The following is a 110,780-nucleotide window of genomic DNA, read 5'->3' on the forward strand; positions in this document are numbered from 1 at the left end:
AACTTGCTAGATATCGTCTATTAAAAGAGTGCCCTTCAGATTAATTTCACTCCCTGAAGAGGCGGGAGGAAAATTACCATAATAACCTAATATTGACTGGAAAGCGCAACATCTCCGCTTTCAGAAACCGTTGGAATTTCTAAGATAGCGCAAAGTGTGTCATAATTATGGTACTGCAAATGTGTCTGCTCATGTGAGTTCTCATAAAACTCATGTGAGTTCTCATAAAAAGCTGAGCTAATACCTCTTTTTTGTACTTTATTAACTCTGCTCAACCACTGACAGAGTAGCTATTTTGGGGGGGGGAAACTGACACTCAGATTTAACTATTAACCTTAACATGTAAACACATTATTAACAGCAGCTCAGAACATAATGACCTATTCTATCATCTTTAAGCAGCAAACGCTACAGTCATTTATTAGCGGCCGTTCGCTCACGGCATCGGCAGTGAAAGGAACAATCAGAAAGGTTCAGTTTCCACATTAATATATTAAAATGTCAACGTTATATGTTAAAATGTCAACCCTATTAATGGCGTTGCCAGTCCGCACAGGTAAAATGTCAGGACGGAAACAAAAGCAAGACACAATGAATGAAATATGGAGTAAAGGGCTGTAAATGCTGAGTACAAATGACAATATTATCAGAATAACTCAGATGCAAATCAATTTTCTAAAGTAGGTAGATAAAATAAAGACATGCTTATAATATTTTAACCTGCATTGATACTAAAATCACTCGTTTTAGAAGCTGGACAATACCTTCTGTAATATTCAGGACTGCATACCAATCATAACTTAATTTTGATTTTTTTTTTTTTTTTTTTTTTGCCAAAAACACTAAAGGATTTTCAGAAACAAATAATTACCAACTGTTTTTCTTGTCTCCTGCTGGCTCCCCGCTGAGAAACCTCTATCACACCACAGGAGTCCCAGACACAACAACTCCTCTCTGCTTCCACCAAAGTCACCTTTCCCTGATTGGTTTGTAGGACAAGAAGAGAAGTAAAGAGAAAAATAAACAGAAGAGCGGTCCTAAATGTGGCAAAAAAAATGTTTTAAGCTGTTATTCTGTGCATGTGCAGATGTGGATTAACGCTGATGATTTACAGAAAATTGAACAATTGGTTTGAATAGAATGCTTTTGTTAGACCATTTAAAGTATCATATTTTAGTTATTTTAAAAAATCTAATTCAGCTCTTTAATTTGAAAATGTTTCTTGTCTTGCAACATTTATAGAGAAATACGAAGTGATCTAAATGCTTAAGCTCTGCAAAATATTTCTGCATTTATAGCTATAGTTGTGGTCAGAGGTTAATCTAGTTTCATGAATGTCACATTAAATTTGGGTTTTAAATTGCTTACTCCAGTCAGTCTTTTTTGAGGGTGAAAAAAATGCAACACACAATTCTAGGAATAAGACTCACAAGTGTGTATTTATTGTGGATTTTCCATAATTATATACTGTATAAAATTATGCATGGTCTTTAGTGTACACATGTATTTTATAGGGGTGCAACGATTGCAGTTTTCTGGCCGATCTTTTAAAAAGCCTAACCTGCCATTTCTGATTTTGTCTGAAATGTTGCTCAATATAACAAGAAAGTTGCTGAATTGGTAACACGTGGGGTGACTGTTGTTAACTGTAAATGTTCAGACATGACCTGATGGGCCGGTCAGTCAGTTAACCGCTCTCACTGCAGAGCATAAGTGGTTGATTTTTATATCTTCATCAAGTTAGTTAAGATTGGTGATAAGATTGATTGGTGGATAAGATCGGCTTCACATGTAAAAATCGACTGATCTCCCAAAATTAAGGAAACTGGCTGGCCGATAAATTGGTGCACCCCTAGTATTTTTGACTAAAAGTTCAATAGAGAAAGTACATTCATTGTGAATGAAAGGTATGTTTTGGGGAGTCAAAAATGAACAGAAATGCTAAAGCGCTAAGCTAAATATTAGCAGAAGTGTACCCACCTACTTCAGTTTCAGTTTATTTTCCTAATATCCATAAAATGTCGTAACTTACTGAAAATGTCAAAATGCATATTTTTTTCTCAAAACAAAATACAGTTTTGAAAAGTCTCAAGTTTTTTTTTGCCTCAGGGACAAAATCAAGACAGATGAGGTCTTACACAGTAGGAGCGAAAGATGAATGCATCTTGTTCTTCATGTTGGTTTGAAATGTGGTTCTTGTTAAAGCTAAACAAACAAAAGAAGCAAGAGAGATAGAAATAAAGAAAGGCAGGAGAATGAAAGTGTGTCTGCTGCTCCTCCTGATGGACCCAGCCAAGCCATTCATTACTCCCTGAACGCCAGCCGGTGTCAGTTATATTACCGCAAAGCCGTCCCTGACTGACGGCCATGAGTGGGGGGAGAAAAATGGCAGCAAAATACTGCTGGATGCCCTGCGAGAAAACAAGAGAGGGGCTGTTGATGGATGGGTGTGTTTGACCCAGGCGGGTTTCTTCCAGATGAGACAGGGAGTCAGCTGAGCCTTTGGCCCTCTGCTCACAGCATGCCAGCCTTGTCAGCATAAGAGGCATCAAGCTAAGTTGCCCCCGTTGGCGCCTCCGTCACTTGTGTCAAAACAGACGCTCTCCATATTCAACAGATGAAACTCGATGGGATGAGAATACAGAAGCTTCACTGGGTTTATGACGGCCCTGATATCAGGGTGAGGGCAAATATCCTCACCTCTCTAAAACATCCCAAAAACAATGGCTGCAGGACACAGACCTGGGCACATTTTCTTAAATATGATCTCAGGTTGGCTAAAATACAATCAAGAAAAGTATTTTGGGCTTTCATATTTCACCTCCTTTTTCCTCCTGTTTTATTCTATGTCTGTGACTGTGACAACTAATTGGATTTCCCCTGCTGCTCAGACTAACAAGAGCAAAATGTTCAATTTAATGGCACAAATGAAATAACTTACAGTTTTAACTTACACAAAATCCCTCATACTTTCATTTTTTTCACATTGCAACCCCTAATTTTCATACAGAAACATTAAAAGAATGATTGTAGATTTGAATAGATTTAACATATTTTGGAGCAGAAAATTAAAATGTATTTATTAAAAGCAAGGAAGCTTTCCAAAAGAGTTTGGCCTTATGTAAAAAAGTGATTGATCCTAAATCCACACCACTGGTTGTGCCACCCTTTGCAACAAAATTGTTGTCAAAGTTAGCTATTAATTATAATTCCTGCTTTTCTTTGCTTTATGTAGAGGATTTTTGGTCCACTCTTTTTTGCAGAATTGTTTTAATTCAGTCATATCGGAGGTCTTATGAACATAAGTGGCACGTTTAAGGTCATTCTAAAGCATTCTAACTGGATTTATTTTGTTGCAGCTTTGTTACAGCTATAAAATGAATGTAAATACAATATATCCATCTGTACAACCATTGTCTTTACGCACTTATCCTTGGAAAATCTTGAAGGGCTGGTGGAGTAATTGGGCCAGTCCATTGACAGAAATATATACTATGCAGTGGGTTAAATAACTATTAGATACACATTAATTTAAAAAAAAAATTTCACTTACAAAAACAGGAGGTGGTCATTGTCGGTACACCTCAACTGTGTGAGATAAAATATTTACCTATATTTATTGTACCAAAGGTTCATATTCTAAAATATTCTTATGTATCAAATACTTATAAATTATTTTAAAATCTTACGGCGAGATTTTCCATATATTTAAACTTTTTGTTGACCGACTCCGTTTGAACACGTGACGTAAATTATTCCGACGTCAGCCGGTTGACGATTGCGGAAGCGGGTCTTAGCTTTAGCCTGCTTCCCTGGAACCAAAACAGATCAAATGTTTCCTTGCTAACTCGCTTTGTAGTCGATCGTCGTCTTAGATATTGATTGAAGTTCTCCCTGTCAGATACCTGCTATCTGCCTTTGTGACACAGGAGAGAGGAGAAGCTAAAGAGCCGCCAGAAATGGAGGTAAATATTCAGTATCGAGCAGTTAGCTTTAGCTAACCTGACAAGTTGGTGTGGAGCATCTTGAAGTTACAGATACCCGAACTCAGAACCATTTCGTTAATACAGTTATCTGAAATAAAAAGCTAACTTGGAAGAAAAATATTTACAAGTTTTGTGCAAAAAGTAAACATTATTGTCAGTGTTTGGTTGACATAAACGTTTTCTTTTCTCCTGATGAACCCAACGTTTTTTTTTAATCTAATAGGGTTAATTATTTTACTTTTCTCTGAAAAGGATCCCGGTGGTTCTGCAGCTGAGGCTGGGACTCCATCCCAAGCCGGCACTCCCAAGTCAAAGGTACCTCACAACTTTCTATATTTGTGTCTTTAATTAATCTGGACCTTTCTTTCTGATACATACAGTATGTTCGTGTGAAAATCATTGGTCATGTCTAAATATATGATTGTTTATAAACCCTTTAGAGGAAATGAGATGAGAGAATTTTATTTTTGGCTTTATTTTTGTTTACAATTTAGCTGTTGGGAAATATTCCAGATTCCTGCCATCAGTGCATTTGTGTTGAACATTAATAGTCTGAGCAATAAGGACTTACAAACTGCAAAATGTAGGTTTTTAATCATTTCTTTTTTAAAAATAAAAATAACAAATGCATGTCATGAGCTTTATTATTAGTACTGCAGTAATGTATCTGAAATTATTGATATGACAATAATATCATGTCATACATTTTTGTTTACATGTTTAGAGAATGCCATGAAAATCTTGAATAAAAATGTGAAAATCTTACTGTTAGGCTAAATGAGCTACTTAGAGTTTGTGCTTTTTCTGATTTCAAGTGTAACCCTAAAAAGAGTTTTTGCTAAAATTAACGAGAATCAGAAGCTAAATTTCACATTTCTTTAAAAATGCAAATTGATTTTCGGGTGATGATATGCAGCGTCAGTGTTGGAAGGCATTCTTAGAAGCTTACATGTGGAAAGGTGATGTTAAAACAGCCCTAAAGTTTGTTCTTTGGCTTTAATCCGTTGTGCAAAGACTAACCAGCATACCCCGGTTGAGAATCATTGTTTCATAAGATTAGCTTTCTTCTTTCTTTTCTTCCCGCCGTCTGTACAGCTGGATACGCTGTCCAAAGATGACCTCATCAAATATGCCAAAAAACAGATCGCCGCCATGCAAAAGATGAAGACCAAATGCGCAGGTACATAGTAAAGTCACGACTGGTGATTCTTCTCTGGCTGTGAATTTGTGACATTACTTTATTTGTTTTCCCAGATTTGGAAAAAGAAGTTGAATCCCTTAAACAACAATCCAAAAGTACTGACAAAAGTCCAGAGGATGCCTTGTTGATACAGGTTTGTGTGTCTCCAGAGCTGTTGTAAAAGTGAATATGCTAACATTTTATAATTCTATTCTGTTTGCTGTTTTAGGAGCTGACTGAAAGGATGGATGTTCTGCTACTGGAGAAAGCTGAAACTCAGCAAAGTCTTGCACTCTCACGTAAAGAGCTAGAGAGAACCAAACAGCAAGCCAAGGTAAAATACCACAAACATAACAATTTTCTGCAATGTTATGTCTGTAAAGAAGCCAGATTGTTATTTTTTAAAATTATTTTCAGGAGGATCTAGCACTGCTGCAAAGTGAACATGAGCGAGTTATTGAAGACCACCAAAGGAAGATTGAAACCCTGGAGTTCAGCATTGAGGAATCCAGAAACAAACACCTGGAAAAAGTGACTCATTTCCAGAAATTACTCCAGGAACAAGAGGAACGAGACAGAGAAAGAGAGAAGGAGCGCAGAGAAGAACACACCAGTGCTCAAGAGAGCATAGAAGAAGTCAGGCGCTCCTTGGAAGCTCAACTGGAAACCCTTCGAGCTGAAATGAAGGTAATCCAAGACAGAAGTTCGGAGGAGGCAGCTCAGCTGGAGGAGAAGTACCAAAAGGAGCTGACGAAGGCCCAGCAGGAGGTGGAGAACCTGAAGGAGGAGCTGGTTCAGAAAACCGTCCAGCATGAGGAGGAAATGAAAGCTCTGGAGGAAGACTGGGAGATGGAGAGGAATCGCCTCATGTTGCTCACCGAGGAGCTGACTGAGCAGCTGGCTTCAAAAGGTACAACAGAAGGAAGGAAGTTACTGTTTTCTGGGTTTGGTTTGATTTATCTGAGGAGAAATGTGCATAAAAAAGCCTTGAAAATTGAATTTACATTTCAATTAAGCAATTAATTAAATATTATTTTACAATACAGTTAAATATTTCAATGTATTTTGTGTGGATTTCATCACTACAAAAACATTTTTACCAAATATTTTTGGTCCAGTTTCTAGGGCAAATATTTGAGTACACTTGAAATAAGACAAAACTCACTTACAAGTAACTTTCCAGGTCAATATAGAAGCTTGTTTTAGGTAAATAATTCCTTAATATCGATTTTAAAAGTGCTAGTAACAAGTAAAATAATCTTCCAGTGGAACAAGACATTTTAACTTAAAATATTGTAAAATGTCTTGTTCTACTGTCAGATTATTTCACGTAGAACTAGCGCTTTTAAAATCAATATTAAGGAACTATTTACCTAAAACAAGCTTCTATATTGACCTGGAAAGTTACTTGTAAGTCAGTTTTGTCTTATTTCAAATGTACTCAAATATTTGCCCTAGAAACTGGACCAAAAATATTTGGTAAAATTTTTTTTGTAGTGATGAAATCCACACAAAATACATTGAAATCTTTAACTGTATTGTAAAATAATATTTAATTCATTGATTAATTGAAATGTCCAGTTTGGAGTGTTTTGTATAAAATTAGAGTTTATTCACCCATAAGAGGACAGATTTGCATTATGATGCAATTATCATAATGTTAGGTGAAAATGGTGTCAAAATAACCATAACATAATTTCTGCGACGATTTATCATCCACCAAACTCTGTTATTATGACAGGTCTGGGTACGATTCACTGTATTATAGTGACTTATTTCTAACTTTAGCAGCATGTTGAGGCAACGTTGTTCTGTTTTTTGCAGACAGCTTCCTGCAGGATGTTCAAGAGGAAGACGAGGACCCCAGCCGTGGCACCGGGATCGGCAAAATGCTGGAGCTGTCCGGGTGCAAACAAGCCGAACCTCAGAGCGGCGGCGAGCAGGGCGAGCTCGGCAGACTGAGGACGGCCCTGGACGACGTTCAGTCCCAGAACACCATGCTGCAGGATGAGCTCACGCTGCTCAGCAACGTGAAGGTGGAGCTTGAAGCAGAGCTGGAGAGGGTCAAAGAGGATTTCCAGGTGGAAAAAGAAGAGCTCGAGTTCAAAATCAACGAGCTGCAGATGAATAAAGACAGTCCGACCACTGAACCCGAGCTGAAGCTTCAATCTGAGCAACAAAAAGTTAAAACTCCCATTGAGATGTCAAGCAGTGACCTGAATCTGAATGAGGAGCTGACAGCTCGATGTGAGGCCTTAACCAGAGAACGCAATGACGCCATGGCCGAGTGCCAGCAGATGAGAGACATACTTCAAAGTGTGGAGACAGAGCTGGGGGAGAAGACCAAAGATTTTGTCCAGCAGTACAACGCCATGAAGGAAAAGGGTGCAGAAACAGTGCGAGACCTTCAGGAAAAGATTGAGCAGCTCGCCCAACAGAGGGACGAGCTGCGGGTGAGGATGACTGAAATCACAGAGGAGAAAAACTCTCTGATGAAGAATATCCAAGACCTTCAGCAAAATTATTCATCTGAAAGCCAGAAACCTTACACTTCTGCAGAAGAAGAAGAAACCTCTTTAAAACAGGCTGTGAAGGAGCTGACTACGCAGAACGAGGAGATCTTCTCACAGCTGAAGATGAAGGAGAACACAATTCAAGATCTGAAAGAAATTGCTGCCATTTTGACTGAAGAGCGGGACAAAGCGCAACACCTGCTGAAGCTCAAAGAAGACGAAGTGCAAAGTTTGAATGACTCCAAAACGAAAGAAATTGAGTCGTTGCTGCAAGAGAAAGAAAGGGAAACACTTCTACTCCGAGATGACAACAACAAGCAGGTGGAAAGCTTGAGGAAACAAACAGACGACGAGGTGAAGCATCTGAAGGAGGAAAAGGAAAAGACGGAAGAAAATCTGAAGGAGAAGACGCTGATTTATGAGGAGACGGTTTCCGGTTTGGAGCTGAGAATCAAAGAGCTTTCCACGGAGAGGGATGATCTCCATCAGAAACAGGAGCAGGCTTTGTTGGAGCTGTCCAAGCTTCAGGAAGACGGGAAGCTAATGGCATCCAAGATGGCTGACCTGGAGGCTCACATGGCGCAGAGGGAATCTGAAAAGCAAAAACTAGAGGAAAAGGTGAAGTCGCTAACAGAGGAAGCGGAGAAATCTGGTGCTTCCATGAGGCTGCTGGAAGAAAATCAATCTGAAGTCCTCAGAAAGTCAACGGAGGAGCTGGAAGATCTCCAGACGCGAGTCGAAGAGCTCGAAAATGAGAAAAACCTCTTAAAGAGAAGTCTTGAAGGGATGGAGGCAGAGAAAAGACAGGAAGAGATCCAGACAGACTTCCAGGCTCGCATCACAGACCTGGAAAAGGAGCGAAACATGTTGACATCAAACCTCAACGACGTAGTGAAGGATGTAGAGGGGCTGCAGAGCGATCTCCAAGACATTAAGTCGGTTAATGAGAAGATTAGCGACGAGAACCAGAAACTCCTGGCCCAAGCTTCCCTGGCTCAAGAAGAGAGGGAGGAGTGGGAAACAAAGCTTGGAGAGAAGGACGCTCTGGTTTCACAGCTGAGGAACGAAATAACAGCTCTGCAGGTGGGTCAAACATCTGATCACATCACGTTTTAGGGCTGTTTCTCAAAATGAGGGGCGCGGCCCTCTAGGGAACCAACAAAGGATGCTTAAAGTTGGAGGAAAAACAAACAAAACTAGAAAACATTCAATCTAATATTTTTTTTAAATCAAACATAACCTGTTTTTCAATCATTATTATAAAATATAAGTTAAAATAACTTCTTTATCTTTGTCCTTTTATTTAACCTGGATGAAACTCACTATAGTGTTTTGACAACAACACATTTAAACAATTATTTACAACGAAAACCCAGTACAATATCCAAAAGATTAAGTAAAAAACACTCTCCTAAAATCAGTACAAGTTGTGACATATAGACTTTGTTTCTGCTAAATCATTTATAAATACCTTGAAGGAATAAAGTGAGACCAGTTGAAATGTTATTTCTTATGCTCATCTTTCTAATTGGCTTCTAGTCAAATTTATAAAACTGCTTTACTCCTCAAGCTAGAGAAACGAGCACAAAATCAAAACAATTCTGTCCAGAAAAAGGCAGAAGGAAACGTCCAGCCACCCTGCTGTGGAAGAAATTCGGCATAAAAAAACACAAGAACTGTGAAGATGAAGTAAAATATTACTTGTAATCAAAAGAATTGTGTCAGGTAATATGTTATTACTTTAGTAATCTGATGTTCGTGTCATAATATATTACCTAATAATTACATTTTCCACCGCAGAACTCACAACCAACTAAAATCCAAATATATGAGGCAGCATTTATGTTAAAAATTAATGTAATAATTGTTATAGTGAGTAAAAATGAGGAAAAACCATCTAAAAGTTACACATTTTGTAGCATTTCTATGCTGTTTGTGAGACCATGGCATCAAAAAGTTTCTAAACTCCTGGTTTAGGATCCCCCACCTGAAAAAAGATAAAGTTGTGCTTAAAGGAAATACATTTTATTGGTGCTATTTTTACCCTTTAATATTTTTATCTTTTTTTTTTTTGTTCACAGGAATCTAATGTCCAATCTGCTTCCTCTGAGGAAAGTGAAGCCAATGAGATAACCAAGAAATTAGGTGTGCTCATGGATCTCATCAATTTTATTTCACTGAATAAGCAGTCTTCAAACAAATAAGTAAAACATTTTCTTCTTCTTCTTCCCTCAGCTCTCCTAGAGGATAAAATCAAAGAAAAAGACGAGAAGATGAACAAAATCAAGGCAGTAGCAGTGAAAGCCAAGAAGGAACTGGACAACAGCAAGAAGGAGGTAGTCAGAATACTTTCATCACATCTGTGAGTCTAAGGGCTCCAAAATAATTGTAATGTAACGCTCTGATTGGGTCTCTGTCTCTTTAAGAAGTTCATGCTCTTTCTGATACTCCGCTTTCATGTTTTTGGCATTAAAAAAAAAATTGGGATTGTTTCTTTGTTAATTTTTCAAACAGGGTGCTTTAATTTTAATAAGGCAAACAAGCAAAAAGTTTTGGATGTACAATAATTGACACTCTTTTTCAGTAATAAAAAATAATGTGACTACCCTATTTGTTTAATTATTATTAAAATATTATGTCTTGATTATTGCTGAGTTAGTAGAAATTTTTTTTTTGTTGAATATTTAATTTTGGTCCCCAATTGAAATTGTTACTGTTAATTAAAGTTTTATGAGCAAATGGAATTTGTGAGTGTTGGGCACCAAACTGTCTGAAGCCCAGGGCCCAGCTCCTCCTACATGTGGCTCTGAATGAAAAACAGAACCCTATAAACTGTAGATGAATTAAATCATTCTGACATTTTCTGTAGTTGTTATATAAATAATTGTTCATTGCTAAAAGTATAATTTATTGGACTTCTTTTCAGGTTGTAACTCTGAAGGAGGAAGTTGCGTCACTAAAAGCAGAGCGGGAAAAGATCAACACTTCAATGAAAGATATCATTCATGGAGCTGAAGGATACAAGGTAGAATGCACTAAGTATTATTATAATCATAGTTTACAAGGATTTTGATAAATTAGTATAATAATGAAATTTAAATGAATGTATCAGTAGTGCTGTTAAAAGTCTGTAATAATTCAAGGAAGGGAAACTGTTCGATAATCCCTCTACCTCTTTAGTAAATAGTGTTTTACTTGATAATGTAATGAACCAAAGAAAAGTTTCCAAAGTTATTCATAACCTTTGAAGGTTTTCACATCTTGTCATGTTACAACCACAAACACCAGCGGTTTTTGGGATTCTGCCTTTGCATCTTTTTGTAAAGTTAAGTGTGTTCTTTCAGCAAATGGCCTTTTTTTGGTCTGTATACTCTAGTTAACAATTAGTCCTTTATTAAATTAGTTGGTGAGTATTTCAATAATCGATGGATAATTAATCCATTGTTTCACCCCTAATCTGTGACAAGATATGAAAATTATTGTATGCTCATTACACTCCAACCCGTCTCACTGAGCTTGAGGTGTTTAGTAAAAAATAATGGATTAAATTTTAAATCTTTGGAAAAATACGTAATTTCAGTGAAAGGACATTTTGTTTTGCAAACTCACGCCACACTTTACAAACCTTCTTCCATTTGATCACAATGCTTAAAATAAAACTTGCAAATTAGATTAATCATCTACTTTTTTTCCTAACACAGTTTTTAGCTAATTGGCGTAGCGTAATATCGCTCCCAGTGGTTTCCATAAACGCCCTGCAGCTGTGTCTCTATTACAGAGGGAAGCACTCTGCTGTGTCTAATGAGAGTTTTGTCCCATAGCCAAATGTAAATGCAGCTGATATGTGTGTTTTCCTTCACTGAGTTGTTCAACCGACCTCCAGTAATGAATATTGAGGATGTGTGTTTGTGTGTGTGTGTGTTTGTTTAGAATCTGCAGATAGATTACGACAGGCAAACAGAGCAACTGGATAAGGAGAGGGAGAAGGTGGAGGCGGCTGAGAGACAGATTGCTGAGCTGACCAAGCGACTCAGCAGTACTGTCACACAGGTAACTGGGATACACACTCAATCACACACACACAACAAACAAAATGCTCTCAGCCTCCTGTAAATCTTAGCTGTGAGACTTTGTCCAGCGAGCATAACTCCACATGATTTACAGAGTCATTTTAGCCAGCCACACGTCTCCCAGATACATCCCACAAATAGACCATCAGATGTGTCTGGCTGTGCAAGGGAGAAATTGTTTTTTGTATATATAACTCCTTTCCTTCCCCCTCTAAGCTCATAACTGTCTGGCAGGTAAATGGAGCGAGGTATAGCCTCCATCTGCTGCGTTTTCTGAGACTCGGTTTAGTCTCAGATGAGCTGGAGGTTCTCAGTGGGATCGCGCACGCCGAAGCTAGTTAGGGATCCCTGCGTTGTTCCCGATGTCTGAGTTTACCCATCATCGGTTCAGTGTTTGGCTGACAGCTGCCTGGAGACGGCTGCAGCCGCCGCTTGTTGAGCGTTGAGTCTGGAGGAAACCCCACAGAGCCGCTCATGTCAGATTCGCCCGGGTGGTTCTTCAGAAACGCCACGTGTGTTTGAGCAGGGTTGGTTCTTTTGACTACAAGCACATCTCAACAGTGAATGAAGTTCAGCTCCTCTTTTTAGTCTGTTTGTGTTTCTGTTTTAAGAGAAAGTTTATTCTGGTCGCTCAAAAAAACAAAACTAAACTAAATTATCTTGGATATTGCTCAAGAAAACGAAAATCAAAACTATCAGGTTTCTTGTTTTTCTGTTCTTATCCAGATCTGGAAAATGTCACATTTAAGACTTTATTGTATTTCCAGCCTGTCCAATCAGGAATGTGTTCATGATTTAAATCTAAATTTGTCAAATAAAATGACTTCCACTTATGGTGGTTTTATGTAAATAAAACAAAAAAAGTATAAAAAGATGGAAATCCATATCGTCATAATCTACATGCATCTATCCAGGCATCCATCTATCCATCCTTTTATCCATCTATCCATCACCTCTTTCATCCATCTGTCTGTCCATCCTTTCATCCCTCCATCCGACATCTCTTCCGTCCATCCATCTCTCCATCTGTCCGTTTATCCATCCATCTATTCTTCCATCCATCCATCCTTTCATCCACCCGTCCATTCTTTCATTCATCCGTCCATCTGACAACTCTTCCATCCATTCATCTTTTCATCCATCCATCCACCCATCCTTCTATCCATCTGTTCGTCACCTCTTCCATCCATCTGCCCATCTTTCTTTTATCCATCTGTCCTCCGTCTATCCACCCCATTAAGGTTCTGTTTCTTCCAGGATCTGTATTTAATAAATCAATAAAATAAGTAAATCAAACACATTAGTATATTTATTATGTAAAAACAAAAAAACAAAACTGAAAAAGCTGTAAATGTTGTCACGATAAAACATTGTTTACCAACTCTGATGGCAGACTATTGAACGTATTTCAGTAAAGAGTGTGGCCCTTTGTGCAGAAGGAGACGCTGAGCAGTGAGAAGGAGGATCTGCAGGCCGGTTTGGAGACCATGAGGAGCGCGGTGAAGCAGCTAGAGGCCAGAAACCAGGAGCTGCAGAAACAGTTGGCCAGCCTGGACAGAGACCTGCTGGCCGAGAGAGCCATGAAGGACCAGAAGCTTAAGGTGGACATAAACACACATAGAAGTCTAAAGGGGCAGTGTTATGAATCATCCATTCAGATAGTGTCATTTTACAGTGCAATCAAGTCACTATGTTGTTTTAAGTGATATATGTCAAATGTGACTTAAAATAAATTTGACTTCATAATGTAAATTGGGCCTCTGTCTCTTTAAAAGCTCCTGCTTTTTCTGAAACGCTGCCTTCAGGAAGTCAACACGACATCTCTCCTCTATTAACCCTTTAGTAGCGTTTTACCTGCGCAGCACTGAGAAGTAGGTCGTTTAATGAGCTCAGCAGCTCCACCAGGTGTTTGCTAATTACTGCTGGCTAGTCTGAAGAAGCTGAGTAGTGGCGTCGTAGGGAAGCGCTGCTCTGTGTGGCGGAAGCTTGGAAATTGCAGCTCTTAGGAGGAATTGCGCCTTGAAGGCGGAGCTAGTTTCCTCCAAGCGTTTTGCACAGCTGAATTGTTGCCATGGAGATTAAAGGATTTGTCAAACATGCATGAAAGAATCAAAGTAACACTCTAAGTTTATTTTTGAGGAGGAAATAACATTATAACATGATGTAAAGCTCAAAAAGTTGATTTTACATAATACTGCGCCTTTAATTTAACCAGAAAATCTTTCTTGGAAGTATTTGAATGTCTGCAAAGTAATCTTGTAAATCAATTACATAATGTCATTAAATCTGATAGAGCAGTGTTATAGTTTGCCGACAGCCTCAAAGTGTTTGCTCTCCCCTCCAGGACCTGTCATCCGCCACGAAGGAGGTGGAGGAGCTGACAGCACAGCTCCACAGGCAGCAGCAGCAGTCCCAGCAGACCGCCCAGGAGCTGGAGCTGCTACGCAAGGTACCCAAACACACCAGCGTTTCTCAGACCCAGTGTGTCTCTTCGGGTCGACTCGAGCCGGTGATGGCCGGCCTGAAGCCACAGCGTCGCGTCACAGAGAAACGGAGCAGCTTTAGCCCACAGCAGAACGAGCTGCTGTTACTTTTCCATTAGTGGAGGCCTACATAGTACACTTGAGAGCTGCCTGGAGATCTGACTTTGTGTTTTGTCCACTTTGTTAATTCAGTCAAAGAAACTGGATTTCTAATGGTGATACAGATTTGTTTTAAAGGGAGAGGGATGTTGTGTTCTAAAGAGTAGACACATTTATTTTGAATAGTCCATATAATATCAAAATGTCTGGAATTATTTTATTTGTTTGTTCAAAAAGTGAATGCATGTTAGTCTAGTTGCTGAACGTTACACTTGTTGAAGATATAAAATAATCATTTTATTGATGTGCCAATTTTTCCTTGACTGGGGATTTTTTTTTCCAATTAATCAATATCAGAAAACTTCCTCTCTTTTTGGTCTGTAAACACATCAGAAAAGATATTTTTGTAAAAATCTGTTAATGTTCATAGACTAGGCTTCAGTCGGAATAAGATTCTTACTGTCTGATTATAGAGTAGAACAGTATTTACCCAAAAATGTTAAGTATAAAATTATCTAAAAGCTTTTTTCAAGACAGATAAACCAACTGTTATCCATACTTTCTTGATAAAAACATAATATGTTAATTATCACAGTAATCCTAATGTCATCTGTAACAGTTATTTCCTATTTGGAAACATAAACTTGAAGGGGACATATTATCCAACATTTACATTTTATATTTCCATTTGGGTCCCAGAAAAGCATTTAAAAATGACACCCAGATGTGTTTTAGCTATAAGTTAATGTTTTTTTGTGTCTGGAAAAGGAACCAATTCAAAAACCTCCCAAATATGATGGCCACTGCAGAGTTACCTAGCAACACCAGCCAAGCCCAGCCTATCACCTAGCAACCCAAACAAAATTCAATCATGTTTGGTTTTACCACTGTATGCGATGTACAATGGCTGGTGGAAAAGACTAGTGTCTTGTTGGTTGTGCAGGAGGCTCCACTTCTGCTTTTCTAAGATGTATTGTCGTATAATTGGGCATTTGATTGCAGCCATTTTCAAGTGTGAGGGCAAACGTTGAGTTGGGGGGCATGGCCACCAAATTATTTGGATATAAAGTGACAAGAGGCTCTAGAATGGCTCGCTCTAATAGGAGCTCAAAATAAGCAGAGCTGACCAAACTAAAATCTCATTATCTAAAGATGGTTTTGTGCAAAAAAATCTAACAAACATCTTTTGTATACCCCATAAGCCTCAAGATAAATATTGGTCAAGAAACCCTCATTTTTAGCCACATAATTTTTCCAGACAAGTGTTGACTCTCTTCACAGTCGTGATGTAGTGTGTTTACTCTACCACTAGGAGGCACAACAGAGCTCCCTGATGGACATGGAGATGGCCGACTACGAACGTCTGGTGAAAGAACTCAATGGGAAACTAACAGAGAAAGATGAGTGTGTGGAGGAGTTGAAATCCCAGATTAACACACTAAACCAGACGCAGGAGACCCACAAGCAGAAAATCGGTATGATTCACATGCTTATTTGGAATTAAGTTATTCATGTATTTTGTGTTTTATTTTTTTGTTCCTAAAGGGTTAAGGTTGTGGCTACTACACATATATTTTTATTATAATAGCTTTGTGCATTACTCAGACTTTTTTTTTATTTCAGACGTTTTCATTAGCTGTAAGCAGGGCCGCATTTAAAAGGATGTGGGACCCTGGGCTGGAGTTAGTTTAGGTGCCCTATCCACTAAAGGAAAATTATTTTACTAATGCAAATTATGGTATATTAGTAGGTAATCCTATACATCAGTGGCTATGAACTGATGCATAGTAATTTTAATACATCCCCTTGCCAGTAATTCCATGTTTTCCCCCAAAGAATTTCCTACAATGTCTTCATTTTAAGTATTTTTTTATATTCGTATAAATCCAAAAATATGCACACAACTCCCCTGATATGGGTTTGTTAGCTGTATAGAAATTACACTCTTTACAAAACAGGCATTTGTTAAAAAAATGAAAAGAACACATGTAGTGCCCACATAAAATCAGCGGCCAGGACTTCTGACCCTAAAGTAAACACCTAAAATAAATTATTATTTGCATAATGAATCTATTGGAGTTTCAATTTTTGAATTAGATTTCTGAAGTAAATAAACTTTTTGATGCTAATCTAATTGTCTTTATAAATAGTAAACATACTCAGTAGTAATATTCAGCTTACATGCAACTGTAGTGTGTTTAGATATGACATATTTTTTCTTTTATATTTTAGCACGTTTTCTGTTTTGACTTGCTGTTAATGTCTGCTCTCTTCTGATGTTTCCACGTGTCTCCAGAGGCTTTGAAGTCTCAGCTGGACCAGGAGGAGGAGAAAACCATGAAGATGAAACAGCTGCTGGTGAAAACCAAGAAAGATTTGGCAGATGCTATGAAACAGGTCTGTGTGTGTTTCTTTTGGCAAATCCCCAAAGATTTCCTGTTACTGTGCAACACGGATGTCTGATGAATGTAAATAGAGCGATGCGGCCATGTGTAAGCATGACTGGAGAAGGCCTTGGAAGACGTTAGGAAGAGTTACTAATGTGTCATCTGCGTGTGTTCATGCATGCAGGAAAGCTCCCTCATGATGCAGCAGGCGTCTCTGAAAGGAGAGCTGGAAGCTAACCAGCAGCAGCTAGAAAGCTCCAAGGTAACACAAAAAAACCCTTTCTGGTAGGGCTGGACAATAAATCAATAACAACATGTATTGAGATAAACACGTGATCAATATCAGTGGATAACATGTCTGATAGAATATTCAATGTAAAGAATATTCACTGAACTCTGATTCAGAACTGCACAGCATTCTGGGGGATGTAGGCAAAGGAAAGGCTCTGACCACTCAACATCTCACATTTACACTGCAAAAAACAAAATCTTACCAAGTATTTTAGTCTAGTTTTTAGTGCACTTGAAATAAGACAAAGTAGCACAAAGTAGATTTTGTTCAAGCACTTGTACTCTAAAACGTGTGTGTGTTGTTGACTTCAGATTGAGATGTGTGAGCTGACAGCCGAGCGGCACCGCCTGCAGGAGCAGCTGAAGTCCGCTTTGGAGCAGCAGCAGAGGACCAGCAGCTCCCTGCAGCAGCGCATCCACAGCCTGCAGCAGGACAGAGACACAGCAAAGGTTCACATCCTTCAATTATTTCATTTTTAGCTCTGTTCTCAGAAAAAGAAGGTGAGAAGTAATGCTTTTTTCAGCAAGAGTATAACAGTTTTAACAAATGAACTGAGCTCCTGCTCACGAGAAACGATTGATAAATGAGGCTAAAAGTAATGACTCTTTTCATAATTTATCTCTCAATTATTTTTAATTACCTCTATCTACAATGTCAACCGTGTTTCAGTCAGACATCCATCATGTTTAAATGCTCAGCTGATAGCAGCCTGTTTGTAAGACCCGCAATTAGCAATGGAAATAATTTGAAAACTCCTGGAAGTTTTTACGTGAAGTTCCCGATGAATAAATCCATAATTTTCCAGATGGCAATCAATTCCAGTTGGTGGCAGCATATTTTACTTTATTGATCCCCAAAGGTTGGAGTGGAATATTTTGTTCCAGCATTGCATATAACAAAAATTAAAAAATAAGTAATAATAATAAAACATACACACACATATCGCTTGGTATATTCTTAAATATATATTCAGCATTTAAAATGCACAGCTCTAGCTTCATCTTTTAACAAATTAAATTGGGTAACTATCATCCTTTTTTTAAAAATAAAACGCTTTAGCTTTTTTTGTGCATATCTCCAATGAACCTGTTTGTTGATTTCAGGCTGAGCTTATGGCAACAACAAGCGAGTTTGAGAGCTACAAGGTTCGAGTTCACAACGTGCTCAAACAGCAGAAGAGTAAAACCAGCGCCCAGCCTGACGGAGACTCTGGGAAACTAGAGAGGTGAGAGCAAAATGAGGGAAGATGCCGACAGGATGCAATCAGAAAACTGCTTCCCGTTAAATGTCCGTAACATATTGTAAAAGGTTAAGTAGGATAAACTTCACCTCAATGGTTTTAAAATGAAACCGCAGGCACTTAAGCCTGTTCTAATGTGACAGATCAATTAAAATGATCAGTTATTTTATTTTACTCTTTACTGGTATATGTTTGAGTAAAATGAACATTGTTATTTTATTCTATGAACTACTGACAACATGTCTCTGAAATTCCAAGCATAAGTTTAGTATTTAGAATAGAATAGAATAGAATTCAATTTTATTGTCATTGCACTGTCACAAGTACAAGCAACGAGATGTAGTTTGCATCTATCCAGAAGTGCTCTACGATATATAAATATTTATTTACAGATGTACAAGGCTATGTATGTATGGACTATAAGGGGTTATAGCAAAGAGATATAGATATTGTGTATAAATATAAATATGGGAGCTTTATGCACAGATTATACAGTGAGAAATGAGAAATGGTCAAAATAACCTAAAAGATGCACTGCTTTCAGACCTCAAATGATGCAAAGAAAACAAGTTCATATTCATTTAGAAACAACAATACTAATGTTTTAACTCAGGAAGAGTTCAAGATCAATATTTGGTGGAATAACCGGGAGATTTTCAATGGGGTTCATTGCAGTGGTCTCTTTATTTTTTCCAGAGCTGTATTTAAACACAGACCTCCTACTGTGAATGTTATCTTGAAATTTATTTTAGATGGATGTGTCTTCTTCTGCCTAAATTTACTATTTTGTAGCAATTTATGTGTAATATTTTTTTCAGAATATCAGAATTTGCACATCTGGACATTTTTGAATGCAGCATAAAATCATTTATTATGATCAGAACTCAAGTAGCCTTATAAAATACTTTTTTTTACTCTTAGACTGCTACTTTTTACTTTTACTTGAGTAAAAATATGTTAAAAGTATTGCTTCTCTCACTTGAGCACAATTTTTCAATTTTTGGTTACTCTGCTCTGCGAGTATGCGTGAAATAGAAGAAATGCATTTTAAGTAAAACGAGTGTATGTCGTCATCTGCAGGGAGCAGTTGTCCTCTCAGGTTGAACAGCTGCGGAGCCGACTGTCTGAGAGCCAACAGAACCTCCAGAGCTGCGTCGCCGAGCTGCAGCAGCTCCAGGCTGAGCACGACACTCTGCTGGAGAGGCACAACAAAATCCTGCAGGAAAACATCACCAAAGAGGCTGAGCTGCGAGAGAGGTGAAACGTTTTTGTTTTTCATTCTACATCTACTGAGGTTTGTGCCCTCATACGGTAAAATCCTATTTATAGTTTTCCAGACAATACTGGAACACACAAAAACACTCACAAATTATTAAAGGTTTTTTTGTTCTGTTGTAACCATTAAACAATCTTCCCTTCTTTTAAGTGGAGCTGCATGGTTGATGTTACCATTATAAAATAACTTGCGATTAAGTTTTGGCAAAGATCAATGTAATTTTCACAGGTGGCGGAGTGTTGCTGAAAGTAACTAAAAAAGTTACTTTTAATGTAACTTAGTTACTTTTTAAATCAAGTAATCAGTAATCTAACTAAGTTACTTTTTTAAGGAGTAGTCAGTAATCTGATTAATGTTACTTTTTCAAAGTAACTATGTCATCACTGTCTGTCACATAGAATCCCAATAAAATCCATTCAATGCTTGGAAAGGCAAACTACAAACTTTCCAAATTCCTAACTTCCTGTTTCTCTCTGACCCATCCTCCAGGGTTTTGACGTTGCAGACAGAGAACGTGTTGTTAAGGTCAGAGGTGACCCAGGCTCAGGCTGACCTGTCGTCCCAGGTGGAGGCCCAACGGCAGACCTACAGGGAGCAGCTGAGGAAGCTGCAGGACGACCACCGGGCCACCGTAGAGACGCTGCAGGGACAGCTGAGCCGCGTCGAGGAGCAGCTCTTCAACCTGCAGAGCCAGAACAGTAAGCTCCGCTAGAAGCACTTTAAACAGGCGAAATGTAACAAGTGAGCATCTTACACATGAAATCAGATATTTACATACACTATAAAGCTAAAAAATAAAATAAAATCAGGGTTCATACAGGTGCTTGACATTCTTGAAAATGCTTGAATTTGAATTGTGTTTTCAAGGTTTGGAAGATGCTTGACATTAAAACTGAATAGTTTGGTTACAAAGTTCAATCTGTTTGATTAAAAGTTGAAATTTAGAAAACGTCATTTACAGTTGAAACCAGATATTTACATAAACCTAAAAGTCTGAACTGAAATCAGATTAAACTTCTCTTGTTTTAGTTGGTGAGAATTACTAAAATTGAACTTCTAGAACATTTTTTTAGAGATTTCTTGTTTTACTTTCTTTGTATTCTTTGCCTTTAATTTGAGCAGGAAGATAATTTATCTTCACACAATTTGTTTGGATTGTTTCAGTGTAAGGAATACTTATCATTCCTAATGGCCTACTGACTTATTGATCATCTTATATTTTATACGTTAAATGTTATTGAAATTCAGGGATTTTTTTGTTAAATTAGTTTTTACCTCTCGAACCAGTCAAGTGAGTGAGACATTTCAAAACATTTGTTATATTTTAGCTTTACTCACAAGACATTATTAATAAGTCATACATAATATCATATAATAGTTAATTAAAACTGTTTTTTTTTTTTTCTTTATCTCCAAAGTGTGGTGCTTGAAAACTTTGAAAATGTCTGAATTTTTTTAAATTTTACTGAAGGAAGACCCTACAAACCCTGTTTTGTCTTTAACTGGCTGACGTTAAATCAGACAAAACATTTGCTGCTTTAGGATTGCCTAAAGAGATCCTTTGAAGCATCAAGTGGTTTATAGAGTAGAAGTTTTCTGTCTTGTTTCCTCCTCCGCTTCATGAGACGAGTGATGGGACACAGAGAGAGCTCACAAGGGTGAAGATATCGGTGTGTTTATCAGCAGAGCTCATTCATCACCTCCCACACAGCTGCCCTCTGCAGTGAAACACCAAATACACACAGCAAAGACTTGGAAAGGCGAGCGTATGGATGCGTGCTGCTTCTCTGTCACGTCAGCTTGGCCAGGTGTTGGCGAGGCGCCGCGGCTCTGTTCCCGCCTCGCAGTGTGGCAAACAGGCCCCTTTGGCATCTGGAGAGACTCCTCATTAGTGTCTCACACATAAAAGACCCCCGTTTTTTAGGGCGTGTTTGGCTTATCTCACCACGTATTTCTGAATTTAATTGCATGGATTGAGTTTGCTTGTGCTTGTTTTACTGGTATAATCCAGCAGTTTGATTATTTAGTGTAATCAAACTGTAAATCGCATGTGCCACATATTAAAATCTATCGATATCTTTCCATCACAATTTTTTTTATTCTCTCTATGAACCAGGTGAAGGCTGCTGATTGGATAATATTTTGCTTCAAACTTGAGTTCTTGTGACCTCATAAATATATATAAATAAATAGTGTTTATTCTTTGTTAAAAGGGATTTATTATGCAAAATTCACCTTTTGCACATTTTTATTCTTCCAGTTGTATCTTAACTGCTTCCAAAAACACTCCAAGCACTTAAAAAAACTGTCTTTTTTTGCCAGTGAATTAATGTTTTTTGGTGTCTGAAAAATGAGCCAATTCAGCGGCCACTGCGCCGTTACCTAGCAACCCCAGCCAAGCCCAGCCTGTTACCTAGCAACCAAAAGGAATTCCATCATGTTTTTTAGCTGGTTTTACCGCCTTATACTGGGGAAAGACAAGCATTTCAGTTGGTTGTGCAAGAAGCTCCAATTCTGCTTTTCAAAGATTTACGGTTGCGTAATTACGCATCTGTTTGCAGCCATTTTAAACGCTGAGTTGGGGGGGCGTGGCCAGCAGCAGCCTATTGATTTAAATGTTCAGAGACCCTAAAACTGCTCTTTATAAAAGCCAGCTCAAAATCTCAGACTAAAATCTCATTATGCAAGAATGATTCTCTGTAAAAATAAAATTTAATGAACATCTTTTGTAAAGCACATAAACCCATTTTAACCTGTTAAAGGAAGCATGGTATGTCACCTTTGAGGGTGTTTAAGTTTAATTCATCTGTTTGTTTGGTCTGCCAGAATGAAATAGATTTTCAGGAGCAGAATACATTAGAATATATATATTTTTTTCTTCTTTTAAATGTTTTCATATGATCCTGGTTAAATGAGTGCCAGTTTCAGTGTCTCAACGAGGCCCTCTAGTGGTCAGCAGCCACTTCACTACAGTATTCCTATTAACCTGCTGTGGGGGGAAAAGTGAGAAAGACGGTTTAGTTCCAGCTTCATGAATCATATTTATCATCCCACTTTCTCAAGGCACTGTGCCTCTTTCTCATCATTTTCCTGTGTGATGCTTCAACTGTTTGGCACAGTGATCTGCAGCTTTTACAATCCAAAAACCCATTTTTGCCCTGAGTCCAGCTAAATAAAATATTTACAAATATTACCACAAATATTACCTAACCTTTTGAAAAAATAGCAACGTTTTTGAGAAATATTTACCATAGGAAATCTGTAGAGCACCAACTGACTCCTATTTTTTGGTTTTAATAAAAAAGAAAAACATAAAATGTTTTCAAAAAGATGATGGCTACATTTTCTTATATTGGATGTTGATATTTGCACATAGTTTTCAACCTAATTATAGCAAAACAATAAATCTCAATAAAAATTATAGTAATTTTAAATGTTCCATGAAAAAAAACACCAAAAAATGCTAAAAGCTGTATTTGTCGCTATATCTTTTTTTCCAGTTTATCATTTTTAGTCAGTTTTTAAGAGCCAATGTGGAAGGTCCAGAAATCCACACGGGGCTCCGGAGCCACAGGGTCACAGCTAAAAGTGTTCTGGAAAGCCAAATAAAAAATATCCCAACTTGTTAGGATCTATTCTACAATCAATTGCACTTTGTAGCTGAACTATTGTGTCATTTTTCTTCTATAAGCCTCTCTTATCTTCTAACCTCAGGTGCAGTGTCGGCCCAGTCCAGCCGTAAGCCTCTGGCATCAGAACTTCAGCGGAGAAGCGCCGACCAGAACCAAGCAGGGTTGGGATCGATGGGTTTGAACGACCTGCAGTCGATGGCTCGGGAGGAGGGGGAAGGCATGGAAACTATGGACACCGAGAGATCGTCGCCAAAATCCGCAGCCCCGCCGTCCCTGGAGCAGCTGCTCACATCCCCAGACCCCAAACAGGGTGTGTTACAAAGATACACGTTTATAGATTTAATTCGGTAACAAAGGAGCTATTGACAGAGCAATTATTCTCCTCTAACTTTCATGAGACTTCATGTAGTATAACCCATTTTTGTTAAGTGGAAGGAAAAAGTTCATGCAAATAAAATACATTTATTTATTTGCATAAAAATAAAATGCATAAAATTATTTTATTTAATAATAAATAAAATCAATAAAATAATATTTAGAAAAATAAATAATATTTAATAAATAAAATTATAAATAATTTTATTTTTATTAAAATAAAATTCTTTATTTACTAATAAATAATATATTATTTCATGCACTTATTTTTGCATGAAATAATTCATGCGAAAATATTTTCAGGAGTTATTTATTTATTTGCATAATTTTTTAGAATCGTGCAAATAAAAATTATTTGCACTATTAAAGTATACCAACAAGACAAACTACTAGAGTAACAAAGCTGTCCGCTTCAAAGCATCACATGTATTTTTCTTTTTTATTGTTATACCACCTAGCTAGCTCGTAGTACGAAATGTGGATTCAGGTCAGATCAAGAAATCCACCACACAGAAAAATAAATAAATAAACAATAAAGTAATTAATATGATTTAATCTTCATATTTGACTGCTGTTTATTTATACAAAGCCTGTTTAATTTGCTTGTTGCATCTCCAGAGCCGTTTGTTTGGACGGTGGAGCCGAGCAAATCGGAGCTGACTGAGAAGCTGAGCACGGCCACGCGCAGCATGGAGCACATGAACGGCCTGCTGCACGAAACCGAGGCCACCAACGCTGTCCTCATGGAGCAGATCACTGTACGTATGAACATCTTATTTAACCTTGACTTTATTTGTACAGCACATTTCAGCAACAAGGCAGATCAAAGTGCTTCCCATAAAATCATAATACAGTAACCAATCATGAAACAAGCAATAAACATTACATTTAGTCAAACGCAATCTTAAAAGTCAAGCAAATGTGCATAAAATATGTTGATCAATGTTTCACTTCTAATCAAAGACATTTCTCAACAGGTGCATTTTAGCTTTCATTTAAAGGAACAGTGTTGCAGCATCTTTGCAGTTTTCTTTAAGGTTGCTAAAACATACCAGCAGTGTCTAAATTTCATGTTGGGTCATATCAAGATCATGAATGTTTTCAAGGCCAGTTTGTGCCAGAATTTATTAATAAAACCCATTAACAAACTGTTAAATTATGAATAAATTCCTTTCTGCATTCAATAAGTACTAAAAATTATAGAACATCTTTTCACATTCATCAGTCCCTCCAGGATTCAAAATCATATATTTTGTGGTACTACTTTAAAGGTATTTGCAATATTTCCACTTATTTATGACATCAAATGTGACATTTTTATTACTTGACATAAAGTAAGGCTGAGTCAGCATTGTCATAAAAGTAAGAAATACTGCCACCTGCAGGTAGGAGTTATGTTACTTATAGCCAATGTTTATCACCATTTTTGCTGTAAATTAGCAATAAACTCACAGTTATACATTAGCGCTTAGAAAAGCAAAGATCTGTTGATTTTGCATGCATTTCTGGAATTGTGAGACTCTGTCCAGAGGGCCATATAGAAAAACATTGGCGGACCGTATTTGGCCCCCTGGCCTTGAGTTTGACACATATGGAAACATGTAGGAGGATTTTGAATGTTTTAATACAAATTGAATCTTTATGAGCTGACATTTTATTTCAAATATTTTATTTAACAGTAAATAATCCACATCATGTCGTATTAAAATGGTCTATATGCACCAACGGTGACGTCAAACAGCCTGGCGTTGTTTATGGTCCCATTTTTGTCCAGCAGAAAGTAGAGCCGGTGGCCCTTGATTCTGAGCGGGATGAACGACGGGGACTCCTGTCTATGAGAGTGGCAGGCCACCTGATTTAGTGGCACATTAATGGTCCTGCCTCTGTCTGGTCCCAGAGGAGACTGTGTCCGTACCGTCACCATCCTCCCACCCTTATGTAGAACCACCTTACTGACCGACCTCCGGCAGAACAGAGCCCCGAGCCCGATTATCCCCGCTCCTATGGTCAGGCAACCCAGGGTAAAGCCGTACCTCCAGGCGTTTGAACCCAGGTTCATCTCGAAACTCCACATCCCGGCCAGTCCGGTGGTGGTGGACGCCTTAGCTCGGCCTTTTCCGCCGGTGTCTCTGAGCCCGGTGAAGGCGAACTGAGCCAGGTACGTCCAGAAGACGAACTGGCCGCCGCAGAAGACCGTCAGCACCCGGAAGAAGCGGGTTCTGTCGTGCTCGAACAGGGTGACATCTTTGGCAGGCTGGGTGGAGCTGCAGTAGCCTCGACGGGCTGCTACCTGGCGGGCTGTGGGAGCAAGAATCTCCCCGTTCTGTCCGAACCAGGTAAATAATCGCGTGGATTCCCCGCTCGACTGGGTCGCATTTTGAAAGACTCGAGCTTTCTGCTGAAAATTGCCGAGTCGAAACAGCCTGGAGTACCGCTCCAGAGCTCCGCAAAGTAGGCGCTCATATCCCATTTCTCACCGTAGCTTCGTTTATAAGGTTATATGACTCTAAACAACACAGTCCGAAGCAATAGCTGCTGTTTTAAATCCACTTTTATTTCACTCCATGCTTCTCTGTCCGTGAGGGCGCCGCCATACTTGTTATGTATTCTCTTTCTGAACTCTCGCGAGAATAGTGACGTGTCACTCGCTATCGAGTCAACTCTGTGCAAATCAGTAGAACCGTTTCTTGTCCCTCAAATGCTTAATTTTAGCTAAGGAGGAACTGCACAAAATTATTCGTTCCGCTTGATCCTACATTATGTAACGTCACTTCCAAAAATGTCAGTGTACTTTATATGAATTTTAACTGATGGACCAACAGAATGGATCATTTTTAAATTAAAGGATGCATCACAGAAGTACAACTTAAAATGCTTCTAAAACTGGCTCATTTTTGTATTTCTTAAAAAAAAAATTTAAAAAAAACAGCCTGGGATAACAGGATATGTCAGGAAATTAATCATTGGAAGAATGCAAATTATTTGTTGGCCCACTCTTGAATGAGATATTTTTTCTGAAAAATAATACTTTGCTTTACTTATTTTTATCATCAGAAAAGTACATCCAGTTGCTATTTTGTCTCTGAGGTTCTAAGTAAATCAGCCATTTATAATAAAAGTCTAGCAAGAAAAAGTCCATATTTTACAGAGGAGAGCATCCTGAGACTTTCACTTGCACTTGGAAATATTATCATAGTTAGCAGTTCAAAACAAAAGTCTTAAATCAGTTGATTTCACATTAATTCAATTCATAATTACTTTTATGCTCTTAAGAATGTGTTGTTTCATGCAACTTTTATTGTCCTTCAGCTGTTAAAGAGCGAAGTTAGGCGACTCGAGCGAAACCAGGAGAGAGAGAAGAGCGTGGCCAACCTGGAGTATCTGAAGAACGTCCTGCTGCAGTTCATCTTCCTGCGTTCTGGCAGCGAGAGGCAGGCGCTCCTGCCCGTCATTCACACCATGCTGCAGCTCAGTCCAGAGGAGAAGAGCAAACTGGCTGCAATTGCACAAGGTACAAGTCTGAATAATTTATCCTGAAGTTAAAAAAAGCCTCATCTTTCCACTGTTGGTAATCATATTTTGTTTTATCTGTAATTTAAATAATTTCTTTAGGTAAACTGTTGATGATCAAACGTGTGAAAGCTTTTAATAATCCCTAGATATTTGGTGTTTACGCTGGTGCTTTTCCATTCAGGTGAGGAAGAGGGAAGCGGCTCTCGCGGCTCAGGGTGGACCTCCTACCTCCACAGCTGGTCTGGGATCAGATAGACTAAAAACACGGGGAGCACCTTGCAGTGACATCACTGAGCCCGTCTCTGTGAGATTCTGTAACAATGATGCTAATTAAAATGGTTTTAACTGGGGCATTAACGCGTTATTGGGACAAAACAGGCAGGACCAGAGAATGTATGTAAAATAGTATTTTCTAGATAGAGATAATGGAAACAAGAATCTTTATTTACTTTTGCAGAGCATTAGGTACAAACACTGCTTCTCTGAGATGGACACAGGCTTGTTAAACTGCCAGGTTTTTGTGATGTAAGCAAAATAAGACTCATAAATAATTCAAATCTTTTCCAAATATTATCTAACATTTATGTTAGAACAGTACTTTATTGAAACACCACAGTTTTCTTTAGTAGAAATATCTGGTATTACTTACCCACTTTACCCTGCAAAATTTCTCTAAATCTACCAGATCGTGACTCTGTTTCCAGTCCATAGCCCTGTTTAGGTGAGCTCATAGATTATCTTTTGAAATTAGGATTAAATCTGGAGTCTGGCTAATTTAAATGCCCCTCTTTCGAAGCCTTTTGTTTGGTGGTTTGTATTCATGGCTGGACTCACTGTGACCTAAATTCTTAATCTTTAGCTTTACAGCCTTACAGTTTTTGGAACTGTACGTATTTCAATTAATTTAATTAAAACTCCATTCCATTTGAGAAGTAACCCCAGATCATGATGCTGCCACCACCATGTTTCACTGTGGGCATGGTCTCCTTACTTTTGATATTAGAGTCAGAGTTATCTTCCCGAATAATAGCTTTTTGTTTTTTTCAGATTGTAAATATTATTCCATAAATGTTAGGAAAACTTTTTGTTTGTTTTTGAAGGATGCAAACATCTGGGAGATACAAGTTCAGCTAAATGGTATAAGATAATCACTACAAATGATAATGATATGCTCTATAAATTATGTTAGGTGTGTACAAGAAGAAAACTAAAAGCTAAAATTGAATCAAATTGTGTTTCAACCAAATATTTAAGGTTATTTTCGGTCACGCAGCAAGGTTATTCTACCCGTTTTATTTTTCCCTATCATAAATTTGTTTGCTTTTCAGTTGAATTTTACAGGATAAATGTGGCAAAAGGAGTACATAAATTATGATGTTGTTTACATAACAAAATCTTGGCATTTTACCAGAGTTTGTGTCCAAATTCGGGAACCAAGGTTAGTCTCACACCAAATGACCCATCATAAATTTCTTTTAGTCGTATTGATTTGTGTTAAAATTAAATCTGTTGGGCATTTTTCTACAGGCATAAGTCACATCACATGCGTCTATTTCAAAATATTTTCTTATTTCTGGATGTAAAAAAAAAAATCCTGTTGCAAACAAATTGTAGATTAAGGATTATTTAAGAAGGTAAATGTAGCCTGGCATAATGTGACTTAAATGTCAGATGTTTAAATCCTTGGTTAAAAAAGATTTGACTCCTCTGCTTATGTACATCGTACTTTACTCACTATTAACGGACAAGTTTTCACAAATCACATTTTTATTTTCAGTTTCTTTCAATGACTGTCATCATGTATGTTGGCTGTTGAATGTCTTTCTGTATGTTATAGTTTATCACTTTATCATCTAGAAACATGTAAACAAAAAGGTGTTAATCTTCACCCATTTTTAATCTGGTTGCTTATCATATTAAAAAGCCTTAATCCATACATTGTGGTAAGAAAAAAATCAACATTGCGGTTCTTTAGGTGTTTGGTTTTTTTTCTCCGGGTACTCCGGCTTCCTCCCATAGTCCAAAAACATGACTGTCAGGTCAATTGGTTTCTCTAAATTCTCCCTAGGTGTGAGTGTGTGTGTGCATGGTTGTTTGTCCTGTATGTCTCTGTGTTGCCCTGCGACAGACTGGCGACCTGTCCAGGGTGTACCCCGCCTCTCGCCCGGAACGTAGCTGGAGATGGGCACCAGCAACCCTCCCGACCCCATTAGGGACAAGGGTGAACAGAAAATGGATAGATGGATGGATAGTCAGTGGGCAAAAATGTAGATTAAATTGTTAGTGTAGCTCAGTTAAATCATCATAAAATAGAAATCTGTGTTTATAATTATAACTGGTACTTCCTAAACTCAGGTGCAGGTATTTGTGTTTTTCTACTGTAGCATTTGTAACTGCTGTTTTCATTTTATTTGTTTAATGAATATACGGCTCTGCTGTGGGATTGAAGTTGAATTTTCCATCACGCACACTCAGATTTGCTTCTGCAGCATTAATGCATATTTTTTTCTCCTTGTTAATGCTGTAGAAAGTTGCTTGTTTGTCTTTTTTTCCACTCCAGTGGCAGCTCTTTTGGGATCAGTCTACCACAACTTGAATGTACTTTTACCTTTTATATTTTGTGAAGGTTACTGTTATCAGAAGCTATGAAAGATTATCAGAAAATCTTTTAGATTTTGTCTAGATATAAAATAAAATGTGATTGTAAATGGATTAAAACCAACCAGGATGGGAGTGATCACAGAGATGAATTGTTTATTGATAATCTTAACACATTTTCATCTGCAGGTGATACATGTGGAACTTTTTAACATTTTGTCACTTACAACCTCCAACCTTAATTTTATTTTACTTAGATTTTAGAATCAACACAAAAGCATGCAGTGTACATAACATTTTATGTTTACATTCTGAGAAGTGTTGTAGATCAACTTTTCACTGAAATTAAATTTGCAGGATTTGTGCACATCTAGAAATCTTAAAATTTGCTCTGTTTACATCAATTTTTAAGTCCTGCCACTGATTTTGTATTGGATGTGGGTCTGGACTGACTTGGCCATTTAGTTTAAGAATACCTCTGTCTTGTTTGCAGTTTTCTTTAGATATGTTGTGACAAACACTAGCAGAACAGGTCAGCGTCGGACCGGGGGCGGGGCTAATGACCGGGCCCTTTATACCCAAATAATAAAGCTCATGATCATTTAACTTTACAACATAGACATGCCCGCAACAGCGGCGCTTACAAGTTTCACCACTTGTGACAAAATGACATAGAGAGCAACTATGTCATTTTGAAATCCATCTGACATGAAGTACAACAAACCAAGAAAAAAAACAGAAACATCAGGCTACTGGTCACTAATGATGAAACAACACAAATTCAAAGTAGTTCAGAACCGTGGAAAGCGATCGGATCATTTTGACACTTTATCAATTTCAACTCAGAGCCGGGAACAAGTTGCAACAACTGAGTCAGGGGTCTCAAACTCCAGTCCTCGAGGGCCGCAGTCCTGCAGTTTTTGGATGTGCCACAGGTACAAAACACTGGAATGAAATGACTTAATGACCTCCTCCTTGTGTAGGTCAGTTCTCCAGAGCCTTAATGACCTAATTATTCTGTTCAGGTGGTGCAGCAGAGGCACATCTAAAAGTTGCAGGACTGCGGCCCTCGAGGACTGGAGTTTGAGACCCCTGAACTGAGTGAAGCTGACACCCCACCCACGTCGAACTTAACTCGGCACGGACCACGCGCACCGCCGTTCACACAAACTGGACGTTTGTGTAAACGGCGGTTACTGCTGTTTTCAAAGCCCCCCAGGTCCCGCTTTCTCCAGCTCTCATCAGAAGCGATAAAGGGTTGGATCCCTGATTTCTGCCTCCCGCCGACCCCCCTTGACGCTCCGCCCCTGGTGACAAACAGGACTCCTTACGACTTTTTTTAACGATGGTTTTAATCTGGCTCCATAGAGTGCTTGCCACACTCAGATTATATTTACTAAAACTGGTGAAAACCATTTGTTTTTTTTCCACTTTACTAATATGTACTATTTTATACTTGCCTGTTCCATAAAATCGAAATAAAACACATTTAAGTATGTGGTTAAATGTGGAAACATTTTAGGGGGTGTTAATACTTTTATAAAGCCCTGCTGTGTGTGCATGGAAAATAAATTTATGCTTCATGTTATGAAGTCATCTTCCAGGGGAAATTTTATATGGGCCTGCCTTTTAAGGAAATAAATGTGGTTCTGGAATTATGACGTAGTCGGGGGAGGAAATGACAAATAATCGCCCGTGAATACCGCTGGACGTGAAACTCAACACTACGTTTTTGTCTCTAGAGAGCTGCTGTAGCATCTTTATCGTCAACGTTTTATATCCTTACATTTTAAGACATGCATGAAGTTTTTCTTTACATACACATGTGTTTAGAAATAAATGGAAAGGATCCATGAGATGTTTCTGCAAGCCGCACACCCGCCATATTGAAATTCTGCACGGATTTCCAACGCTCAAGAAAAAGGAATAAAGTCAGATTTTTCGTTTTCTTGCAAAGCAGGAGTGTAAAAACAGAGGAAGTAAAGCAGTGGACAACAACAACATGTCAGCGGAACTGCCGATATGTTCACACACACACACAAGCACATCTTGTAATTACTTTTGGCAGGTGGGAATTATAGTTTCCTGCCAGTAAATATCTCAAAAGTAAGTCAGTCGAAAAGCTCTGAGTGAATTTTTAAAGCTCCTCCAGATGTGCAGAAAAAAATGAAATCAACTTCCTCTGGTTTTCAAAATAAAATGAAAGCCTAGATGGTACGAGGGAGAAAGTCAATCCAATCCATTCAGGATTTTTTAAATATTTTGTAAGATGCTACACTTTAATTTTAAGCAGTAACATTTCTGAGCTAAATCTTAAAATTTCAGGGGGGTTTTCTAGCAAATGTTCTTATTAAACTCAGAATTTTCCACGTTTTTTCTGGAATCTAAAAATCTACAAATTTCAGAGTTTTTTGGCAGGAATTTACTTTTTTTTTATTATCTACAATTGCCCTAATGCGGCGCTATATTAAAATCCAATAGTTTTTGTAGTAAAACTTATGTGAGGATTCATTTGGATTATTGAACAGCATGGTCTCACAGTTTCATGGTTCACTTATTGTCCCACATAGAGCAATAACCATTATTTGAAAACAGGATTATTGTTTACATGTTAAATGTATGTATTTGATCAAATGTATTAACTATTTAAACACTGCCTTAATATCTGTAATATCTAAAAGTAAATAAATCAAATAAATAAACTATGTCGCTTGTTGATTCATATGGACATTTTGTTTATCATATGCTCAATTTGACTTAGTCCTTGCCTCAAATTGACCTTTTCAGTGAAGGAACCAAAGCTGCATATTTATGCTTTTATTTTGAAGGTCATCCAAACGGAAGTACGGTCCGCCGTGTTTTGATGTTGGTGGAGATAGGCGGGGCCCGTCCTAATTATACGCCATTCTGTGCCTAAGAGAAAAAGCAGCTCTAACTGTACAGTAAATACAAGAGAGGAGCACATCTGGACGTCTGCCGCTGAGGCCGAAATACACACATCTGGTCCGAGAGAGCGAGGAGGAGCGATGCTCGGACTCACGGAGATGACTAACGGGTAAGTTAGCTGCTTAGCTTTTTTTTATCTTCACAATTATTTTTGCTCCGAAAAAGTTAGGAAGTTAAAAAGAATTTACGCTGGAGGGAAAGAAATTGACTTCCAATACTTGTTTGTTTATCACAAACCAGCAATGGATATGTGTCCATGCTAAAAATAAACGTAGGTGTAGAGTAGAAAAATGTTTAATCACAGAGTTTTAGCTTAGCTCTCATTAATTTATCTCCAATCTGAACTTGACCCTGGCGCCCCCCAGCGTTACAATGAGGGAACAGCGGCTTTATGCGGGTTAAAAAGCGATACATATTAAAAACCTATTGATCGAGAACTAATGAAATTAAAACTACAACGTTGCAAATAATAGCAATTAAATATTATTATGTGAAAAAACCTAAAATAAACATTTAAATCAGGATAATCACGATCTAGATTGACAAAAATAAGAGACTTTTAACATGAACATGCAAGCATATTAAATAAATTTTAGTCTATGCTAATTAAATCTGAAAACGTCATATTTGTATGGAGTGCAGCTAAAATTAAATGTGATGCTCTGAATAGTGATTGAAATAGAATTGTACATTTTTATAAATGTTTTTTTTAGTATTATTTGAATGAATAATCAAAAAGTAATTCCCTTACAGAACTTATACAATTTTAGTTATTTCTGTATGTACCTGAAGACATAAACACTTAATAGTTTGCTTAAAAAATCCAGAGGAAGATAAATCTCTGTTTATGTCATAAATTGCAACACAAATTATCAAGCATATCAAGCATGATGCTTTTTTTCCCCTCTTTTAATTGTGACACTGTTTGGTGTTGTGATGCACATCTGGAGGTCTGGTGACGTGATGGAAATATCAAGGATATAGTCTCTGACCCTGTAACTTGCAGTATTCTACATAATTTTTATGGAAAAGTGTAATTTCTTTGTGTCAAGCTGCACTCCCAGATTAAAACAAAGGAGTGAATCTGTTGGTTTTCTTTTAAAAACCATCAGATCCTTCTCCTCCCTGCTTAGGAATGTCCTCTAAAAAGCAACTGGACAGTAGTCCGTGTTTTCCAAACCACTTCCTGACAGTCCGGTCTCCCGGGACGGCCACTCAAAACAGCCTTTTTCCTTCTTTCACCATTGTGAATTTCTCTCTGTCAGAATTAGCTGGAGCTCTCACTGAAAGCAAGTCTGTATAAGCCTAGAGATTGCTGCATTAATCTGATCCAGCGCTGTGTTGATACAACCCCAGCTTAAGCTGATGTCTGGGCCTCCAGCACAGACTTGTCCTTGTTTGGAAGTTCGGAGATGGGGGATTTGAGCGTGAGCGCCAACACCATAACACAGACATCGAGTGAATGGTTGCCTTTATCATCTGGAAGAAAAATTAATGTGCTGATTAAGCTTTTACTGTAAAACTCTGGTCACTACTTTTTATAGATTTAGTCAGCATGTCTGCTTTTATGTTACTTTACTGTCATAATTATAAAGAAAACATGTTTTAAGACTGTAAACAATCTTCAGAAACCACAAAAATAATAATCACAGTGTCAGTTTGCATCAGAAACATTAATGTCTTAAAGAAATGTATCTGTTAGAAATAAAATGGATCCATAAATACTAGAACAATCTACTTTTTCAGCAGGAGATTGTCCTAATAGCAAAAACACCTTAGTATTTTCACCTGCAGATTAAACATTTTGATATTATTCCAGAAAATAAATAACATGAAATAACCTAGAGATGTTGAAATTGAGTTTAGTGTTCTTGAAAAACCAAATAGATGCTTAATCATTCACAACTTCATCAGCTAAAAGTAAAACATCAACATCAATTTATTATTTATTTTTATTTAATTTCCCCTTGGGATTAATAAAGTATTTTAAAATTTGAATTTGAATCAAGTCTATGTAAATATTAACTGTGCTTACACCGCACCACCCACAGGGGGCGCCCGTTCTCATTGAATGGACATGCAGACGAGACACAGAAAACATAGAAAACAAATTAATCTGGAGTCACTCTGTGGGATTATCAAATATTGATGGCAAAATCTTTAATTTTGAGAGAAAAATAGGTCAAAAGGAACTTAAATAATTTTTCTGTAGTCATTCAGTGTGACAAACATTGACTGTTTCAAAACTCCCACAAACAAAGTTTTCTTCCTCCTCCTCTCCCTCTTTTCATCATCCGACCTTAATAATTATTGTCTACAACTACAATCAAGCAGTCTAGCATCTTTTATCATGTATCATAGGGCTGAAATAATGACTGATTAAATCTGATTATTGAAATAATCATAAACTAATTTAGTAATCAATCATTTACTGGAGTCAGAAAAGCCAATTTTGCTGAAAGAACAACACAATCAGAGCAGAAATTTACCCAAAACTGTCCAAAAATATTTTTAAAATCTTTGTAAATATGTTGTACCCAGAAATCCACAAGTGGCAAAGTTTTAGCTTCACTTAGTTCAAATAATAAAATAAAATAAAAACAAATTTCCTATTTGGAACCTTTTGCTGTCTAATTGTAAATTCATTCATTCATAAAATAATCAACAGATTAGCCCTATTCTGGATTAATGCTAAGCAAAAAGAGACAAGCTTTTCATATGTTAAAAGTGTTTTTTTCTATAATAAAGAAATTCTATGTTGTTGCATTTTAGACAATAAATGTTCATTTCCTTATTTGAAAAAGGAAAGTAATTATTTTTTAAGGAATTTTTCATATTGTATAAAATAAGTTTTGAGGTCAAATGAAAAGTTTACGGATAATAAAATGTGGCATTTTATTATCCGATTAATCGTCAGAAAAATACATTTTTAGTTGCAAAATAGTATAACAGGAGTTACTGCCTGAGTCTGACATGTTCAAGTCCTGTCGGATTTTAGAAATGCGTGTGTGTTTAGCTTTGATCACATGTGTCAAACTCAAGGCCCAGGGGCCAAATCTGGCCCACTGTTCCTTTTTTTGTGGCCCTCTTGACTCCAAATTACATCAGTAAGTCCCTCCAATTTTTCACAAATCCGCAAAATTCACACAAAATCAGCAAATCCCCCAATTTTTTCTGATCCTATTGCAAATGTTTCTCAAAGTTGGTCAAAAAACGTTGGGTTTAAGTGACTGCTGCCTCCGCAAGTTATAGTCCGTGACCAGTATGTCGAGTAATATAAAGTCACGGTTTACATTATACATTAGCGCAAATATCATAAAAATTCCTTACAAATATTTGTATAAATCAACATGAACATCTTCTGTACATCCTGCAACATAATAATAAATAATTGCTTCCCCTGTTTTTCTAAGAGGAAGAGTTTGGTCAGACATTCAAGACACACCCATGACGACAGATTTAATCATTATCCCTTCAAATGAATGTTTCCAGCTGACGCGACTTTCCAGAGAATAACTTGTTTGTTTAGTCATTGGATTATTTTCTTTTCCTCCTCGTTTTCAGCTCCATTTAACTCTTTAAAACTCACCGGAAAAACAACAAATGGACTGAAACAAAACCACACACAACATCCTTGAAAAGGCTTGAATTTCAATAAGATGTTTTCAATCTAACATTTGAGTAAAAGGCTAAATTTGGAAAACATTGAAAACGGATTTATAAAGATAATTTTTTAAAAATCCTCACTGTCTGAAGTTAAATCGGACAAAATTTCTCTTGATTTAGGTCAGTTAGAAATACAAAAATTATTTATTTTTGCTGAATAGCAGAAAACGTATTTTTATTTGTTATTTTTTGTAACTTTCTCAGACCAGTCAGGTGTAAGGTGAGACATTTCAAAACATAAAATTTTGTTATGTTTTACTTTGGCTTTTTACAGGATTAAGTTATATAAAATAGTGTTCATAGTGGTGCTGGAAAAGTTTGAAAACTTACCTTGAAAATGCTTGAATTTCAATAAGATGCTTTCAATCTAACATTTGAATAAAAGGCTATATTTGGAAAACGTTATTTACTGTTGATGACAGATATTTAAAGATTCTTTTTTTTAAAATATCCTCACTCTCTGAAGTTAAATCAGACCAAATTTCACTTGTTTTAGCTCAGTTAGAATAACCAAAATTATTTATTTTCACTAAATGCCAGAAAACTTGGTGAGAATATATTTTATTGTTATTCTTTGGTAACTTTATCGGGCCAGGTGTAGGGTTAGACATTTCAAAACATAAAATTTTGTCATATTTCCCTGCTGTACAATGTAGAATACAGGAAAAAGTTGTATCATAAAATAGTCTTATTTTATTCATTGTGGTCCTGGAAAAGTTTGATAACATACCTTGAAAATGCTTGAAAAATTGTACTGTGGAAAAAGTTTACAAACCCTGAATATGAGACATTTTGTCTGGATTCTTTGCCAAGATATCTTACTCAGACTAACAGAACTGTTGGGTCAAATATTACACACACGCACACACACACACACGCACACACACACCCCCACACACACCCCACTGCAAACAGGAAGTGATGTGGCCATGCCAGATAAATGCAGTGGGAGTGTTAGTGGTGACAGCAAACAGGACTGTAGAAGCATCTGAAACATCTTTCTGAAATTCTGACAGATTACAGGTAAGAAGTGAAATTCACCGTTTTCTCTTTCTTTAAAGCAACATTAAATCTCTTTCACACACACAGATCACGCTTATTGAACTGTTTGAACGTCACTTTTAAAACTTTTTATGCTTTCGCACTCTTGTGTGTACTTTCTCTTAGTGCAACAGCATGGTTTGCTTTACGCCTGCAGAGTGATGATTGCAAATGGCTGCAGCAGAAGATCAGTAATCCAATTTCAGGTTATAAGAGAATAAAATCTAACTCAATTTGCACAGAAAGTTTGCAAAACAGATACATCTGTGGTTCTAGATTAAGTAAATACAGAAATGTCTCAGTTTATGTAATATCTTACTATCTTTTTAAGTGCACAATGACCATAGTTAAATTTTTTTGGGATGTTTTAAGACACAAAATATTGAATTGGATGCAGTGGCTGTAATACCAGTGATGACCACATAGGGGCAGTAAGCTAAAGGAAATAGGGTTGTTTTTGATGTCTGGTTATTGATAAATGAGATTTATCACAGATTTAAAATTTTAAAACAAAATGCAGCATCTTTGTTTTCGCCTTGTAATTCTCTGCAGAGTACATAAAACGTTCTAATTTTAACATCTCATTTGATACAATATTTACAGATGATAAATTAATTAATTAATTGCCAGTTTTCTTGCATATTGGAACATGTGATTTGCTCCAGGATGTTAATCTAGCGTTAAAGTTGAACTTTCTCGCTGCGTGTCAGCGACATGTGGAATCCTGAGCAGGTCAAGGCAAGCAGGTGAACGGCAATGTGTTTATTGGCTACATACCTGTCTGCGCATACCAAGGTGATGCATAGTGAAACTCTGACAGCAGCAATTTAACAAGTCTGCCCACCTGAAATTATAGGTTCACTTTAAATCTGCACCGTCAGCAGAGATGAACTGCAGGAAAGTAATCGCAGGGATCATGAGGTGATTTCCGTCTTCAGGACGAAAAAGTTTGGTATTAAGATTTTAAAAATGTTCATACACACAACAATCAGTTTGAATAAAGTAAATAAAATAAACCGCTGCTCTTCTGTTGATGAGATGTTCTCTGTCGCAATTAATCACATGATAAAATTAGAATGAGCTTAAGTGGTTAAATGAAAAGTGCGCAGAACGTGCCTTTATTTTTTTAGCCAACTATTTGATTAATCATCAGAATAATCAATTACTAACATAATAGTTGCAACCCTGGTTCTCATATAAATGAACATTCAGCTGTCTAGTCTTTAGAAAAGTGAAAGTATTGTGTTGCATGTGAGTGAAAGAGGAGCAGTTGTTCTCAAAACGTTGCGATGAATTATTCATCAGTTGACATTTTGTATTTCAGTCTTTTATTGTTTCTGCTGAGACGTTTTCTCAGTTCACAAGAGGAGCAGATGGCAAGTTTTTAACACTTGGTTAATTTATCTGCTGCTTCTAAATGTTTTTAAACAACATCACCATGGTTACGCAGAACGCCTGAAGAAATATGAGGAAAATAATGCAAAGATATGTCTGATGGCCTATGAGGGCCAATGTAGATAAGAATAAAAGAGAAATAAATTTCTGCTAAAAAAATCAAAAATGTTTAGATTAATCTCAGAAATCTCCAAAAACAAGGGGATTTCTGAATTTGAAAAGTCAAAAATTTGCTAGCAAAAACTCAGAAATGTTGAGATTAATCTCAGAAGATTTTTAGAAAAACGAGGAAATGTTTGCGCTCCAAAAGTCAAAAATGCATTAGAAAAAATTCTGAAATTTTGAGATCAATCTGAGATATTTTCTAGAAAAATACATCGACATTTCTGTTTCAAAAGTCAAAAATTTCAGAAGTTGTTTGAGTTTGAAATGTTGAAAATTTTTGACTTTTGAAACTCATTAATTTTCATGTTTTTCTGGAGAATTTCTGAGATTTACCTCAGAAATTCAAAGTTTCTGAAGTTTTGAGATGAATGAGAGTACATCAATTCATCAAATCTCAAAATTTCTCAGGTTGAGAAATTTCCAGATGAATTTGTTAGAAACTCAAATTGAGTTTCCAGCAAATTTTAGATTTTTTTTTTAAACAATGACATTCTCTCATTTCTTGAGAATAATCTCAACATTTCCCAGTTTTTGCTAGCAGTGTTTTGACGTTTCGGACTCAGAAATCCTCTTGTTTTCCTCCCCTTGAGATTAATCTAAAAATTTCAGATTTTTTATTTTCTATAAATTCTTTGACTTTTCAAACTCAGATATTTCCTTATTTTTTCTATAAATTTTCTGAGCTTAATCTCAACATTTCTTGAGTTTTTGCTTGCAGATTTCTGACATTTCGAACTCAGAAATTCCCTTATTTTTCTACAAAACCTCTGAGATAATCTAAAAATTTCAGGGTTTTTTTCTAGCATTTTTTTACTTTTGGATCTCAAAAGTTTCAGTTTTTTTTTTTTGGCAGAAATCTACTCCTATTTGTATGATTCAACCAACTTCTTGACAGTTTTGGAAACTGTCCACTCTGCATTTTCTCTGCCTTGTTTTTGTTTTTGAGAGAGCATCATAGCAGAGAAAGAAGTAGGCGGTGAACCCACACAGCTGAGGCAACAATCCCTTTCTCTGTCTCCTTTTCTGCGACTCCTTCCCCCTCTACCTGCTCCAGGTGGGTGGGAGGAGGAGCCAGAAGTAGCTGATAGGTGTTCGCGGTGCGAGCCCTGGGGTGTGTTTGAGGGAGAGCCAGAGAGCAGCAGCACAAGACCTTGCTTTATCATTTGGATCCAACATTTACGTTGGTAGTGTTGTTGTTAGAGCGGACAGGGGGTTTCAGTTGAGGAAGGAAGGGAGGGAGAGGCAGAGCGGCGACGGAGAGATGAAGTCTCTGAGGCTGAAGGAGTTGTCCAACTCAGATTTGTACAGGCGAAGGCAGGAGAGGCCAGACAGCTATGGAGGGCTGGCCAGAGACAGCCTCGGGTGAGTGGAGGCCTTTAAGAAACTTCATTTTCTGCCAACAAGAGGATGAGATCCAGTTAGAAATGCTGCTACGACCCGTCAGTAATGATTATTTTCTTTGCATCTGTTTAGAAATAAATGTGGAGAAAATGAAGCTCTCCCAGTGTGTACCAACATGCAGTAAGGCAATTAATCGAACTCATCGTGATTAATCGAGTTTTGAAATAATTGTCAACTAATTTAGTAACTGATTAATCGCTAACTGTATTGTACAGACTCTAATATTCAGTTTATTTAATAGGAACAGACCAGAGGTGGGGACTCGAGTCACATGACTTGGACTCGAGTCAGACTCGAGTCGTTAAAATCACGACTTGAGACTTGACTTGAAAAAATGCTCAAAGACTCGGACTTGACTTTGACTTTCATGCCATTGACTTGGGACTTGACTCGACTTGAAGCTGTTTACTTGAAAAGACTTGATATTTTTTACTCAAAGTCTTAAAATTTAAAACACATTATTTATAAAGTGGCGTCATTAATTAATGTCACTCATTCCGTATCAATATGCGCAGACCGTCACTATGGTTTTCCTCTCTCCTTATGTATGTATGTGTACGTAGCTGCAGCACAACCAATCAAATTAACAGGATCTGGACGTTTAAAAAAACGCAGCAAAGCTACAGAGCTCAGGGAACGAAATACGAAATAACCGCTCGAATATGCTTCCGCGAGTAATTTCTTTTGGCTACGTAGGTTATGAACTTTCGACTAAAAAACGAACTGCAACTTGTAAAACATGCAAGAAGAGAATATCGGATGGAGATGCCACGACGTCCAACTTTGTCCGGCATTTGAAGCTTCACAAAGATCGGTAGGTGGCGCTTTTCTTTTGCTGTAAGATAGCTGACTTTAGCTAACTTCGTGTTAGCATGTGTACTCTGGGTTAAATTGGTGATAATTTACCATAAATCCGGTCCGTCAAATGCCTCCACAAATAATGTGCACCGTGTTAGCTCAGGAAGCCGGTGGATAGTGAGCGGGGCTCCGGAACAGAAAGCAGATTCTGGACCTGAACACAGGGAACAGAGTCTCTCTGTCCCATCATGATGATGAGCCGGGTCTAGTATCATCTAAGGATGGTTGGTGTATTTGAAGACATCTACGTTGGGAAATTATATTGACAATATATTGTTTTGACAGGTCAGAGAAAAGAGGAAAAAACTGCTGTTATGGTTCTTTGTATTGTGTTGTGGAAATGTCAGCATTTTCCTCTTTTTTTTTATTGAATATCAAGTTTAACAGAACTGGGCAATAAAGTGGTCCAATTTAAAAATGTTTTTATACTTTGTGTTCAGCTACACATGTTCTATCATTTGAGATAAATACATATTTTAAAATGAACAAATAGTCTATTATTTGAATTTTTTGTATAATTGCAAATTATAAAAATAAAATAAAATAAAAACGACTCGAAATGACTTGAAATTAAAGGTTCCTGACTTGAGACTTGACTCGACTTTTGCCTGTCTTTACTTGAGACTTGACTCGGACTTGAGGACAAAGACTTGAGACTTACTTGAGACTTGCAACACAGTGACTTGGTCACACCTCTGGAACAGACACATGTTAACATAGACAAACTGAATAAAACAGTTTGTATCATGGTTTTTATAGCGTAATCTAATTTGCAGCACTTGTCCCTAAACAATATATCTAAAAATTAATAAGAAGTTACATTTTTAGTAGTAATTTAAAATGATAAAACATATTGACAACATGTATGTTTTTCAGTAAATATGTGATTTGCTGAAAAAAACCCACTTTTAAAGCAGTAATTAACCGAAAGCTGAACAAAAAAATATAAACATTTAGCATTTTAGATGAAAAACTTTCCCTATGTTCTGCCCATAACTTCTCAAACGTCATAGTTTTAGCTCCACCTGGTTCAAATTCTGTTAAATTCTCCTATTAAGCACCTTTTGTTGGTAAGTTGCTTATTGGTTAATTGGAAAAATAATTAACAAATTAGCCCTACACTTTAATGATGTTAAATGAAGCAAATATGGTTTATTTAAATAGTTATTTAGCTGCAGAGTCCAAATTAAAAGATGCTGCAAAACATGTAAGATGGTAACTCTGAACTATGGAAACCAAAGGAGTAAATTGGTGAAAAAAATCCAGATTTTACAGAAATTAAATCCTCTAAAACAGAAATTTTAATTATTACATAACATTGATTTATTGCCTCATTTTACTTGAAACCTTCACCTGTTTCTAAAGTCAACTGAGTTGTTTAATCATCTCTCAACATTATCTTATTGTTTCAAATACAATTATCATATTTTTATTTTAAGAAATTCACTTAATGTGTCGGATGAATCCGTCCAGCGTTTTGAACCGTAGCGGTCACTGGCCGTCAGTTTTGCTTTTATTAGGTTGAGCTGATTGAACAATTGAGTTGTTTTTATAAATCATTGAAACATCCTTGAAGATAAGTCCTTACCTGTCTGCTGCGTATTGACCAGAACTGATAAGTTGCTACCTGAGTGGAGGGTTTGATCAGTGAACACCGCAGCTGATGGTTGAACTCTCCTGAATGGAGTTCAGTAGTGTCAGAAGACTTTTGCAATATTTGTTTGCACAATATGATACCGTCAGCCTCTCTCTGATGTTCTGTTCGTTGTGAAACCCCCTCTCTTTCGCCACACCTTTCCACCCCTGTGTGTGTCAGAGACGGATCCTGAAGAGGCCTGAGGAATGTTGTAATTTCAGGAATGTGGACATAAAGATGGAGCTCTGCTCCAGGGTGTCCCCGGTTAACCCGCTAATGGTGCATACGCAGTGATGAGGAAGTTTTATTTTTGTTTGTTTGTTGTATATTTAACAAGTAAGTTTAACATGGTGTGCAAAAAGTATTTCAATACTTTCAATACGTTAGTCAGTTGAGATAATGTATCTTTACACGAGCACGTTATAAAGTAACTAAATTATTGAGATCTAGCCTAAGTAAGACAGGGTTGATGGGAACTACTTTTTCTTCCGCCTGGTAAGTGTGTAATGTGTAAGGACGAGCTGCTGATACTCAGAAATGAACACATTGGCAGATCATAAAAGAAGTGACATGGAGCTATTTCAGCTTTCATTTTATAGTAGTTCTTAATAATAAAACAATAATTTATTTAGTTGGGTTATGTCTTTACTAATTGTCTTTTTTTTTTTTACTTGTAACACCATTTTCACATATTTTGTATGATTTTTCTACTGAATTAAAATAGTTTAGCAATAGCAAACGAGATTGCTGTCTCAATGTCCTTCTGGGGTTAAAATGAATACATTAGAGTACATTGTGTTCTTTTTATAAAGCCAAAATATGGACTACAACATTTTTATTTTAGATCTAACAAACAAATTAAGTGTCTTTGCACATAGTATGGCATCGGTATTGCCGACACCAGCTTAAATTTTACTTGATATTGGATCGAAAAAGAAAATCTGTTGTATCGAACGTCACTACTACTACAAAAATTTAAATATTAACCATGCGATTGAGTTAATCAATGTAGCTGATTCTAATCTCATTGTGTGAGATATCAGCCATTTCAAGTCACACTTTAATAGAAATGTCATGTCAGGTCCCACAGCTTGCCTCTTTTGATTTAGCCATGTGACCATGGAAGATCAAATTAAGGAAATGTTTTCATCCATAGCAGAGGAAAACATGCCAAGAATTATCTGGATACACAAACTAGTATTGTCTCTGCAATTATTACAAGTGCTACATGTCAACTGTTTAAATATTAAATTATTATTTCCAGTACACTCTGCCAACTGTACAAGTATATAAGTTCATGTTTTTTATTCTTTCATTGACAATAATCCATTTGGACATAGTCTGTTTTAATTATGTGAAGAGATTTTGTTAAGCAAGTGATTTCTTTTTTGTGCTTGAAATAAGAAAATATTACTTAGACAAAATAAGTTTGCTTTGTAAATATTTATATTACAGTTTCTAGTATATATTTGCTCATAATAAGTAATATTTTCTTAGTATCAAACTTTTATATCTTACTGAGATAACTAAGAACAAAAACACTTAAAATAAGAAAAATATTCTAACAAAAAAACCTCTTGGTGAGAAAAATTGTCTTGTCAGAAAAAAACGAGCATAAATCTTAATTTAAGATATTTAATCTTACTAAGATTTCACTTTTTGCAGTGCATAATGTATTGATAAAACTAATTAAACTGTTAAAATATCAATAAATAGCTCTTTGTTTCAGCATTCAATAAGTGATTCTTTAAATTAAATAATATTAATCATCTTTTCACACTGATCCATCAAGGACTTTGATTATTTTTGTGGTTTTTTTGTAATCAAAATCACAGATTTTGTGGTGCTAATTTAGAAGTATTTGTAAGGAATTTGTACAATATTTGCCTTAATGTATGCTGTTAAATGTGACTTATTATTAATCGCCGTATCGGTCACGGACTATAACTTGAGATCAAGTAAGGCTGAGGCACCTGTCACTTGGATCCAATTTGGAGTCTAGAGGGCCACTTAAAAAGCTATGGCGGGCCAGATTTGGCCCCCGGGCCTTCAGTTTGACACATGTGGTCTATGGGTTTAGCTGGACGGCGATGTTTTGGCAAACTCCTTCTATTTTCAAATGTTATTGTTTTCTAGTCAAACTTTGCTCTTCTCTGACTTGCCTGCTGTCCTCCTTGGTTTTCAAGATACTGTTTGTTCAATAATGTTCTCCTTTACAGTTACGCAATACTTTGTTTTTGTCCACCACATACGATACTGATAAGGTTGCCTGTAAAATATTAAAAAAACAAAAAACTCATCAGCGTTAGGAATGTTTTTCCAAAGCACTGTATGTCCAAGATTTGCTATTGGGAAAATAAATTCAGGCAGTTTAAGCTTTTTTTGATTTTAGTTTAATCTGTAACAGAAACTAAAGGTTAAAAAGTCCGTAAACTATTAAAGATAAAATAAATCTAACATGATGTTGTTATCCTCTGATGCACATGATTTCCTCCCCTGGAAATGAAATAGAAGTGGACCGCTGATGGTGCGGGTCAAAAGGTCCCTTGAGACCGATGTGCAGAACAATAGAAACATTAGTCATGTGTTGTGTTTGCCCAGTCACTGGTTCAGTATGTGGCTCAGTTTTTTACAATCGTGTAGCTGTCCATGCTCGTGTTAGCGCAAACGTACTTGATGCTCTGCCAAGGGTAGGAAAGTTTTGCCCCTGCAGTTCTCGTGTCTGTGTTGCCATGGCTGCTGTTGACTCTGGGAGAACAGGTGTGTGTGACCTGGGTGTGTTTGATTTGTGAGCCTTCAGCAGAGAAAAACCGACCCGTGACTTGAGTCTGCACATTTCAATACGCTGTATGCATGATCAAATCCATTAGGCCATGAGATAAGCTTCGATGAGAGCTGCTTTATGACGCATTTCAACTGGTTTGTTTTCTATTCTCTCCTTGCATTTTGACAGGAAATTATTTTTTAAATTTTTTTTTAAAGATTGTTTGAAATTACAGCAGTATATGTGAAGGTTTCATACCAAATAGCTTTTCTAAAGAGCTTCAAAATGCATAAAACCATGATTATATTGATTTTTATGTTGCTTTTGTTTATTTTAGGTTGCACACTTGATTTCACTAATCCTTAAAATACGGCTGGAGTTTATATACTGTGTTTATTTGAAAAGGCTCAGGAACCTGATCAATTGCTATTCTTAAAGATTAATGTAAAATGTCTTCCATCTCCACTGATAAAAGTTTATTAGGATTAAGATTTATTAATCTTTGAGAATGTGTTCTTGCATTATTATGCCATTAACATTATATTATTTGAAAATAATCTCAAAACATCAGTAGTATCATTTATCACAATCACTTCTGGGGCAATTTATCGTCAAGCAAAATTTGTTATCGTGACAGGTTTACCAATAACAATTAAAAATAACTTAAATTTCATGTTTTAAAGGGTGTAATGCTCCTGTTATTACACTAAGTTTCAATACATTTGGTTGTATCCACTCCCTGCTTCACAATCAATCATTGAAACTGTCGTGATCCCTGCGGTCCGGCACATTGTGCAGCTTTAGTTTAGCTTTTTTTATTGACTGGATGTCTAAGAAAATTATTGCAAAAAATATGTCTCCTAAATCAGAAATGTCTGAAGAAGAAATGGCAGCGTTCTGAAGTAGTAAAAGTTTATTGCACCAACATTTTTTAGTAAAGTGTTGCAGGCCTGAACTTCAGAAACAAAGTTAACAAGACAAAACATGAAATATCTTCAGCTCACACTTGCTTCAGTAAAGTGAAAAACTGTTTTTCTATGACATTATTATCTGTCTATCGCTGCTTGTTAGTAATAAAGACAATCCTGGTTGATGGTATTCCCTGTCATTCCCAAAATGTGACATGGATGACCTGACCTTTGACCTGCATTGACTTGGAGAGAAGCCTATCTTGCAGAGGGAACTCCCCAGAGATGTTTTTGACCGTTGCTGGAGCTTTTTTAAGCCAAAGTTGACAAACATATTAACACATTTTCTCCATGTGTCTTCGTCTCAGCAGCAATAATAATCACATTGCTTCCCCTAACCATTTGGATTCTAAGTCTTTGTTTACAATTCTTCAAGTTCTTGCTAAGAAATGTCTTTTGGTATGATGGACTTCACCATATGTTCCTACAGTGAATATGTGGATTAATGGAAATACCGTGATTGCAAAATTGTGATTTTTCAATATTGGCAGAATATCGAAAAAGTTAATTTCTTACGGAAACACGTCTAGTTTTGGTAAAACCATCTCATCCTAGCACAAAAACGTTTTTTTATCAAAAATCATAAACCCTTTTCGAAATTGCTGTGTTTCCATTAAACAAATTTATTTTCATTATTCCAATTTGCGCAACTTTATGGTGAATGGAAACACAGTTACTCACTCCAAGAGAAACAAAATGAGCTTTGAGAAACCCCATGCAGGATGTCACAACAACATGTAATCTGTTTTGCGGTTTGCGTGTTTCAAAGGACCCGGACTTAAAGACTAATATGAATATCTTTGGTTTGTTTCCACTTTCGGCAGAGCGTGCAGCGTTCAGAGGAAGGATGGAAGCACATCAAATGTTAATAATAGCTGCATTTTCTGTGTGGTCTCATCCCTCTCATTTTGCTAAACAGTCATTTAAGTAATAACAAAGTCTGCATGGGGAGTCTGGTTTAGGCGAATGCTCAGTCTGCTTTTCAAAATAGTCCTATTTAAAGTAATTTTTCGCCCAGTCGTAAACAGGCCTTGCACCGATGTGAGAAAATCCACTTGAACAATACGGCAGGGTGGACACCCGATAACTGCCTGCTGGACTTTAGGGTGGAGTACTGAGCAGAAATCAAGCTTCCTGTTAAGTACCCACCCTCTGCCCATTATACCCCAGTCAGTCATCACTGGTTCCCAGTAGGAAACCATTTAATGTTTAGTCCAGTGTGGGTCAGAATGGCCACATTTAAATGTGTTAGAAACTGATGTTATCTCAATTTTCATAAGAAAAGGAGAATTATTTACATTTACATACACTTTACTTCAGGTTTATTGAGCGCAAGTGTTATTGTGCTACTGTTTTATTTTCAGTAACCACAATGGCTGTAGGAAACATTAAAAAAGGGTAATACATAAAATTATTGATAGATAATCCAATAAATTACTTGCATAATATTTATAGATGAAACAATTAATCAGATTAATAGAAATAATGAACTAAGTTAGTAATCGATTAATCATTAATTGGAGTATACAGATTCTAAAATATGCAATTTGCTGAAAAATAACACACTCAAAGCAGTAATTAACCCAAAACTGTACAAAAAAATATATACATTTTGCATTTTAGATTAAAAAAAAGATCCTTCTTTGTTTGTAAATCTGCTCAACCAAAAGCTCCTCCAGTGTGATAGTTTTAGGTTTACCTGGATCAAATTCTGTAAAATTCTCCTAATAAGCAAATTTTTCTATCCAGTTATTAATTGATCAATTGAAAATAAATAGTCAGCAGATTAGCCCTACACTGTATTCATGTTAAATTAAACTGAAAATGGCTTAATTAAGTATTTATTAGCTGCAGATGTGTCCTTTGCTATGTTATATTAAGTTAATAAGATGCTTACTGTCTTATTTTTTTTTAAAGTTATTGAATTATTTGTTTATTTTTTAAGTGGTTACATAAAAAATCTGCAGAATGTTATTTTCTATCCAATTACTTGATTAATCACTAGAAAAAAACGATAGAATGATTGATTACTAAAGTAATCAACTGCAGCCCTAATACTATTTATTACTAAATCAGTGTCAAACTATTTTAAGTGATATTAAATCAAATCAATATTGAATCAAACTGTAACCAAAAGGAACTTTTTAATAAAGCAGCCAATTTTTTTTTAATACAACACAAAATTTTGGTGTTTTGAAATAAACTAAACAAACAAGTGTTGAATATATGATGAGTATATGTAAGTTGTTTTTTTAATAAATTTTCTCTGAATAAAGACAAATATCAGAGGTGCAAGAATGTGTTCTGCCACCTTGTGCTGCTGTGGCAGCATCAACAACAATGACTTAAAAGGATAAATAATGTGATAAAGAGGAACCTCTGGATATTATTGAAACATTACAGATAATCTGAGCATCCTCTTCATCAAACTGCTAGACATCAGCAGTCTTCAGTCAGAGGTTTCTTCAGATTTGCTGTAATGCATACAGCGATAGGAGCTACAACTCTTTAAAGAAAATATGAGTAAAACATTAAATTTTCTTCTGGGATTAAAGTATTACTGACATAAATGAGAGGAAATTGTCTGAAATTGTAAATATTTAATAATTCAGCATTTTAGCTGAAAAAATAGTTTGTTGACCCCTTTCGATAGAGACGGGTCAACAAATCTGTGTATACAATCTGACATATATACACAAAACAGCAGCTGCCATCACCTAGTTTGGAGTTGAGGCTCCAATGAACATCTATTTGTAGAATGGAGTCATAAAGATACGCAGAGATACGTCTCAGCTGGACACACACTCACATTCTGGGTTTGGACATTATGATGTAAACACCAGCTTTCGTTAATAAATCCTTCGTTCTGCTGTAAAATCTTGTTGGCTGTTTCTTCTCCATTTGAGCGTCGAGCTTGTTTGTCTCGCTGGAGAGTATTTCCGGATCTGGCCTGGAGTTGTTTTCATGTTTTGCAAAGTGGTCGTTAATTAGTGGAGAAAGTTGAGCACAACCGCATAAAGAGCTGTCTATCTACCCAGATTTTAGGGTTTACAGGAATGCCGATGCTTAGAGCTTTGTGGGATTTTGAAGGATTAGAATATTTTATAATTGATCCAAATAGTTTCCCTGTTGGGGTTTAGACTTGTATTCAAGCTGAACCGGCGCTGACTCTGGAAATAAACAGCTCATAACTAAGCACATTAAGCATGAGGTTAAGTTGCTATTAGAAAGGTGAACATGAAGTTGAAGTTTACAATTAAAACTGATCTAAATAGGTGCTACTCAGTGAGAGCATTGCAGCCAAACAGGTCACATGTTGAACTGTTTTGAATATCCTGGTGCTTGTGCAACAGCAATTTGTCTGAATAATGACAAAACAAAAATATAAGGTTCGGCTAAACTTGTGTAATAAATACAATTTACACTAAAGCTGCCTCTTTTATATTATTAGAAAGAGATATTGTATGGGGGAATTTTTTCTGTCATAATCCAAGAGCACACATTTTCAGTCTGAAAACAGGATTTCATCACTTTTGTTCACAAAATTTTTAATACTTTTGCTCACATTTTCAGTTTAAAGCAGGGCTTCGTGTCTTTCTTCTCAAAACGTGTAATTCTTGTACTCAAAACTTCTGCTCTCTTTCAAATATTCACTGTGGTTTCTCAAACCTTCGATAGGAGCCACACAGGCACACCCAGTAGAAGGAAACAAACACGCCCCGTACAATGCTTTAATTCTATTGGCTGAATGGTTGCCAGGCAACAGTGCTCTATTATTCCAAGTGAGCAGAAAATGATTCTCAAGCAAGCAGAGAGGTTTGTAAGCTTGGATTTGAGCCAAGCAGAGACAAGGTTTGAGTGTGAGGAGAACTAGAAAATACACTAACCTTTTTAGGAACTTCTTACACCCTGCTGTGAATCTTATGACTTTACTGTAGCAAGCTTTGAGTCTTCTTCATTCAACACCGACTTCCACACTGAAGAGTGCTCTTGCCACAAAGATTTTTCTCTTAGATATGGTGCATTTAAACTGGATTTAGGATCAATGTCGACTGGTCTCTTGTCAAAATGAAAAATCTACTATTTTATCACTATTTATTTTAAAAGTAACGGTAACACTTTATTTGCTGGCTCTTTCACAAACATGGAAGAGTCTTTATGAATATTGTCATCATGAAGTGTCATTCGATAAATAATTACAGTTGAAGGTAATTTTATTTATATACCACATTTTCAGCAACAAGGCAATTCAAAGTGCTTTACATGAATTAGAAGGTAATACAAACAAAACAACAAAACCCAAAGAAAGACAAGAAGGTAAAGGGACATATTGGTTCTCTATGTTTAATAAGAATAAAAATAAGTAATCCATAATTTATAAACTAGTAAGGGTTTCTCTGGATTCTTGTTCTGATAAAACTAAATATTGGTTCTAGATGTGTATGATATAAAGCTAAATGTTGGTTCTCTATGTTTGATTCTTGTTCTGAGTCGTTAAGTAGACGTTACTTTCTAAGTTTGTTCTAGATTTGTAAACTAACAGGAGTTTCTCTATGTCTAGTTCCAATATTAAAAGTATAAATCTAAATGTTGGTCTAAAGTAATAAGTACTCCACAGTTTATAAGCTAAATGTTGACTCTTTTAATCAACTTTTATACATTTATGCATAGAAAATGTCATTATTTACCGAAAGACACTTCATGACAACAGCCGTAAACATTCATAAGAACTCATTAATATTCATGACAGGTGTTATGTTATGTTTATGCCAGTTTCATGTCAGTCCTTCATAAGTGTTACCAAAGTTATTTAAAGTTTTCCATCTAAATCAGAATGGTGAGCTTGATTGACGTTATCCGGCTCGCAGCCCGAAACACTTTCTGCAGTTTTGTTTTGCTCTGTGATGTCAACCAGATAATGAAACAGTCGTAGTGATTAGTTTGGCCTGTTGCTCTTGCGTTAGTGTCTCACTTGTTTACCCCAAGCTCCAGCTGCTAAACACCAAAACTTGAATCAGTTGAGGAAACGGTTGAAAAATGAAACGAGGACACGTGTTTGTGTGCATCATTGTGACACAGTGACCTCTGTCAGCACAAGCGTCAGTCAGGGTGGGCTCTTTATTTCAGTATCCTGCCCAAGAATAGCCACCGAGTGACAGGAGGGGAGGCTGATAGTGTGGGTGTGTGAATAAGAGAGCAACAGGGGGAATGAGAGAACGAGGGAGTGTTGAGTCCATCAGTGACGGAGTCAGTGTGTTTGAGACAAGTAGAGAGAGAGGGGGAGAGATTTCCCAGCACAGTTTGATCGGCACCTCGGTTCTCCCTCCCGCTGCGTGAGTTACGGCTCCAACACTTCCAACAATCACAGAGGATTTTACCCTGAGCACAAGGCTCAATCTGCCAGAGATGAGCGTGGAAATGAACGGGCGCGCCGTGCCACCTTCCATACCTGAGGATGGCGAAGCCCCGGACCACATCCGCCACGGAGAGATGAACGGCTATCACCAGAGGCTTCAGGCTGGGGATGAGGGCGAGGCTGAGCTCCCGGTGTCCAAGACTCAGAGGCGGAAGAGTGATGTCAAAGTCTATAGAGAGTTCTGTGACTTTTATGCTCGCTTGTAAGTACTGGTTGAAAATTGGCACAGAAATGCAACAAATCTGGTGGTGAAAGTTGTATTTTAAACTGCTAATGTGGATTAATATGAGAAGTAGTAACTCTTTCTTATTGCTGATGAAAAACCTCAATTGGTATTACATTAAATCCAACATTTTAATATATTTAGAAGGTAAAGAATGTTGAGGTCATATTTGCCGTCACGTTATTAGCTTAAGTGTGATCTGACTGCAGTGTTACAGAATGTGAGGAATTCCTCCGTGGAGCTGAAGCGGACAGTCTGATTAGCTCAAGCTGCTGTTTGTGCAGAGATGCCTGTGAATGCTACAGGAGAGAACGCACAGGGAGGACTATTTTCGTGCCAAGCAGGTGGGGAGTTGTTATACAAAATGGCATATGCCAGTTGGCATTCAAAATATGTGTGCTTGAGAGACAGCAGAGCTAAATATACATACTGTATTTCTAAGCTGTCTGAGTTTATCACCTGATGTAGGAAAGCATGGGCATTAGGTCACCTGCAGGATTTGGATCAAAGCTTTTTGAGGAGATAATTTTCAAAAATGAGTGAGGTAACTACCAAGAGGCACTTAATTAGTATTATTAGTTAGAAAATTGGTAATATTACTAATTTTACTAGTAGTACAAATAATAAATTTTTACCTGGCTGCAGTAAAAAAAAAAAAATAAAAAAAACTACCATTACAACGATGACTTAACTTAAAAATGAGTTAAGTTATAAAAATAAATTTTTTTATTGTAAGTCAACTTGATGTAGTGTAAAAACTTTTGTAAAATTCCTCTTTACTAGTTTAATATAATTTCTAAAGACAATTAAAGGAATAGCTTTTATTAAGTGTTTTGAACTTGACAATTAAAGTTACTACAACTTAACTGAGTCAAAGCAACAAGACAACTAGCATATTTTTACAGCGTGCCATTTTCTGTTATGATACTTATTTATAAAGTAGTCCAAGTCAGTTGCCCATATTATTACATCACGTTAGAAACCATAAGTACAGTTATTCAAGTTAATGCTATGTATATTGTTGACACCTCAGTTGCAATAAGGAAGTTTGCTGTGCTTAAAATGATTGTTTTCCTGCCTCAATATTCTCATAAAATGTTCTTTTCTCACTATGCCATCTGCTTTTTAGAGTGCACCGCTCCATCCTACAGCAAAACATAATATTCCCCTACTGATACTTAGAGTCTGTGACGCAATAAATCCAAGACCTCATTAGAAAAACGAACTACTGTGCTTTTAACAATATATATTTCTCACAAACTACTACAAAATGCATGGCATTGTAAAACTGGGTCATTTGTGATGTAATGAGGGTAGCTCAAAATATAAACAACCAATTATCTGCAGTTTTGGAGGAAGAAGTTACATCGAGTGATCAAGTGATTATATACAGTAATTGTGGGCAGTTGTAGATTTTTTTAAGAGCAGTATTTATACTATTTTGGGTTATGTTTGTTCTGACATCCTGAACAATTATAGTTATCTAAACAGATGGAAAAGAAATTACTTTTTGCACTTTTAGCAACATCACAACAGTACCTGAAATAAAAATGTATAATTTGCTGAGGTAGGCACGCTAACTAAAGGTTAGTTGCGCTAACCCTAAAGCACTAATCATAAACTGTAATGGCACTAACGCTAAAGAACTACAGCCACATTTAGTGGGAGCTAATGCTAAAGCACTAACTTCAGTTCAAATTATATCTGCCTGTTTAATGTTTGTTTAAAACATTAAACAAATGTTTTAAACAAAAAACATTTGTTTAAATGTTTTAATTAAAACAAACTAAAACATTTAATTTGTTTTAATAAACAAATTAAATGTAATGTTTATTAAACATTAAATGTAATGTTTAATAAATTAAACATTACATTTAATTTTTAATTTATATATTATACTCTATTGTATTTATGTTTATATTTTGTTTTATTGTGTTGTGTATGTTTCGTCATTGAAATAGTGTAAAAAAAAGAAAGAATAGTGAGGAAACAGAACTGCTCCACGTACTTCAAAATAAGAGCATGAATATCAACATCTAACTACCAGAATAATTTTTACAGTCAATAATCAAAAACACAGATTTTGACCTTTATTAAATTAAAAATTTACAAAACAGCAAAGGAAATCAGAGATTTAGAATTTATCTGGAAAAATTAATTTAGGCGAAGCTAAGTGCGCTAACAGTTAGCGCTGTTATTAGCCCACTGCTGATGATTTCTAACTGCTGAAGGTATTTGGTTTATACATTTTTTTTGGACCCCTGGAAATGCGTTTCAGCTGACATGTGAATCTGGAGGAGCAAATGTTCACACACACTGTCTTCACAAAGCAGAAAAGCAGCAATTACAATTGGACAATATGCTGACTTTACTGCAAATCAAAAGTTCAAAGCGTAAAGAATGACATACTGATGCCATATGGGAATTCAGGCTGAACAAGTTTGTGCTTCAAGAAGATGCTTCTCTCATACTTTTTCTTGCTGGCTTCATCTATTTTTTGTTCCTCCTGTTGATACAGCACATTATTTATACAAATACATGAACCAAAAAAGAAAACACATGGATACGTTACAAAGCAAAGCTCTAAGCAGGCTTTTTACTTCCTGTTACCTTGTAAACTCTTTCCAGGTGCCAGTCTTTAGAGTTGTGAGCACATAACTCTTTGCTTTCTTTCTCTACCTCATGTGTGAATTTAATTTAGACTCATGAAAGCAGCTTTTGAGCAGATCCCAACAAAAACAAAGCCAAGAGATATGGAAAATTGGATTAAATTTACTTAGAAAAGGCCTTTCTTTCCCAAGCTATATAAATGTGTTCAGTTTGGCTATGGGTGCTGTTAAAGGCAGATATGAGGGTGGAAATGCCTGAGGGATGTATCACTTCCTCACACAAATCCTTCGGACAGGGCAGGGCTGTCAGTGTGTTTGATATCAGTCCAAACGGGCCAGAAGAAAAATGTGTATGTGATAATCCCGCTGCAGACTGGACACATCTTGCCTCAATGTGGTATTTTTACAGAGCATGCCAGCTAAACACCATATTAATACAAAGTGTATGATATAAATGCTTCATAAAGCTGCCGTTGTTTACATGTTGATGTTTAGAGCATAACCCAGAAATGAGAACAAATGAATTGTGCTGTTGGACTTCTTTGAGATAAAGTCAGCATAACTAAGTAAACATTACCAGATGGTTTCACGTTGTGATGATCCTCCGTGGTCTTGTGTGTTTATGTGTGTTGCCTCCACACACTGTGCTATTTTGACCTTTTAGAAAGCAGGAAAGCCAGGATTGTTCCTCCAATTCCCCTTTCTCTGTGTTTTTCATATCAACATCTCTCCCTGCTTCATATTTCTACCTACATCCAGTTTATCGGGTATTAAACTGCAGAGCAGGGACATCTATCTGGATTTTTTATTCTTCTTACAAGCGTTCAAGTATTTAGATTTAATGTCACCATTATCAAAGGTCATCTCTTGTTTTTTAATGGAAGTACTTATAAGAAATGAGGTTTTACAGCCCTTTGTGCTCATGATTGACATTGCAATTGCAAAATTTCCTAATATTACGCAGCTGTAATCAAAACAACTACTTGGGCAACCATATTAGCATTAAAGAGCTGTGAGAAAGCACAAAGGCAGTGCAATAAGTGATATTGCACAATATCTGTTGTTGATGTGAAGATAATTAGTAACTGTTATGATGTTATTATCAGATGTTTTTAAAAACCGTTTTTATTGCCTGATGGACTCCAGTCAAAAACTCCAATAGTTTTGATTTTACATCAGTGGTAAGGTGGCGATAGGTTTGTCATTAAATGCGATAAAATTCAAAAGAAGAAGATGAGCATGGCTAAAGCACTGCTAGGCTAAAGTTTTTCCAAAACAGTTGCAGCTTCAGTTTTCTTTTACATTCTATACAATTTTTTCTCAGTCTTTAACTCAGCACACATTTTCACATTTTAAAGTAAATGGAGTCAAAACTAATGGAGACAAATGCAAAACAAATAAAAGAACCACTCCTGTGCTTTGGAAACCTTGTTTTCTTTCATGAGATAAAATACAAATTTTCGTCTAGATGGGAGACACAAACTCAGAAAAAAATCCCTCCTATCTGGGTTAGCATTTACATCTCAAAGATTTCTCAGAACGATGAACCATATTGTTAACATTTTGCTTTTGTATTGGGACAATCACAAACCTCCCCAACACTGAGAAAATCCAAGGCCTGCTTTCTTTTTTACAGTAATAAAATCAAAGTTTTTTTTATTTGCTTCATCAAGATCATCATTGATTCATGTTATTGTTTTATCTATGTTTGATCTGTTGATCTTTCTGCTTTCTGTTTTGGCATTTAAAATTTTTTTAAATATAATTTTACCACCTCTTTACCTCCTTAGAACATTCAGCGTTGTTACACAACTAGTGTCATGAATTATATTACAGGCATAGAGTCTGAGTCCATGTTAGCTAAAAAACATTAGCTTAATGAAATTAAGCTAATGTTTTGTGTAGAGTTCTTGTGTAGATTACTATTGTAATCTACAATATGTGTATAATTTACTATTGTGATAGTAAATTCAAAGCCATGTAAACAAAAATCTTAAACGAACAACGGTCATCCAGAGTTGTTTTTATATTTCTATTTTTAATTATTTATTTCAAACAGGTTTTTAAAAAAACAAAAGAACAAGCAACCAGTATGTCAGAGAAAAACCTGTTCATACATACGCAAAAACAAAATGCATATACCAGGACTTCGATCTGGAATCCTTACTTATTTTATTCTAGTTTAACATTCTACTTCATCCACTCTGTTTTATTACAGACTGAAAAGAGTCATAACTTCCAATCATAAGAGTTCATACTTGTTGGGCTTGTTTCTTGAGTGTCAGATTTTTAGATTTTTATTTCTAAATGTTAGAAAATATTACACCCATCCCTGTTGATATATTACCGAACATATTTTACTGTGATAAAAATATTTTATCTGATCAACGTTAATCCTACACATGTTGTTTCTTCCCTGTCATGTAATCTTAAATCCAATTTAAAAGCCAATGTTTGTCCTCATACCTCAGATTTGATTAGCAGCAGCTTCTTGCTGTGCCAGAAGGACAACATGCAGGTTTTACTCCTCGCTGAGCCTCCCACCCTGATGAACCAGAACCAAAATAAACCTGGAAACTCTTACATCACATGTTCCCTCTCTCCTGTCTCTCTCAGTTTAATCTTCCAGCTGTTATCGTGCTGTGGGAAATGTGGCAACAACTTTTTAAACAATGTTTTATGTGTTCTGGCGTGACCCAAGTTATTGTCCTATCCAAACTTTTATGCCTGGGTTAAATCAACTTACACCGAAACTATAAACCGATATAAATACTTCATTTTTATTTAAAATTATGCCCTTTTTGCATGATTTCAGTGCATTTTGCCCTGATTTTCTTTTTTTCATGTTTGTCTTCAGCAACATGGCCAATGCCCTGGCCAACGCCATGTGTGAACGATGCAAGAGCCGCTTTGCGCCAGCGGAAAAGATAGTGAACAGCAACGGGGAGCTTTACCATGAGCAGTGCTTCGTCTGTGCGCAGTGTTTCCAGCAGTTCCCAGAGGGACTCTTCTATGAGGTAACTTTATATGCCCTGATAAATTAATAAAGACATGCATGAGGCAATAACTCTTAGATGTAAGCTCTCCCTGAGGCTAAATCAGCAGATGCTGTGTAGCACACTTCCTATCTGCGCTGCATGAGTGTTTTTATAGAGCTGTAAAATTAAATGGATTTATGTTTTTGCTTTTTTTGTCACACTTAAATGTTTCAGATCATCTAACAAATTGTAATATCAGATAAAAGTAAATACAAAAAGCAGTTTTTAAATAATTTCATTTAAAAGTGACCTATTATTCATCCTTGAATATGTTACAATAGGTCTATGGGGTAAACAAAACATGTTGTTACATTTTACACTCGTTTAGACAAGGTTTACATTCTCATTTGAAAATGTCTGTAACAGATGTGCAATTATACAACTGTACATATTTGAAAAGCAGAAGTGGGGCCTCCTGGACAACCAAGAAAAATGTAGCAAGTGGTTTCTGGATGGTAAAATCAACAATCAAACACTTTGCCTTTTCCAGCAGCTGTTGTAGAGCAAAATCAGCCAGCCAAATGGTTTTGGGTTGCTAGGTAACAGGCTGGGCTTTGCTCGGGTTGCTAGGTAACTGGCAGTGCCTGCTGATTTATGATGATGCATTCTAAAGGTTTTTGAAACGGCTCATTTTCCAGACACAAAAAAAAACATTAACTTATTGCCAATTAATGACTGTGTGTTTTTTAAGCACTTGGGTTGTTTTTAGAAGCAGTAGAAACCCAAATGGATGTATAAAAATAAGCAAAATGTGAATTTTGCATGATTTATCCCCATTAAGGTAAAGAAAGTCATGTGAAAAAAATCAATTTTACACTAAACGCAATTACTGGTTTTGTGTTTAGAATAACTGGACCAGTTTTCTTCCACATTGAATGATTTTTAAGCTTTCATAAACTCTGCAAAGTCACTCTTCATAAACTAAAATGTGAAACTTGAATACCCCTTTTTCCTTAATCAATGAAATAATCATTTTGAAACTGCTTTTTGTGTTTATGTAGGTTATCATTGGCTACTATTGAAATATTTTGGATTGTTTTAATCACAATGTGTTATACGAAGGAGTATTAATGCCAGGTTAAGAGAAAAAAATTAACCATTCAAATAAAGTCATGATATTACATTTAAAAAAGTCAGAATATAACAAGAATAAAGTAATTCCCCCGTAAGTCGAAATAATACAACAATAAACTCAGAATATTACCGGAATAAAGTCATAAAAATACAGGAAAAAGAGTTGTAGTAATACAAGAATAAAGTCAGAATAATATGAGAATAAAGTTGCAATATTACCAGAATAAAGTAGTAATAATGCAAGAAAGAAGTTGTATGACAACGTGGAAATAATACCAGAATAAACTCATAATATTACCAGAATAAAATTGTAGTACTTTGAAGTGGTAATTTTATAACAAAATAAATGATAAATTATAATAATTATAATAAACTGAAATGAGGAATTTTGACCATATTTTGAGGTTAGAATTTTGTAATCAAAATGTTGCTTTCATTAAAACAACTTATTTCTAGTAATTTGAAAACTTTCTCTGGTATTATTGTTACTTTACTGACATAATATTGTTGCTTTGCTCTCGTAATTTAAAAAAAAATATGATAATATGTGCAGTTAGTATAAAACAACATGTGGAAAACTCTTTGGCACACAAATGTTCTGCAGCAAATATAAACCAATGCTTAGTTTTCACCTGATAGGCTGAGAAGTAAACCAAGTGATCACAACCTTTAAACAGTGTTGAATTATTAACAGCTGCTTTTCCAATAAACTATTTCTGCACAGATGTTGAAACAAGGCCAGATGTTTCTCAGATTCCCCGAACAACACAAGGCCTCTAATGCGAACCACACAACCTGATCAATAATCAATACACATCAAAGACAAGGAGATCAGTTTTTCCTTCCCTTACTGTTCATGTTGCTATAAGTACACAGAGATAAAATGACATCCAGGAAACATCCACAGTTGCAGTTAATCTAATGACAAAGATCAAACTAATCATTTCCTTCTTCATGTTCAGATGTTTTGCTGTGAAATTATTCACTTTTTCTCTGTAATTATCCCCACTATTTGTATTTTATATCACTATTTTGTGATTAAATATCGCTTAAACCCCATGTATATTCAACATTGTCTATATCCATATCTGACTATATATTTGCATTCCATCATGAGCAAACATCAATAACTTTTAACATGTTAAAATGCATATATATATATATATATATATATATATATATATATATATATATATATATATAGTATATAGTATATACTGTATATATATATGTGTTAAAAATATTTAATGTAACCATTTTGTTGCCTGTTTAAAATACACTTCAACACTTTATGCCGGAGTTAGTGAGAAACTTTTGAATTATAACACCAGTAATATATTTGTTTTGACAGTTTGAAGGCAGGAAGTACTGCGAACATGACTTCCAGATGCTGTTCGCTCCTTGTTGCCATCAGTGTGGTGAGCATAAACCTTTCTTCTTGTACAGAACCAAATGAGAACGGACCTGGATTTTAAGAGCCAAATCGCTTCATTGCTGTTGTTTCTGTAAACGTTTGTTCTCCTCTCAGGTGAGTTCATCATTGGCCGTGTGATCAAGGCGATGAACAACAGCTGGCACCCCGAGTGTTTCTGCTGTGACCTTTGCCAGGCCGTTCTCGCAGATGTTGGATTTGTTAAAAATGCCGGACGGTCAGTGTTAGTTCAGTCACTAACTCTCATATTTAGTGTATATTTAGCTTGGTGGGTGCGAATGCTCCCATAAAAATACCTCTGTATTTAAACAAGAGAATTTACCTAAACCTTATAACACAAGTTAACTTTTTATTTTAAAAAATCAGAAAAGCTATAATTCTTTCTACTGTTGCTAAAATAATGGTTATTGATATTTACATTTTGATTCATATGGTGAGCAAGAGAATAAAGGTGTTGAAAATCAGTCCTGTACTCAGTTCAGTAAGTAATTGATTTAATCAGTTTATTTTAACTGACATAAAGTTAGTGCTCATGTCACGTCACACGGTGAACTTTGTCTTTGCTGGCAGTTGCCATGAAGTTGCTATGACAACAATAAACAAGCCACAACTTAGAGCTAGCTTTCGCCTCGTTCTTAACTTATACAAATAATATAAGTACATGACAACTATGACTCGAACACAGTTTGTGAGTACTCCACCTCTGTGTAATATTAAGAAAAATATCAGTCATGTTTACTGTAGTACTTACTGCCGAACTAGCAAAATTAGCTTAGCTAATGTAGCTTTTAGCTGCTAGCTAACACGTACGTGTAGCCTACGTGTATGTTACTATTTTATACATACTCTGCCTGTCAACAGAACTTTGTTATTCACACGAAGACTTCGTAAGTCCTTTACAAATCCGTTTAAACATTGTTTGTATGCGTTCGTGAACTTCAGGCTGCGAAACTCATCCATGGTCAGAAAAGCTATAACGAAGTAGTTAACTAGATCGGCAGCTTGTCCACATCGTCTGATATATTTTCCTTCTCTGTCTCATACCGGTCAATCCCGGCAGCAGCGATTTTGTTCATGTATCTTTCTCTTGCACATTGGTCAAAAGTGTCCATATATTTTCTTTTTGTTGGTCTAGAAGCCATATGTCCGCTGTGCATTGCGCATGCGTGTGGGAACTATGTATAGTTTGTTTTAAAAAAGTAACCTATGCTGGAAGATTAGAGCTAATTATAGAATAAACACCCCCTAAATGTATTGGTAGTTTTTAATAATAGGTGCTGATTGCTTTGAATATTATACTGTTTATACCTTCTGGATGCTCAACTCTTTATAAACAGAAACTGTGTTTTAAGCTGATCTTAGATGATCTTAAGATGAGACTATTATGTGCTCCAAAAAATAGTCTAATTAATCCTTAATGTCCTCCACCACATTAATAGAATGACTTTAATGTGCTATTAACTTTTAGTGGCTATTAACTGTATAAAACATTGGTGTAAGAAGTTGTTACTTTATTACTGGTTTTGTATCCAGTACTGACTGTTCTGCTTGAAATGGCCCCTGACTTTCATCTGATATCGCTCTGTACGTCAAATAACCTTCAGAAATGAAAGTTTTCAATCTTATTCATTCCACAAGAGACTGAGTTTCTAATCAAAATCGCCCCTCTATTTTTCTTCTGTCTGTAGGCATCTGTGTCGCCCCTGTCACAACAAGGAGAAAGCCCGTGGACTGGGAAAATATGTCTGTCAGAAGTGTCACGCCATCATTGACGAGCAGCCGCTGCTTTTCAAGAACGACCCCTATCACCCAGATCACTTCAACTGCACCAACTGCGGGTAAACACACAGTCACAAGCAAAAATAAGTGACAGGGCTGCATGATGCAAGAGACAATTAATGTGAATTTCATTGAAATTTCTCATGCATGCAGGCAAATGTCAAAGTTTTAGCATTTAAATACAAATGTTAGAGGATATTAACCAAGATTTTAGGGTTAGTGTCATAAATATTTGCTTCGTTTTTCTAAAAATATATTTTGAAGAAAATCTCAATTGATTGACTAAAACCTCGATACTACCATCTAGTGGAAAGGTTAGGCAACTGTCTTTGTAGGCATAAATAATGTGCACCCAAGTACCAGAAAATAGTTGAAAATCTTGATAAATATTCTACTTTTTTGAACATAAATGTGACTATTCCTTACAATTTATGTCAATATTTTTTTTCTGTAATAGAAATTGCATTACTATGTCAGTTCAGCTGAGGTTTAATGCCATTAAACCTCCTGAATTGTTTGAAATCTCTGCAGTAAGGAGCTGACAGCGGATGCTAGGGAGCTGAAAGGCGAGCTCTACTGTCTGCCCTGCCATGACAAGATGGGCGTCCCAATCTGCGGGGCCTGCAGGAGACCCATCGAGGGCCGCGTGGTCAACGCCATGGGCAAGCAGTGGCACGTCGAGGTGCGAATTTTAAAGAATTATTCCACCTAAAAATTCAACAGGTAGCAAATAGGGATGCAAATTATTGATTAACGAGTTAATCTAAACTGGTCTTGTCAGTCGACTTACGATTAATTGATAAGCTTCAATTTTGTCTTGTATGAAAAGAGCTGATCGTCTTTCCATAACCTGAAGGGCTTCATTTTTCATAATGTACTGAGTTTGAAGAGGAAAACATTAAATTTTAACATTATTTTGTGTCCAATGTATTAAATAGTGACTAAATAAACAGGAAATTTTGCTCTGTCACATTATTAAACTTGGACATATTTATAAAATACAACAAAACACTAATCTCTTAAGTTGCTGAAAGGAAAAATAAGATCAAAAGTATAAAATATGAACGGATGTTCATACAGAAGTGCAATTTGTGGTTGCTCTTGAAGGAAAGTTAAAACTTTGCTCGATGAATGAAATTTCTGAAAAGTTAAACACTTTCTACTTTAAAAGCTGTGGAAATGTCCACCTTTTTTCTAGAAAGTATGCAGACTTAATCAAAACTTTTCTGAGTTTTTGTTGAAATTTATTCCTCTTTCTTTTGTTTCTATCTACAATGGCCCTAATGTGCCATCTTTGCTCCGCCATGCAGCTCTGCTGAATCCGTGTTATTAAAACTACACTTAAAGAGCTTGTCATGTGTTTATATTTCAAAACAAAACCGCAAAAGTTGCATTTTGCATCCCAAACCGGACTGTTTCTCTTTCCTGTTTTGGAATAGCTGCCATCTTTAATTCCATATGGTTAATAATTAGGTTTAAGAATGACCACTGGCGCCTTCTGCTGGATGGCCGCCAAACTACGACACTAAAAGAAGGTCTGAGCGAACGCTTTTACTTAATCAACTGGAAGTCATTTTAATCTATTAAACGATTAATTGACAATTAATTGTAACTCGATTAATTGTTTGCATCCCTAGTAGTAATATAGAAGTTGGAGAATCATTCACATTGTACTACGAAGTCAATACTTATTAAAAACAGATTTATGTCTGTAGGCTTTAAGCGTCTGTCATGAAAAATTAATCAACTTAATTCTTTTTCCCAGTTTTTCACATTCACAGTCCGTTTCTCTGTTTTCCTCAATGTTTAGCATCATGTGTGTACTGTGTGTGAGCGCCCGTTTCAGGGCCACCCATTTTACGAACGAGGCGGCCGTGCCTATTGTGAGAGACACTTTGACATGGTGAGGGAGGGGCTGTGCACCTGTTTGAGTGTTGAATGCTGCCCGTCTCCCTGCCTGACTGAAATTAACCAGCCTTCATGCAGGGTTTACTGTAGATAGAATAGAATAGTACTTTATTAATCCCACAGTGGGGAAATTTACTTGTTACAACCATCGCAGTAAACAAATATGCCCCAGTAAATATCAAAATATCTAAAACAATATAAACAACTGTATATTAATAAAGTACTTACAGATAAATTATAAATTTAAATTAAATTGAAACCTAAAAATCTGTGTGATTTTTAAATACAAAATAAATACAGAAATACAGAATATGTTCTTTTGTATTTTCATTGCACAACTTTATAGAGCTCACATGCAGTGACATAAAGGTCACATGTGATTTATTGCACATTTATATTTTAGGAAAACATACTGGTTCATATTTGTTGTAAAGAATAAAAAGCTGACTAATATTGTCTACTTTTTATAACTTAGGCACTTTTTAAAGATTTAATTGGAGGTTTATTGTTAGAGGGATAATTCATTGACGAATAAGTCACTAAGGAAAAAATGCTTTATACCAAAGTATTGCTCACAAAGATAAATTGTACAACTTTAAAACTGTTATGGGTCTTAACTAAAACGGTAAATCAAAACTAATATGGAGAATGTTTCAAATAAAGCAAATGTAGATATAAATATCTTGTACAAAATAGATTTTTAATGTATTTGTTGCTTTTGTTGTTTTTATTTTACTATCTTCCTAGGTACTGTTAAGTTTTTCTTTTTCCTAGTTTATTTATTCACAATTTATTAGTCAGCAGAATATTTTAAATCGTAGGTGATTTTCTCATTTTGAAAGAACAATTTACAACTTCTATTAATAATATTTCTCCAGTCCCTGTGCGGATGCATCAGCAGCACATCTGGAATGAACGTTGTTGTTTTTTGGCCTCATAGTGTAACATAATAATAATGTACTGATGAGTGTGATGATGTCACTGACTGATTTATGCACTAACCATGTGTGCTGGCCTTGGGTTGTGCTTGCAGCATTTTGTGTGTGCTAAGTGTGAGAAACCCTTCCTGGGTCACCGTCACTACGAGCGCAAGGGCCTGGCTTACTGTGAGACGCATTACAACCAGGTAACAAACACAAACAACCAGGTAACAAACACAACCAGGTAACAAACACACTATAACCAGGTAACAAACACAAACAACCAGGTAACAAACACAACCAGGTAACAAACACACTAAACCAGGTAACAAACACAAACAACCAGGTGACAAACACAACCAGGTAACAAACACACTAAACCAGGTAACAAACACAACCAGGTAACAAACACACTACAACCAGGTAACAAACACAAACAACCAGGTAACAAACACAAACAACCATATAACAACTATAAACAACCAGGTAACAAACACAAACAATCATGTAACAACTATAAACAACCAGGTAACAAACACACTATAACCAGGTAACAAACACAAACAACCATGTAACAACTATAAACAACCAGGTAACAAACACACTATAACCAGGTAACAAACACACTATAAACAACCAGGTAACAACTATAAACAACCAGGTAACAAACACACTATAACCAGGTAACAACTATAAACAACCAGGTAACAAACACACTATAACCAGGTAACAAACGCTCTATAAACAACCAGGTAACAACTATAAACAACCAGGTAACAAACACACTATAACCAGGTAACAACTATAAACAACCAGGTAACAAACACACTATAACTAGGTCAAATTAAACCTATTATAAGAACTGAGAACTTTTTAAACTGAAAAAGTGAATTTTTAACATGTGGGTGTTTTGGGATACAATCATCAACTTTTCTAAGCCATAGCTTTCTAAAATAATCATAAGAATTGAACCAATAATAAATCTGAAATTAAAACTAATCTGATTCTGCCATTTTATCATCAATAATTGAAGTTTAATGTAACTGTAATTTCTTGGGTTTATGCTTTCAGATGCATTGTAATCCAGCACCCTTTTTTGTTTTTAAGTTTTATGAAAACAGCATGTTGGGTGAACCATGACAAAATAAAAAAACAAACATTTTGCTACGTTGCTAATCTTCTGTTTCTGCCTCTTAGCTTTTTGGAGACGTTTGCTATCACTGCAATCGTGTCATCGAGGGAGATGGTGAGGAAATTCTCTTTAACACTGTCATTCTGAATCGATGTGTTTGATCAAATTAGTTATAGTTTGTGCAGTAAATCAGAAGAATGTGTTTATAATCTGCCCTCTGTGACTGTTTATTTCCAGTGGTGTCTGCCCTCAACAAGGCCTGGTGTGTCAACTGCTTCGCCTGCTCCACCTGCAACACCAAGCTCACTCTCAAGTAAGTTACACGTTTTATCGACACACAAACCGTTCAGATGCTCTTTGTTCAGAGGTTTATACAGCTGTTAATCACTGATTAATGATCAGAACAGGAAATAAACCGCATCTCATTGAATTTAAATTATCATCAAGTTAAATCATTTTTATCTGCTTCAAAAAGTGACACCCTTATGTGTCATTGCACACAAATTATACATTTCTAGCAGGGTTGAAACAATTAATTGTATTAATTGTGATAAATCAATTATTGAAATAGTAACTAATTTATCAATTGATTAATAATTAACTGGATTACAGAGATTCAAAAACAAGCTAAAAGAACAACCTATTCAGAGTAGCAATTAAGCCAAAATTGTGGGAAAAAAATATAGACAGTTTGCTTTTAAGATTAAACAAAAAAACCTTAAAGTGTCAGTTTTTTTTAAAAAAGTATTTCGATTTTTTTAATACAATATCAAATTTGTCTAAGAAACTAAACATTTAGTATTCCACTATAAGCCATGATCACCAAAATATAACAGAATTAAATGCTTTTAATGTTTAAATGCTCCATAAGTAATCTATATAATTTTCACTCATTTAATGGAATTTCTTAATTGTAATATATTTAATGACATTTCTTCCAAGTTATTCAGATTCACCTATGTTAACAATAATCTTCACCATATTTCTGTACATTTATAACTATGTTTTATTTATTATTTGTAGCAATAAATGAAGAATGAGCTTTCAAACCAGTATTATTGTTTTATTTAATTTGACTTTGGAGCACTGTTTTCCATCCTGATGTGACCCTCCCTGGTTGCATTTGTACTTTTTGACATTAATATAAATATAAGTTCATGATTTACGCCAGGGGTTTTCTTCTTTGCATGCTCTTCAGTTGTCAGTCTTGCCACTGAGACTTATTTTGCTGCTTTGAATCATTATTTTCAGTCTTATCTTTACTGATTTCTAATCTGTCTGTTGTCTTTTCTTCCATCTCTCCTGTTGCTTATTTCTCTTTGTCCTCTCTGCTGTCTCCAAACATTTCTTTTTCCTCCTGAACTGCTTTGTCTGCCGTTCATCTCTCTATCATCCCTGCTCTGTCAGGGATAAATTTGTTGAGGTGGATTTGAAGCCTGTGTGCAAACACTGCTTCGAAAGACTCCCAGACGATTTGAGACGTCGGCTGGCCAAGCGTGAACGTGACTCAAAAGAGAAGAAGAAGAAACCACTCATACCCATGTGTCTTTGATACTCTCTTGCTCTCTGTCCTCCTGGCAGCTGTTCCTCCTTTGGTCAGTTTTGATCTTCCTTCAGTTTTCTGCTTTTCCCGCCATATTTAACCCTAAAACCTCTCTAACACTTATTGAAGCAGAAATTTGGCTTAGTTGAGTGACGTAATACTGAAATGTTTTTCCCGCACGTGACCGCCTCTAAGCAGGAAATGAAGATCAGCATTTGGACCAGAACTTGCTGTGCTAACAGAATCAGAATCAGTTGCAGGCTGAAGGGAATGCTTTGTTTCCTGGTTCCCCGGTTTGTCTGGTGTTAGGAGTAAATCCTTAATCACATCCGGCAGCTTTCTGCCATCATCTGAGCAAATCTAAAGCTTCCTCTTGTTGCTATGCGTGACCCCGTCCAGATAGCGTAAATACTGTAGGAACGGCTGAGTGAAAACAAAAGCTGGAAAAAATCAATCCAAGTGCCTGAAAACCACCCCACCGTTTTTTTGATCATTTATTGCCTTTTAGTTTCTAGAAAATTAATTGTTTCAAAAATCCTACTGTTTGTTAAATCACATTCCGTTCTCTAGCAACCCCAGATCAGTCCAGCCCGTCACCTAGCAACCCGAGCGGAACTCTAGTACATTTGGCAGTTGGTTCTGAAAGGAGCTCAGAATAGGCAGAACTGTTCAGACTAAAGTATCATTATTATAAAATATTTTGTTCAAAAGATGTAATAAACATGTTTTGTGAAGCTCATTAACCAATGCTAACCTGTTAAAGGAAGCATAATGTCACCTTTGAGAAAAGGAGGAGAATGATTTTGAGGAAGCAATGAAGACTGCTAATCTTAAAACACAAAATGTTGCCATGTATTTTTGGTCTAGTTGCTAGTGAAAATATCTTAGCACACCTGAAATAAGACTACACGTTTCAGTAACATAAAGGAGCTTGTTTTAAGTCAACAATTTCTTAATATTGAGTAGATTGGCAGATTATTTCACTTATTACATGGGAAAATTGTACTTTTTCATCAATATTAAGAAATTTTGACTTAAAACAAGCTCCTAAGTCTTGCTAAAAAGTTACCTATAAGTTAGTTTTCTCTTAGATTTAGTTTTTTTCTGTGTATGTTCTGTAGGTGCTAGGGCTAGGCGATGTGGCTTAAAAATAAAATCCCCCTTTTTTTCAGACTAGATCCAATATCTGATTTAAAATAATTTTCCCTAACTTTCTTTACTAAAAAATCAATTTTAAATGACAGAAAATATTGTCAAAAAGTGGTTTTTATTTCAATCATGTGTGTTGAACGATGGAATATCAGAGCCAGGCTACATTATTTTTTGTTGAATTACAAAAACAAAAAAAGTCATAGAATTAAAGACGTAATTTTACGAGAAAAAAACTTGTTTTAATGAAAAGATTTAATTATCATTTATTAATTCTTTACAATAATTCCATTGCTTGCCAAAAGATTTACTGAATGTGCCAAAAAAGCAGCCAAAACCCACCAACGTTTTTCTACCACTAGATGCTTTATTGCTACAGGGACTTCAACTGGTTATGTTTTCAACCCGCAGGAACAAGTTTGTGGAGTTCGACATGAAGCCGGTGTGTAAGAAGTGCTACGAGAAGTTCCCGTTGGAGCTGAAAAAGCGGCTGAAGAAGCTGTCCGAAGCTGCTGCACGGAAGTGAACCGACGGTCAAGCAGCTGAAGGAGATGAAACCCGGAGGTGGCCGACCCCATGACCCCCTCACCTGTAGCCCCACACCTGCAAAGTGCCTTGATTTCATCCTCCTTAAACTGGTTTAGCTTTGCTCGTCAAGTGTCTTCTTGCATAAATTCTGTCTTTATACATTCACTTGTTTCACTGCGATTTACATTATATGTTCTATATTTAATAAACTAGAGAGACGTGGAAATAAGACTGAAAAGCTGTTCTGACAGGTTGTTTAATCTGTTACCTGAAGCCAAAATCGCCTCCTGTTAGAATAATAACAATACATAAACCTAAAACAAGCTAAAGAAATATGTTTTATTAAATGTTAACACACAACACAATAAACCGTTACAGGCGTTTTACTAAACTAAATGTGTATTAAGTTTGAAAGGTAAAATGACCATGTAATGAGAATTTGTGCTCCAGATAATGATTTTGTCTAACATGCATCTGGATTGAATGCAGTATTTTAGATGACACGTTGCAGTATTAATTTTAATTTTTCATATAACATGTCAACAGCTCTTAGTTTTATACTCACAGAGACATAATGACAGTTGTTATTGTAGAAAAAAGTAAGAAATATTTAATTATTAATTTATAAATTAAGAAATGTATAAATACTTGATTAACATGTTATCAAGCGTTTCTTAATATTAATTATTCTTGGTTATTAAGTCATACATAATGGACATTCAGTGACCTAATTCTTATTCGGTAATGAAAAATGCTTTGTTGCTGAAAAGTGCGATACAAATGAACTTGATGATGAAAATAATATCACAAATATTATAGTAATGAAATAAATCCCCAATTTTTTACCCACTCTTAATTAGTCGATACATAATGCTAAAGCAGAAAACCTGTGACTGTGCAGTCCACTCCAACATCTGAACCTCCACTTGTAAAAATCAGTTCTGTTGAAAACAAGTGCTGGACACATCAGGTGTCGCTGTGACAGGATTTAAGTTGCAGCAACTGCTGCCACATGGGTCTGCGTGCGCGTGTTGCAACTTGTGGTATGTGCAGAGACCGGATGTGAGAGTCATGTTCGATGTTAAGAGCTTTTGCCTGTAAATCCAGTGAATGAAAGCGATCCTCTTAACTACTTCCTCAGCTCAGACTTGCTTTGCAAAACAAAGCAGCAGCCTTCTGTTTCAAAATAATTATTTATCCGTCGTATTTTACCTTGCAAGGCTTTGCTCTTCGTATTTTGATTCACTAGTAAAAAAAAAAAAAAACATTCCACAGTTGTTTTATGCAGAAGCACCCAATGGACTGGTTGTTGTTAGGCAGATCTTCAGCAGCACTATAAATACTCCAGGGTGTAGTTTTATTTGCCATGTTGTACCATGTGTCAACTAGATTATGTTTTATGGAAAGACGCCTGTGTCGTACTGTATTTTTCCTCCGAAGACACACCAAAGTGCATGCTTTATGTTTTCCTTTACTGCTACTTAAAGTCCTTTACTGACACAATAAACACAATTTGCCCAAGCTTGAAATCCGTGTGGACTGGTGTTTTCTAGTTAAGAGCTTCTCATAATTTTTTAATTAGGATTATGGATTTATGGTGTACAGAAATGTGGCTGATGTTCTTGAAACCTTTTATAAAGAAAAGATGCTTTCTTAAAAAGTAAAGTTTCTGACAGAAATCGTTTAAAAGGCCATTTCTAAGCAGATTTACTTCTTTAAGTTACATTTTAAATTATATAGCTGCTAATGTCAATGCTTCTAGAAACTCTATCTTGGTTTTACTCGATGTTAGTGCTGTGTTTGAATTAGCTGATCATATTATAAATACACTGGGAATGTGCTAAAGACAGAGACAACTGTGTTATTTGTTCATTATAAATCTGGGCAGATGAAATTCTGTCATGGTGTTCCTCTGGGAGCCATTCTCGGACCACTTTTTATGTCTAAATGTAGAATACCACATCTATGATGATGACACTCAGCTTTGAAGAAAAAAAAATTCTTCCAATGGAAATAAATGAAATATTTATTACATTTAATTTCCCTTTGGGATCAACTTAAATTGAATTTCAATAAACCACACTTTTTGCCTTTAACTTCAAAGTAAGTACAACCACATCCATCCACTGACTTTTACACAACAGCAGACTTTTATGCTCCAAAATCTGCTTTTTATTCATTTATAAAACTAAATAGAGCAAGTATTTTCAATCTTATGGCTGTATGGACCATTTTACTAAATCAAGTCCAAATTTGCAAGATGAAAGCATATGTTTAGTTTTGGGTCTACAATGATTTATCCATCTCTTTCTAACAAAATAGACGGACTCTTTCATTTGCTAAATCAAATATATTGCATGTTTATGTAACTGTGGTGCAAATAAATAAAAATCCTATAGAATTTTGTGATTTTATTCTTTTGTCCACATATAAGAAGATGGAGGCGTATTTACATATTAGAATGGCACAAAGTCCAGACCTAAATATATTTCAAGACTAGAATTGCAAAAATGACCAAAAAAAATATCCAGAGAGGCTGGATACATAATTATGCTACATATGAACTTTTAATATTAATAAAATTTATGAACATGAAGCAGCAAAAGTCTAAACAAGGAACTCATGATAAAACACAAGGAACTCATAATAAAACATTTTAAAAGTAGGAACAGAAACATGTATTTGTTTAATGTTTCTGACTCTTTTATTGCTTCTTTTTTTTAATAAACAGAAACACTCATAAATTTAGTGCAGGTTATAGAAATGTCTATTTACTTTATGTTTGGACTTCTACAATCTCAAACCTCTTTTAAACTACAGTGCGTCAGCGTGCGTAAGATCAATCTCGGCTCTGATTGGTCGGAAAGTCTGTTTCAAGTTTGCGCATGACAACGTAACGAGCTCTGCCATTTGACTGCGCATTATCACTATGGGGAGTTAACGTGATGTTAATGTCAGTGTTTCTTTTACATTTCGTGAACTGTGGTTAGGTTAGCTCTTGTAGAAGTCTCTGACATTTGAAGCCATGAGGCGGAGTAAGGCAGAAGTGGACCGCTACGTTTCCTCCGTACAGAGTTCCTCTCCTTCACTCAAAGAGGTAAGGTAGTGCCAGCGGCTAAGCATGTTAGCCTGCTCCCCCCGCTAGGTCTGAGCCGCATGTGACAGTCAGTCGGCGTTTAGCTTCAAACTTGGATGTATTTCATCCAAACACAGCTTGAAGTTTTGACTACGCGATCTTGTCACCAGTTTGTGTTTATGTTTGTTGTCGGTTGAACCTCTGTTAGCCGTCTCCGGCTAGCGGCACATGCTATCAACCGGCTTTATGGCGAAGAAGTTAGCTTCAGAAACATAGCATCTGATTCGACGCTAGTTTTCTGGTTTTAAACGAACTAAGGGTACCTTTTATAAACTCCAATTGAATAGTGTAAAACATATAACGATTTTAAATCTCAACATCTTAAGGTATTCTCTAAATTTCAAACGTTGACTGCCTAATGTAATCATAGTTATACATTATACAACTTGTTGACTAAGAGTCCTTTATTTACAGATCACTTCCTATTTATGAACATTCATTATTTCAGTGTAAAATAGTCCAGTTCAGCTTTGGCGTGTGCCAATTCTCTCAAATCTCTAACTCGAGCTGGGCAATCATTGTCTAACTGTTGTAAAATAAGTGTAATAGCCCTTTATTTACTCTCCGAATCGGATGCCAACTTCGGTGTTATCGTCCTGCCTTGAAATGCGCGGTTGCCCGTAGGTTTCATAAAATAGCGCCAGCTTGTCACGCATCACATTGATGACATCTTTACTATTTCTTTAGTGACCTTTTTGAAATATTAATTGATGCTGTAAATAACGACGATTTACTCACAGTTAAGCTTCACACAGGACGATGCAAAAAGCAGATCCAAAGTCCATCCCGGTGTGTGAAACGAAACTGGGCTTGACCAAGTTTTTCGTTTAAATAGTAAACCAGGATCAAGACGAGCTAACAACGTTTGCTTCCTTAACATCTACTGTAGAACAAACCAAAACAATTTATTTGCATGTATTGGCATGCCTGTTGGAGTCACTTTACTCTTCATTTTTAATTCTCAAAATACTTATAACTACAGTTGCATCGGAGTAAAATACTTTGTAGTAATAGTTATAATAGCTAAATTCTGCATGATGATTGAAAACGTGCTTTAACTGTTTAAATAAAACTGCAGCATTAACCTGTCCATTTCTCTTTTAGCTCTTTTAAGAGGATAAAAATATTTTCTTCTATCCTTCCTGTTTGGGTGTTATTTAACTTAGGGATAGAGGTGATGTCACACTGTGAGTGGGTTTAATAACTTTCAAACAGATAAAATTAGTTAAAAATGACACTTTTATTACTTTTTAATATCTGATATTGCTGATTTTCTACTAAGACCTAAATAATTGTTTTGTTTTCCCTTCTCCACATGATCAGAGAGTATTCTGGATTAATTGGTTTATTTGTTTATTTATATATATATATATATATTTTTTTAAGTCATTGTGATGGATTCAAACAGAAATATTTAATGAATTATTTTTATCTGATTTATTTTGGATTGATTCCTCAAATAATTTGTGTAATTAAAAAAAACATTGCAACATTTAATAATGCTATCTTCTGTCTCAGAGCTTATGTGTCAAACTGATTATAAATAATGCATTAAAATATGAATAAAAATCTTTAAATTATTCTCTGTTAGAAACTACAGTGTTGCTTTACTGTTAGTATTTTTATGGGCTTACAAATCTTTACTTCTCAACTGACTGACTAGTCTTGTGTTTTCTTTTTCAGAATCAATCTGAAGTTATAGATTCTCTTTGTGAGGCCAGAAAGAGTCCTGATTAGACTCTAAACAACAAACTAAGTCTGCCTGAAGCAGAATAAAACACATAATATTCATGTACTTATTCATGACAGATAAAAATCCAAAAGAACAGGGATTATTGGTTTTCCTAGATTTAGTGAGGACGGGTTTAATTTGGCACGGTTGTAATTCTTCATGGATTAAAGGTCGACAGCGATTGCATGAATGACATCAGCTTATTTTGAACAGGGAGTACTGAACGGCGAGGCTTCAGTTACGTAAGGAGATCAGACTCTGCATACAATAAAATATGTATGTTATCAGATGAGTCCAGATTAACTCTTTATTATATGGAGTCACTAAATGCAAGCTTTGACAAATTTGGCATGTAAATAAAGCTGCACGCGGCTCTGGGTGTGTTTGTTTTGTGAGTCAGGTGGTGCAAGCAAAAGATGTGATATCAGTGTGTAAGCATGCACCTGTGTTCAGAGTAGTCAAAAAATGTACGCATGTAAGAGTAGTACTACTTCAACATACATTTACTTCAGTAAAAGTGGAAAGTAGCTATCCAAGAAATGATTCAAGTAAGAATAAAAAAGTGTTTTAGTAAAAGGTCTACTCAATTACTGAGTAACTGATCAAATTATCAACCATTTAACATTTCAAAAGTGGAATTTTTGGTATTCTTAAAGATGAACATGATAGTAATTCATATAAGTAACAAAAAATAACAAAGTCAGACAAAGGAAAATGTTTCCAAATCAAGTTTCTTTCAATAAAAAATTGTATAAAACTTTAACAAAAACTGCAGGTGTGTCTATGTCTGGTGAATTTTTATTTAAAACATGTTTATTTTACATTCAGTGGGTAAAAAATCCAGAAATTTTAGTCGAGAGTAGAAATACTTCATAATAAAATTACTCAACTAAAAGTAAAAAGTGCAGTGTAGTAAAAATACTCCAAAAAGTATTTTTTTTTCCTTTTCAAAAAAACTACTCAAGTATATATAACTAGTTGTTGCCCAACTCTACTGACTTCAGTCCAGCACCTTTAAGCTACAATCTAAAGTAACATTTTCCAGATCTGTGTCAAGGTTTCCCCCAGAAAACTTGCCAAGCCCCGTGGTTGGGGCGCTCGGACAGTCATTCATCCAGAGGTCCGCATTACTTTTGAGTTAAAAAATGTTTAAAGTTGACAGGAATTTTTAAAATATCACTTGATAATTATGTGTTATTGGAAGATTAATATCTGAACACCAACCGTAAATCTTCAAAAATGCAAACATTTTAAAGAAACTTAAGTAAATATGCAACACTAAGCCTGGTACTGGCACAAGGAAAGCCTGGTGGCCAGCCAGGCTTATTACACGCTAGGGGAAACCCTCCTGTGTTTTTAGATAATAAATGTTTATATATTGTTTTCCTTTTTTTTTACAGAAGCCGCTCAAAGGATTTCTATTTGCAAAACTGTACTTTGAAGCAAAAGAATATGAACTTGCAAAACGGTAAGCACCTTTATTGTAGGGAAAAAGTTTTTTTCTTTTGTTGTCCTTGATGTTGTATTGACTGTACGCATCTCATGCTCTCCCCAGGCATGTATCGGAGTATCTCAAAGTGCAGGAGAGGGATCCCAAAGCACACAAATTCCTGGGACAGCTCTATGAAAGAGAGGGAGAGATCAACAAGGCAATCGGTTGCTACAAGGTGGGAGGATTGTGTTGCTTTAACTAGGCTGTAGCGACTTGTTGAATGATTCAAGTACCTCTATTACTAACATTTCTCAAGGCAAATTATCCACCTTGAAACTTCATTAAATTATGTTTTACTGTTTAGCACCTTGTGTTCAGGCTGGATGATTATTTGTGTTGCTTGTCGACGAATGCTAAGTGCTATTAGCGCAACAAAGAACTAAATGTCCTTTTTTCATGTTCTATCCGGCTTTGGTTGCTAAGTAACCAAAGGCTGATTTAAATTGGTTTGTGAGCCTGCTGTTTTTTCTTTTTTTATTATTAAATTGAATATACTTTCAGACCTGTTTGACATTTTTGTCCAGATTGACTTAAAAAATGAGCTATTGTTAGTGAAGCACAGATATGAACATTTTGGTCTATTGATATTAATCTCCCTGTTATGGTAGTATTAACCAATATTTTATCAAATTTTTCATTAGATTACTTGATTAATTGATAGATTACTCGATTACTAAAATAAATGTTTACAACAGCCATAGATTTAAAGGGAAAACTGATAAATTAGGCTGGACAATATGGCTGAAAACGTATCTATATCATGGGTGAGCAAGTAAAGCCTGGCGGCCCGCCAGGCTTATAATATACTGGGTGACCCCCTGGGATTTTTTTCGACCTAGACCACTGGCATAACCAATATGTATCCGATCTTTCCAAATGTGATCTGAATCTGAACAGCCAGATTGTACTCATAATATTATTCTGACTATTCGCGACCTGAAAAGTGCAAGAGAGAAGAAAAACAGCAAACATGGCGGTCAATAATAAGGGTTAAGTTGGATATCAACTTCAAAATCATAAGATATGGTTCACCGTCAGCATCCATGTTTACCTCCACAAACACTGAGCACTAGTTCTTTTTTTAATGGCGGTTGGCAAAACACTGAGTTCTCTTTATGTGTCGTTATTGCGCTCCCTAGTGCGCATGCGTGACACTTTGCAGTTCACACAGGAGCTCACATACAAGTTGCACATATTTGGAAATATGAACGACCACGGCAAAAAAATAATCCGATTTCATAAAAATTTCAGAAGTGAGCATTAAGGCGTGCAGTGTGAAGGTAGCCTAACGTCTGTTTCCATGCAGCGCTCGGTGGACTTGAACCCGGTGCAGAGAGACCTGGTGCTGAAAGTTGCCGAGCTGTTTGTTGGTAAGGGAGACTGCAACAGCAGAGCCGAGTTCTGGGTGGAAAAAGCTGCAAAACTCTTGCCTGGAAACCCAGAAGTCTTCAACTTAAAGGTCAGAGCTGCTCTTACCCAGTGAAACGTCTCCATAGCCCTTCAGCTGTGCAAGTGCTCGTCCAGCATCAACAGCTGCCTTGTTCTCACGTCTGTCTGTGTCCGTTCAGGAGCGCCTGTTGAGCCGTCAGGGCCAGCAGGGTTGGAACCAGCTGTTCGACCTCCTCCAGGACGAGCTGGCAGCCCGGCCGGCCGACTCTCTGGTGAATGTAAAGTTGGTTCAGCTGTTTTGCCAGGACGGTCGGCTGGACGAGGCCGTCAAACATTGTCTGGCTACTGAGAAAAAGGGCTTTCTGCGCAACAGTCTGGACTGGTACAACGTGCAGCTGAACACGTTACAGGTCAGGACTTAACTTTCTTTTCTTTTTCTTTTTTTTTAGTGTGGAACATCTATAATTTAAAATTTTCTGTTGTTTTTTTGGATCGTTTAAAAACCTGAAGCAATTTCAACTTACAAAACAAAAGAAGAGGACTTAAACGGGGTCTATATTTATATTTTGCACATTTTGTCATTCTGAGTCTCAGCTACTTCTAGAAACAATCTAAGCTCTTAAAAAGAAAAAGCAGCTGTTTTTGGTGTCTGAAAAATTTGCCATTTCAAAAACCTCCCGAATGTTACATCACGAATGAGCAGGCACTGCCGTCACCTAGCAACCCCAGCAAACCCCAGCCCATCACCTAGCAACCCAAGCGGCGCTCCAGCACATTTGCTTTGGTCAGCTGGTTTTTCAGCTGTTTGTGCTGTACAATGGCTGCTGGAAAAGACAAATGTTCTCTTGTTGACCTGCCATCCAGAAGCTCATTGCTGCATTCTTGTTGGTTGTGCAGGGGGCTCTATTAATTCTTTTCAAAGATGTTGGGCTGTATAATTTTGCCTCTTTTGCAGCCATTTTCACATGCAAGTGTAAACTTTGAGTTGAGGGTGTGGCCAGCAGATTGTTTAGGATTTAACGTGACAGAAACCCTAAAACAGCTCTTTATACAACTAATGCCAGAAAAAAAAAATTAATGAACTTGTTTTGATTCGCACATAGACCTTCCCTAACCTGTTCAGGAAAGCATATTAGGTCACCTTTAAATATAAATGTGTTCTTTTTTCCTTCAGGAGTATCTGGCTCAGCCCAGCGTTTTAAATAATGAGAAGATGTGTCGACGTCTCCAAAGAGAAGTGCTGCTGGCGCACTGCAGCCTGCTGCGAATCAGACTGTCTGAGAGCGGCGTGCAGCCAAGCCTCGACGCATTCAGAAGGTCGGTCAGGCCCAGTGGTTCAAATTGTCTCAGAAGTTATTATGATATACAATAATATTGTTGTTTTGAGATCATTTTTGAGTAATATGATGGTAATGGCATGATAAAAGATCAATAAACTTTAAATTCTGTTGAACATTTGACATTGGAACTGGAAAACATTTTACATATCCAAAATAAGGAAACAAAACAAACCAAAAAGTGCCGGTAGACAAAATTTCACTTAAAGAAAGGGGGCTAATTGAGACCAAAGAACCAGATTAAACCTTTTGTATTCCAGTGTTACAAAAGGGACAATAATAATGCAAATAGAAATTATTTACCTGATAAATGTGATTGATTTTTTTGCTTATTGCAACAGGCATCTCTTTTTCAATTCAAATGAAACCATTTATATTGAAACTAAATAAAAATCAGGTGGTCTTTCACATGAAAAGCCGAAACGTTTGTGGTTCTAATGTGAGAAAATGTGGAAGTTGAAGGGATCTGATGCATTTTAGCAAGGCGTGGTTCATTGATCTTTTCTAAAATATTATTTCCTTGTGTCATAGTTATTGTTGTTTGGCTCCGAATTATTTCATAGAACATGAGACCAATATTATGGGATTATGTAATAAATATGTTCTCAGGATCAGTGAAGTCTATAAAATGTTTCAGAGTTGAGACAACTGTCTATGAATGTTGCTGTTTAATAAAGTTAAAACTAGTAATAGTACTTACAATAACTTTAACAAATTTCTGTTCAGTTTCGACCAAGCTATGCAGGCGCTGAGCGTAGTCGCCGCACGCTTTGCCGATGAACTCTTTGAGGTGTTTGTGGAGATGAGGGCTCACCTGTACCTGCATGCCGCCACGCTGCTGCTGAAAATGGCTCAGGACCGGCAGCACGCCTGGAGAGCCGTCATCGACCTGGCCGCGCTCTGCTACCTGCTGGCATACCAGGTACCCGAGTGTCGCTCCGGTATCGGACCAAAACGTGAAGATGACCTCAAGCAATTATAAACCATTTAAAGTATCATTTAGATTAGATTTTAGCACTAGTAGAGGAGCTAGGTGTAACTTCATGCTTAAAAAGGAAACTATCTGAAATATTACCCAAATGTAGCTATTCAAGGAAAAAAAAAATCACATTATTCACATTTTTGTGCTACCATTTGTGACTTTACTGCTTCTAAAAACAACCTACCGTATTTTTCAGACTATAAGCAGCTACTTTGTTCCCACGCTCTTTGAACCATGCGGCTTACAGCCCAGTGCGGCTTTTCTCTGGATTTTTCTTCGACCACCAAGGGCTCGTTAGCATGAAGTCAATCATTGGAAATCAAAGAAGAAAGTGCTGATTTTCATTTAGCACAAGCACATGCTAGCAGCAGGCATGACAGAGAAATGTTTTCAAACTCAAACTCCCTCATCATGGAAACCACACGAAGAAGTTCATCTGATGCAGCTTTTAAGTTGAAGGCTATCAATCTGGCAGTACAAATCGATAGTCGCTGCACGTAAACTCCGCATGAACGGATTCATGGTTCGGCGTCGGAGACGCAGGGCTGCGTCCTTAATAGCAGATTTATTAAGAAAAACCGAGAGCGGCGGAGATTCCAGCGGCTCGTAGCCCGGTGCGGCTCGTATATGTACGTTTCCAGTTTTTAAAAAAACTTTGTAGGTGTGGCTTATAGTGAGGTGCGCTCTGTAGTCCAGAAAATACGGTAGGTGTTTTTCAGCAATTAGTTAATTTTTTTGTGTGTGTCTGAAAAACGATTAATTTCACAAACCTCCTGGATTTATAGACTTTAAAATGAAGCTGCTCTCAGTCCAGATGCTATAAAAAACATGAAATGATCCTTTATTACATATTGAATATTGAACACTCACTTTTTTTATATCTTATCTATACATCACATAAGTTACTATATTTATTTAGTTTTATTTTTTATTTGTGCCTTTTTTTATGTTTAGTCTCTTTATGTTTTGTGATTTGTGGAAAATAAATGTAAACGGATCCAGTTTGTTCAATATTTATCTCTAAAATATTTTGAATGTTATTAAATAAAATTGCTGCAATTGAATCTAGAAATGTTATAGAAATTTTGTCAGGATTTACAACATGTTTACTTTTTTGTTTGTTTTTGGTTGGGATTTATCTCAGAAATATACTTTACGATTCTGAGGATTTTGAGTATTAAGTTGTTCATGCACATTTGCCTTAGAATGATCATTTTATTTCCATTTAATTGATGCTTAAAACAGAGAAATAGACAGAATCATTAGTAAAATGGTGATTTGAACCTATGTATACCTACATTCTGCTTATGATCAAGATATAAAATTATAATAGTCATATTTTCTTCATATCAACTCAAATTTACTGTATTTTACAAAAACTTACAATATTTTGGCATCATATATTTTAATAAAAAGCTTTTAGACGGGCTTTATTCTTAATTCTTGGTGTCTTACTTGGCTAGAAAAGATTTTCCTTACATTTTCTTCTCTTTGTTTTCCACCAGGCTCCCAGACCAAAGACTAACGTGACCAAAAGAGACCAGTCGGCGCCGCAGCTGCTGGAGCTGCTGGCCAGTGACCGGCAGAGTCAGGCGGGGCACATGCTGTTCAACCTGAGCACCGACGCCTCCACTTTGATAAGAGAGGTCGGCTTATTTCTGTCCTGATTTATCGTAAAATCCAAATGTATGTCTTCAAAAAATGTGGAAGGAAGTTTTAATTTCACAGAATTTTACTCCTGACATTAAGACAAAAGTGCAAAAGCATTCTATTTGCAAATTATTGTTTTTAATTATGAATATTTCCAGAAATATTGTGAAGTCCTTGAAAGTGTTTACGTTTAAGTTGCACAGTTTTGTAATAAAGTCCAATCTAACATTTGATTAAAAACGTTATTTCCAGTTCAGACTAGGTATAAAAAGACAAACTATTTTTCTCACCGTCTGAAGTTAAATCAGATTGAATTTTTCTTTTTTTAGGCTAGCTACAGTTACCAAAATAAGTTCTACAAAAATCTGCCAGAACAGTTTTTATTTATTTTTAAAAATATTTATTATTCCTATCGGCTGAATGACTTGTACACAGCTCCCAAAAGTCTGAACCGGAAATGATCTGCTCCACTGATCCGCCATCTTGGTAGGCAAACATTAAAGCATAGATGAGGTAACAAAAATAAAGTATATTGACACTCTGGACCAATTTGGACGATCAATAAATCAATAAAAAAAACCTGCTGTCAGAATTGCCCGTATGAGACAGAATGTGGCTTGTTGTCATAGCAACTGCCATGACAGTTGGTTAGGGATCCCTACCAAGATGGCTGTCAGCTACAAAGTTCCTAGATGTAACGTCACAAGAGAGCTATATATTGATCTGTGAGATTGAAATACTTGTTAGCCTGTAATTTAATTTTTATTTATTTATGTTTTTGTTAAATTAGTGTTTTGTTCTCTGACCATTCAGAGACATTTCAAAGCGTAAAATTTTGTTAGTTTAGTTTACTGTAAAATACTAACAGAAAACTTATAACTAACATTAATAAATGATATTATGTAATAGTGAATTAAACTGTTTTTTTCTCCAAAGTTTGGTGCTGGAAACACTCTTGAATTTCGCAGTGGGAGCTGTGTGCGCCCCCTGGTGGTAGTGACTGTGTTTGTGTGCAGGTGGTGGAGGCGTTTGGGAACCGTAGCGGTCAGGAGTCTCTGTTTGAGCTCCTCTGGGGTCCGCAGGCTTCCTCCGTGTCCTCGTTTATCGCCAACGACGACATTCACTCGCTCAGCTCTCTGGGTCCAGAGCTCTCTAAACTGGTCAAGTGGGACTCGGGTACAAACCTTTAAAATCTGCCTCCAGGATCAAAGCATCCAAAAGAAATGGTCTTCCTGTAGAGTGATAACTTCTTCTGTTCTTAGGCTCCATCTTGCTGCACGGCGGGGAGCTGCAGCATCTGAGCTGGCTGGGGCTGCAGTGGACGCTGCTGGACCAGAGGCCGCCCATGCGCGACTGGCTGCAGCAGCTGTTTCCCAGGCTGACGCTGGAAACGTCCAAGCTGGACACCAACGCGCCGGAGTCGATCTGCCTGCTGGACCTGGAGGTGAGAGCCGATCAGATCTAAATCAGATTGATTATTGATTGAGCAATAAGTGAAGTGGGAGAAAGATCACACATCTAGAGTTTGTTCAGTCTTTGCAAAAAGAGTTCAAGCTCAGTCAGATTGATCTGTGAATGTCAATTTTTAAGTTTTGCCACAGACTTATAATTGAGATGCAGGTCTGGACTTTAACTAGGCCAAGCACTGCAACCATGTGGCTCTGTGGACCTTCCACAATGTCTCCTATTAACAGTGGCAAAATGTAATGAAGAATAATTTTAATAAGATATGACAAATAGGCCTGTCACACTAAACATTTTTTTCATTTATTTATTTCAAACAGGTTTTTAAAAACAAGAAAACATGCATACATAACAAAGAACAAAAATAATTACTAATAAATACTAATTAGCTGTTTGAAAAAGAGTAGAAAGAAGTAAAAGCTTATTTAGTCCTACTTAACTCATTTAATAAACTATAACATAGCGATGAAATAATTATCAGAAATTTGCAGTTAAAACCGTGTTTTCATATTGATATGCCTGTTAATACTGTGCCAAATAACCAGCAGATAAATTATATAAACAAAATGATTAAAAATGGACTCTCATGAAAAATCTATGAAGAATCAGAATAATAACCAACTTTTTATCAATTTACATTCTTTAAATTCTTCATAATCTGTGTTTTATAACATAAAATAAAAAAGACTGAGAAATATACGAACAGTTAATGACAAGTATGATAGCAAGATAAAAGCAATACTCTACTAATAATGGTAATAGTAACAGAAGAAGTGAAGGGAAAAAACTCGTATTTGTGTTAATTTCCTTCTTCCCTGTACAATGAGTAATATAGCTTTGTATTTATTTTCAAAATAAATACTTATACAATATGAAATTAGTTTTTAAAAATGAATACAAAACTATGGTCTACAATAAATCATCGGCATGATAAATTAAAACCAGTTTCTCTCATCAGGTCGCCAGTTTGATGTTTGGGGCTCAACTAAAACACCCGCCTTTTTTTGTTGTTTTCAATTTTGTTTAGAGAGACTTCATAATTCATTATGTTTGTTGTTCTGTTGTTTTATTTACTTTAGACATTTAAAATGTCTTCCAGTTCCAGTGGTAGTGAAAAATGTGTTTTTGCATCATTATGCTATGAAAATTGTCTCAAAACAACGATATTATTGTAACCGGCCTAATAACAATGCAAGTTTGAGGAATCTTTAGACTTATTCTCTTCTTTTTTTTTTTTTTGTCAATTAACTGGGAACATTAACTGGTTAAACATCTCTGTCCTCCGTTTGCTTCGTTCAGGTGTTTTTATGCGGCGTGGTTTTCTGCAGCCACTGTCAGCTTCAGGACACAGCGAAGATCAGCCGCAGCCTGAGTCCGCGGCAGCAGCAGCTCTTCGAGCCTCGCTGCCTTCCTCTTCCTCTCCTCCGCCTCCTCGCCACTCAGCGACAGAGGGAGTGGTGGGACGCCGTCTACAGCCTCATCCACAAACGAGCCCTGTGAGTGTCAGAGAGGCAAAGGTCCGGCGGCTGCTGGGCGATAAATTGATTTTTTTAAATGATTTTTTTAGAGAAGATTTCATTTTTAGAAATTGTTTATTTAAGAAGTTTTTTTTAAATAAATTTTTTTAAGAAAATAAATTTTCTTAACATTTTTATAGTCCAGGAAATGTCAGAGCGGCCTTTTTTTTTTTTTTTTTTTGACCAGCGAGTTTTACGGTTTCTACTTATTTGGACTGAATGCAGGTCAAAGAGTATTAGTGTCAGGCTAAGATAATAAAGAGTATAAAGTTGGAATGTTACAAGAACACAGTTATAGTAATATAACAATAAAGTCCAAATAACACAAGAAAAAAGTCTTGACAAAAATAAAGTTTTAACATTAGAAGAAAGTTGTTGGTTTATAAGAACTCCAACATTAAAAATAACTTCTCATTAAATGCACTTTTTATCGTAATTTTGAGACATTCTTTTGGTAAAATTGTGTTTTTATTATGCTTTTATTTTCATAGCGTGGCGCTAATACTCCCGCTGAACAACACACAGAAGGAATGATTGAATTTGTAATTTTTATTTCAGGAAGGAAAACAAGAAAAAATTTTGATGAAACTCAGATTTGGTTTGGAAAAAAAAACATTTTAAGCCATATTTCCTAGCCCTGTTTTGCTCAAAAAACACAAAAAATTACATTTTTATTTTTAAAATCAGCAGGTGGTTCAACTCGTTTTTGTTTTTAATTGGCTAAATATTTAATTATATTTTCTTTTTTCAGACTCTTTACGTATGTTTCTCTAAAAGGTGTTAGCTGTTTTAAAGATAAACATTTCTTTCCAAAGAAGTGCATCACTGCTAAAGTAGCATTTTAAAAACCAGTTCTTTCCAGCGCATGAAGAGATTTTTCCTTAATTTACATTAAGCAGTATTCAAAGAGCTCAGTTTTAATATTTGCCTCTTTGCAGTCCTGGCACGTCGGCCAAACTGCGGATGGTTGTGCAACATGGCCTGAACACGCTGAGGGCCGGAGAGAAACACGGGCTTCAGCCGGCGCTGATGATCCACTGGGCTCAGATTCTGAGCCAGACGGTACGTTCAGTTCAAACGCTTTCAGGTTGAGCTTATTGGACAACTCAACATGCTTTCTTAATGTTTTCACAAATGCAATTAATACAGGGCGGTGGAATAAACTCGTATTACGACCAGAAGGAGTACGTCGGCCGCAGCGTCCACTACTGGCAGATTGTGACTTTACTGCTGGAGAAAATAAAAAGCCGACGAAGCATACCAGAACCGCTGGACCCTCTCTTCATACACTTCGCCTCTAAGGACATTCAGGTCGTCACTAAACTCAGAATTTCACTTTTAACCTTTTATGACCTAAGTTTCAAAATCTTCGCCTGGGTATTTTTGCTTATTTTAGTTGTACAAAGTTCTTTAAATGTCCTGTGAGTAAATATTTTTGCCCATCCAGCTGTTATGAAAGGGTCATAACAGCTGGACCTTTCAATATGTGGCAGTTATTTAGAAATTTACCATCTGTCAAGAGTGTTTCATCAGAGTAAACCGAAGTAAAACAAGCTCCCTTCTAGGCGGGAGTGAAATTACCGTAATAACCTGATATTGGCTGGAAAGCGCAAAGTATTGCAGAGTTACGGTACTGAAAAGTTGGCTTGTAAAAGTGTGTTGTCGACGACACCTTTAGCTCGATAAGAGTTAAACAGGAAATGCTTCAAATGCTGACTCTTATTGCTGATGTTAGGTGTGTTTTATGTTCACAGATTTCTGCTGTGAAAGGTTATGAAGACGAAGCGAAAATCGCGTTCGCCGTTCTTCTGGACATCGAAGGCAGAACTGAGGAGGCGATCGCGACTTTAGAAAGCATCAACAACATGTCATCCATCTGGCATTTAGCACAGGTAAACCACTGGGATCAATTCTTAACCTTTAATCAAAAATACATTGGATCCCTTCCTGTAGAGTTGAGTTTCTGCAAACTTTGGCTTCCAGTCAGAAGTTGGCGATAATCAATTCTATTTATTTTCCTGGATTTATTGATAATCACCTCTTTCTGTGCGATTTTAATGACTGGGTTTCGCTCCAGATCGCTTTCAGAGTCGAGGTTCTGACACCCGATACTTTTCCATCTGGCAGCAGAGACACAGTAATGATCTGCTGTTGGAAATATCAACAGTGTCTGTTTTCATATTTAGTGTTTCCTCCACTTTTCGACAGGATGTGATTATCCATTGAAACTGTCAGTAATGAATAACTCTTACCTGCTATTTTTGAGTTTGGAATAATAAAACAGCTGGTTCTGGAAGGACAAAACTGTAAATAGATTATATCTCAGTATATAACCTTTTTTTTATTAGCAGAGTCTTTTATTATGGAATTCTACCTTACTGGTAAAGATGCTCATTTACAGATTGGACCAAAACCTTAAATATCAGTCTGACAAATTATGACATTTGAAGATGGAAAATGTTAAGAAACCCTCTTAAAATTTTTTGTTTGATGGACTATTATTATTTTTATTACTTATAGATTATTTAAACCAGTTTTTATTACAGTTTACTGGAGTGAAAAAATTGTACTCAAGTAAGAATAACGCTACAAAAACATATTTTTTCCTCAAATAAAAGTGAAAAAGTATTTGGTAAAAAGTCTACCCAAGTATTTAATAACTATTAAAAACATCAGTCATTTAATAATTAAAAATTACATTATCAGATGGACCAAATTATAAAGTTATGTGAAAGTTTTTGTAATTTTTGAAGAAAAAAAAAGAAAATAACAAAATTGGGCAAATAAAATATTTTCACCAAATCAATTTATGTCAATATAAAACTTATAAAACTTCAATAAAAACAAGTCTCTGACTGTGTTGGTTAAAACATTTATTCAGTGAAGTTAGTTAAGTATCCAGAAAGTTTACTCAAGTAAAACAAGTACAGCACAGTAAAATATACTGCCAAAAAGAAAAAAGTCCCTAAAGTAAGTGTAACTGAGTAAATGTAGTTAGTTATTACCCAACACTGGTTATGAACAACTTTTATTTTTATTATTTTTTTGCAGATTTATCAGCGGCTGGCCGAGGAGGCCAGCAATGGCGTGGAGGAGACCCAGGACAGGTGTTTAACTTTCCTGAGGAAGTTCAGGAACTACTTGTCAAAAATCTACAACGCCAATGCAGACGACATCGAAAGGGTCGGTTGCAAGTTTGAGTCATAAAATTTCCGCATTTGGATTTTGATAAATATACCCTTGTTATTTTTACCCCTGTGTCCGAGTCTCGTTGCTAACTTGTTGCTCTGCAGCTTCCCGTGTCCATGGAGGAAGTGGTGGACCTCCTGAACGACGTAAATCAGCAGCTTGGTGAAACTCAAGAGGACATGGAAGAGGAAGAGGAGCAGGAAATTAACCTTCGGCGAGGACCGACTCACTCCAGCCCGGCTCGTCTCACAGAAACCAGCGCCACCATTTCGCACATCAAGTTTGCTTCTCCGTCTCCGAGCAAAAGCATCGTTTCTCCTTCCAAAAGACTGGTGAGTCCGTGGATCACACAATTTGATTCAGGTTCTTCAAATCCTTAAAAATTATGATTCCGTGTCTTCAAGGTTTGGAAATGTCTTTATATCCAGGCTGCACAGTTTTGTAATTAAGTTTTTAAAAAATTATAATCTTTTATATTGCAGTGTGAAGTTAAATCAGACTAAACTTTTCTTGTTTTAGTTAAGATAGAATCACTAAAATTATTTCAATTTACTAAATCCAATAGAATTTAGCGAGAATATTTTTTAAGAGATTTTTTTGATGACTTTGTTTGTATATTGTGTTTAAGTATTTAATTTGAGCAGAAAGGTTGTTTATCTTAACAAAATTACTTAGGATTGTTTCAGTGTAATGAATATTTATTAGTCCTGATGGCTCGAAGGCTTATTGAGCATTTTTCTTTTTTATACTTTAAACAAAGTTATTGAAATGAAGATATTTTTTTAATTAATGATTTGTTTTTGTATAAAGTGTGTGTGAGAGAGACTATAACTTAAAATTTTGTTGTATTACCTCGTTGATAATTGAAATGGTTTTCTTAAGTTAATTTGTTTTACTTTTATCTCCAAAGTGTAGTGCTGGAAAAGTTTGAACTCTTTGAAAATGCTTGAAAAGTGCTTGAATTTTACTTTTGGAAATTAACAAGCTTTGTTGTTTGTGCAAATAAATGTCTTTTAGTTTATTACATTCTTGTTATTGTTTTTTGTTCAGATTTCACCAAAGACGCCGCCTCATTGGATTGAAGACCAGAAAAGTCTCCTCCAGATGTTATGTCAACAAGTAGAAGCCCTCAAGGTAATTATCTCAACTTTTTCAACTTCATCCACTCCAGAGTCGGACAATATATACTGTACATACAGATGATTTTAATGGCAGATTATTCACTAGATTTTTTGGAGAAATGTCTTCACAACTACAAATAGATTTATTTAGAGTTTAAAACATCTGCTCTACACCAATGATTTGCATCACTGCTTTTACCTATTTCCACCTAGAATGAGGTTCATGATCTCAAACACAACACATCAGGGAACTCCGGCTCGCCTCACCATAAGATGTATGGAGACACCTACCGAGCCGAGAGCTTGCAGGAGCCGTTCACCCCGGTCCAGTCCTACCACGGAGCCCCACTAACAGGTTAGGGGTTCACACAGCTCCACACTCCTTTCAGAAAGTATTCAGTCCTGGAACCGCTTCACATTTTATCACATTCTAACCACAAAAACTTAATTGATTTAATGCAAATTATATATGCAAGATCCACACAAAGTTATCTCTTATTGAAATACAGAGCAACAAACTGTCTTAATAAACAATCTAATTAGTAAACAGAGATAATCTGTGTGAATAAAACCCAGAAAAATGGCAGATCAAGAATAAAGTTGTATTTAAACATGAGAACTTTTGGCATAAATGCAAATCAATGCGTTAGTGGGAAATTAATGCAACACACTATCACCATGGGGTTGCATGGTGGCGAAAGTATCATACTAAGAAGCAGGAAAGTGACCCTTAACATAAAATGGAAATATAAAAAAAATATAACTGGAAGATTAGCCAAGAATCCTCATACTAATGAACAATAAACAATGTAATTTAGGGGAATTTTAAAAAAAAAAATTTCAGTTGCAACTTTTCACCAAAAAAAGACAAAAATAGGGTAATGTGCAATTCAACACCAATCAAGATGGAAAAAGGTTTCTTCTGGGTTTCTGTGTATGGAAACCCATTTCTGCCATAAAAGAATAAATAAAACCCCGACAGGGAGTCTTAATTTCAAGTTTTAATGTCATAAGTTTGAGATTCAAAGTTCTAATTTTGATTTTCAAAGTAATAATTGAGATATAAAGTAATCATTTTGCGTCTTAAAATCCTAATTTCTGCTTTCAAAGTCATATTTATGAGATATAAAGTCATGATTACAAGATACTGGAACAAACCTCAGCGAAACAGCACACCTTTCTATCTCATAATCATGACTTTAAAACTTGACATTTCGACTTTTAGTCTCATAATTGTAACTTTCAAATTTGAAATTATGACATCCTTTTGTGCTTTTATTTGTTCTTTCAAGGTACAAATGGACTTTCATACCTGGGAGATGCTAAATACTGAACAAAATTGTGCTATGAAGAACAAAAAGTTAAACTTTTAATTTATTGTTTGCTCCTGTTAAGAGTCTGGAGTAGGTAAAGCCCCTGTTGCTGTTTCCTTTTTAGCTTAAGCAGAAGCCTCTCTCCTAGATCACATGATGGCCTCACCATCTGACTGTCTTGGTTGCTTGGCAACCTGATGATCACCATGGTGATTTCCAAGAGGTCGGGCTTCCAATAAACATCCTTCAAAATCCCATACAGTCTGTTACTGGTTTTCCCCATGCTTTATGACCAGTAAACAAACATTGCTGGTCTTCTTCCTTGGTTAGAAATAATTGGTGTTGGCTCTCATTACAGGACATTATTGCCACCTAGTGTAAGGAGAAGGAATAAGCATGGTTACACTTTTTTATTATAAAAAATATGGATTATTTCTCAATATTTTCAGCCATGTCATTTTTCTGCCACCAGGAAGAGACCGATTGAAGATTGGTCAATTTTTCTGTTGGTAAATGTCAAACTCTCATTAAAATACATTTGTTTGTGGTTGTAATGCAACAAAATATGAAATGGTTCAAGGATATCATAAAAACCTAACGAAATACTTCAAAGGCTATCAATATTTTTGCAAGGTACTGTACATCATTGTTTTAAATAAAAGCATATTTCTATCAGTTTATTAAACTGTTTCTCTCTCTTAGTTGCCACCACAGGCCCTCCTGTTTATTACAACCAGTCTCCTGCCTACAACTCCCAGTATTTACTGCGGACAGCGGCAAATGTAACCCCCACCAAGGTGATTGTCATTATTTAACATCCATTCATAGAAATAAACTTCTCCCAACTGTTGAGTGATTATTATTTTTTATCTTTTCACACAGGGTCCAGTGTATGGGGTGAACCGTATGCCCCCACAGCAGCATATGTATGCCTACCAGCCGCCCACGCACACGCCTCCGCTGCAGACCGCCCCGTCCTGCATCTACCCTCCGCAGGAACAAGTCTTCAGTTCCCCTCTTCGGTTTGAATCTCAAGCCACAGGCCTTCTCTCTCCATACAGTGAGGAATATTACGGCCAGAGCGTCACCCAGCAGACTAACCCCACTCTGCCTGAGCCTGGCTACTTCACCAAGCCCTCTGTCGCCCCCGTTCAACCACCAAAGGCCGTCGAGGGGAAGCCTGTGGACTTTGGGAAGCTTTCCTTCAGCCAGCAGGCTGCAACTGAAGTACCCAGAGTGCCGAATTTTGGTGCAGGGTCAGTTGGCCCGGCTACAACTTCACCTGCTTTTAAATTCAATTGTTTTCCGAAATCCTCTGAGAGAGATTTAAATTTCTGTTCACCCCAAACCAAGCAAAGTGAAAGTTTGCTCGGCCTCCTCACTTCAGACCTCCCCCCAAAACCCGACTCGTTTCCAGAGAAGCCACCGGCCCAAGAGCAGCCCCCAGGCCACCAGAGCATCTTCACCTTCGGAAATAAAAACATAAGCAGCTTCTCGTTTGTAGATTCCACTCCAAACGCATCAGCTGGTGGTCTGTTTGGGAAGCCTGAGCAACCGTTTAAGTTGGGTGAAGTAACAGCGTTTGGCATCGGCAAGACATCAGAGCTGGAGAAGGCCGCAGAGAGCGATGAGAGCACACATGTTGAGGAGGACGAAGATGGTCCTCACTTTGAACCGATCGTCCCTCTTCCTGATAAGGTGGATGTGAAAACAGGTGAAGAAGAAGAGGAGGAGATGTTCTGCAACAGGGCAAAGCTGTACCGATTTGACACGGAGACAAAAGAATGGAAAGAACGAGGAATCGGAAATATTAAAATCCTGAAACACAACACTAAAGGGAAGGTCCGCCTCCTGATGAGAAGAGAGCAGGTCCTTAAGATCTGTGCAAATCACTACATCACTGCAGACATGCTGCTGAGACCTAACGCCGGCTCAGACAAATCCTGGGTGTGGAACGCCATTGACTATGCGGATGAAGAGCCTAAACCTGAACAACTGGCGATTCGCTTCAAAACTGTGGATGAGGCGGCTCTTTTCAAAGCCAAGTTTGAGGAAGCCCAAAAGGTGACGAGCAAATCGCCAGAAAAGCAAAAACAGCAAGAGAAGAAAGAGGAAACCTCCAAAGACTTGGGTTTACTGGCGTCTCGGTTTGCTCTTAAAGAAGGCGAGTGGGAATGCGCTGTGTGTGATGTACGAAATAAAGCAACGGCTGTGCAGTGTGCAGCATGCAACACTCCCAATCCACAGTCTTCATCTAAACCAGAACTTCAGGTTACTACTGAAGCCAAAACCAGCCCATTTAACTTCAAGTTTGGTACAGATACATCAAAGCCCAGTGGTTCGACCCCTACATTTACAGGATTTGGTGCTTTTGGAACTTCAGTACCCTCCTCTTTTACATTCGGGATGAGCTCCTCAAAACCTACTGACAAACCGGCTGGTCCATTTGGTTTCCGCTTTGGTTCACAATTTCCCACAAAGCCAGAGCAGTGGGACTGTGGCAAGTGTTCTGCAAAGAATGAAGCATCAACAGACAGTTGTGCTTCTTGTAAAACTCCTAAAACTACAGTCAAAACAGCCGAGATAGCACAAATTGCTCCAGCACCGGAAGCTCCTGCTACACAGTCTTCCTCTTTATCTGCAGTTGATGCTGGATTTGCTGCACGCTTCAGCAAAAAGCCAGGACAGTGGGACTGTGATGTTTGTGAAGTGAGAAATGAAGCCTCTGCAGACAAATGTGTTTCCTGTCAAACTCCAAACCCAGCTTCAAAGTCATCCACTGTGGCTCCAGCAGCACCAGCTGCACCTGCAGGGTCAGGTTTTGCGGCAGATTTTGCCATGAAAGACGAACAATGGGACTGCAACGTCTGTTTGGTCAGAAATGAAGGGTCAGCAGCTCAGTGTGTTTCCTGCCAGTCTCCAAATCCAAATCCTTCTTTAGAGGCCATGTTTGGCAAGAAGGAAGGAGAATGGGACTGTGACGCTTGTCTCGTGAGAAATAAGGCCTCTTCTAATGAATGTGTGGCCTGTAAAACCTCAAACCCTAATGCTAAAAGCACAATCACATCTGCTGCTTCTGCCTCGTCTTTCAGTTTCAACATTGGAACCACAAGTTCATCCAACCAGGCTGCTGGATCTGCATTTACTTTTGGGAGCAGTGGTGCTTTTCAGTTTGGACAAAATAAAGACAAAGCTTCAGCATCTGCATTCAAGTTTGAAGCTCCTCAGGCTGCGCCAGCCACCACAACCTCCTCTGGATTCTCTTTTTCAATGCCCATCCCAGCTGGTGGCTTTAAGTTTGGCGTTCAGGACTCAGCAACAGGTTTGGCCTCATCTAATAATCAAACTTCGACAGGGTCTGCTTCCAGTATCCTCAAAAACATGGCTGACAAACACAAGGAGAAAGAAAATGTGTCTACGCCTTCCATAGACCAAACGGAAAAAGATCAAAATCCTTTAATTGCTGGAAAAGCCGATACGTTTAGTTTTGCAGACTTGGCCAAGTCCTCCGAAGGAACCTTCCAGTTTGGCCAGAAAGATCCCAACTTCAAAGGTTTCTCGGGAGCAGGGGCGCAGGTATTCGCATCGCCACAGACGACCCCTACCAAGGCAGAGGCCTCAAACGAACTGGAAGACGACGACATGTATAAAACGGAAGAACACGACGACATCCAGTTTGAACCAGTGGTCCAGATGCCTGACAAAGTGGACTTAGTGACTGGTGAGGAAGATGAACAGGTCCTCTACTCCCAGCGTGTCAAACTCTTCCGATTCGATTCCAGCACTAGTCAGTGGAAGGAACGTGGTGTAGGAACCCTGAAGTTCCTTAAAAATAACGCAAATGGCCGGCTCAGAGTGCTAATGAGAAGGGATCAAGTTCTGAAGGTTTGCGCCAACCACTGGATCACCACCACCATGAACCTTAAACCGCTGTCTGGCTCAGACAAAGCCTGGATATGGATGGCCAACGACTTCTCTGATGGAGATGCTAAACTCGAACAGCTGGCAGCCAAATTTAAAACCACGGAGCTAGCAGAGGAGTTCAAAGAGAAGTTTGAGGAATGTCAGAGACTTCTTTTGGATATCCCTCTGCAGACGCCCCATAAGCTGATGGACACTGGTCGAACGGCTCACCTTATCAAGAAAGCAGAGGAGATGAAGTCCGGTTTAAAAGACTTAAAATCGTTTTTGACGGACGAGAAGACGAAAATCCAAGACGAAGAAGTGCAGGGAGACGTTACTGCCGCAAGCGAACTTTCCAGTTTAGGGATCAGGCCTCATGGGGAAACAGGCCCTACCTTGGAGTGGGATAACTACGACCTACGGGAAGAAGCTTTGGATGATACTGCTGACTCATCAGTCTACACCACCCCCATTTCAAGCAGCCCCCTTAGGAAGAACCTCTTCCGCTTTGGAGAATCCACAAGTGGGTTCAGCTTCAGTTTCCAACCCGGCATCAGCCCATCCAAGTCTCCTGCGAAGCTCAACCTGAGCAGAGCATCAGTGGGTACCGACGAGGAGCAGGATACAACTCAGGACGAAGAGCGAGACGGACAGTACTTTGAACCTGTCGTACCTTTGCCTGACTTGGTTGAGATTTCTACTGGAGAGGAAAATGAGCTGGTGGTCTTCAGCCACAGAGCCAAACTGTACCGCTATGACAAAGAGATGAAACAGTGGAAGGAGAGGGGCATTGGAGACCTCAAGATCCTGCAGAGTTATGAGACCAAACGTGTGAGGTTAATAATGAGGAGAGATCAGGTGCTCAAGCTCTGTGCCAACCACTGGATCTCAGCCGCCATGAGGCTGGAGCCCATGAAGGGGGCAGAAAAGGCCTGGGTCTGGAGTGCCTTGGACTTTGCCGAAGAAGGAGAGGGCAAAGTTGAGCAGCTGGCTGTGAGGTTTAAGATGCAAGAGACTGCAAATACATTCAAACAGGTCTTTGAAGAGGCCAAGGCAGCGGAGGAAAAATCGGAACTCATGACTCCTGTGACGCCAAGACTCTCGGCACCATCAGAAAGTGGATTGTCAGCAACATCTGAAAGCACAACTACATCTCTTTGTGGGCAAGCAGCTATTGCTGTTCTGGAAGAAACAACACAGGAACGTACAGCAACGTCTCCGGCCGTCAGGTCGACTGCAGCTGGATCTGATAGTCCTGTTAATCCCCTGAAGACCGTGGTGTCTCCACCGAAGTTTGTGTTCGGCTCTGATTCTGTTCAGAAGATTTTTGGCTCTCCTAAGTCAGAGTCCCAAGCATCTGCATCTGTGTCGGGTTTGACGGCCAAAGATGGTGGAAGCTCAGTCAAGCCTACTATTCCTGCGCCAGCATTCAAAATGCATACAGGTAAAAAACAAAGAAGTTTTTATTTTAATGTCCCTTTTGCGTTTCATTGGTTGGTCCAAGTTGACACTTAATCCATCACCAAAGTCTGTTCACAGTTCTCATAAGATTCGGTTCACTTTTTTCTGCCAGTGCTGCTTTTTAAAATGTGATAAGACAAGTGTTATGTTTTAGAAGTATTAATCAGTGGCGGCTGGTTGTGGAGGAGAAAAAATAAATCAAAAAATTGAAAATGATCTATAAACATCTTTAAAATTTGTATTACCCTGTGTTCCTTAATAGTGTTTACCTAAATGTAATCAACATTTCCACTAACTGGAAATGTTGATTACATTCAACACTGAATTTTAGTGAATTTATAGATAATTTTCCCCGACAGACTCCTTTTGGGGGCGCTACTGACTAGCTTTCCAGAAGTGAAGCTAAAGAGCCAATCACACGTGGTTGCTAGGGAAAAGGAATAAACATTTGGCCAATCAGAATAGCTGATTGGGTCCTCAGAATTTTGCTCTTGCCAGAGAAGATGCCGGAATGGTTTGGGTTGCCATGGTGATAAAGTTGAGGGAAAGAATTCCCCACTTTGCATGACAATGCAGAGGATTTTACAGATAGCTGGTAAATTACAGCTTTTGTCTCTCTGCAGGTTTGTTAGTTTTAGCTTCAATATTAATCTGTTTTTTTTTTTTTTTTTTTTTTTGCTTTATTTTACTTTTTCTTTTCAGGCGCTACAATCATTTGTTCTCTGCTATGAATCAGTAATGGACGTTGCTGTGGTTTTATTTAATGCTTATGTTACTCTGGTTAGCATAAAGCTAATGCTGCTCTGGATAAATGTTTTGGATTCCTGGGTTATTTTTTTTTTGTTTGTAGCTGTGATTGTTCCATCTGATATCGGCGTGTTTTAGTTCTTTTAATTGGGAAGGCTTCTGCTCTCTGGTGTCATTTGATTCTGTTTAGATTTAATTAAATTTAGCCTTTTTGTTCAGAGTTAAACTTCTAGGCAATCATACATTAGTTTACCATTTTTCACTGTTTTAGTCTGATTCAGAGTTAGCTTTTGACCCAAATTTTACCCTTCATATCATTGTGCTGTATGAATGATTGTGATTTTCCTTGAGCTCATTTGAGTCTTTTATTCTGGACAAAGAAGGACATCTATTAGCAGAAGTTTATTCACCGGCCGCCACTGGTATTAATGTATGCAAACAAAACCAAAGTAGTCAAAATTTAAAAATCCTGCATGCACGCTCCTGTTTATATTACATTCACTCATCCACATGAGTGACAAACAGTATTGTTTTGGGGCTTTTGGTGACAAGAATTAGGTGCACAAATTTGAATTCTTTCTAACCAAGAAAGAAGCGCTACTCCAAAATCAGAACCTTAAGACGCAGCTGAAATTTGGAGAAAATGTTTTTGGTCACATGAAGCATAAACCGAGCTGAGAAATCCAGGTGAAGCTTTAAATCCTAAGAAAACTGAACCAACTGTCAAACATGGTGGTGTAAGCATCATTCTGGGGGTTTGTGTTCCTACCAATAGTGTAAATATAATGGAAATATTGTAGGATGATTTCCACATTATTCAATTTAAGCCAGAACCTGAACACAGTTGGATGTTTCCAGTCAATTGTATTGTTCAGTTTTAGCTTAAAATTTCTAAATTAGCTTTTCTATTCTGCATAAGAGAATAATTAGCCAATAATTATGCCAGATGTTTATTAGTGGATACACAGTGTAGTTTCCTACATATCAATGTTTGTTGAAAGTCAACAATAAATTTAAATTTGTGCACTTGACACTTACTTTTGAAATAAATCCTAAAAAGCCAAACAATACGGTGAGTGTCACGCTGATGATGAATTTTAATTAAGAGGAGCGCTCAGGGATTTGTTTAAGACTCGGTTGTTACACTCTTAACACTTTCTCCCATTTCAACGATCTTGGCATTGTTTTCTGAACATAGCAGCCTCATATTTAGTGTCTCTTCACCAACAACAACCCATCATCCTTTAGGGCTGGATTTTAGGCTTTTCAAAGATAACCCAATGGCCTTTTGGACCAGCACATCCACCGTCCAATTTGAGAGCCCAGGTACTCTAACTATTGCAGTGTGTGTTAAAAACCTCTCAGCTGTCACCTGGCTGGCCCCGACGTCAACAAACAATAACCTGTTTGCACGGAGTGGACAGACCAAACAGACTGAAGCTAACATGTTGCATGTCGTGTGTTGAAGTTCAGTCCTTGGTATCTAACTTAGCAACTGCTCAGCATCAGGATGTAAACATCTTGTTCAAAATAAGCTGTACAACTAATTACATTTTTTACCTTGTAGGCAATGTATATACAAAAGTAAATAGCTGATTTTTTTTTCCCCTTTGTTTTACCTCAAATTATTTGGATTCTTCACAGATAATATGCATGCAGTTTTACTAAAAGTGAGGGAATTTAATATAAAAAATGCCTTTACTTTTTAAAGAATCTGTTCATAACTAGCTTAGTTTCCATTACAAATGTGAGCAAAACTTTAATAGTCTGCTAATGTTAAATAACCACATTTCTGCAATAAGAAGCGTCATTAAAAAACATGGCACTACTACTTCCTGTTGTCTTCTTTGTGCTTTCTGCCAGCAGTAACATCTGGTTGTTGATCACATGACTCGTGTGATGCGAAAAAATATTTCCATCGCATTTTAGTTCACAAACAAGCTGTAAAACTGACGGTTTTTACTTTACAGCCACTATATATGCAAAAGTGATTTTTTCTCTCTATTATTTTAGCCCAAATTATTTGGATTTTTCACAGATCCTATGCATCCAGTTTTATTTAGACTAACTGAAAATAAAATTTAATATAAAAATGCCTTCACTTAAAAAAATCTGTTCATAACTAGCTTCATTTCCATTACAAATGTGAGCAAAACTTTAATATTCTGCCAATGTAAAAAAAAAAAAATGTCGCAATAAGAAACACAATTAAAATCACATGTGAATAAGTCATTAAAAAACACGCTGTGCTATTATTCTACTACTACTTCCTGCCGTCTTCTTCGTGTTTTCTGCCAGCAGTAACATTTGGCTGTTGATCCCATGACTTGTGATGCCCAAAAAAATAATATTTCCAGTGCAGTTTTACGAAATACGCTAATTTTGATGCATCCAAAAAAATGCCTAATTCTAGCACAACTTAGTGAAAAACGTGTTTGTTTTTTTTATTTCAGAATTGGCATGTTTCCATTTAAGCAAATTTATTTAGTTTGTGTGATTATGTGGTCAATGGAAACGCAGCTACTGTCCTGTAAATATCCAGGAGGTTTTGCATGAAGTGCAGTGTTGAAGCGCAGCAGGAGGCAGTAAAAGTAAAATGTTTCCTGAAAGGTGATCTGAAGGCAGAGGATGTTCCTACAGGGAGGCACGCACTGACATTTTTCACAGAGCCATTTTTAGTGCTGGATCTGCAGCAGCAGCACGAAATGTAATTTGCTGCCTGGCGAGGTATTTGCAGATGATGTGCATATCAGCAGAAGCTAATTAGGGATTAAGCTCAAATGTTTGTGTAGTTTAATGTCATTGAACTACCACAGGTAGTTTCTCACTGCAGTAAATCACATGCATGCGTTTCATTGTTGTGCATGTGATTTTACGTTACTGTGTGGATCTAACACTTGAACTTAAAGCTGCAGTAAGTAAATATGAGCTATGAGTCCCTGAAGTAGTGTTGCATAATGTTCACTGCTGCTGTATCTGTATCATAGGCTCTCCTCTGGCGGCGGCGGCGGAAGCTTCCAGCTCGGGTTCGGATGACGACTCCGATGTGGAGATTGTTTTCGTCAGAGAGCCGACAGCTGAGCAAGTGGCGTTAGCCAGGAAGCTCCTGCTGCCTCTCACCTTCTTCTGCTACAAGAACGAGCCAGGCTACACCAGCGATGACGAACCCGATGGTGAGACCTGATGTTGATTTATGAAAAGTGCAAAACAAACTAAGCTTTGATTGTGATGCATCCTGTACAACTCTACTACACATCAAGCAAATCTATTGAGGAAAAGCATAATTTTCCACAAATATCAACATCTAATAGAGGAAAACGTAACCACACTCATTCAAGAGTTTGTTTTTGCTTGCTTGATCAGCAGATTTAGAAATGCAGTCCATCTTTATGTTTCCTCATGGTTTTGTATTATTCGGCTTATTTTTACACCGTTACTAAGGTAACGTAAAGATGCAAACAGTTAATACCAGGTAAATCAACGGAAAGCAGAATTGTGAGCTAAAATTTAATATGTCAACTAAACTTATAAATGGCAGATATTTACTAAATTTCTTTTTTTATGGTTAGATGAGGACTTTGAGTCGGCTGTAAGAGCCTTGAATGGAAAGCTCTACCCAGATCCTCCTGGAGCAGCAGTAGCAGTCTGTGCTGAGGGTAAGCCACTCAAACTTTATCACACTACCGTCATAACAGCAACTAAAACTGTTATTACATTTGAGTAATTCTCTGTCACACCGAACCTCTGTGCTGCTCTCAGAGCCAGACTGCCAGTTTGTCTGGGAGAAGAAACCAACGCCAGAGGAAGAGGAGCGGGCGAAGAGCCTCCAGCTTCCCCCGACGTTCTTCTGCGGCCTGAGCTCCACAGACAGCGAACCGGACAGCGAGGAGCCTGAAGACTTTGAGACGGAGCTGCGCAAAGCCCAACAAGACCTGGTAATGGGTCACGTGGGAAGAGTTTTATTTTTCACCTGATTTTTCCCTCTTCTGACAATCTTTAACGTAACCTATTATGCAAAATTCACATTCTGTGAGTTTTTATATTTGCTTTTGGGTCTCAATTGCTAATAAAAACGACTCAAAAGCTTAAACAACCAAATGTTTAATGCTTTTTGGTGTTCAGAAAACCAGCCGTTTCAAAAGCCTCGCCACTGTCAAGTCACGTTCCATTGGCAGGTCTCCGTTACCTAGCAACCTCAGCAAGCCCCAGCTTGTTACCTAGCAGCCCAAGCGGAGCTCCAGCACATTTTCTCAGCTGGTTTTATTGCTGCACAATTTCTGCTGGAAAAGACAAGTGTGTTGTTATTGACTTGCCACCCAGAAACTACTGGCTGCAATCTTGTTGTTTGTGCAGGAGGCTCAGCTTTTGCTTTTCAAAGATGTACGGGTGCAAACAGATGTATAATGGTGCATTTGTTTGCACAGATGTGCCATTATACACTCACATTTTCAAGTGTGAGTGTAAAGGTTGAGTTGGAGGTGCGGAAAGCAGCAGATTATTTGGATTTAAAGTGACAGGAGGCCCTAAAACAGACTAAAATAGGCTGAACTGAGCAGAGTAAAATGTCATCTAACAATTATTTTGTGCAAAGAAAATTAATGAACATCTGACTTACCATTCGAGAGGTTTTTCACACAGCTTCTTTTCTAGACACCAACAAACAGCTGAATTTTTTATTTTATTTTCTTTTTAAGGGCTTGGTCTGTTTTTAGAAGCAGTTAAGATTCAAATGAAAGTACAAAAATGAACAGAATGTGAATTTTTTCCCCTTTAAGTATTATTTTTCAGCCAAATTTACTCTGTTTTATTTGTATACTGCCACATTAACATGAAAAAAATTTAAATATTACTTTTTAGAAGTATTCATCAAATACAGAGAAAGTTATAGTATTTAAAGTTTATTAATGGATAGTTTTATTAATCCTCCACTGTCTGTGGTCAACTTTAAATCTACTGTCAGTTTCTCAGCTTTTTTTTGCCTGCTACTTTTACAGCAACAAGCTGATCAGAACGTCATTAAATAATGAAACTTTCTTCAGGTTGCCCAGTTAAACAGAGGTGAGCCGGTCTCCACCGATCCTGCAGAACCCTCACAGGCCTCGTTCTCCGGCCCGTCGACCAGCAGAGCAGAACCTGCAGACGGCAGACCCACACCAGACGATCAGCCAGGAGAAAAACCCACAGACACTCAGAGTGAAACTCCCAGCAGCAGCAGTTCTCCTATCGACCTGTCCACCAAGAAGAGCACAGAACCAGAGTCCAGAACCGACACCACAGCTGCTCAAGGTACAGACTTTACTGTAAAACATAATCTGATTTTCACCACCATTTTTCTGGTCAGAATGAGAATAATTTAATTAAAAATCCCGTTTATTTTCCTCTCAGATTCTTCCTCCTTTGGCTTCGACTCAGTCGCTGGGTTTTCGTTTGCTGACCTCGCCAAAAACACCGACGGATTCGCATTTGGATCTAATGGTTTGTTCTAGCAGAACCTTCGCCAAGCTTCTCTTTTCCACTGTTCTGAAATAATTTAATTATGCCTGACGCTCTGTCCTAAATCAGATGCCAATTTCTCCTGGGCGAATGCCGGAGCGACTGTGTTTGGAGCTGCGGCTCCCACTGAGGCTAAAAACATGGCCGCCGAGGAAGGAAGTGATGAAGAGGAGGCCTCCAACAACGTGGATATCTACTTTGAGCCCATCGTTTCTCTACCTGAGGTACCTTTAAATACGCTCCTAATTTTTATGGTTAAAATATTTAAGATCTCAGCGCTGGAGGATATTATTTAAAAATTTAAATCTCCTCTGTTTTTCATTCCAGATCATATTTTAGTTTGTTTTTTTCTGAGTTTTCTCTTCTATAAAAATAAACATTGAGAAAATAGTTTCAAAAAGTGACTTTTTGACACAATTTCACCAGAAAAACATCTTAAAATCACAAAGAAGAAAATCTTTAATGAGAGAAAAGCTGGGATATGTTTAAGGTCTGACCAGTTAAGAACTGGTGTGATTCTTTCTTCGAAAAAGACAAAGTTGTTTGTCCAGTTGTTTCAACGTCCTGGTAATTTCCTGCAAATTTGTTAAAAAATTAATATTTCTATTGAGTATTAAATGTAAAACTTACACTGGAGTTTAACTTCACAAGATGCTCAACATTCCTGATTTTAATTTTTCATTTTTTTGTGTTGAAATTCTCATAAAATTACTACTTTTTTCTCCATTGTTGTACAGCTGTTCTCTTGTACTAGAATTACCTTATTCTCGTAATTAAAAATAAGAAATGTTACTTTGCTCTGAATAGTCTGTTCATGAGATGATCTGAACTCAGAGTGTAAATAAATAGAAACTTGTAAAACTCGCTTGTCAAACTAAGGAAACTCAAAAAATTCCTTTTTTGGGGGGAGAAAAAATCAAAGATTTTCTCAAAACTAAATATACAAAAACCAAAATTTCAATTAATCGAAAAGCTCAATTTAACGCTAGCCCTTTCTCACCTCTAAACGTTTTTTTTACTCTTTTCAGGTGGAGACGAAATCTGGCGAGGAAGACGAGGAAATCTTGTTTAAAGAGCGAGCCAAGCTCTACCGATGGGACCGCGACCTCGGCCAGTGGAAGGAGCGCGGCATCGGAGACCTCAAGATCCTCTTCCACCCGACCAAACACTTCTACCGGGTCCTGATGCGAAGAGACCAGGTGCTGAGGGTTTGTGCCAACCACACCATCTCAGAGTCCATGGAGCTGAAACCCATGAACACCTCCGCCAACGCGCTCGTCTGGACCGCCACTGACTACTCGGGTACACACACTTAAATGGGAAAACTATGATTCAAAGTTCACATTTTGCATGTTTTTGTCCTTCAATTTGGGTTTCTAAAAATAGCCCAAGCGCCTTTGTTTTGTGTTTTTAACTTGCCATTCAGAAATAACTCTCTGTATTCTTGTTGGTTGTGCAGGAGGCTCTACTTCTGCTTTTCGAAGACGTACGGTTGAATAATTAAAAACTGATCAAGTGAACCGTACGCTAAGGGAATGCGATTGTTTTTTCATTTTAAGCAGTAAAATGTTTTTCTTACTTAGAGAAGCATTTTTTATACAAAATAACCTCAAGTGGTTAAATGACAAATTTGCTAAATGTGCCTCTTGTTTTTTTGATTCGTAAGTGATTACTAAAATAATTGTCAGCCGCAGCCCTATGACAAAATGTGAAAAGGTTCAATGAATATGAATACTAATATACTTTGTGTTTCTAATGAGGAGAAAATGTTGGGGGTTTTGCTTCCTCCTTCAGATGGTGAAGGTGAGGTGGAGCAGCTGGCAGCGAAGTTCAAAACCTCAGAGATAGCCGAGTCGTTCAGGAAAACCTTCTGCGAATGTCAGAGCCGCATCGGCCAAACCGGCGACGACGCCTCGGTGCTGTCCAGAGTACAGGAACACTCCAGAGACACGAACCCGCTGGTGTTCCTCAGGGTGGCAGCCGACGGCGAGCCGCTGGGCTCCATCACCATCGAGCTTTTCTCTCACATCGTCCCCAAAACGGCGGAGAACTTCAGAGCGCTGTGCACCGGAGAGAAAGGCTTCGGCCTGCAGAACTCCGTCTTCCATCGGGTCATACCGGACTTCATGTGTCAGGTGAGAGAATTACAGCTTGAAGAAATTGTTTAATTCACTGATAGTATGACCTAAGGCTGAGAGGATTAACTGAATTTATCGTGATGAATCAATTATTGAAATAATCATCTAATTTAATAATTGATTAATCATTAACTGGAGTATACAGACTCAAAATAAAAGGCAGTTTTCTGAAAGAACAACACATTTAGAGCAGCAATTCAGCCAAAATTATACAAAAAATCTATACATTTTGCATTTAAGATAAAGTTCTATGTAGAACTCCTTAAGTGACAGAGTTTAGCTTCACCTCGGTCAAATTATCTAAAACGTTTTTATATACACCTCATGTTATGGCTGGGCGACATGGCTTAAAATAAAGTATTCAATTTTAAATTTCAAGCTTTTAATTTAATTTTTTTTTTTTTTTTTAAATCGCTTTCTTTTCTGAATGAAAAATATGCAGATGTGCCAAAAAATGTTTTTAATTGTCAGAATAGTCAATAGATTCATGAATATTTAGTTGCAGCTCTAGTGTTTAGTAAAAATCCTATCTTTAGTCATTTCTAGAGAATTATCTTGCTTTTCTTTTTACATGTTTTATTAGATTTTTTCCTGTTGTAGTCATACAAAAAAACATAGAAAAAAAAAAAACATACCTTGCAAACCAAAAACCCAAAACTCACTCCGTCCACACACAAAAAAAAGTTTAAATGTCACCGTGTAACCAGATACACCAAATAGATTTTAAATCTCAAATGGATTTTTCTGGTAAAATAAATGTTATTTACTGATAGTCAGATGATTTTATGTTAAACAGCTTGCCATACAAGGTTTATATTCACATGCTTGATCAGTCTTCTACTTCCTGCCGTTTCAGGGAGGCGACATCACCAAAAGTGACGGCACCGGCGGCAAATCCATCTACGGCGCCGCGTTCGAGGACGAAAACTTCGACGTCCGGCACACGGGGCCGGGCATCCTGTCGATGGCGAACCGTGGGCGGGACACCAACAACTCGCAGTTCTTCATAACGCTGAAGAAAGCCGAACATTTGGACTTCAAACACGTGGCGTTCGGCTACGTTCGGGACGGGATGAGCGTGGTGCAGCAGATGGGAGAGCTGGGCACGAAGGGCGGGGCTCCCGTCAAGAAGCTGGTCGTCACGGAGTGCGGACAGCTGTAGCTGCTCGGGTGGGAAGGTCCGGACCGTCGGCCTGGTTTGGGTTGGAATGAAGTCGACTAGAAGCTGGGAAAACTGCGAGGTCCAATGCACTTCCTGGATGATTTGGGAACCTCAGTGGAGGCTTTCGAAGCAACATCACTGCATCACTGCTGTTGCATTTTAATCATTTCTCAGATGTTTATTTTTTGTGTGTGTTTAATTGTAAATGGAACATTTCTTATTGTTTTTGGTTATTTCTCTCTGTGTGTTGTCCCACTTTTTTATTTTTTTGAGGGATTATTAAACATACTTTAGCTTCGTTTGGTTTGTTTCCACAATCACAGACGTACATTTTCCTGTTTGTTTTTCTTTCAGTGAAATGAATTCACAGTGCAGATAATTGGACTTTCACTGCTGATTGGTTGGGGATTCAGCATCTGTACAGATTGAGATTACCAAGAAAAGTTACTTGTACTGGAATAATTTGCTGATAATTGAGAAATAAATTTGCTTTACATGTAATGCGTGACTCACGTTTACATATAATTATAATTTTGGGTTAATTACTGATTTTCATCAGTGAAGACATTTTGATGTTTGTTTTCCACTACAGTGTGTTCTATCACAATCAAATAAAAATGTCATAAACTCTGATCTTAACTGTGACAAAATGTGAAGGACTTGGTGGGGTATGTAGACTTTTAAATGGTAATGTTCAAGCATAAGTCAGCCACAACTTTTCCTCTCAGTATTCCAATTGTAGTTCACGTGGAAAAGGATTATAGCTTTAATCTGACATGCAAAATTCAACTTTTCTAACTTTGTGAATTACTCACCCTATTGGCTCGTTGACTGACATTAGGGCTTTAACTACACATTTAGTTGGAAAGTTGTAATTGCATAAATATAGGAAATTGTGTAAAAAAAAAAAAACATTGGTTGGCTAAATTGTTTGAGAACGGTTCCCTTAGATGATGTTTTAGGGATTTGAAGAAAATATTAGAATTTAACTTTTCAGTGGCCCTAATTCTGTAAGTTAATCTTTTTGTTTTGGAAATGTGAAATTTCACACACATTTGGCTCATGGGTCCAAATTAGAACTTTAACTACACCTTTAGTTGTGATGTAGTTGAATAAATATTTAAAATAGTGTAAAAACTGTTTTGGGGACATTTTCCCAGAGTGATTCCACTGGAGGTTGTTTATGGGAATAGCTTGAGAAAATGTCAGATTTCTGAGATTAAAGTTGTTTTTGTTCTACTGGCCTTAATGGTCTTCTGTAAATTCACCATTTTGTTTTGGAACATGGAAATTTCACATTTCTAAATTTGTAAATTACCCATCCTTTTTGGATATAAAAGCTTTAACTACACTTTTAGTTGTGTTTTTAGATAGCTGTACTTATAAAAATATACATTACTGTGTCAAAAACAATTGGTTGTGTTTTCCCTTGGATGATGTTAGTTTGAGGGGGGAGGGGAACCAAGAACACTTTTTGTGGCCCTAATTATCTTCCTTAATTTACAGTGAGGAAGGCCAGAGTCCAGCTCTAGCAGATGGCTGAAGGCATCTGATCCGCTTCAATCTCAGTACCTGTTCGCTCTAAGGCAAAACTTTGGTAAGGTTAAATTTAATCGGCTAAAGAAAGTCAGACGGTTCGTTCTCCAACCTCAGAAATCCCTTGAGGTAGTCAAGTTTCTTGTTTGTTCAGATCTTGTTAGTCATTTCCATAGTATGATTATTAATTATCGATTCTTTTGTGTCTAGAGGCAATCTAATCGTTCAGTTCACAATTTAAGCTTTATTACCAGGATTCTGCGAATTAAATATTTCATAGCATATTTCTATCATTCCGTTCATACAGTTTAGGCTCCATTACTCACCTGTTTTTTCTTGTACAAAATGCGTCCCACCAACTTTCACGCACCCAGTGAGACTTTGTCTCCCTCATTCTTCCTCTGGCTGAGAAAGACTTGGTCTCTAACGACGGTTTCTACGTTGTTTCCCGCAAATAACCTTAAAGACCTGATGCAGGACTCATTGAAAATGTTTCCTTGCTTGTCGTTTTTACCTCAGATTTTGGTTGATAAGGCAAAAATGACTCAAAAAATTTTTTGGGTAACGGGTTGAGTTCTTCTTTTTTTCAGTTTTATTGGCGGTTGGTCAAAAACAAAAACAAAAAAACGATAGGTAAGCATTACCGCCACCTGCCGGTAAGGAGTGTGAACATCAATACAGACATTAATGGCGTCTGTATTGAGGTACACATACGTATGTGTATACATACTTTTAAATAAGATTAAGCACCCTGGTATTTAAAAATAAATCTAATTAATTGATTTCTAATAGATTTTGACTTGTCTCTTAATAGATTGATTATAGAAAGTAACTTTTCGTCTTTGCTTAGAGCTGACTATAAATGCTGACGTTCCACTACTTCTGCCATTATAACACAGTTTGTTTGTCGGAGGTTTTCTCCAGCTCTACATCATCAGGGTGGCGCCGGCGTCATGGCAATCATGTTAGTGTGAATTTACAAAACTTGCAGTCTGATGTAAAGGTAGGTTGTTAATCAAAATGAGTCAGTACTGCTTGTAACACAACACATAAATAGAAATCCTTTACCTGCTTACACCAGACAAAATATATTTACAATAGTTAGCCAATTATTAATGTCACGTGTTTTTACATTGTACATTTTTGGGGCCGTATTTCTATTGCAATAATTTATAAGTAAGTCAAATGTTCAGTTTTATGACAGTTTATGTTTTTGTGCGTGTTTGTTTGGTAGAGTCCTGCTCTCACATGTAAACTGATATTTTAATTTTCCTACAGCAATAACTCATTCAAAACAGAATGACTGGAGGCTCATTTGTTTGCAACATGCAAAAACCGGTTGGACTTTCGTTTCAACATTTCATATAAATACATCTGAACTGTTTAGCAGATGAGCAATAATTTTACAGCTGTCTTTAACTCTGTAAGAGAAGCAGGAGAAAAACATCACAGAATCAAGGTGGGTCATTTTCATGTTTAAAGTAAGACATTTCAGAAGTAAATATATTGTAAGTAATAAATGTACGAATATTAAAACAGTTTGTTTTTATGGCATTATCAGCATCTCATTAAGAGACCAATATTTTATCAATATTATTTATAGTTTAATGCATCCAAGCAATTTTATGCAAAATATAACATTTTGACAAAATGTCTTGTGTCACTTTTCTCAGTACGTTTAATTTTGTTTGTTCTTAATCAGGATGTGAGTTGATTGTTGAAAAAAGGCTACTCTGAATTATTTTTTGTTGAACTTTAACCTTTACAGTATTAGCTGTGTAGGTATTTAGAAATGTGGGATTAGTATGAAATTTAAAACCTGAATCAGCAGAAATAACAATTCCTAGTTCAAAAATTTATTTACAAATCTATTTATTCAAATGTTTACACATTTAGAATATTTTGTGCCACTGCTGATTACGGTACACTGCAAAAACGCAAAATGTTACTGAGTAGTTTTTAGTAGTTTGCATCTGCAAATGTTCAGTTCACCTTACCTTGTTAGGGCTTATCAAATCAAAATGTTCCCACATTGGGGAAATCCTCCTCTTTCTCCACTGACCGCAACTCGCCTACAACAACCCACATTTTGAATGGAGCCTGTGGGGTTTCTAAAGCTGTCAAACCCCGCGCCAAACTCTGAGCCACTTCCCGAAGCAGTCACGTGGTACAGCCAGGCAGCGAGGCTTCGGACGTCATCGTTTTCGGCTCCTCCCCTAAATGAAGCAAGCTTCGATACGCGCTTTACGGAAACGCCCCCTCCATTACTCGACACACGCCTCGAAGCCTCGGCACATCACGTAACATCACTAGTAATTCCTTATAATTGTGGGGAAAAGTACCAGTTCCCATGTTGGCCATTAAGTCCCAGTTAGCTTTTCATCTGGACACTTAGTAAAAAATCATAAGCTTGAATTTTTTATCCTGATCTGACTTAGAAACAAACCACATGAATTCTGCAGAATTTTACCACAAAATTAGTTTTGCGGTTCCTTAAGTGACTGAAAAAAATATGAAAAGAACGAAGCAAAACTGACTTTGTCTCATCCTTCGCCTCTGCCTCTACATTTGAAATTCAGGACAGAGACGGTGTTGTAATTTCCTGCATAAACATTTATGATTCCTGAGAAAGGATCCGAGAACGTAAATCATCCTGAGTAAACAGCAGCAGGCGGGGAACTGTGTTCAGCTCCAAACGAATCATATCAATCAACGTGTGAACAACAAAAGTGTCCAGTAACGACTTGCTACATGTCAGAATTGGTCAAATATTTAATGATCCAATATGCATCAGCAAATCAACAATTCAGTTCAATGTAAATAGAAATTAAATGTCGTAATATCCAGTATCAAGCAGTCTTCTAAAGACAGTGTTGCCGTCATGGCCTGCTAACTGTTCCAATAGCTAACATTGGAATATTCCAATATTCCAATATGGACTTTTCTATATCTAAATGTGACTGTGCGGTGAAGCTAAAAATTAAACTACTGTAATAATTGGTGCAACAACAGTTACATTTAGTCAGAAATATTTACAAATAAAATATAAATGGGGCATATGGGATCATTTCACCTCCTCTGGGTGTCACAGACACAGAATCTGAGCACCGGCAAGAGGAGCGTTTATATCTACTAGCTGGGGTTTATTTTACTATTTTTATGATTTACTTCATTTGTAAGAAATAAGCTATGTAGGAATATATGTGTGTGCCTGTGTCGCATTGTGCGTCTTTGTGTTTGTGTGGGTCAGACACACAACGTGTCCACATTTGTGTGCTTGTGGCCTGTATTTGTGTGGCTCATAAGCATTTTGTTGATTTTGTGCTCCACTTACATGAAGCGCATTAGGGTTGTGTTTGTGTGAGTCGTGTGGAAATTAGGGCATAAGCAAATTATCACTGATATTTAAGATAAGTTATAATTTGCTTATCTTAGAGATAAGTGGATTATCTCTAAGATAATAAGCAAATTATTACATATCTCTAAGATAAGTAATAATTATCTTATTAATTAAGATAATTATTATTAATATGCAAATTATTACGTATCTCTAAGATAAGTAATTGTGTGTCTGTAATAATTTGCTCGTCTTAAGCAAATTATTCTCAGGTAAGAGAAGATCCTACATCATGGTCCTGCTGCTGGCCTCTGGTCTGTTGTCTCCTCCCCGACTCTTTGCTCCCTCTATTGTGACAATAAACATTTCTTTAAAATATATCAAAAGCAACAGTGAGAACAACTTTTGCAAAGAAAAAAAACAGGACTGGGTTTATTCCTGGCAACAACTAGCTATCAAGCAATGCAACATGGCGCAACAGCAAGGGCCCCTCCTTTTCCAGTTCAGGCATTCGCCTTGTTAGGCCTACGACAAAGATTATTTGCCCACAGCTGATGAAGCCAATAGGACGTCATCACATCTGCAAGAAGCAGAGACGAGATGCTAAGGCCACTAAAACGGATCCCATTAAAAAACCTTGACTGCATCTAGAAACTGGTGGGAAAGAGCAACTTGTGGAGAGCAACCTGTAGAGAGCAACCTGTGGAGAGCAACCTGTGGAGAGCAACCTGTAGAGAGCAACCTGTGGAGGGCAACCTGTGGAGAGCAACCTGTGGAGAGCAACCTGTAGAGAGCAACCTGTGGAGGGCAACCTGTGGAGAGCAACCTGTAGAGAGCAACCTGTGGAGGGCAACCTGTGGAGAGCAACCTGTGGAGAGCAACCTGTAGAGAGCAACCTGTGGAGGGCAACCTGTGGAGAGCAACCTGTGGAGAGCAACCTGTAGAGAGCAACCTGTGGAGGGCAACCTGTGGAGAGCAACCTGTGGAGAGCAACCTGTGGAGGGCAACCTGTGGAGGGCAACCTGTGGAGAGCAACCTGTAGAGAGCAACCTGTAGAGGACAACCTGTGGAGAGCAACCTGTGGAGGGCAACCTGTGGAGAGCAACCTGTGGAGGACAACCTGTGGAGAGCAACCTGTGGAGGGCAACCTGTGGAGAGCAACCTGTAGAGAGCAACCTGTAGAGAGCAACCTGTGGAGAGCAACCTGTGGAGAGCAACCTGTAGAGGACAACCTGTGGAGAGCAACCTGTGGAGAGCAACCTGTAGAGAGCAACCTGTAGAGGACAACCTGTGGAGAGCAACCTGTAGAGAGCAACCTGTAGAGAGCAACCTGTGGAGGGCAACCTGTGGAGAGCAACCTGTAGAGAGCAACCTGTAGAGAGCAACCTGTGGAGGGCAACCTGTGGTGGGCAACCTGTGGAGAGCAACCTGTAGAGAGCAACCTGT

The 110,780-nt window shown here is 37.1% G+C and overlaps 4 protein-coding genes across 13 annotated transcripts; 3 read left to right on the plus strand and 1 right to left on the minus strand.

Moving 5' to 3' along the window:
• The first annotated feature begins 3,774 nt into the window (after positions 1–3,774).
• Positions 3,775–29,005, plus strand: gcc2 (GRIP and coiled-coil domain containing 2). The gene is made up of 24 exons (XM_028022511.1): positions 3,775–3,965; positions 4,239–4,301; positions 5,082–5,166; positions 5,241–5,320; positions 5,396–5,500; positions 5,584–6,076; positions 6,991–8,762; positions 9,761–9,824; positions 9,915–10,015; positions 10,606–10,704; positions 11,610–11,729; positions 13,186–13,350; positions 14,094–14,198; positions 15,644–15,806; positions 16,628–16,728; positions 16,903–16,980; positions 17,322–17,459; positions 18,114–18,235; positions 19,331–19,507; positions 20,016–20,224; positions 23,241–23,468; positions 24,152–24,291; positions 26,843–27,044; positions 27,228–29,005. Exons 1-24 carry the CDS (start codon positions 3,960–3,962, stop codon positions 27,299–27,301), a joined length of 4,890 nt encoding a protein of 1,629 aa, XP_027878312.1. The 5' UTR covers positions 3,775–3,959; the 3' UTR covers positions 27,302–29,005.
• Positions 24,305–26,161, minus strand: tmem223 (transmembrane protein 223). The gene has a single exon (XM_028022545.1). The coding sequence runs from the start codon at positions 26,001–26,003 to the stop codon at positions 25,236–25,238; it is 768 nt and encodes a 255-aa protein (XP_027878346.1). The 5' UTR covers positions 26,004–26,161; the 3' UTR covers positions 24,305–25,235.
• A 3,521-nt stretch (positions 29,006–32,526) lies between the features above and the next one.
• Positions 32,527–70,764, plus strand: LOC114147845 (LIM and senescent cell antigen-like-containing domain protein 1). 10 transcript variants are annotated; one of them, XM_028022538.1, is made up of 11 exons: positions 32,527–32,699; positions 57,590–57,749; positions 60,196–60,262; positions 60,373–60,493; positions 61,965–62,114; positions 62,587–62,737; positions 64,997–65,089; positions 66,081–66,129; positions 66,253–66,328; positions 67,423–67,610; positions 69,119–70,764. In XM_028022538.1, exons 1-10 carry the CDS (start codon positions 32,671–32,673, stop codon positions 67,565–67,567), a joined length of 1,041 nt encoding a protein of 346 aa, XP_027878339.1. In that variant the 5' UTR covers positions 32,527–32,670; the 3' UTR covers positions 67,568–67,610; positions 69,119–70,764. The 10 variants fall into 10 exon arrangements, with proteins under 10 accessions (XP_027878339.1, XP_027878343.1, XP_027878337.1 ...); XM_028022542.1 differs by lacking the exon at positions 32,527–32,699 and adding an exon at positions 37,255–37,279; XM_028022536.1 differs by lacking the exon at positions 32,527–32,699 and adding an exon at positions 39,977–40,219.
• A 1,363-nt stretch (positions 70,765–72,127) lies between these two features.
• On the plus strand, positions 72,128–105,090 carry ranbp2 (RAN binding protein 2). Its single transcript, XM_028022510.1, has 29 exons — positions 72,128–72,332; positions 75,504–75,571; positions 75,659–75,770; positions 76,902–77,054; positions 77,164–77,394; positions 78,159–78,301; positions 79,048–79,243; positions 80,809–80,949; positions 81,970–82,129; positions 82,216–82,397; positions 83,717–83,913; positions 84,873–84,996; positions 85,084–85,245; positions 85,689–85,826; positions 86,986–87,117; positions 87,228–87,455; positions 88,174–88,257; positions 88,458–88,599; positions 90,260–90,354; positions 90,440–94,904; positions 98,656–98,841; positions 99,238–99,324; positions 99,428–99,603; positions 100,708–100,954; positions 101,054–101,143; positions 101,231–101,385; positions 102,190–102,463; positions 102,956–103,296; positions 104,156–105,090. Exons 1-29 carry the CDS (start codon positions 72,261–72,263, stop codon positions 104,459–104,461), a joined length of 9,087 nt encoding a protein of 3,028 aa, XP_027878311.1. The 5' UTR covers positions 72,128–72,260; the 3' UTR covers positions 104,462–105,090.
• Positions 105,091–110,780: the final 5,690 nt, after the last annotated feature.

This window comes from Xiphophorus couchianus, chromosome 7 (genome assembly GCF_001444195.1).
Source record: "Xiphophorus couchianus chromosome 7, X_couchianus-1.0, whole genome shotgun sequence".
NCBI classification, from domain to species: domain Eukaryota; kingdom Metazoa; phylum Chordata; class Actinopteri; order Cyprinodontiformes; family Poeciliidae; genus Xiphophorus; species Xiphophorus couchianus.

What these genes read in the sequence shown, in the direction of transcription:
- gcc2 (XM_028022511.1), top strand. An exon ending in TGAAGGACCAGAAGCTTAAG is followed by an intron (nt 13,351 to 14,093) that starts GTGGACATAAAC and finishes TCTCCCCTCCAG; the next exon opens with GACCTGTCATCCGCCACGAA. An exon ending in AGCAGCTAGAAAGCTCCAAG is followed by an intron (nt 16,981 to 17,321) that starts GTAACACAAAAA and finishes TGTTGACTTCAG; the next exon opens with ATTGAGATGTGTGAGCTGAC.
- tmem223 (XM_028022545.1), bottom strand. Translation starts at nt 26,003, where the DNA reads ATGGGATATGAGCGCCTACTTTGCGGAGCTCTGGAGCGGTACTCCAGG.
- LOC114147845 (XM_028022534.1), top strand. Translation starts at nt 51,891, where the DNA reads ATGAGCGTGGAAATGAACGGGCGCGCCGTGCCACCTTCCATACCTGAG. An exon ending in CAGAGGGACTCTTCTATGAG is followed by an intron (nt 57,750 to 60,195) that starts GTAACTTTATAT and finishes TTGTTTTGACAG; the next exon opens with TTTGAAGGCAGGAAGTACTG. An exon ending in TTCAACTGCACCAACTGCGG is followed by an intron (nt 62,115 to 62,586) that starts GTAAACACACAG and finishes AAATCTCTGCAG; the next exon opens with TAAGGAGCTGACAGCGGATG.
- ranbp2 (XM_028022510.1), top strand. Translation starts at nt 72,261, where the DNA reads ATGAGGCGGAGTAAGGCAGAAGTGGACCGCTACGTTTCCTCCGTACAG. An exon ending in AGGCAATCGGTTGCTACAAG is followed by an intron (nt 75,771 to 76,901) that starts GTGGGAGGATTG and finishes GTTTCCATGCAG; the next exon opens with CGCTCGGTGGACTTGAACCC. An exon ending in GCTACCTGCTGGCATACCAG is followed by an intron (nt 79,244 to 80,808) that starts GTACCCGAGTGT and finishes GTTTTCCACCAG; the next exon opens with GCTCCCAGACCAAAGACTAA.